At 30.1% G+C, this 144,179-nt stretch overlaps 2 protein-coding genes across 9 annotated transcripts; one reads left to right on the forward strand and one right to left on the reverse strand.

The window, feature by feature from the left end:
* Positions 1 to 11,927: 11,927 nt before the first annotated feature.
* Positions 11,928 to 110,049, reverse strand: Atg1 (serine/threonine-protein kinase unc-51-like protein Atg1). Of its 8 annotated transcripts, none has more exons than XM_087164703.1 (26): positions 109,639 to 110,049; positions 80,899 to 80,991; positions 78,899 to 78,949; positions 73,941 to 73,973; positions 63,920 to 63,956; positions 63,781 to 63,831; positions 60,394 to 60,590; positions 58,318 to 58,419; positions 52,941 to 52,999; positions 51,391 to 51,473; positions 50,630 to 50,674; positions 49,973 to 50,166; positions 48,341 to 48,386; positions 46,580 to 46,628; positions 44,257 to 44,569; positions 43,731 to 43,836; positions 42,190 to 42,348; positions 40,240 to 40,431; positions 35,177 to 35,290; positions 26,252 to 26,496; positions 23,780 to 23,908; positions 21,152 to 21,302; positions 20,918 to 21,066; positions 18,348 to 18,392; positions 15,583 to 15,673; positions 11,928 to 13,487 (listed from the first exon to the last, which is right to left on the reverse strand). In XM_087164703.1, exons 1-26 carry the CDS (start codon positions 109,726 to 109,728, stop codon positions 13,414 to 13,416), a joined length of 2,898 nt encoding a protein of 965 aa, XP_087020829.1. In that variant the 5' UTR covers positions 109,729 to 110,049; the 3' UTR covers positions 11,928 to 13,413. The 8 variants fall into 8 exon arrangements, with proteins under 8 accessions (XP_087020829.1, XP_087020828.1, XP_087020827.1 ...); XM_087164702.1 differs by having other exon boundaries at positions 21,152 to 21,305; XM_087164701.1 differs by having other exon boundaries at positions 58,279 to 58,419.
* A 16,459-nt stretch (positions 110,050 to 126,508) lies between these two features.
* On the forward strand, positions 126,509 to 127,360 carry LOC147809947 (uncharacterized). Its single transcript, XM_087162944.1, has one exon. It carries the CDS (start codon positions 126,509 to 126,511, stop codon positions 127,358 to 127,360), a length of 852 nt encoding a protein of 283 aa, XP_087019070.1.
* The last annotated feature ends 16,819 nt before the right edge of the window (positions 127,361 to 144,179 follow it).

Below are 144,179 nucleotides of genomic sequence, written 5' to 3' on the forward strand. Positions count from 1 at the left end.
CCCTAAGTAGGGGACTACGGTACAAACACGTCTATTTAAGGAAATTTTTATAGGTGAATTAGGGGGATCAGGGGGCCCTCAAAGGTCTATTGCATAGCTGACTGTGAGAGGACTTTTGAAGCGAAATAGTGGCAGGCTTCTCGTGGTCTAGTGGTACGGTGGTCAAGACACCGGACTAGTAACTGACGGCTGGGGGGAGGGGGCGTAGGTTCGAATCCCAGCTTCAGTAACTTTTCAAAAAAAATTCTTTTTTTTCCGCTTATTATGCATTATATTATTTTTTCAATGCGTTTTTCTATATTTTAGAGAATCCAACATGTAGGAAATAATTTTTTTAAATTGGGAAAATGGCGAATAATTAGTAAAAACTGGAAAAATCCAGGAAAATTGGTTTATTTCCATTGTTTTAATTTATTTTTACAATATATTCGACAGTTTATCATGCGTAAGGTGTTCTATGAGGGGAAACGTGCATCTTTCTTTGTTAAAGAACGCATATTGGAATAATAAAATAAAATTTCAGGGTGGTGTTAGAATTTCAAAGCCGTTTAACTCCCTTTAATATTAAGTTTTAATTTTGAAACTCGGACCCTAAGTAGGGGACTACGGTCCAAACACGTCTATTTAAGGAATTTTTTATAGGTGAATTAGGGGGATCAGGGAGCCCTCAAAGGTCTATTGCATAGCTGACTGTCAGAGGACATTTGAAGCGAAATTGTGGCAAGCTTCACGTGTTCGAGTGGTATGGTGGTCAAGACACCGGACTAGTACTTGACGGCTGGGGCGAGGGGCCGCAGGTTCGAATCCCAGTTTCAGAAACTTTTCAAAAAAATTTCTTTTTTTTCCCCTTATTTTGCATTATATTATTTTTTTAATGCGTTTTTCTATATTTTAGAGGGTGCTACATGTAGGAATCAATTTTTTTAAATAGGGAAAATGGCGAATAATTAGTAAAAACTGGAAAAATCCAGGAAAATTGGTTTATTCCCATTGTTTTAATTTATTTTTACAATATATTCGACAGTTTATCATGCGTAAGGTGTTCTATGAGGGGAAACGTGCATCTTTCTTTGTTAAAGAACGCATATTGGAATAATAATAAAAAAATAAAATAAAATTTCAGGGTGGTGTTAGAATTTCAAAGCCGTTTAACTCCCTTTAATATTAAGTTTTAATTTTGAAACTCCGACCCTAAGTAGGGGACTACGGTCCAAACACGTCTATTTAAGGAAATTTTTATAGGTGAATTAGGGGGATCAGGGGGCCCTCAAAGGTCTATTGCATAGCTGACTGTGAGAGGACTTTTGAAGCGAAATAGTGGCAGGCTTCTCGTGGTCTAGTGGTACGGTGGTCAAGACACCGGACTAGTAACTGACGGCTGCGGGGAGGGGGCGTAGGTTCGAATCCCAGCTTCAGTAACTTTTCAAAAAAAATTCTTTTTTTTCCGCTTATTATGCATTATATTATTTTTTCAATGCGTTTTTCTATATTTTAGAGAATCCAACATGTAGGAAATAATTTTTTTAAATTGGGAAAATGGCGAATAATTAGTAAAAACTGGAAAAATCCAGGAAAATTGGTTTATTTCCATTGTTTTAATTTATTTTTACAATATATTCGACAGTTTATCATGCGTAAGGTGTTCTATGAGGGGAAACGTGCATCTTTCTTTGTTAAAGAACGCATATTGGAATAATAAAATAAAATTTCAGGGTGGTGTTAGAATTTCAAAGCCGTTTAACTCCCTTTAATATTAAGTTTTAATTTTGAAACTCGGACCCTAAGTAGGGGACTACGGTCCAAACACGTCTATTTAAGGAATTTTTTATAGGTGAATTAGGGGGATCAGGGAGCCCTCAAAGGTCTATTGCATAGCTGACTGTCAGAGGACATTTGAAGCGAAATTGTGGCAAGCTTCACGTGTTCGAGTGGTATGGTGGTCGAGACACCGGACTAGTAACTGACCACTGGGGCGAGGGGGCGCAGGTTCGAATCCCAGCTTCAGCAACTTTTAAAAAAAAATTCTTTTTTTTTCTTCCGCTTATTTTGCATTACATTATTATTTCAATGCGTTTTTCTATATTTTAGAGGATCCAACATGTAGGAAATAATTTTTTTAAATTGGGAAAATGGCGAATATAAGGTAAAAACTGGAAAAATCCAGGAAAATTGGTTTATTTCCATTCTTTTAATTTATTTTTACAATATATTCGACAGTTTATCATGCGTAAGGTGTTCTATGAGTGGAAACGTGCATCTTTCTTTGTTAAAGAACGCATATTGGAATAATAAAATAAAATTTCAGGGTGGTGTTAGAATTTCAAAGCCGTTTAACTCCCTTTAATATTAAGTTTTAATTTTGAAACTCGGACCCTAAGTAGGGGACTACGGTCCAAACACGTCTATTTAAGGAATATTTTATCGGTTAATTAGGGGGATCAGGGAGCCCTCAAAGGTCTATTGCATAGCTGACTGTCAGAGGACATTTGAAGCGAAATTGTGGCAAGCTTCACGTGTTCGAGTGGTATGGTGGTCAAGACACCGGACTAGTACTTGACGGCTGGGGCGAGGGGCCGCAGGTTCGAATCCCAGTTTCAGAAACTTTTCAAAAAAATTTCTTTTTTTTCCCCTTATTTTGCATTATATTATTTTTTTAATGCGTTTTTCTATATTTTAGAGGGTGCTACATGTAGGAATCAATTTTTTTAAATAGGGAAAATGGCGAATAATTAGTAAAAACTGGAAAAATCCAGGAAAATTGGTTTATTCCCATTGTTTTAATTTATTTTTACAATATATTCGACAGTTTATCATGCGTAAGGTGTTCTATGAGGGGAAACGTGCATCTTTCTTTGTTAAAGAACGCATATTGGAATAATAATAAAAAAATAAAATAAAATTTCAGGGTGGTGTTAGAATTTCAAAGCCGTTTAACTCCCTTTAATATTAAGTTTTAATTTTGAAACTCCGACCCTAAGTAGGGGACTACGGTCCAAACACGTCTATTTAAGGAATTTTTTATAGGTGAATTAGGGGGATCAGGAAGCCCTCAAAGGTCTATTGCATAGCTGACTGTGAGAGGACATTTGAAGCGAAATTGTGGCAAGCTTCACGTGTTCGAGTGGTATGGTGGTCGAGATACCGGACTAGTAACTGTCCACTGGGGCGAGGGGCCGCAGGTTCGAATCCCAGCTCCAGCAACTTTTAAAAAAAATTTCTTTTTTTTTCGTCTGCTTATTTTGCATTACATTATTATTTCAATGAGTTTTTCTATATTTTAGAGGATCAACATGTAGGAAATAATTTTTTTAAATTGGGAAAATGGGGAATATAAGGTAAAAACTGGAAAAATCCAGGAAAATTGGTTTATTTCCATTCTTTTAATTTATTTTTACAATATATTCGACATTTTATCATGCGTATGGAGTTCTATGAGTGGAAACGTGCATCTTTCTTTGTTAAAGAACGCATATTGGAGTAATAATAAAAAAATAAAATAAAATGGCAGGGTGGTGTTAGAATTTCAAAGCCGTCTAACTCCCTTTAATATTAAGTTATAATTTTGAAACTCGGACCCTAAGTTGGGGACTACGGTCCAAACAAGTCTATTTAAGGAATTTTTTATAGGTGAATTAGGGGGATCAGGGAGCCCTCAAAGGTCTATTGCATAGCTGACTGTGAGAGGACATTTGAAGCGAAATTGTGGCAGGCTTCTCGTGTTCGAGTGGTATGGTGGTCAAGACACCGGACTAGTAACTGACGGCTGGGGCTAGGGGGCGCAGGTTCGAATCCCAGTTTCAGCAACTTTTCAAAAAAAATTTCTTTTTTTCTTCCTCTTATTTTGCATTATATTATTTTTTCAATGCGTTTTTCTATATTTTAGAACTTCCTACATGCAGGAAATAAATTTTTTAAATTGGAAAAATGGCGAATAATTTGTAAAAACTGCAAAAATCCAGGAAAATTGGTTTAGTTCCATTCTTTTAATTTATTTTTACAATATATTCGACAGTTTATCATGCGTAAGGTGTTCTATGAGTGGAAACGTCCATCTTTCTTTGTTAAAAAACCCATATTGGAATAATAATATAAAATGGCGGAGTGGTGTTCGAATTTCGAAGCCGTCTAACTCCCTTTAATATTAAGTTATAATTGTGAAACTTGGACCCTGAGGAGGGGTGCTGGGTTCGAATCCCAGGGACGGACGCTTTTTTCAAAAAATTTTCTTTTTTTTCTTCCATTGTTTATTTTAAATTATATTATCTTTTTCATTATTTTTTCGATATTCTGGAGTGTCCTGCATGTAGGATATAATTTTTTTTTACTGAGAAAATGGGAGAAAACTAGAATAATCCAGGAGAATCAGCTTACTTGCTCTTTTTCGACTTCTTTTGCGACATTTTGGATATTCTAGCATGCATGGGGTGTTCTGTGTGTTAAATCTAGCAACGAAAGCGTAATGGAATAATAAGAAAATAAAATGGCACGAGTAAGGTTCAAACTTCGAGACCCCTAGCTCCCTTTAATATCAAGGTATAATTTTCAAACTCGGACCTTAAGTAGGGGTCTATGGTCCAAACATGGCTGCCGGGGGAAATTTTTGTAGGCCTATTAGGGGGTCTGAGTGGGCCCCTAAATGTATATTGCGAAGCTGAGGTGGAGAGAGCTTTTGAAGCGAAGCTGTGGCTGGCTTCACGTATCACCGTGGACTGGGTGGTAGGACAACGGGCAAGTAAGTTCGCTGCTGGAGGGAGCGGTCCTGGGTTCAAATCCCAGGGACGGACGCTTTTTCAAAAAAATTTTTTTTTTCTTTTACATTACATCTTTTAATGTGTTTTTCGATATTCTGGAGGGTCCTGCATGTAGGAAATAGTTTTTTTATTGGGAAAAAACTGGAAAAATCAGTTTATTTGCTCTTTTTTTACTCGTTTTGCATTATTTTGGATATTCTAGCATGCATGGGATGTTCTGTGTGTGAAATCCATAAGCTCCAGTAGCCTAAAGCATGAAAATAATACTCGTCTAAAATTACGACAAAGGTTGCCCTAAAAAAACAAAACTTTTTCAATATAACTAAAATTTTATTAAATGACTTCATTGTAATATGCCATGATTCATTTAGTCAAGTTGACGGCCAATATGATAACTTTTAAATAAACGTTAGTGCTCTAGCTCTAAATTTTTATATAAAAAAAAAACACTCTTTCTATTAATTTTCCCTTTGGTCAATAATTGATTTAGCATATATATATATATAAATATTGAAAAAGTGATTGCTAAAATTCGAAATTCAAGCATCATAGTATCGTATAAAAAATTGGGTTTTTAAAATCATGCAGTTTCGTAGCAATAACTGTTGAAAAAGAAACTGAGAAACAAAATAGATTCTCAATGGAATCTGTGCAAATTGAGCGCATTAAAAAGTGCTGACTCAAGTTTGCTATTCAATATTTTTTCGAAGAAAAAAAAAGAAGCTCAGAAGCTAGTGCAGGCCGCAGGTTATCAACCCAATTTATGCTAAAAAAATATTGCTAGGAGCACAGAAAAGTCTCCTTTTCCTGAAAATAGTTGTTTTTATAGCCTTTTCAGGCAAAAAAAGTAGCCATAGTTGCCTTAGGTCGAAAATAGTCGCATTTTAGTCACCTGTGGGCCCCCTGCAATAAAATCTCGACTGTCATCTAATTTAATGCAGAACCTACAGTTTGCCGATCAGCCCTCCCCTTTTCTAGGAACCTTCATCATTAAAAGGTACCTCGAAATCGAATCAAGTTAGCATGCTTTACATACTAGAGAATTGATGCTTAATAATCGTAGTGGTAGTTAAGCCACAATACTCCCCTCATAAATTTTTTAGGGATAGAATTCGATGAACGGATACCACTAGTTGCCGTATTCGCGAAAGACCGAGAGCTGTGTTAAGTTTACGTTGAGCGCTTGTGGTGAGAGCTGTATTAAGTTTACCGAGTTTTGAGCGTTTGTCGCGTGAGAGCTCACGGTTGTGTGTGTGGCCTCTCCTGTGTTGCTATTGGCAGTAGATGATGTGCAGGTTTCCCATTGTGTAAATGAGATTGAGAAGCAACAACGAAAGGACGGTGATGCAAACCCAAACAACAAGCCAACTTTTCAATGTGCAATCCATCCAAGTGGGAGTTACTTTCGATGTGGGGAATTATCACGCCCGGGTCACCAATGTGGCAGTTTGTTATCAACTATGCCAACCTTCTGATATCAAAAGGTACCTCGAGATTGATCTGATCTTGTTTTATGAGCTGGGTGCCAGGGTCACACAGCAGCCCCTATCCCATCCATCTTGTATTATTTATCGTTGTGTTCATTTACGTTGATGTTGTAGTTCATTGACGTCGCACTAGAGCTGCACAATGGGCTATTGGCGACGGTCTGGGAAACAACCCTGACGATCTACCCCGCTTCGGTAGCCCAACGACCTGCACGCGAAGTTCAGCACTTTACGGTAGAACAGTTTAATAAGGACCAATAACGCACACCCTCGGTCCCTATGCAGAAAGATCCAAGTGGTCACCCACCCGCGCACTTACAGCAGCCAGTGATGCTTAACTTCCGTGATCTTCTGGGAACCGTGTCTTAACGATAAGTCCACTGCGGAACGTGTAAGTTCTTTGAGATCAGTAGACTATGTGTTAGCTGTCAACGTGATTCAAGTACTTTGCTTGAATATCGAGATTTGAATCAATTTTGAGAGTCTTTATATACTAGTCTAATTGATGTTTAATAATCGTAGTGGTAGTTACGCCACAACTTGATCATAATTTACAAAAATATATGTATCGAAAAAAAATTCAATAAAACAAGATATGTTTTTGACACTAACATTTTATTACAAAATCATGTACAGCAGCAGATTTGTGCTTTGTGCAACTTGCATTACAGTTATACACTGAGTTTAATACTAGAAACAAATGGTATAATTAATATGTACATATTTTGCAGAATAAAAATCACTCACAATCAGACACACTCAACACTTGCTAAAAAGATTATTACATGACCACTTAATGATAATGTACGTACACAACTGCTATAAATAAATGAAAATACATTCACTCGTCATTAAATACGCTTTTCAAGGACTGGAAACAACACAATTTTAATTAGAATACACACAAAAGAAACATTTTATTGTTATCACTTCCTTAAAAATTATGTTCTCCATTATAACAAAAACTGATAAATGCTAACTCCATTTTTTTCACTCATTGTGATTGCATTTATACGAATTTTTAGCCGACATTAAATAGATATTACATTTATAGTTTGTCTATGGTAAGAACTCCCCTCGCCACAATGTCTGAGGATGTCTGCTGCCTCGGAAACAAAAATAGTGCATTTCAAGGAGAGCAGCTTCGCTCCACACTAGGGCTAGACAGAAGAAAAAGATTCCTTTTCACTCGCCAACTCGAGTCACCGCCACGGGCTCAGACAAATGGCTAGGGGAGTTCTTACATTAGACATACTATACTATAAGTCATAATTAGTGTAAACAATGTTACAAATGTATTTTAAATAATTTTTCCTTGATTTCCTTTTAAATAAACAATTTTCTACTCCTGGTGAAAAAAAAACATTTATTAATGATGAACTAAAAAATCATTTTTCAATCCTGGTATAAACAATGTCGTCATTAAACAAATTTTTTTTTTAAAATTTCTGATGAAAACAATGATTTAATGAACTCTCTTCTTATTTCCTGTAGAGAACAATGTCTTTATCAATGACCAACACAAAAAGTGGATTTTATTCCTGATAAAGACTATATCTTTATTTACCTGATATTACTTTTTTCCTGATGAAAATATTCTTTATCATTAATGAATGTAAAAATAACTCGTATTCTTGATGAAAACAATGTCTTTATTAACTTTAAATTTATTTTTTCGATTCCCCGGTTAAATTAGTCTTCATTAGATAATTTTTTAAAAAAATTATAATTACATTTTTTAATTAAGTCTGTAATTAAAATTCGTTTCGCAATCTTATGAAAACAATGTCTTTATCTAAGAATTTTAAAATAAAATGACTGGCACATGGTAAAAAACAAAAATATTTCATTCATTATTAATTTACATTTTAACAAGGTATCTGCTACATTTTAGATTTTCAAATCAATGACTTTTCAGACTTTCCATCCAAGAATTTTTCATGCCTTTACATGAAGTTACTTTTGTCTCCACAAAAACACAACAATAAATTTAAAAAAGCATTATAATAACATTAATTGAAATGAGAGGTATAACCAAAACTGTTATAATCTGCATCTTCACATTTACTTATTTTAAACTTAAAAAATTGAGTAAAGAAAGAGTTGAAGCAATAAAATAGCTGAAAGAAAATACAAAAGCAAATAACTATATACAGTCAAGATATATGTAGTTATTTAAAGCTGTTTTATTTCTTCTTTAAAGTAAGTGTAATATAAAAAGCCTAAACTAGAATTTTAAATTGATAAAAAAAATAAAATGAAATCACAGAAGTTTAAAAGATAATTTGCTCTAGAAATGATGTTCTTTCTTTCATTTTTTGAAAGAAAACCATAATTTTTACAGAACAATGATAAAAACATTTTATATTTCAATAAAATAAGACTGTGAGAGGGGATTTTGTTAGAAGTTCAGATATTCGGAACACCATGAAATTTGGAGGGGGGGGGGGTAAATTCTATTTAAAAAATTAGATTTCTCGACGACCTAAATCCATGCCTTTCAAGGATTTTTTTTTTTTAAAAAAAGTTAAAATCATGACAAAATTTGTTCAATACTGAAATCCACGACTTCCAGATGCGCAGATACCATGTTTTAATCACAAAAGATAGAAACTAATGTAAACTCCAGAGGCGATTAACAGTATTTCTTCCCTAGCAGATGACATATCCAGTGAAAAGAATATCACACCAGTCCATTTAGTGCACATTCATCACCATATATTCACATTAAAATAAATATCTCTCATACAAATAAATAAATATTTACATATGCCATGCTACAAAAGGAATGATAAATTATATCGCATCATAAAGGATAAAATGCAGCTAAATAAAAATTTATTATCTCAATTAAAGGGGATATACACAAAAGAAAAAATAAAGTTTAGAAAAAAAAATATTCTAAACATATAACATCTGAATAATATATTTTTAAATTTTAAAAGCAAATTATTTTCCTTAATGCATTTATGAGTTAGATAAGCACATATTGTAAAAGCTGAAGTACAGCCGGACGATAAATCCCGACAGATTGACATTTTTTAAAATCATGGTAACGACATTTTACAAAGTATTCTAATGATAGAGGCACCAACTTTCCAAACTAGTGCAATTTTATGTTGTATATACTACTTAATTCTAAGTATATATACATAATGTTAACAAAGTTACGCTGGAATTTACTTTTAAATAAACATTTAAATAAAGGTACTAAATTAAAAATTTTATAATACTGAAAGTTCATTAAAAAATTGAAGTAATTACTATTAGTAAATGTTTTTGGTTTGGAATTGAACCGCTAAAAAATTTTTGCTCACATTTCTTTCAATTACAAAAGTTTTTTTTTTTCAATGGCAAAAACTATTCATCAAATTTTTATTTTTTTTTTAAATACAGTCAAACCTTGATCTATTCTTCCTGTACGTATAGTCTTGTTCTACCATTCCTGCCACAAATGCAATTCTTACAGTGACTATTTGAATTGTTATTGAAACTAAAAAATGTCTGCATCTATTGTTCTCATGTTTATGCATCAGTTGTATGACTGGTGTTGTGAAAAGGGTTGCAGCAACTGAAGCAGATGAAGACAATAAAACAGAACAACAACTGTCAATTTTGAAATAATGTGATAATTTTCTGTATTGACACAAAATTACAGTAAATAACAACAATTTCTAACAAATCTCAAAAATACAATGTTTGTGTTAAAACCAAAATTTCTTTACATTTGAAATGAATAAATGCGTTTAAATCAACCTTTCGTATTGTAAATATTTTTGCAGCAAGCATGTAATTTTTTCCAATTTAAGTTTTTATACTTATTTTAAATTAGTTAATTTTTAAGTCCATTACCACGTAATTATTTTTTGTACTTTTTTAAGTCAATAGATATTTCATGTTTTTGAGCATTCATTGTTCCTTCTTTGGTTTCATGAGAAACAATCCAGGTTTTACTGTAATTATACTTTTATGCGTCAAGACATAAATAAAAAATTCTTCATTTCTCAATTCAGCTAAATATCAACTTTTTACTCTTAATGTTGGCAAAATTAAGAAAAAAAAGCCCATTTTTGCTTAAAGACAAGAAACAAAACAGTTCAGCTGTTGGGTGGAAGGCTTTTTGCTCATAAAATTATAAAAATAAATACTATTTAAAGAAAAGGTTTGAGAGAAACGTAACTCGAGTTTCACAGGGTAATGTTGTACAGCATGAGCTTAACTAAATCCTAGATGCAGAAAGAATAAGAATTTATACTTGTAACTTTAAGAATATATTCTTCAGATGTTGGGCTTTTAAAGTTGGAGAAAAAAATTAAACTTTAATGCTCTTAAAAATGGAAACTATTGTTATGCAGTTCTTTATAGTAATTTACACGTTTTTTGCATTATCTAAGACACACTCGGTATAAATTTATAAAAAAATGAGTCTCCTTCTGAAAAAATTAAAATGTGTCCTTCAGCATGATTATTTCAATTAAAGAAAGTTTTATGTACAACATATTTTTTATAGTATGCAGTTAAACTATTCCAGTGCAGCTAATATAAACTAAATTTTATATTTGTTTGGTAAATTTTTCAATAGCATCAATTTATTTCATGCTTTTCAGTAAATTTCCTATAAAGTTATATCAATTACTGCAATATCTTATCAATGAACTTCCCATACAGTAATACAATTTAAAATCATTTTTCATTTAATTTGATTTTCACAGAATCATTGTTTAATACAATTTGTACCCAAAAAGATTATTTTACACTTGCAGCTTTCAACGTCTTCAACACTACACTAAAATAAATATGAAAAGCTCTACAAGTAAAAATGAGTATATGCTACACTACAATAATCGAAGAGACTTTGTTTTTGACATTTCTCTTAAATTTCTCAAAAAATATATAAAGGACTATTTTGTACCTTTTTCATGCAATTCTTCATATTTAGCAACATAATTTAAAGCTTTCAGAGAGACCTACTATAACTTATGAAAGAAAACAAGTATTTTTGAACTTCCTAGGACAGAAAATCAAGCAATAAGCTTGTATCAATTACTTTTGTTATTTTTAATATCTGCATAAAATTCTATCTGCATTAAAGTTTCATAAAACTAGAGTAAATATTTATGGAGATGTGGACATTTTTATAAAAAATTAATTTTTTCACTATAACTTTATAGATCTTCAATGGAATTAAACGAAATATAAGGAGTAAAATTTATTCTTAATAGAAATGTCAAATATATCCATAAATATTTACTCTAGTTTTACGAAATTTAATGCAGTTATTTCACTGGGTGTATAGCCAAATTATTCAACAAAAAATAAGCACCTTTTAAGCACTCAAAAAATATTTTTAAGCTTTTAAAAAAATATCATAATTGAGCAGGGTTGGAAAGTTTTTGACAATTGACGGTTTTATCTTGTTTTAACCGTCGTGTCAAAATAAAAATAAAAAAAGTTTTGGCATTGTTTTTGACAATTGTCAAAAATCATGTAAAACAAATGGCGTTTTCATACGCTACGGACTGACAATATGCTGAAATAGATTGGGGTTGAATTATGAAAACGTTGAATAGAACAATGCGAACTGTGTCTTTTTGCATAATTTGTAGCAAAAATCAACACGGTAAAGGAAAAATCTCATTTTGAAAAAGGGAAAATAAAGCACTTTTAAAAAACACCCAATGAAAAAAGCACTTTTAAGGGCTTTTAAAAAACAAAAATAAGCACCTTTGAGAACTTTTTAAAAACGCTACGCATCCTGTTCCAATGAACAACTAAAGTCATCAATACAAGTTGCAAGTTTATTGTTTGATTTTCTGCCATAGGGTGTAAAATACTTGTTTTTATTTTCGTAATTTGTTGTTGGTATCTCAAACATCTGAAAGCTTTAAATCTTATTGCTAAGTATATGAAAAATCGCACGAACATCTTTATAAATATAAAATAATCATTTAAGTATTTTTTGAGAAATTAAAAAAAAAATGTCAAAAACTAAAGTGTCTCTTCCATTATTGTAGGGCAGTGTGTGTATATATATATACATAGTCTCAAATTAAAGCTATTATATCTAAGTTTTTATTTGGATAATATGTACATGCAATTACAAAAAAACAGCATTTTAACAACCTCTGCATCAATTGAAAAAATAAATCTTGAGTCATTAAATTCTTAAAGAAATTGGATTATCTTTTTTAAAGAGTACAATACTAACAAAATGCTTAAAGTGAAAAAAATTGCTAGAAACATGGATAAAAGATTACTGCAGATCATTTAGCATACTTAAAATAAGTTTGCAACTCCATGATTAACTCCTTCAGGACTGGCCGAAGTAGAGAGGTTCCCTAGGATACTAATACCAAAGTACCGTTCATATGATCTTTGGTCGCTAGAGCCAGACAGGCTCGAAGCCGTCGCCCGTGAAGGAAAGACTCCTGAAGGTGTTAATAGTAACCAGATGCTTAATCATGTTTGGTTTGAAAACAGCAATGGAGATTTTAAAATATGAACAGTAATTCTTCATTTACTTAAAAGTAAAATTTTTTATTTTTCAGAAATCTTCAAATGTGGTTTGTCGACATACAATTTGAGCATGAATATGATACACCAAACTAAATATAAGATCCTATTTAGAAATTAATTTTTCTAATTATAAAATTAGTTTTTCTATTGGATCAATTCAGGAAAAGAAATATAATTTGTCTAAATAGGCTGCATCAGTCAGCAGTTACAAAAAATTCCACGGTGGTTGGCAACATTACATAAAAAGTCACGATTAAAAACTTTTGAAGGCAAATTCTTTGATAATTTAAACAAGCCATATATGGATATCTAAAAATAGATAGAAGCTGCTATCTAAAAAATAATTCCCATTTAATAAATTAGTTCACTAAAGGCTCACTCAGCGAGGAAAATGGATTTAAACTAAAAATTTAGATAGTTATCGCTAAGTTGGGTATTTGAGTACCCGGCTCAAAAACTTACATAATAGAGGATACATTTCTTCTAAATATACGTTCTAAGTACTATGTTGTTTCAAAATTCATTATAGAGTTCACTTTTGAAATGAAATAAATTAGCTGGTTAAAGGAAACATCTCTCACAGTTTGTTTTCCACAAAATATTGGAATCTTCACAACAAAAAAAAATAAAGTTAGAAATCCAGAAGAATTAATTTTTTTTCATGTTGCATGGTATGCATATACAGATCGGTTGTTGGTGAGTATTTCCAGTCTTTTCTGCACAGCATCTCGATCTGCAGAAAGAAGAGAAAAAAACTTATTAAGTTAGACAAAATGAAAGCAATTTTTATAACAATAACCAGAAAATATTATTTTATCAGGCTGCATAGCCAGATTTTTCAACAAAAAACAAGCACTTTTTAAGCTCACAAAAATATTTTTAATCATTTCTCCCCAAGAAAAAAAAAATTATAATAAGGATCTGTGCAGCAATAAAAATGAATTTTTTCTATAGTGTAAAATTATTAGTTTATAAACAGATTTATCAGATTATATTTTTTAAGTCAGATTTATCAACAAAAAATAAGCACCTTTCAAGTGCTTTACACAAAAAATATTTTTAATCACTTTCCAAAAAAAAAATCATGATAAAGATCTGTGCAGTGATAAAAAAGAATTTTTTTTATTGTTTAAAGTTCTCATTTTATTAACATAAAATTAATAAAATTCAAAAAGATTTTAAAAAACTTTGCATAATCATGACAAAACAACTGGTTTCTGATAAATATTTCAGAGAAAACTGCAAAAATCATGCTTTTATTTGTAATTTAAAATGGCAATCGATACGGCAAAGAAAAAAATTTCTTTTTAATTATAATAAGGAAATAATCTCTTTTAATCATAATCAATCTCTTTAATCATAATAAGGAAAAAAAATCATAATAAAGATTTATGCAGTGATAAAAAAGAATTTTTTTTTATTGTTTAAAGTTCTTATTTTATTAACATAAAATCAACAAAATTAAAAAAGATTTTAGAAAACTTTATCTAATCGTGATAAAAACAACTGGTTTTTGAAAAATATTGCAGAGAAAATTGTGAAACTCATGCTTTTATTGTAATTTAAAATGACATCCGGTACGGCAAGAAAAAAAAATCTCTTTTTAAAAGATAGAAAATTAAGCACTTTTTACAAACAGCAAACAAAAAAAGCACCTTTAAGAGCTTTTAAAAAACGTAAATAAAAAATAAGCATGTTTAAGCACTTTTTAAAAACGCTATGCACCCTGTTGATGTTGACTCACTAAAATATTTTTGCAACAGAAAATGTTACTTAAATTTAGATAAGGCAAACTCTTTAAAACCAGCAAATTATTTGCATAAGAGCTTTTTAAAAATAAATCTTTTTTCTTATATTTTTCAATACAATGCGAAAATACAATTTAATAAAAAAAAATCTTGAGTATTATGTTCAACACAGCTCCTTTTAAACAGTAATTAGGTAACACCTAAATTAAATTTTAATGAAAATCCCTTAAATCAACAATATCTATATTCAACAATAATGTATATAAAAATCAAAAATAATGTATATCTATATATATAATATACATTCTCGATATCTCAAAGGTGAAGGGACATAAATAAGCTCAGAATTAAATATATTCTAAAAAGTCGAAAAGTATATTTTAAAACATTATTCTTAAAAGTAGAGTCATGAATCATAAGAATAACTACTAATAAATTTGTATGTAATGATAGTTGACAGTACGTTTAGGTACAACAATGATAATTTTATTTCAAAAGCAAGATAAAAATAATTATGCATTAAATAGAAAATAATTGGTTTACAATAAACTCATATTGTGGTGCTTCCCAAAAAAAGTCATTTTCTGTTTCGAAAAAAAATTTGGCATAACAAGGTCTTGAGAACAATTTTGCCATAAGAATTCAAATTAACATTAAGAGGATATATAATGACAGAAGGAAAAAGATTTTTTGAGACATAACAAGATTTTCCAGATATCGAGAGTATATATAAGTTATTGTGAATGACCGAAATTGCAGTGTTTTAAACAAAAAATTAACACAAGTGGTAAATTTATAAAAGAACGAAAAACAAATGAAAAAGAAATAAAAAGATGGAGGAAAAAAATTAAACTCCCATTCTGACAATGTCAACTTGCAAACTCAAGAGCTCACAAGGTAGATTAGGTCGGTTAAAGATACGCTCGTTTTATAAGAATGATTTATTTAATCTTGAGTGCATGACATTAATAAGAGTTCAAAATAATCATAATTTAATTATGCTAGAATGAATTTTTAAACTGAAGTGTAGAATTACAATTTATTTTTTTCGCTCATTTTAGCTTACAATAAAATACTTACATTTATGTAGAAGTTCTTTATCACTGAGATCATTAACTTGTTGTCCTAAACTGTGAAGTAAAATTTGTGCCGTCTGATAGCGATGGAAGCTCTGTCAAAATAAATAAATAAATGAAATAAAAAAAACATTTATATTGTGAAAATAAATTGCTTTACAAACTCATGTTTTCATGGTTAAATTTTAAACAAAAAAATGGATTAAATAAAATTTATAATTTACAAGACAAGTAATTGGGAAGACAAGACAAGTAACTTCAAGAAGACCTTATATCCACACATGTGACCTATGATGTCAGCGCCAGCTAATCTTTATCAGCAAAATGGCGTATTAAAATTGAGCTAAGTTTCCCTACATAAGTTAGAATATTAATTAACGATAAGTTAATTAAATACAGAGGAATATCGTACATCAGTGCTTCCCAAAGTGTGGTACGCGTATCCTCAGGGGTACGGGAGCAGTTTAGTGGGGTACATGTTCTTATGCGAAATATCTTGCAACAAACGAAAATTTCCAAAAATTTTAAAAACAAAGCTAGCCATGAAAATTTACGATTACGTATATTTCTATTGGCTATTTTTTGCAGAGTGAACAGTTAATAATTAGTGGTGTCAACAGCCAGTTGTTATTTTTAACTTTTGTGCAATTTTTTCATAGTAAAAAATGTATTCATTTTTTAATTAGTGGTAGACAGCGTTACGAAAAAATTTAGAAATGGTACACAAAAGTCATAAGTTGGGAAACACTGTCTTACATCAAATCAGGTGAAATGTAATTCTTTCTCTTCTACTTCTTTTATTTAACTTTGACATATTATTTATCTCAGTATTTTATTAAAACCGTGACATTTTTTTGTTTTGTGTACTTCAATGCATAATTAGTTTATGTACCACATGGCTTCCTGTCTTTGCATTAAGTCTCTGTGTAAATACATAGTGAAAGAACTGAAATCTTTGTGAAAGAATTTAGAGTGTGTCACTTAGCATCCCCTTGCCATGGCAACTAACTGTGGGAGGCTTTCTTCTCCATGTAAGTTAGTTCCATGAAAAAGTTCTCCAGGAAGGCAAATTTTGCCCAATACTTCATCCAGGAGTTCCCTTGTCTCTTGGATTGGGCATGAAATGACAAGGCTATGGAGTTGAAAATTAAAAGTCGTTAACCCAGAATTGGGTCGGCTGTTCAACGACGAAAAAAATTACACACGAAAAACTTTTTTTCGATCAACTAGTGAAGAGTTAAGAATAGCATTCTAGATTAATTTGACTTCTTTCAGTAGTCAACATATAAGATCATACAAGGTGGTCAGGTTTTGTTATATGAGATAAATTAGGTTCATAATAATAGATGTTGTGAGGAGAGGAGTATTCGACATTGTCAACCTTTATCTATGAAAAGGTACCCCAACATAGAATTGAGTTAACATGTCTTAGATATTAATGAATTGGAATTGTATTTTTGTAGTGGTAGATACACTACAGTATTCCCCCACTAGAATTTTCTCTGTGATAGAATTCAATGAATGAATACCAGTAGTTGATTCATTGCAGTTTTGTGACAAGCCGGGAGAGCTTTATTAAGATCACCATACTTTTTGTGTGCTGATCACGAGAGCTGTATTAAGTTCACGGTCATGATCGCTCCTGTGTTGCCTTTAGCAGTCAAGTGTACACAGGCCGATGTTGTGTGTGATCGAGATTGAGTAGCAACAGAGCAAGGAAGTGGTCACAGTTACAAGTAGCAAATCAACTGTTCAATGGGGACTATCCATTGAAGTAGGCGTGTTCACATTTCATCCGAAGGTCAGAAATGTGTGGATAGTAGTTATCAACAATGTAAAACTTAATCTATGAAAAGGTACCCCAACATAGAATCGAATTAACATGTTTTAAATACAGGGTATCTGCTACTTTTTAGATTTTCAAATTCATGACTTGCTATGACTAATTCCAAGAATTTTTCACGACTTAACGAAGTTACTATTTTCTCCGACAAAAACAATGAATTTAAAAAAGCATTATAATAACATTAATTGCAATGAGAGGTATAACCAAAACTGTTACACTCTGCATCTTCATATTTATAGATTTTAAATTTAAAAAACAGAGTAAAGAAAGAGTTGAAGCAATAAAATAGCTGAAAAAAATACAAAAGCAAATAATTGTTTTTCTTTTTTTCTTCAGAATTATATTCGAAAGATGCTTTTCTTGTTCATAAGAAGGGAAAGAAATACTCCTGATTTTCTTGTTCTCATTTTGGAATAAAAAAAATTCCCCCATGATAAGCTTGCTTCAGCTAGAATTTGAAATGGATAAAATTCTAAAAAATAAATAAAAAATGATAAAAATTCTGAAATCGCAGAAGTTTAAAAGATATATCGCTCTATATATGCTTTTTCTTTTATTTTTTGAAAGAACACCATTATTTTTAAAGAACATGATAAAACATTTTATATTTTAATAAAATATGACTGTGAGTAGGGATTTTGTTACTTAGATATTCGGGACACCATGAAAATGGGGTAGGAGAGGGTAAATTCCCTCCTAAAAATTAGATTTTACGACAACATAAAGCCATGACTTTCCATGATCTTTTAATAAAAAAATAGTTAAGATCATGACAAATTTTATTCAATACCAAAATTCATGACTTTCCAGTTGCACAGATGTTCTGTTCATAATAATAGAGGTCAACTTTAGACATGTTGCACCATAAATATTTTTTTTATTAAAAACTGTTAAGAACAAATTTGAAACGATTAAGGGTTTACCTCTTTAGGCTCTCCAAAAAGCTCTTCCAAGGCAGCAGATTGACACTGTAATTAGAATAATAAGAAAAATTTATAATTATGTGCATGCATCCACATACACGCATAATACATCAAAAAAAAAAAAAAAAAAAAAAGCCTTCATTTATTTTTAAGTAATTGTTGGCAATAAGTAGAAAGTAAATATAGTTTTTTATTTTATGTTTTACAAAAATCACAAAAAATGAGGGAAAAACAGGAAGAATTTTTTTTTAGCTATCTGCGACAAAACTCTCTAGTACTAATATCTTTCTGCAAGATACTTTTTTAAAAATAACTTACTAATTTAAAAAAGCAAAAACGCTGTGTAACAAAACAAAAAAAAAAAAAACTATAATTTTTTTAAAAATTGAACATGTCATAATTTTTTATTCTAATATTATGGGTGATATTCTCACATTCTGTTGGGGGTTGGCGGAGCTCACAAGTTATTTTCTTCTTTACATTTTGTAAATTGTTCGAGCAATTGCCAAAAAAAAGACAGATGAAATCGCGCGAATCGGACTTCACATGTTTCGTTTGGACAATAAGTTGTTGTAATAAAAAATATTGTACAAAAATATCAGATTCAAAAACTAGAAATCGATAGCAATAACTGCTAAAAATTCGATAGAATTATTGCCTTAAAAAGTAAATACTCAAATGCATTATTCGATTTTTCAACATTGTTTGAAATATATAGGGAAAATATAAAATCCACATGAAAATCAATAAATGACGAAAATACAATCGAAATATTACATCGATTTACGATACTATCTGAGTAAATTGAGCACGTCAAAGAGTGATACTCTAAATGCATGATTCAAATATTAAGTATAAATTTCCAAAGAAAAGAAATATTTTTTTCTTTTTTAAAAAAAAACTTTTTGAAAGAAAAATCTTTTTGCAAGAACTCTAACTTTCTGTGACAATGTAGTTGCGATTCTGCAACGAGGGTAGGTAGATATCTTATTTATATTGCACTAGAGCTGCACAATGGGCTATTGGTGACAGTCTGGGAAACATCCCTGAGAATGATCCGAAGATATGCAATTGCAATTTTAATCCTCTGCTGAGGGGGTAGCTCCCCTGCTTTGGTAGCTGACGACATGAGTGCAAAGTAGAGCACTTTACTGTCAAACAGTTTTAAAGAGGACCGATACCACACACTCTCGGTTTCTACACAAGCTGATCAAAGTGGTCACCCCACCCGTTCACTGACCGCAGGCAGTGATGACTTTGGTGTTCTATAGGGAATCGTGTCCTTACGATCAGTCCACTGCGGGACGAGGGAGAAATAGAAAACCAATTAAATTGAAAATGGTATTACTTTACTTTTAAAAGAAGGGTAAATTCAAGATAATAAATAAATAAATTTTATGGATAAAATCATTTAAAAACCAAAATATAACAGTAACCATATTCAAGCACAATTAAGTTACACAAATATTTAGGGGATTTTTTACAATCAATTCAATGAAACAAATCAGTATGTATTGTAGATATAGATTGTCTGTGTGATTTATTTGTGACAGTAAATTCATAAATTTAAACATGATACTATGAATACAGCTGTTTACTAAGCATATACACTTTTTTTATTCTTCTTCTTAAAAAAACAAGCCATATGATTGCTATAACTTTCTCTTAGAAAATAAAAGAATAAATGCATAACTCATTTACCAAAATCAGAATGCTTATTTTTAAAACTTTTTACAGTTAGCATGGAAGCTGTCATAAAATCTGACTATTTTCCCGAATAATAAACTGATTTCTTTCCATATGATTTGATGATAAAATACTATATGGCAGGAAAAGTCTTATCAGAAATTTACAAGAACAGCTGGATAGTTAAAGAAACATTACATACATAAAGAAATGTAAATACTTTTAAATCAATAGGGATACCTTAACAATGTGACGGCTGTGCATAACAATAAATATCGTGGATAAGATAATTATCAACAATGATAATATCGTCCTGATTATACAAAAATATAGTTATCTGTAGCATTATTGAAATCAATTTTTTTAACAATATAAATCAAACATGAAAATATCAGTGTTAATTTAACTATTAACTACAATAAGTAAATGCATTAATTATCGACCCGGATACCATTTGTATTGTGAAATTTAATTTTCCAAGAAATCTAATATTGTTTGTTAAAATTTCAAAATTACTAAGAGATTTTTTTTAAGTTATGATGATTGTTAAACACAATAAAAAGATAAAAATTATTAAAAATTAAGAGATAAATATAAATCTGAAAAAACAAATTAAGATTTCCCCACTTTATTTACTAAATGCTTTATAGAATGAGAACCTTAAAATATAAATTAGTCATTGAGTTTCCTAAAAACATTAATCTAAAATCAAATGAGATATTCTCTCTCTTTTATTGAAATTAAAGGGCTTCGCAAACTGAATAAAATTTTGTACATCTGAGCTCGAAAAAGATGCATTCACCATTTGAATGAAAAACTTTTAATTTCACAAATATATTTTAAATACAATTTTTTAAAACTGAATTTAAAGAAGGGCCACTCACCATTTGAATAGCATACTTGTAAAGTATTTGGTCTGCCGTGATGCTAGAGGCAGCTGGATCAACACCCACAGATTGCAAGAGGCCAGGAGTATTTAAACTCTTGCACATACTCAAGCAGAAATGGTAATTTTCTTTCATCAAATGCAAAACTAAAAAAAGAGAAAAAAACCTCAATCATGTAGTCTAAAAAAAAAACTAAGCCAAAAAAGTAATTTTAAAATGAACAAACTTTACCATTTCGTACTGAGGTAGAAGGCTGTAATTTTCCACTTTTCACTTCTTGCTGTGAGAGTTGAAAAGCTGAAGAAATTAATTGCAAAGCTTTCATGTACAGCAACAGCTGAACAGCCTTTCTACATCCTTCGCTCATCGCTTGATCCGTATCCTGCTGGGGAAAAAGCATATGATAAAGCCAAGTTCAGACAGCATTTCATACATGGTATAGGGATGCACCAACTGCAAGGAATCCTCGAGGGAAAGATTTTTATTTTATTTTATAACTGCCGTTGAACAGCAGTTCCAATTCTTTGGTTTTACGAATACTAATGTTCAACTCCATAGCTTTGTAATTTTGAACCCATTGCAGAAGAGAAGGAAACTTCTGGATCAAGTATTGGGCAAAATTTGCCTTCGTGGAGGACTTTTTGATGGAACTAACTTACATGGAGAGGAAAACCTCACATGGTTAGCCTGAGAGTAAGGGGACTCAACTCATGATCCCTCTACCACAGAGGATATAGTGGATAAGCATAAAATTAAAAATAGAGTTTGGAGCTATTTAAAAACCCTATCATTATTACTATAAAATCATTTTGCCCCACGAACAGAAAAATATTGAATATGCGCTGCAGACCATGAAAAAAAATAACAAATAAAATAAATGAATAAAAAAAAACATCCGGCAATAAAGTTAAACATTTTAATGGTCTTGTATTACAGTAGATTTTATTTGTTTAAAATAACTCATATACCAAAAATTAACCAAAAATTACCCTTTACTAAAAATTGTACTGGTCATTTTTAGTTTCCTCCAAAATAAACAAATTTCTTCAGAAAGAAATCTTTACTTGGCATGCGCATAAAACTGGAAAATGCATAAAAGAGAGAGTCTAATCGCCCTAAAAGTTTTAATTAAAATAAATTGAATCATTGGTTTATTTTAATTTAAATTAGTTGTATGAGATGGATAAGCAGTTTCAGGAGTTGTTCAATGCATAAATGAAACATTCTAGTAATCGAAGCAATTATCTTCATTATCACAGTTGACCAGACAGCCCAATGTGGGCCAATGCCTTCCTCTGAAGATTTCTCCATAGCAGGGGTCTATTTAGAAGTCCCTTCACAAAATATCTCTTCATAAAAATGGACCCTTCACAAATTTGTTTATGGTCATTATTGTTCTGTTAATCGAGTAAACTTTTCTCCGGGGGGGGGGGGGGGGGAGAGAGAGAAAGACAGTTTGAGACAAATTAAGTTTCCTTAAGTCTAAATTCCCCCAAAAAATATTTCTACTTTTACAAACATCGTGTGCGCATTCTTATTAATATTAAATCATAATTTTTATTTTTGTAAATAAATAATTTATCAATTTATATTTATTCATAAAACTAATTAATTGAATATTGTGTAACTAAAAATTAATTTCTGGCAATTTTTTAAATAAAATTTTTATAAATTTAAGAATTGCTCAAGTTTATTTAATGCGTAACACGTTAAAGGTGATACATTATTAAGTTGGGTTATTTAAAATATAAATGTCAAATTTAAATTATTAAAAATGTGAGTTTTGTTTCCATTATTCGTCAGAAATGAATATTCTGTGTTGTGCAGTATAGGCTAAATACCCAATATTTGTATGTTGCATCTCTTATTTAGTAGCAGCGATTGTTGAGCAGAATCTTGTATCTATTTACAATTTAAAAGCTTCTTGAAAAGGTTTTAAGAAATTTTTGCAATAACAAAACCCTATTTGCACAAATTCACAAAAGCAGCACTTTGGTTGAGAGAATGTGACTTAACGCTAATTTTATACCCACAAATTATGAATAGTTTTTTCACAATTTTACAAAAATAGGACCTCTCACAAAATGTCTGGACAGACTCCTGCATAATGACTTCCGATTTATCTTTCATCTCCAGATCTTTACATTAATTGCAAGAAAATCAGACTCCACCGAGTCAGCCCATCTCAACATCGGTCTTCCCCGCTTTCTTGTTCCAGTGGGTTTAAAAAGCAGCCTGTTTTATTGTATTGTCATCACTCATTCGAATCGCGTGGATCATCCAATTCATTCTATTTATTCTTATCTATTTAATAATATTGGGTTGTTTATAAATCTTGTACAGTTCAAAGTTCAATCTCCTTTTCCAGTTATTGTTTTCATTTACACCAATAACTGCCGCAAAATCTTTCTCTCAAATATTGCGATATAATTTTCCTCCAATTTTTTTATTTTTCAAGCTTCAGATGCCAAGACTGGCCTGATAGGGAGTTTTGTAGATTGAGAACTTTGTTTTTCTAGAAAGAACATGATTTAATAAATCTTCTCAGCCCATAGACAGTCCTATTTATAAGATAGAGTCGTTTTTTTTTTAAATTTCAGGACTCATTCTGTTGTCAATAGTAATAATTGATCCTAAGTTAGTAAAACTCCTTACTGTTTCAAATCTATAAGAATCTATTTTAACATAGGGGTCTGGGACTCTGTTTCTTGAGAATAACATATATTTCATTTTCTCTACATTTATGACTAAGCCCATTTGTCTTGCAACCACCTCAATCAAAACAATTATATGGTTTACATAAAACAATACATAGTACACAAGCAACTGTATCCAATGTCAACTAATTTCAATACTTACATCTGTTCTTGCAATTGAACTGGATAAAGCAGAAGATAAAGGAGAGCTTCTAGTTTTGGCTAATTCTAATATGCACTTTACTAATGCTGATACAAAATTAAGTTTGGCCAAAGTGTCATTGTGTTCTTTCTATAAAAAAATCATTTAATATAAATTATGTCTTCGAAAAATTATGTAATAAAACAAACAAAATATATTAAATAATAAGAGAGAAATATTAGTTTTAGCAAAATTTAAGCATTTCATAAAAGCAGGAAAAAGTTTAAAGACGAAATTGTATTACATTCTTTCCCCACAAAAAAAATTAAAGTTAAACATGAAAATCATTATTTTATCAAAGATACGACGACATCACTTTTCTCTGAAATTTGTTTCTTGCAAAGCTTATCAAAACTTAAATAATAACAAAAGATATTAGATAAATTGGCTATTTATCTATTTATTATTATTTTTTTAATAGTAAAGGCAGGGTATCTGCTACATTTTAGATCTTCAAACCCATGACTTAAGGAATTTATTATTTCCCCCGACAAAAACACAACAATAAATTTAAAAAGTATTATAATAACATTAATCACATTAAATTTAAAAAACAGAGTAAAGAAAAAGTTGAAGCAATAAAATAGCTGAAAAAAATACAAAAGCAAATAATTAAATTTTCTTTTTTTCTGCAGAATTATATTCTAAAGATACTTTTCTTGTTCATTGGAAAGGAAAGAAATACTCCTGATTTTTCTGTTCTCATTTCGGAATAAAAATAATTCGCCAATGACTGGCTTGCTTCAGCTAGAATTTTAAATTGATAAAATAAAAAAAATAAATAATAATAAAAATTTTGAAATCACAGACGTTTAAAAGATAATTCGCTCTAGAAATGATATTTTTTCTTTAATTTTTTTTAAAGAACATCATAATTTTTAAATAACAGGATAAAAACATTTAATATTTTAATAAAATATGACTGTGAGTGGGGATTTCGTTAGAAATTAAAATATTCGGAACACCATGAAATTGGATGCGTGTGTGTGGGGGGGAGTACATTTCATTTTAAAAATTAGATTTTTCGGCAACCTAAATCCATGACTTTCCTTGATTTTTTTTAAAAAATAAAAATTAATTAAAATCATGACATTTCATGACAAATTTTGTTCAACACTGAAATTCATGACTTTCTGTGCGGATACCCTGTAAAGCAGTGTTCCCCAACCTTTTTATCACCGCGGACCTGTCAATGTTTGATATTTTTACCGTGACCCACTGGGGGGGGGGGAGGCATTTATTGTTTTTATTTTAGATTATTTTGATTTATTATTTTTAATTTAATTGTATTTAAACATGTCTTCAAAATAAAATACAGTTACACCAAAAAATAAATATAAAGTGATTTAACATTTTAACTTACTAGAACGTTAAAACTATGAGAACCCTGAGTCTGTTTCTTTGCAATGAGACGGTTCCATCTGGGGTTAATCGGAGACAATGATACATTACAAACATTAAAAAATTTATGTCACTACCTTCGGGGAGCCTATTTTTTTTTAAATAAATAAAATTTTAATGTAGCACAGATATTTTTAATTAGGGGTATAAACCAAGGGATTTAAATTCAGTTTCAGTGAAATGGGCAGCCCAGTATCATTTGATCCACAGACCAGTACCGGTCCGAGGATCGGGGGTTGGGGAACACTGCTGTAAAGGATTGATGAACTTTAACCCAGGGATTGTAAACGTTTCAAATAATGGAGTTGCTTCTGCTTAGGCGCCTAAACAAATAAAAACTGTGGAGTTTATTGCAGGATTGCCACTCAAATCTGTAAAACAAATTCCCTGTGTTTTCCCTGTACGTATTATACACAATATATTAAGAGGAAAAACACAATCACTGTGATCTTGTGTGAACTGTATTGGGTAAACTATATCAGTTGTAATTGCTGAAAAAACTTAAGAGAACAAATAATATTTAAAAAAAATTAATAAAGTCACTTTCTACTTAGGTCAATAAAGAGAATTTTTATTTTAGTTACTTTTCAATGAATAAAAAAAAATTTTTCTCCTATATAAAACTAAAATTAATGAATTAAAATTTAATGAACGAATTAATCGAAAAAACTGCATTAACGTCATCCACTCGAAGTTTAAAAAAATGTATTTGAAGCTGAGTGGATGAATAAAAAGTATTTTAATAACGGTTTGAACAAGATATAGGGAGAGTGTGAATTGAAAAAAAGAACACACTTAAATTAAATAATGAGACAGCAAATGAAACAGATTAGCATAGCTGAAATATCATCCTTAAAAATCCCTCCCATATATCGCATATAGAGTGGTCACCATTTTTTAAAAGACAAAATTATGAAACAAAATTCTCTGTTATTTTAGGTGACTCTTAAATTTCTGTGAATTATCCTCTGGAGCGGCAACCCTGTCTAAACAACTTGTTTTCTAAAGATATACAAAAAATATTTTGTGTACCTCAAGCAGAGTCTCTTCAGGTAGTTCTGGTATGAAGAGGCCTTCCAAGCTTGAAGGAGAAACACTGTGGGGAAAGTAGTGGCACGTAGGAGACGAATCACTGTACGCGCCTGTGTAGGAATTGCGTCGAATTCTTCCGGGGGAGCTCTGGCCTCCACAACAACAATGGTGTTGGCAGCTGGGAGTATATTTCTGCTGCTGAACATTAAATGCCAGCAAAGATGGAAGTGGAGGGCTAGGAGAAGCTAAAGAAAGAATTCAAACAATAAAAAACTTGGAGGAAAATTTATGCTATTTTGTGGTGACAGATGAAAACAGGTTAACAAAGATTATATTAATTAAATAGTTTTATAGTGAAGCTCTATAAAGGGAATCTACACAAAACAAGAATGCATTGCTTTTTTACAGTAGAGATTATTTTCTATGACTTTATTTTATTTAATAACCTTCATTAAACAGTCGACCCAATTTTGAGTTCACGGCTACCGATGCTAAACGTCCTTGTAATTTTGAATCCAATCCAGAAGACAAGGGACCTTCTGAACCAAGTATTGGGAGGAAGTTGCTTTAGTGGCGGACTTTTCTATGGAACTAATCTGCATTTGAGTTACATGGGGAGGAAAACCACGAAAACCTCACACGGTAAGCCTGGCGGCAAGGGAACTCTAACCCATGATATCTCCACCACTGAGAATATTTCACGTCGGCACAGTAGTTGGTGTGAGCCAGGTGCAAAATTCCTATTGACTAGCCATCGCTGGAATTTGATCCTGGTTCACCTCATTGGAAGGCAAATGCTCTATCCGATTTGATGTTTTTATGATTAATAAATAATATTATTCATAGTTTAAATATTGATTAAAGGCTAAGTTGTACAGAAAGGGCATCTAATCAACTCGAAAGTAGACTAGAACTATAAATCTATTACTACTATTATATTTATTAAGATTGAATATTTTAATGAGTAAATACTTTTCTTAAGCGAAATATATTATGCAACATAATATGATTTTTTCAAAATATAGTATTATTTTTACGCAAATGTAATAATGAAGTTGCAGGTCATTAAAACAATTTTTACAGATAAATTTTTTTTCCCAGATATATTCATATATAAGCGAATTTAAAATATATACTTTAAATTTTAATGAATCAATCTTATGCTTTCTTTAAATATATATAAGGTTTGTTCCTTCATTAACCCTCCTGGCGTTTCCCCTCTCTCTTAGTTTCTTACTACAAGCGGCAGACACATTTTAGAAAGATGCCACGAAAAGTGTCGAGGGTCGGACAAAAGGTATACTTTCCCCTTTCCACTTCAATTTGTGGTTAAAAGGGGTGATTATCGGTCTAGGAGGTCCAGGTGGGTCATGACAGTTTGATGGATGAATCGCGTATGTGATTCACTTTTCCGAAAGTCATTTTTGAACTGTGGTCAACATTGCACTTTCCTCTGAAATATCAAGCAATGAAGAAGACATTTTTACTGATAAGATTATTGCTTTTAGGTTAAATTACACTTTTTCTTGTCCTTTGAACTTTGACAATGATAACGTTGATATATAACATCAAAGGTTGTTATCAATATCCCCTGTGATGGTACTGAATAGGTTCTTTCTACTGATATTTTTTCCTTCCTAGCTCTTTTGACTTCTGTGATTTCCCAGATACAATTGCCAAGTTTTAAAAAAAAAAATGTGCATCCTTTTTAATTTACTTCAGTTCTAAGTTCATGTAGGATGAGAACAATTTCGTTGATATACGTGTTAATAACAAATCATATTTACCTTTTTAATCCACATTAATGATATCTTTGAATTTAAAAAATAATTTATAGTACTTATATAGTACTTATATAATAGTACTATAGATGCGAAATATAACGTCAATTCAGTGGATATTATATTTTCATGTATAATGGCTCTTTTTCTTTGAGAGGGAGAAAAAGCTTTTGTTAAGCGCTACTGTTTCAAAACGAAATATCCATTTTTAATTCATCGTTTACGCGATTGAGTAAAAATCGTTAGGTATTCTAATAGAGATTCAGAATTTTTCAACGCATATTATAAATATATTAAATATTTTATAACTATTTAAAACTATATTTTTTGCATGGAATTACCTTTTGAAAAACGAATTTTAACAATTGTATGAAAATTTTTTCGATTGAATCAAAAAGCAAAATCGGTCAAATAAGTCCTGAAAAATAAAAATAATTTTTTTTTTTTTTCGAAATTTGGTCCCCTAACTTCTTAATTTTTAGTGTCCATTTCTTGTGACTTAAAATTCGTAACTATGAAAGCAAAAACAAATTTAAATCGTAGAGGAAAGAATGTTTCGCGTTGACATGTGGTAAACAATAATCAATTAACTGTGTGAAAGGTTATTCGTTGCAGGCATATGCCAATATGTAAAACGCTTTTGCAGGGCGAAACAGAAATCTTGGTAGAAAGTGTGCTTTCAGCTTTGCAGTGAAACGAAAACATAGGCAGACAAACAGCAGCCATGTGTTGCAATTTTTTTTTAAAAATGTAAGTTAGTTAATATTCGTTTCTCGGAAGCAAATTTAAAATTTGTAAATTTAAAAATAATTACAAATTTCAGCTATATTGTTTGAATCTTATATTTTCAGCCGATGGACTTACTCTTTTTCTCAAATAGAGAAATTAGCATTTTGCCGGACATAGATGTTCACTTTAAAAGCATCTTTGAAAAGAAAAGGGAATCGCAAGGAGAAATTTTCGAAGTATCTTTGTATTTATTTACAATATATATTAGCATCGAGTCCCCTGATTAAAATAGCCCTTTTTTTGTCCGTAAAATTATACAGTGTAACAATTAAAAAAAATAGAAATTTTGCAATTTTATGGGCATAACCATTTCGAAGTTCCTTCGAAACGGGGCATGATATATTTAGATAGAATACGTGGATGCAAAAAATGTACTTAAAACTTTATTTGAAAAATATTTAAATGAGTCAAAAGTCAATCGATGCATATAAAAATAACATTTTATATTAAAATATTCTTTAAATGTTTTGTTAAATGTGCATGAAATTTCTGATTTTTATTATCGAATAATTTTTGCTTTATGAGAGTAAGAAGTGTCGAATTTTTTTGAAACAGCGGTTACTGCTACAACTATTCTTCATTACAGAAGTAATTTTTACGATTACAATGTATGGTAAATTGCACCATACAGTACAAAATATATCGATAACAGAAAAAAAATTAGATTTAAATTTACATTAAAAGGAATCTGCACATTATGGGTATCAATATTACTGATTTTAGATTCTTAGAAACACACTTGAAAAAAATGTAAAGTATAATTAATTTAAATATTTTGAATTTGTTTGAGCCCCCCAGTCGGGGGAGACTTGACCCCTTGTCGGGCAGAGTCTGGCGCCATCCTTGATTTCAAGAATTAATACATTGATTCTTTGCTATTTTGTCTACTGCTTTAATTTCGTGTGAATGATTTTTACAATATAAATCAAACAATATATATTGTAAAAAAAGTACGTCACAGTAACAGAATTTAAATATACAAAAATAAACATATTTTTAAAGATTTTTGGTTGTATTGATTTAGTATAATAAATATCAATTAAATTTTTTTCATGAAAAAAATTAACTCTTTGCACCATGATGACCTATAGAATCAGTTATTCCAAATATGTTTCTGAGACACCATTTAGAAATATTGTCTCAGACTCAAAGGTAAATAACTATACTTCTAGCTGACAACACTAATTTTTTCCGCCTATAGAATAGAATACAGTGCATGCAAAATCGGAAAAAAATCGTTGCTCTGCTTTTCTTTTTCTGTGAAAAAAACTGACAATAATTACAACCTGTAAACATGACATAAAAATACTTTGTCATAAAAAAGTACTTCGATTATGCATTATTCAAGGTGCACACCTTTTGTATGGCAATTAAATGACATAGAAAAGAATTACACAAAAAAAAAGGAAGATATTTTCAAAATTGGAAATGGTAAATAGAATGAATATGGGATTTTATATTTTTATTCGTTAGTTTATATATTCATTACTTTATATTCTTATATTCATTAGTCTATATTTAATTTTTATAAGTAGGATATGTTTGCTTTTTTTATTTCTTTATAGAACCTAACTTAGCTGGAAAAAAAATTGAAAAAAACTTATGTGTATAAGTATAAAAATCTATTACAATATAAATATTGCTTTCCCCCGAATTCCATTCTTTCATCCCTCTTCAAAGTCAAGAGATAGGAAATGACTGACGTATAATAGGAAATGAGCTATGGGATTGCAAATTCAGGTTTTTAAGTCGAACGTCATCGAACTAGTCACTCCTTCTATTCAGAATAGATAAGGGTAGGATTTCTTTTCTAGGGGGGTGGCGGAGTAAAAATTTTGACTCAAAAGGACAACGAGTTAGGAAAGAATCTCGATTTCAATGTAAACAGTGCAATGTCACTTTGTGTGTTGTACCTTGTTTTGAAGTATATCATACAATTGAGAATTTGTAATTTTTACACATGTTTAAAACATAATACAACTGATATTTTAATTAACATTAACCTGTTTAACATTTTCTCATTTAAATAAATATTTTATTGCATAACTTCGTTTGTATTTTATAAATACTATTTAATTGAATAAAGTAAGCTATATATAAATGAATTTTAATGAAGTTGCTATATTTTGTATTTCTAACGAGGTTATCAGTATAATTTTATCTTTCATCTAATTTTCTTTTTTATTTTTAAATTATTACTAATACATTTAAGCAGATCAAATTTAGGAATAAAGTTTTCGGGATCTTTAGCTTCAAATTTGCAAAAAAATAAAAACTTATTGCACTACTTTTGTAACATATCAACTAATGAAAAGTTGCAATAACATTTTTTTTTTTTTAAATTACATTTTTTAAAGAAAAAAGTATTATACGTATTACTCTATGGTTTCAAATTATATGTGCTAAGAAATATTTCGTGTAATAAAACTTGCCTCCCTGTCCACTATATTTATTATTTATAAGAGTAACACTTTAAGAATATTTTATTTATAGTAATTAGCAACGTATTTAAGGAGCTTGTGGGTTATGGATATACTTGAGATTATGGTAGGGCGCAAGAACTTGTTATCACTTAAAAAAAAACATATAAGAGGTTGCATTATGCCTTATAAAATAAATTACACCGTCATTTATGAATTCAAAGATATACAATTCCTAAGAATGAAAAAAAAAAACATCATGTCTTTCATATTTATTCCCAAATATTATTATTATTCATCCTAAATTTATTGAAGCTCTTATTTTAAGTTTTATTATTTTCTTGCAGTCGAGAATTTCTCGAAAAGAATCTCAGAAAATACAGTGACAAATCTTCTCTGCATTTCACATTTCGCTAACTTAATGCAACACGTTCTGCTTATTACAGTACGTCCATTTCTTTTAGATCATCTTTCATAGTATTTTTGATCATAAATAGAAAAGAAAGCGATAGGCGAAACTCACTTCATCCGAACACTTATAAGCGGAGTCTAGATTATATTTACATCACAATAAAGCTTGTTTATTGCTCATTTCAAATGAAACTTCTAAAAACGATTTCAATAACTTAACAAGATCATCACGTAACTAGAAGTATCATTTACTTTTGTATTTAGACCGTCAATAGATGAATATTCTAGTACGAATGACAGTACTGTAATACTTAACTTGATTGTGTTAAATTAATGGAATATTAGGGGGAGTGGAAAGTAAGGTCATTTCGGTGCATTTGGTATTTGTTACCAAGATTTTATTTTTAATCAACACTGTATTCACCCTCGTTATCAACAACTTTCAAATTCCGGATTGTTTAAAATGTATATCGTAATGTGAGTGACATAAAAAATTTAAAATTTATTTGATTATTTGCAAGGATGGAAAAAAATGTTTGGTATATTAAAACTCACTTAGTTATTTGAAGTTTTAACAACTTGTAATTTTTTTTTACATAATTTATTAAGAAAATTTAAATTTATTATTAAACTTAGTTGTTTTTACTGAAACAAGCTATAAATCGTTTTCTTTAAAATGTATATCGTAATGTGAGTGACATAAAAATTTACAATTCATTTGATTATTTGCTTGGATGAAAAAAAAAATATTTGGTATATTAAAACTCACTTAGTTATTTGGAGTTTTAACAACTTGTAATTTTTTTTTATATAATTTATTAAGAAAATTTAATATTAAACTTATTTGTTTTTACTAAAACAAGCTATAAATCGTTTTCTTTAAAATGTATATCGTAATGTGAGTGACCAAAAAATTTACAATTCATTTGATTATTTGTGGGGATGGAAAAAAAATATTTGGTATATTAAAACTCACTTAGTTATTTGGAGTTTTAACAGCTTGTAATTTTTTTTAATATAATTTATTAAGAAAATTTAAATTTATTACTAAACTTATTTGTTTTTACTAAAACAAGCTATAAATCGTTTTCTTTAAAATGTATATCGTAATGTGAGTGACATAAAAATTTACAATTCATTTGATTATTTGCTTGGATGAAAAAAAAATATTTGGTATATTGAAACTCACTTAGTTATTTGGAGTTTTAACAGCTTGTAATTTTACTAATTTAATAAAACGTATTTCCAAATGAAAAGAATTTCGATTTCCTCTCTATCCATGAAAATGTTTCAATATCATTAAACTAAAGTACAAATAAAACTAGTGTCATAGGTGACGGGATTTTAGACAAACGCTGAGAAAGTCCAGAACATTACATGAAGAGGAGAGAATGTTTTTAGAGTTAACTTCAATTGCAAGAATTGTTTTGAAATATATTTTGTAAGCAAAAAAAAAAAAAATTTTTTTAAAAAACAATTAATTACTTTAACTTAATTAGTTAAATATTATAGAAAATTGGTAATATTAAAAATTCATAAATTAGTTCATTAAATATTACATTATTATTTAGAGAAGAAATAATTTGCTGCAATTTACACTAAAATTAAATGAATTTTCGAAAATTATTTGAAATTTAAAAATACAAAACGATTTAAAACATTTAAAGATTTAGTATAATAAATTAAGCAATAAATATTGAATAAAATTAAATCTATCGAATAAGTTGAACAAAAAAAAAATAACCTGTTTATTAAAGGTAAACTTTTAGTTTGAGTGGGGGTTCAAAAATCAAAAAGAATGCAAAATATTCACATCTATTCAAACAGAAATACTATAGCACAGTGAGTGATTTACGATGACAGCTTATACGCCTCTCAATTTGTGAGCAGTAGGAGGTTGAGGGGGAAGGAAATATTCTAGAGGAGAAAAAGACGGGTTCGCCGCTCCAGAGGCAGATCGTGAACCCGTGAAAACACGGGCAAGCCGCTTTTAGCAAGGAAATGAAGCCCGTAATATAACGGGCTTGACGCCAGGAGGGTTAATTGCACTATATCTAATAGAGCCCACATTTAGTAGAGAATCTATTCGATGTATCGAATAGAACATAAAACAGAGGAGTTTGTTTCAAACATCTTTGCACACCACTGATTAAATGAAACATGAAATGAGTATTTGTCAAAAATATTTTCTTACTTTTAACACTATCAAGGACGGTGGAACCGAGGGGGGGGGGCTAGGGGACTTAAGCCCCCTCATATTTTATAGATTATAAGATACAGCTCCTTCTAAGATGACAATTTTTCGCTCAATATTTGTGTAAATAAATTTACATGAATGAAGTTTACATAATGAAGTTCAAAATCTAAAGAAAACATGGAAAAATTACAGAATAATGAAAAAAAGAAAGAAATATATAATTCTTCATCAGCTCACACGATTATACCCGCAAAAAGGAGAGCTTTCTAATATTATATCAATATAACCAAAGCAAAATATATCAATACAACAGTGTGAGGAGCACTCAAAAAATACATATATTTTTCCCCTCTTTTTTCATTATTCTGTCATTTTTCTCTCTCCATGTTTTCTCTACATTTTGAGCTTATTTTCTGAGTTCTATAAACTTGTAGCTTGTGCACAGTAAATAAAACTTATTGATTTTTTTCGTTTTTCTCTTTTTGTATTTGTTGTGCTATACATATACACACACGAATACAGGGTGGGAGAGAGCCCCACACTCATGAGGTGCTTTCACCATCACTGAATACTTCTTTGGGTAGGCAATGATATAGAATCTTTCATTATCAGTTAGAATGAACAGAGTAAGATATTATATTTAAATTAAGTATAACAGCTTACTACCTCATTAAGAGTTTTTTAAAAAAATTCTTTCCTTCACATGAAGTTTGTGAATATCGATTTGAATTGATTGAAGGCACTTAAGGGGAGAAAAAACTTGCAAATTCACTTATTTTTAAAAAGTATAATTTATTAAGAAAACAGTTAAAGGCACAACATTTTGAAATTATCCAATACTCAAAACATCAAATGTCTTTCCCCCCGGAAAATTAAAGACCAAAAATCAACTAGTTTTCACACTACAATTAATAACTTTTAAAGTTTGATAGAAACCTTTTCAGAATAAAAATCTGATAAATTAATCTAGAGAAAAAAAATTTGTTAAAAGCATAGAATATTTTTTTAGTATTTAATGGAAGTATCAGTTTTTAAAAAGAAAACAAAAAAAAAACTGATACTTTTATTAAATGCAGTCACACTTTCTTTTATAAGGAAAAAAAAACATACCTCCATTACTACTTAAGGCAAAATGACCCATGAAAAGACTAGTATCACTTAGAAGATTAGTATCAGAATAAAAATATGACAAAATAAATTAAGAGAAAAAAAGTTTTAACTTGTTCAAAGCATAAATTATTTTTTTAGTATTTAATGGAAGTATCAGTTTTTTTCATTTTTATTAAAGGCAGTGACGCTTTCTTTTATATGGAAGAAAACACCCTACCTCCATTACCACTTAAGGCAAAATGACCCATAAGAAGATTAGTATCACTTAGTCTGCCTGAACTACCCGACCTCTGGATGAAATTTAAGCCTTCAGCTTCAGGTATTCTTCCACCTGCAATAATTCATTTGTATTTTATTATAGTATTATATTACATTTTAAGATGCTTTTATAATAACTGTCAATATTGAGAAATGATGTCGGAATGAATAATAACAGGACTAAAATAGTGTGCACATTGTTAGTCTTTAATCGCTTCCCAAACCGATTTTTTTAAATTACATTAATAAATACAAGGAACTAACATTAAACATAACACGCAAGTTCTAAGCTGAAATTTAAATTTTTTATGTATAAAAAACATTTACCATCAGTTTATTATCCTGATTTATCTCAAGCAAATGAAAAAAGTTTAACTTCTGTCCGAGTAAAAACGTGATAAAATAAAGCATACTAACAAATTCTGCTACGCCGAGTTTTCTCAGGGCAATAAATATCTGCAATTTATACATATCTGAATTAACTCGGGATAATCAACATTTCACTCATATCAATATTTATTTTAACCCACTGACGGTTCTGCACGTAAAAAGTCGCATTTTAACCTGCAGTCTTCTCTGCATAGCAAAACCGGTTTTCCCATGTTAACTGATAGGGGAACTGTGTGTAGGGGAGAAACATTCTCCCAATTTTGACCATTTCCTTAACCGCCAGTGGGTTAAATCAGGGTGCGTAGCCAAATTTTATAACAAAAAATAAGCACCTTTAAGTTCTTTTTAAGCACTCATTTAGCATTTTTAAGTACTATATACATCAACAAAATAATTTCTAAAGACTTTACGTGATCATGATAAAATAACTAGTTTCTGACAAAGAACTCTTTTCTTGATTATATTAGTCATTATAAAAAGATAAGAGGTTTTTCGGTTCGAAATCAGAGGGAATTTGCAGCAGAGTTACACATGAGAGTGCAATAATCTCACCGAACTCAATTCAATTGACACACATAGGGACTAAATGTTTCATCAAGCATGTAATAGGATTGGTGCTTTCATACGCTACGGACCAACCAAAGGTAAGCCTAAATGCATTGTGTTTCAATGAATTGTGAAAACTTTGAATAAAACAATGTGAAAACCACTCTTTTGCATAGTACGTGGCAAAAATCGACATGGTAAAGAAAAAGAAAAAAATCTCTTTTTCGAAAAGTGAAAATTAAGCATTTTTAAAAACACCCAATGAAAAAAGCACCTTTAAGGGCTTTTAAATTACGAAAGTTGAAAATAAGCACCTTTAAGCACTTTTTAAAAACGCTACGCACCCTGTAAATTTTAAACATGAAATTGCTTGCAAATTCGGAAACAGATACATTTCAGCAGGGCAGTGAGTGCTGCTGATTTTTTTCCCTTTTGAAAAAAAAAAAAAAAAAAAAAAAAAAAAAAGAAATAGAAAAAATTATTGAGAGGCAAAACAAGAAAATAACTTTTGATTCCTATACAATTACTCATTTTGCTCCAGATCATTAACGTTAGTAACAAACTTTGTTTGTAAAATCTGCAGATAAGTAAGTTTAAAAAATTTAATTTTTAAAAATTCTAAAAAAAAATTTTTTTAATGGAAATTTTGAAACAAGAATAATTTAAAAAATAATGATCAATTTACAAAAACTCTAGTTAACTGTTTGTAGGGTATTTATACTGTTCCTTAACCGCTTCCCTGATTGTCCAGAGTTAACTCTGGTATACATAAATTACAAATATTTACTATCCCGAAAGCAGAATTTGTAAGCACGTTTTGTTTAATCACATTTTTACTTGACTGGAAGCAAAAAACGATTTTTCAGATTATGAAGATGTGAACATATACAAAGACTAATATTTTAACTTTTTTCTTCGCCCGAGATGACTCAGGATAGTAACTGATGGTAAATTAAATGCTTTTTACACATAAAAAAATTTAAATTTCAACTTAAAACTGGTGTATTATGTTACGGTTTAGTTCCTTGTATTTATTAATGAAATAAAAAAAAAAATATGTTGATTTTTTTCCAAAAATAATTGCTAAAGGGAGCGATTAAATTCTCACTATTCCATTAATTTAAAAGTGTATAAAACTGTTAATTAAAAAAAAATTAATCAACTTGCATAATTTTGTTTGCATTATATGTTAAAATTTCGCTGTACACAATGTTATGTTAAGTTTAAATTTACAATAATAATCATTGCTTGACAGTGCTTAAGCTTCAGACATAAGAGGATTTATGAAGTTTGTGCTGCAGATTGATTTGACAAGCACTGCTACCCAAATAAAACACCTGGAGATGTAACAGTATATACTGGACCGTAACAGTTCCAATATAGTGAAACCTCTCGGGAGCGACCACTCACCATTCTACAGTTGATCGTTCTCATAGGTTACCTAAATTGACTTCAAAATTTTTATTGAAGGTAGATGATTTTTTGTAAACGATTTTAATTGCAGTCAGTGAAATTTTCTTGAGACGGAAATACCACTTCTGTTGGAGTAGTGAAAAGACGAATCGATGAACTAAATTTAGCATCCATAAAAATGATCCCAACTGATAAAATTATGTGTAGAAACAAATTTACCAAATATGAATGATAAAGCTATTTAAAAGAGACAATTATGTTTTTTGTCTAAGCTTGCATTTCATTTCATATCATAAAAATCAGTAAGCTTTAAAAGATGAGAAGAGGTGTGTTTGTTTGCGATGCTTGTTTTATCTAAAATAACTTTCAACTCTAAAAGTTAAACCATTAATAACATTGTCTATAGAGCACTCTGACTGTAGCATGAAGTTTTATTGTGAAAGAGAGCTCGCTAAATAAGAGTCTCATGCAAACAGTTTGAATTTACTTTAATCCACTTATTTGTTTTGTTAAATTTTCTGTTTTGCTATTTTTTAGTGTTTCCTTATTTAACCTTTTTCGTATTTGGTACAGAGGTTTGCCCAGTCGCTGGGAGAGGTTTTAATGGCCTCTTTTAAAGGTTTTCTTGAATCTACGGTAGAATTGAATTTTGAATCTATTATCTATATATTTCTTGAATCTATCACAAAATCTATGGAAAAAGTTCAGTGCCTCCCAAAAGTGGTCGTAAATAGATAAGGCCGATACATAGAGGTGGTCTTTCCGGGAGGTTTCACTGTAGTTGCATAAAACAGGCTTTAGCATGAAAAAAGGGAAAGAAAAAAATAAAATATTGAAAATAATTTATAACACATTGAAATTAGCTATTTTAAATACATTATTCAAGAAACGTAATGGAATGAAGATAATAGAATGTTGATAAGCAAAGTTTAAATTAAATAAGATTATATAACCACACAGAAGTAATACTATTGATTTAAACATGAAGGACTCACATAGTTCTCTCGATAATAGAATAGTACCGAAATAAAGAGTCGTGCCTACCCCAAAAGCGGCTCTAGGAGATATGTTTCTGGGATATTAACATCAACTGGCAAGGTACCAATTTCAGCAATTTTCATATCTAACAATTGACCAATCCTGATCAAATTCAAAGTGACCTTCTTTTTACACATATAACACTCAATGTGAGAGTATGGTGGAGTTTTCTTGATAGGAAGACAGTACTAATTTTAAGATGAGTTATGTTGACACAGTCATTTCCAAATTTATCTCTAGATATATAGTGATAAGTATTCAACCAGGAGATACTAGTTTAGAATTTAAATATCAGCTAACAGCAGAGCCAATTCTGCAATTTTATGTAACGAGTAATTTGGTGCAAAAACTTATGGATGACATAATATAGTTGGCCAATTATGTCTTATTAAAATTACTGAGTTCTGATTTCTTGTAATTTTCACATTTAAGAAGAAATTTTGTAGAAAAATGAGTAAAAGAATTATTCTTCCCTCATCAAGTTGTAATGAATATATTTTTAAGTATGTCTCTTTGCAAGAAGTGTTTAAATTTTCAAAACACTCTCTGCATTTCTGATTTTATTTAAGTTTTTAAATTTTAAGACGTTAAAATCTTTTTCCAAGTAATATGACATTCCAAAATGGATTCTTTAGAAAATTTATGAATAAATACAACACTGAAAATAAAAAAGATATATTTTTTATCTGCTTGGAAATATTTGATTTTGATCTTTTTTTTTCCTTCTTTATTTTCCACATTCATCATTCAATTTTACATTTTCCTTTCATAATATTCCTAACAGTTTGATGAGTGAAGGCTCTCTTTTTTTTCAGATATGAGTAACTCTCGTTTTTGCTCAATGCTGTTTTGAAAAGTTTTAATAAATGTTAACATAGCTGCCAACTCTACTGGATTTTCCAGAAGACTACTGGATTTTGCCAATTTCTCCTGGTCTTACAGGTTTAATTAAAATTCTTCTGGTTTTAGTACATTTTAGAAATTTCCCTAAAATTAGTAAGTTTCCTAAAAAACTCCCTATTGAAATAGAAGTTTTGCACAGATTATTGCTTGCTTGCACGAATATTTAAATAAGTATTACTAATACAGTCACTGAATGTATTAGTAATACTAAATAAGTATCACTAATACATTCAAAACTTTTTTTGTTCTAAAAAGTTCAGTTTACTTTTATTCAAAACTCTCTTTTTAATTAAAAAAAATTCTTTAACTATCCTAGAAGAATTAAATGCCTATTAATATTCAAAATTATGAGTAAACATAATACAAAACGTTTTAAGTATGCTTAATGTCAAACATAACTGGAAAAAATTGTAATTTCTCTATTTTGATGACTATAAAAATCCCTAAAATTCCCTTTGTTTAAAATATTTAGTACATTATGCAACAATTATCACGGAATTCATGTTATTTTGTAAAATCTACTGGATTTATTCCTATCCATGTTAGCAGCTATGTGTTAATAATTTAAAGGTATTTGGCCCAATATGATATATTCAAATAAAAAATATTAGTTAAGAAATGTATATCAGATACATTAATGAAACATTAATAAAAATAACATAATCCACTTAAGTGCATTACTCAAATTAAAAAAAAAAATGTGTTGGAATGGTGTTGAAAAATATTGCATACTTGGCCAAACATCTCTTGTACTGAATTCAGGAAGAGTCATGGCTCTGCCCACTCCTGATATATTCCTGAAATCTAAACATCGGTTAGCAGAATGCTCAATTCTGCGATTTTCGCATCTCCTCATGTCCCTGCAGCTAACTGGTGAAACAGAAGTTGGGTAGGGGTTGCAATAATTGGTAGGAGGTGTTGACCCTGGAGATATGAATAGTGTAGTCAAAAGAATTTAAAAATTATAAATAAAATCATAAAAAAAAACAACAAAAGAAAAAAATACAAATAACGAGTAAAAATTAATCAGAATTCAACATTGTATTCTTTGTTTCTCAAAGGACAAAAAAAAAAAAAATAAATAAAAAAACTGCTTTAATAAAAATAATAAAAAAAGGTGTTTCGATATAAGTGATACAGTATGAAGAAGTGAATATTTTAAATAAGTGAACAAAAGGGAAAAAAAATACAAGTAACGAGTAAAACTTAATCATGTGTTGGCATAGATAGATTGAAGCCCGCATTTCAGCTCTCTGAGATAAAAATTAACACGGTTGCCACTCAAATCTGGAAAAAAAATTCCATGTGTTCTCACTGTATATAATATATGCAATATAATAAGAGGAAAAACACAATCACCATGCTCTTCTGTGAGCTAACTTTATTTATTAGTTTTAATTGCTGGAAAAATAGCTGAACATACTTAAATAATGCTATAGTAAATGAAGTAGATTAGTAAAGCTGAAATATCATTCTTAAATATCTCATAGATTATGCTTTGAGCGGTCACAATTTTTTAAATAACAAAAATAAGAAACAACATTCCCTGTATTTTCACAGTTTGTAAAGAAAAAAGTCAAAATTCCCTGTTATTTTAGGGGACTTTTAAGTCCCCTGTATTTTCCCGTGGAGTGGAAACCCTGATTAACCACGTGAAATTTTCTGTGTGACTGTCTTCCAGATTGCGTTGGGGAACCCTGTGGCGTCGTTGCCGTATCGTTCATTATTTCTCGTTAATCGAACTGAAGTGGTCCCGATCTTCACAGTATAAATTCTGTGACGTGGAATTGATATTTACTTTTTACGTAATCTTCTTCAAACAGCTGTATTTAAAGAGAACAAGCTGGGGGTGTGGAATCTGTTGTGTTTGGTGTAAATAAATGTTCTCTTTGGATATGTAAACGAGTCTTATTTCCTGAAACCAGGATAATTCTAGAATTTGTGTCTAGATGAAACTACATGATACATGTTTCAACATTACATATTTGGAATGCATATCAGTTACTAAAATCCAAATATTTAAAAAAATGCCTTCTAACTTCTGTCTTCATTATATGCTATGCAACATGGTGTATAACAAAATTTATGTGTATTTTTTGTAATTTGAAAATATTTTTTTAAATAAAGTATTTACATTTTATTTATTATTTATTCATACCATTTCAACAAAAATTTAGAAAATCAAATATTTCTGTACATTTATATAAATTTTTAAAATTTAAAGAAATTAAAGGAATTTGTGGCCAACTTCGAGCTCTAAATGTACTAACAGATTAATTGAATCCAAAGTGAAAAGAATTTGTGAAAAATTCTGTGGTAAATTTGAGTGGTATTAACTTACATCTCTATATTTGTATTACACAATAAGCTAACCATAAAAACCTTTCAAAGAAGACTCATGGAAAATTGAAACATAACTTATGATTCATCAGCACAGAGAAAAATTCTCTTTAGGTAAATTGTTTCCAGCTGTGGTGAATTTGAGGGAAATCAGTAATACACTTACATGAGGAGTTATAATACATGAGGAGCAAACCACAAAACCTTTGAAGGGCGACTAATGGAACATAATTTACGAATTATCAGCACTGTATATATAGTAAAAAGTACTATGACCAATGAAAGAAAATGAAATCAACAACTCCGAGCTTATTTTAAAAAAACGAAAGAATATAAACATACCAGATCTTCGAAGAGGTGATGTTGAATAATTCTGTGGCGCTGCAGCTTGATGACGCCAACTTGTGGGCGTTTGCCTGCCTGAACCAGCGGGAGGAGGGGTGCTGCCGCTAAAGCTTCGAAGTCTACCTCCAGTTGGGGGCGTCCCAATCGTAAATTGAACTGTAAAATAAAAAACTGCATCTTACTTCTGCAACAATTTAATACTATTGGTAAATATTTCTGTAGATATAAAAATATATGCTTAGTAATTAAGTACTCGAACAATGATTCTATTGTTTTGAACAATAAGTAAAGAATGTCACTGAAAAATGTATATGAAGACTTTCATTCGCAACAGAATTTAGAGGGGTTGTGGATGCACGAAGAATATGTTAAGTATGCTTCTAATCATATTGCTCAGTTCACATAAGTAATTTAATGATTGATATTTGCCCTACAGAACGTAAAATGTAAGGCTGTCATCCAAGCAGAAGAGGAGAGATATAGAAAAACTGTTCCATAATTTTTAAAAACTTTTTTTCTACTAATAATAAGATAATGTAATTTTGCAATCCGCATTTCAAATATATGACTTAATATTATTACTTAAGAGATTGGGCAGCTCCAAGGAGCACTGCAAATCGACCTGAGGTCTATTGCACCCTAACCCTATATCATGATTAATAACAAAGCTTTATAGCAGAAATGAAGTTCAACGAACATCTTGCAGTTCCCAGGCCTTAATGCAATGGTGCCCTAAATGCTCAAATCTTTGAGTGGAATAGACCTCACAATCACAAAGTATATGTCAGGAAGTCTCCTCCTGAAGATGACAATCTCGACAAAGAGAATCAGATTCAATACCCATTCTTCTGATAGTGTAGTATTCAGTGAGAAGACCAATGATCTTCTCAAACTGTTCTTGTTTAACTTAAGAAGCTCTTTCTGTCATACACTAGGACAGTCACGATACAGCTCTTTAGTTTGCCTCTGACCATTCGAGTTGCGCCCTTGCTCATGGGCAATTTTGCCATAGAGCTTGAATAATGTGGGAGATATTCTGTGCTGCTTCGTCAGCTAACTGATTTCCAAGAATGCTCACATGTTCAGGTATCCAATGTAAATATACCTTGTTATGAGTAGAGAGGTCACAGAGGCCGAGAAACACTCCCACACGAGTGAATTTACACCTCGATAGTGATTAGAGAGAGCAGTCTGACTGTCAGAGCATGCAAATAAGCATCGCAATACTACCAGATTCTGACGCAGTTCCAAATATTCAAAATGGCAAAAATCTGTTAAACCAAAAGAATCAAACTTGCAAAAAAATCACATATGAAGTAATTCTTCACGTGAACGTCTCGTTAACGGGATTTAGAAAAAGCTTAAAAATTTTGTTCGATTTTAAGTTTTTGATTCACAGCAATGGTCTTGAGATAAGTAGAATTTTGTGATATTTGTGCAAAAATTGCATGCTTCTATTTTAAGACCTGGAAAACTGATATAAAAAACCTGGAATACAATAACCCCTGATTCATAAAGAAAACTTCATAGTAGAGTACCTGAAGGTGGAGTCATTGAGCTTAAGTCTGTTATTCGGAAAGGATCACTTCCAGAAGAGTTAGTTGAATCTTTTCGATTCCTTTCTGTGTAAAGAGGGACAGAATCCTGAAATTAATAGCAAATTTTAATATACATAATTTCATAACATTTTCATATTATTTGATAATTGGTACGTAAATACAAAATAAAAGTATTATTAAAAACTAATAATTTTTAAATTAAAAAGTACTTTTAAATTTTAATTTCTTTAAGCTGTTTTAAAAACTGCATTTTAGGTAGCTTTTAAAAGTTTAATCAAGTCTTTAACACTATTTTATCATGAAGTCCTAGTATTTCCCCCTCAAATATTAGACCTTACAAATTGTTAACTTTAGATGTTTTACAGACAAAATAAGTTATGTTGTTTTGATTTTTTTAAAATTTTTTTATTCAAAATGTCTCCTTACTCATTGTAAAAAAAATTTCTAAGATCAAAGAAACCACTACTTTCCCCTCCTCTCTTAGACATTTCAGAAAAATCCAAACCTTCAAAGTAGGAGATGTCCCAGGAGAAAGCATTGTCTTTGAAAATTCATATCCATCGAGTGGGGAGGATCCTGCTGTGTTCCGGAGGCTCTCTTTGTATGCATTCTTCTGAGTCGGAACAGGAACAGCATCCGCTAAATGGCTGTCCCCAATATTCTCTGAGATCTGCATATTGGAGGATGCTTGAGCAGCATCACTCTCCGATGATACCTGCATCATTTGATACTTAACGGCTTTAGCTGCCAGATTGATATTAGTTCCGTGCATAGCTTTCTTGAATGCTTTGTTGGTGACAGGAATTTTTGAAGGTGAACTAAAAACAAGTAATATAAAAATAGTGAATACCAGATTAGGTTAACAAAGAATTTTTTTTATTTTAGTTACTTTTTATTCAGTAATTAAAATTTTTTCTCCCATATAAAACTAAAATTAATTAATAAAATTTAATCAATGAATTAATAAAATGTATTTCATTAATGATTTAAAATTTGAACAAGTTACTTAAATATATATATAGGGAGAGTGTGAATTAATAGTAGGAATTGAAAAGATAAAAGGCACGTGGTATCAGATAACTGTAAAAGTATAAATTTGGTGAAATGGACCACACGTGCTACCATGAAATCTTCTTTATTGAATTTATCTGACACAGAGAATAAAAAATTATTAAATAGTTAAATGTGCGCAATAAACAAATTTTTTGGTTCAGATAGAGCTATATGTTAGAAATCATCACTGATGTTATTTTTTAAATATGTGAAAAACTGAATTGCTTAAAGTAAAATTTAAAACAATACTAATGTTTAACCAATCAGAAAATTGCATTTCGTTCTTCGCTCATCCCTATTTAATAAATGAATTAATGTTTGAAAAAACTGTATTTACATCAAGTGTCACCCACTACAAATTCAAAAAAGTGTATTTGAACTTGAGTGGACAAATAAAAAGTATTTTATTAACGATTGAAAATTTGAACATGATATAGGAAGAGTGTGAACTAAAGTAGGGATTGAAAAAAATAAAAAAAAGAGATAAATATTAATTACCATTTATTGGTTTAAATAAAACACAGCAATTTACAAATAATGTCGTATACAGTGTCTTTAATGTTCTCTTATGAATACTAAGTGTGACTTTTAATGTAATTATTTTAGCCACAAATTTAAATATGTTTCTGAAATTTAAATATAGTTTTGGGTAAATTGTTTCGGAAAATGTAGATCATTCGAGGATCAACCACCCCTTTCAATGACTGATTTTTCTCGTAACAGAGAGCGGTTGCACTTAATAAGTTTCACTGTAGTTAGCCATTTCATATTTTTGAATAAATTTCTTTTATTTTGTAAGCTTATTAAAGTAGTGATTACTTAATTTAGATTCATTTAACTTAAAACATATTAAAATCACATTTATTCTGATGCATTCTAGAGTAAGATTTTTCTATTTTAGTAATTTGTAAGTTTTTTTTAACTCATTTCGAAATATTGCTCATCAATAAAACGTGTGCAATTAAATATAAAGTTAAACATCCTGCAATTAAAGAGCAGTTTTGCAAAAAAAAAAAAAAAAAAGTAGTTTTACGAATTGACGATCCATAACGAAAAATTCTACAATCATATAAAACTTTGGGTAATTTTCAATAATTTAGAACTCTATAGTGAGTTATTTCTAATTCCAAAACTAGTCAGACTTATTCAGGTTGTGTAGTTTCCGGATAAAAAAATCTTTGCTTTACTTTTAGTTAAGTTACTTTTACTTACTAAGTCAGTTTTTTAAAACAAATGCCGCACACGCAGTTACACATTAGTTAATATCGGTTTACTTTGGCACAACAAAGTGAAGAGTCATGATAAATTATGATCAAATTCATATAGAATGTTATTTTACGGACAGTCACTGTGTAGTTGCCTTTTCAATAGATTTGTAAGCAGTCAACTTAAAAATAAAGACAAAACAAATAATATTGTTTTTGTTATCACAAAACTTTTTTTAAAAAAATGCATACTTTCTGAAAAATAACTTTTTTACTCGATTGTCAAGACATATAATTATTTTAATTGTATTTCAAAAAAATTTATATTAAGTAATTGAATTTAAATGCATCTATGAAGTAAAAACATTATACATGAGGAAAAACTGAAAAAAAATTGTCAAATTATTTCATCAAAAAAGTAACAATTACTCTGTTACTTATTAAATTAATTTATTCCATTAAAATGATTATTTTGTCAAAAAAGTAAAAGTTATTGAAAAAACCATTAAATTCCATTATTTCATTTAAACCATAAAACTATTTTGCCAAGAAAAATTTAAAATAACTTACACATTTGGATCACTAAGTTGGTGTTTGAGATGGCTATTTTTATTTTCACCTAAAATAATTATGAGAAATTAATCATCACTTTCATTAAATACGTATTAAGAATTAATAAAAACTTTCACTAGGAAATGCTTAAGATATATGCAAAGAGTCAAAAAAAGTTTGAGATATTTTAACTTATTATAAAAAGTTTAAAAGGACATTTAGTTTCAGAAATTTCAATTATTCATTTTATAATGCCATTAATCCATTTTTCTTCAACCTCTTAATTTAAAAGCTCAAGATAACTCAGCCCAAGATAATTAACATAATCAAAAAATTTCAACTGATAATTTTATTGAAACAAGAAAAAACTATTTATTAAATATAAATTAATAGTCAAATTTTTTTGCAGCAATAAATCCATATTCTTTTTTTTTTTTTTGTTCTAATATATATGAAGTGACATTTCTTATAAAATATTCTTATTTCCATAAATCTTTTGTAAAACATGTCAAATTGCAATATGAATCAATCAAAAATTCCTTAAAGCTATTCAAAAAATTAAATTTTCAATAACACAAAAATTTAAACTTTGTTCAAAAGAAATCTAATTTTTTTATTGTTCTTTTTAACAATAAAAATTGAAAAGATATGATAAAAAGTAAACAATGACATTTTTTTAAAATATGATATATTTACAATTAAAATAATTATTTTAAGGGGTCACAGTACCCAAGAAATGATCAAAATATCCATATTTTTCTTACTGCTTATAATAAAACTTCAAACTATTTCAAATGCACTGAAAAAAAATCATCGCTCTATCTACATTTTAAAAAAAAGTTATGAATGATTTTAGATTGTTCTAAAACAGAAACTTGAACAGCAGACAAACTTTAAAGTGTCTTTTCTCATAGATAATAATTTTGTGTTTTAAATTTAATTAAATCCCTAAGGAATTTTTTCTATTTAAGATAAAGCTTTGAAGTAAACTTTTTTATCTTAAGTATAATACAGTTATTTAAAATGTGCATGGAATAAGCATTGTATGACGTGTTACAATTTTTACAATGTGTTATACATACCTAACAGGAATTTTTAACCTTTTTTTTCTACCTTTTTTACTAAATAATCTGTAAAAATGTTCTAATTGATATATCAACAAATGAATGGACAAAATTGTTAAGATGAATACTGTAAGCACTATTTTGAAAATATGTTAAAATAAAAAAGTCTTAGAGATTTAAAAAAATTTATTTTTTCAATTTCTTTTTAAATTTTTAAAAGTTAATAATTTAACTATTTTTTGAAGATAAATTATTGATTATAAGCTAAATGAGCATGTACAGCATCCAAAATATGAATGATTATACCTTTATTTAAAAAAAAAAAATGTTGCAAGGGTACTGTGATCCCTTAATACGCTAGTTTTAGGATTTAATATGTAATGCTATAAATAAATTTAAAATGTTTTAATGATAGAAAACTTTTAACATTAACTTTGGAAAAGACCAGAGTTTGTATCTTGTCAGTGGCAACAGCAATGCCTGAATTTCATTATAAAAGGTGGGACATTTTGTAATGGAAAGAAAATAATCAAGGAAATAAAACATTGAAAGCTTACTGGGCAATGGAGGAAAAAAAAAATTCTTTCTGTAAGAACATTGATTTTTAAACTATGAAAGCTAATTTTTTAAAGCAAATATCATGGTAATTTTACGAAAAATTTCTTTTTACTATTACAATTATGCAATTTAGTTACTGCTACAAAACAAAACTTACCTAATTTTGATTCATCAGGAATATTTGAAGGTACAACAACAAAATCCTAAAATAAGATTATAATATTATAAAGATATAATTGTAAATATAAGTAGTAACATAATATTAACACAAATATTTGTTTATTAAAACAATATCACCATAGATAAAAATTTGCTTGTCACAATATATTTAAATTAAGTTTGGTGTCATAAAAAACTGCTGTAGTTGGACAAACCTATACTTATTATTGTTCATGGATCTTCAAATCTTAGGGGCCTAGTTCACCGGAACCTAAAAAATTATAGCTGAATATTCTTCATTATTTCTGTTTTAATTTAATTAATCTGTTTCTCATAAATTTTAAAAAAATTTGAATGTTTTTGAAAGAAGTATTTATTTATTTATCTTTTTTTACTTAAAATCTGACTAGAATAATTTTTAAAACTATTTTCTCACTAATGTGAATACTTTGAATCAGAAAACCCTGATAGTATTTGTCTTATTGAAATTACTTAAAAAAAAAGAATGTTTGAATACTATCCAGGCTTTTAATATTATTTTAGCTTGTATGCAATTGTCTATACATTAAATTTGTTCACCATTTAACTCGACTACTTTATAAGATAATGTTTAGTTAATAATCTACTTATCACTCAATAACATTCTGAATTTCAATAACTTTGTAGATCCTTGCCGAGTACTAAATTTATAATACCATTAAAGTTAAATATATTTTCTTAGAAATTAAATTTTTTTTGTAATAATAACACAAATAGTTTCTTTCAAATAAAGATAGTTTGCAAAAACATTTATTATTTTTCTTTGTGTTTCAAATTTTAACAAATTTTGCAACTTATAGTGTAAGTAAACCTCAATGAGAATAGTAAAACACTAAGCTGAATAATTGTTGAATGTTGTATAAATATTTACTGAAATAAGTGAGATGAAAAAATATGTTTTTAGATTGTTGAACAACCGATTTCTACTTATAAGATAATGTTTAGTTAATAATCTACTTATTACTAAATAACGTTCTGAATTTCAATAATTTTGAAGACCCTTGCCTATATTTCATTAAAATTTAAATTTTTCTTGTAACAGTAACACAAATAGTTTTTTTATTTTTTTTTTCAATATACATTTTAATAAAGATGAGTAGCAAAAAATTTTATTAATTTACTATGTGTTTCAAATTTCAACACATTTTTCTACTTTTTCAACTTATAGATTAAGCAAACCCTAAAATGAGGATAGTAAAACATTAAGTTGAATATTTGTTGAATGTTGTATAATGCCAAAATAATTGAGAAGATGCAACCAAAAAAAAAAAAATGCTTTTAGATTGTTGAACAACCGATTTCTAGATCTCTGAATCCACGGAAGATAGCTCATAAAATTAAAATTTTTTTCAATATATTTGATTAGTTCAAGTCAGGGTTTTGCCAAAAGGAGGTCAATCATATTAAGGTTTCATAACCAGAAAATTTGGAAAACCGCTGATCTACTGCGGACCTAGCTTTTAACTAGGCAGAGTAATTTTTTCTGGCTCCAGAAAATTTCTTCTACTATGAGCTCTGAACTAAACCATAGTAAAAAATCATGGAAAAACCCTGGTTTGATTTTAATATAATTTTTGGAAAATAGTATTACCTGTTCAATGGCCATGGGTGGGGAATATCTCTGTTCTTCTGAGTTATTGAGTGAGGGTGAGAGGGAGGAGTTACTCTGGGCCATATCTTCACCACCCACCTCCCTTTCCCAGCTGTGAGTAGCAGAAGAACTATAAGGAGAAGTAGGGGTACAAGGAGACACTGATCGCCTTATAGGAACAGGTACTGGAGAACCTGATCAAAAAGAAAATACAAAATTATAGACATAAATTTTTATTTCGAAAAAACGTGATATAATGTAAAAGTTCTAACATTAAGTAATGCATTATACAGAACAACTACGAATGTTTTGTATGTCTACAGCAAGGAATAAGAGGATTTATTTACTTAGATTGTAAAGATAACAGTGGGGTAGATATGTCATGTTTCAAGAAAAATTCTTAACTTTACAGGATTGTATAAAAAAATTTCAAAATAATAATAACATTAAAACTATAATAATGTTATTAAGTACAAAAAGGCCAAAAAATAAATTTTAATAAAATATTAGAATAAAATAAAAAATTTTAAAAATCGTTTTTAACAGCATTTATTAAAGGAGGTTAAAAAATAAACATCGGCCTCAGAAAGTTGATTTAAAAAAATTGGATTAATATAATTTTGACACAGAATTCTATTATAAGCCATAAATACTTACTACTGCGAGGAAGTGCTTTCAGAAATGGATGGTTGTACAACTCCTCTGAAAAAGATTTTTAAAAAATCAGCATCAGATCACATTTTTTAAAACATTAAAAAACTATTCCTATTAAAAGAATAGTACATTTAGAACAAACATACGGAACTGCTTCAAAAATCAGCTTAATCAACTTTTGATTTTTAACATGTTTGGAAATTTGGATATGTCACAAAAATACATACAAGCTCAGTTTAATAGTTGGTATTTGTGCAAATTGTCCTCTTCTTACAGCATGCAAAATATTTTACATCTGACATTTGGAAAAATCACAATAGTAAGTAAATAAAAAACTTGTTTTAATAGTATGTATGCATTGCAAGTTGCCCTCACTGTATATTACGTAAAATTTTCAGATATAAGACATTTCTAATAGTCACAAACACATGGATAAACTTCTTTAAATTTTTAAGACAATTTGATATTGCTTGTATTAATACATAAATTAATTAAAACTAAATTACATTCAATTAATTATAACTAATTAATTAAACTTTATAAAATTTAAGTAATAAAAAATTGAACTGTAACCAAATGATATAAATACTGAATTTATTGTGTGTGTGTGTGTAAAGAAGAAAAATAAATGAATTCTCTCCAAAAAAGGAAGTACAGCCCAGATAAGACGGATGGCTTTAATTAAGTGCAAAAAAAGGAATTTAAAAAAGAAAAATATCTTCAAAAATTAACAAAACAATAGAGAGTAATTATAAAATCCCTACCAACATCCATTCTGTCTTTGGCATCTCTTTTCATTAAATGCAACAGTAAGTCTGTTAATTCAGGTGATGTTCCATTTGGTATGCTACAAATACAATACATCTTTTTTATAAATGCCTAAAAATTTCTATGTAAAGTTTTTGTTAAAAAAAAAGAGTAAATATTGTAACTTTCAAAAAATATTATGTAAAATAAATGTTGAACTAAATTGTACTTTGAATGGTCATTAAATAATGAGCTAGAAAACTAAAACAATGGTTAAGTTAACTGATTTTCAAAATATAAAGAAATTTTTTATTCTTAAATGTAAAAACAAATAAATAAAATTATAAATTTGCTGGTAAAATTGGGTTAAAATACTATTTTAAATGTAGGTTAACAGTTAAATAAATAGAAAGGTATATTGATAAGGTGAAATATTAATTAAAAAACTCGTGTGAAAGCACTCATATTAGAGTAAGTCATATAAAAATTGCAGCTTGAAAGTAGTTTAAGAACCATTTAATATTTGTTTTTGTCAGTTAAAGAGTAGAACATAAAAGTATCCATAAAATCAGCTATTGATTTTTTTTTAAAACTTTAATGAGCTGGAAAACTGAAAAAAAAGAAAAAAAAAAAAACAATGGTTAAGTTAACTGATTATCAAAATATGAAGAAAATTTTTATTCTTAAATGTAAAAACAAATAAATAAAGTTATAAATTTGCTGTTAAATTTGGGTTAAAATACTATTTTAAATGTAGGTCGACCATTAAATAAATTGAAAGGTATATTGATAATTTGAAATATTAATTAAAAAAATTGTGTCAAAGCACTCATATTAGAGTAAGTCATATAAAAATTGTAGCTTGAAAGTAGTTTAAGAAGCATTTAACATTTGTTTCTGTCAGTTAAAGAGTAGAAAATAAAAGTATACATAAAAACAGCAATTGATTTTTTTTAAAACTTTGAAATTGGACTTTTAAACTAGAAATGGAGTTATAACACCAAGCTCATGAACTAACGTGGTACAGATATTGGTAACATGACGCGTGAATAATAATAGTATATTCAACTACATTGGAATTTTTTTTAACTTTAACCTTTAATGCTGAATGAGAAAAGTTTTAGGTTATTGTTAAATAAATATGCCAGAAGCTTAACCCCTTTCTAATCAAAGCCAAACTCATACTAAGTGGGAAAAAAAACAATATTTTATGATGCTAGATAACCCCAAAAAATTATTTTCATAAATGTAAAGAAAATTTAATAAATATTAAGTTTATTTGAAGTTATTATGCTTGTACTAAGCAACTTATATTGATTCAAATTGATCTAACATTTTTGAACCGAAATCTAAGTAATACTTCACAAATCTAAAATTGATGGGGCGACAATGTTTTAAAAAACCTTTTGCTGTCCCAGAATTTTTTATCATACATTTATACGTATATATATACAATAACCATGGTTAAATATGCTAAATAATTTAAGCCATCTTACATTTGAACAAAGATTTTTTAACCAAGGTTTAAAAAGTGTTATTAAAAATAGTTTTAGAATAGTTCACATACCTTGGAGCTAAGTTAGCATTTTTCTCATAATAGTGTTTTAGTTGTTGAGGATTAGGAGCCTAAAAAAAAGAGATAAATTAGAACAAAATATAAGAAACAATTGAATTATAAAAAATAAAATCTATTGGAAAATTGAAATTGTCAGACAATTCAGAAGTAGATGAACATTAAATTTTGAAGGAAATTACTCTTATTAAGAAAACATTTGGTAGATTTTTTTAAAAATTTATTTATTCAATATATCATCCGTTTTATCAGACCAGATTGGATAAAAACCGGATGTTAATATACTTACAAAAAAATAATTATAACACTCTCCAAAATGTATGTATTTTTTAATTTAATAATAAGTATCTTTTAAACTAAAAAGTTAAACTATCATTCAAATAAAAATTTAAGCTTTTTCATTCCAGTTGCTTATGGGGAAAATAAGGAGAAAACATAAGGACTAGGTTTTGACCAGATAATGTCTGCAAGAGTTGATTTTGAATGCAAAATTGTAATTTCTCAAATCCTACGGAGAAAATATTTCATGTGTATTAAAAAAGAACACGCTTGATCACCCTTAATAATATGTTATTTAATGATATAAAATAAACATATTTTCATCATATTTTAAAGTAAACTACCAGAATAAAAGCAATGGATAATCATGTTTTTATAATGAATTGATGTAATTTCTTAACTATATGCAACACTTCAAAAGATTAAAATGTAAGCAAAGTTTAGAAATGTTTACTATAAGATATCAAAGGTGAAAAATGAGAATTCTATTTTAAACATTCTGCAAGAGTCATGGCTGTTACTTATCTAGAATGAAAGAAAACATTTGTGACATATACATGCTACAGTCAATTCGCTATAACTCGAAGTACGATAACTCGAATATTACTATAACTCGATTTTTTTATGAGGTCCCGACCCTTTTATCTTCAATTTCATGTTAATTATTCTCGATTACTCGAATTTTACTCCCTTTAACTCGATTTTTTTTTATCTTTTAAAGCAAGAAAAAAAAAACCTAGGAGCTGATATCTTGCCCCTTCCTTTGCAACACACACACAATGTCTTTCCACTCTTCATGGAGAAGCTAAAGCTGTCCCTCTTGAAGTATGTGAGCAATGGTTAAATGAAACGTTACCAAATTTACTTAAAGGATACAGTTAAAATGATGTTTTCAATATTGATGAAATGGGTTTATTTTTTAAATGTCTTCCAAGTAAGACTATGATGTTTAAGGATGAAAACTGCTCAGGGGGTAAAATGAGCAAGGAACATTTGACTGTCCTAGTTGGAAGAAATGCGCTTGTGACAGAGAAATTGCCCTTAGTTGTTATCGGAAACTACCGAAATCCCCGATGTTTCAAGAATGTAAAAACGTATCCTTTGCATTACAAGTCTAACAAAAAGTTTTGGATGACATCAGTTTTATTTGAAGACTATGTAAGAAAATTGGATCGGAAATTCTTCGCTAAAAAAAGAAAAGTGATACTCTTTATGGATAAATGCACAACGCATAGTGATCTACCTAATTTGAAAGCAGTAAACTTGCAGTTTCTCTCGCCAAACACAACAGCAAAGTTGCAGCCGATGGACCAGGGTATCGTAAAGTGCTTCAAACAGTCTTATCGTAAATGGCTTGTCAGAAAAATGATCTTAAATATTGTAAGCATTTAGAAGATTTGTAATTAATAAATAAGCATTAATTAAGTAATCCGACAATATTTTGAAAGTCCAAAACCGAAACTAACGGTAAGTCGAACTTCCGATATGTCGAAGTTTTTCGTCAGTCCTATCAGATTCGAGTTATCGCGAATTCACTGTATTAACAATTAAAATTTTTGATCATTGTATAAAATTTCACATGTGAAATATGCAACCAATATGCATGATATGTATATTCAAGAGAGAAAAAAAATTGGTACTACTTTGTTTCTCCAAATGAAAAAGAAAAGAAATAAACAATCGAACAGTTTTTTTGGGGGGAGGGGTTAAGTAACAGCCCTGTTGAGTAATTTTTAATATGTATTAGCTTCATTATCAATGAAAATTATGACAAACTATACATTCAAAAGGTTTGAAAGAATACATACTGCAATTTTTCTATTTATTACATTCAAGTTTCATTTCTCTAAATTTACAGGATATAGCATTAAGTTTTATAAAATACATATCAGTTTTTTAACTTAATGAATGAGACATCTTGATCATTGCTAACCCTGATATTTTAATAAAAATAATTTTGTAAAAAAAAAGACTCTTATTACATAGAAATTTATAAGTTATATGCAAAATCATATCATACGACCAAAAATCATTCATTTTAATTTGCTTACTATACTTTACGTGTTCTGCAGAAAATCAAAAAGAGGAATTAAATAGGTAAGTCTTGTCGTTTGATATTAAAATAAATTAAGACTGAGCAATATAAAGAAAAACAATCAATTACAAGATAATCATGAGAGAATTGGCTTCTTTAGAATAAGAATGATCTTCTTTGGAGAGCAAAACTGTTGCAAAAAGAATTTGAAGCAAAACTATTGCGTTTCTATTTTATTCTATACAGAAGTGAAGAAACAAATGATTGTATGAAATTGTAAAAAAAAATTCTTTAACAGATTTTAGAATTCTACAAAAGTATTGAATAAACTTTTTTCCACTGCTATATTCATTAAAACAGATTAATAGAAGGAATGGAATAATTTATAACAATTTTTTTGCTAACTAAATAATTAATGTTATAAAACCAAATATAAACATTTATAAATATAAAATTAATTTAAATATCAGAAGCATCAAAGAGTGGATCTAAGCTTTTACCAGGTACCCAATCGTATTAGCTATACCCAGATGCAAAGGAAGATATATTGGTTCATTAGTATATTATTAGTTGATGCAATGAGAAAAAACAAATGGAATGGTTTAAAAAATTTAAACCATATCCTTAGAGAAAACCTTGTTATAAATGCAAAATAAATGTGAGAAAATGAGTCCAGAATACCATTTGATTTTTACAAAGAAACAAAAGGAATAACTGAACGGAATTCATTAAAAAAATTAGATAAAATTTCCTCAAAGAGTTTCTTCGAAGAGAACCTTGCACATGCTATTACCACGGATGAGAAAATCTGGTTGAAATGCAGTTAGTTAAACTGATGAAATTTTTTACATTACCTGTTAGAAATTTTTTTAAAAGATGCATCTAATTCCAAAAAATTAGGTGAACGAAAAACTGAACACACTTATAGAACAGGGTAGGGTGCGTAGCCAGATTTTACAACGAAAAATTAATTACCTTTTAAGTACTTCTTAAGCACTCAAAAAATATTTTTAATCACTCACCAAAAAAAAAAAAAAAAAAATCATATTTAGGATCTATGCAGTATTAAAAATTATTATTCTTATTATTTAACGTTCTTAATTTATAAACATAAAATCAATTAAATTCAAAAACATTTTTAAAAACTTTATATAATCGTGATAAAATAACTAGTTTCTGATAAATATAGCAGAAAAAATTGTGAAAAATCAAGCATTTTTTTGTAATTTAGAACAATCAGCATGGAAAAAAAAAATCTCTATTCAAAGAAAACTAAGCACATTTTACAAACCCCGCAAAAAAGCACCTTTAAGGGCTTTTAAAAAAAGCACCTTTAAGCACTTTTTAAAAATGCTATGTACCCTATAGAAGTAATCAGCAATCACTATTTTATTTTGGTACATTCATGAAACCCGATTCACAGTGAGAGGATAACTTCTATTAACTTGTATGATAAAAGGGAAGCACATGTGCAATAAGTAAATAATCATCTAAGAAATTTTATTTTCATTCTAATTTTTTTTAAAGAACTGTTGTTCTTTTGTTCAACCTTTGATTTCTCACTTTCTACTTATATTTAAAATAAAAAATTGCATGGAATATTTCAAATTTTAAAAAGTGTTCAATTCAAAGAATGCTTTGAGCGTAGAAAGAAATATTAAGCTACAATCCAAAATATTTTGAAAAATATTAAATACATGATAAACGACAAGAGTTCTAAAAGTACAGTATGCTGAAGATAAGGATAACAAAGAAAATACTTATAAGAAGTCTAAATGAATTAAAATAATGAAGACAATATAGATGGAGAAAAATGTAGATAAATTAAGATAAGATAACAATAGGTAAGATAAAAAGAGACAATGAAGATCAGAACAATGCAAAGAAAATAAGACAATAACAAGAATGATCCAATGAGAGAGAAATGCATTTGTAAGAAAAAATGATGATAAACATAATTTCTAAATTACAATAAAGATCATGAGGATAAAAGAAACAATGAACTATAATGATGTATAAGAGACCAAGACCCATTAATAAGAATAATGAAGATAAAATAAAACCAAGATAATTTTTTTTTAGATAAATCAAGTGTATGAAGATAAGAACAATGTAGATAAATGAAGAGGATGAAGATAAAAACAATGTAGATAAATCAAGAAGATTAAGAAAAGAACAATGTAGATAAATCAAGAGGAAGAGGATAATAACAATGTAGATAAATCAAGTGTATGAAGATAAGAACAATGTAGATAAATCAAGAGGATGAAGATTAGAACAACATAGATAAAATAAGAGAATGAAAAATGATACTTAGACAATTGCATAAGAACAAATGAAACAAAAAATGGTTCAACAAGGTGCGTAGCCAAATCTTTCAACAAGAAATAAGCACTTTTTAAGCACTCAAAAAATATTTTTAAGCACTACATACATTAATAAAATGCAAAATAATTTTCAAACACTTTACACCATCATGATAAAATAACTAGTTTCTGTCAAAGAACTCATTTCTTGATTATATTAGCCACCATAAAAAGATCGAGAGATTTTTTTGGTTCGATAATGGGTGGAAAATGAAGCCCCAAACTGAGAATATCTAGCAAAATGCAACAGAGTTGCACAAGAGAGTGCTAAAATCTCACGGAACTCAGCTCAGTATACGCACATGCAGATTTGCAACTATTTCATCAAACATTTAAAATGATTGCCGCTTTCATACGCTACGGATCGACAATAGGGCAAAATGGATTGTGGTTGAATGAATTATGAAAACGTTGAATAGAACAACGTGAAAAACAAGCTTTTGCATAATATCAGCCGAAAATCGACATGTTAAAGGAAAAAAAATCTTATTTTTGAAAAATCAAGCAATTTTTAAACAACACCCAAAGATAAAAGCACCTTTAAGCGCTTATAAAAAACGAAAATCAAAATTAAGCACCTTTTAAAAACGCTACGCACCATGTTTAATGAGAGAGAAGAATTTGGGATAAAATGGTTAACGACAAAACTTACCATGGTAAACCTACATAAATACTTATACAAGCTAGTTACCATAAAGGGGGCTTTCCCAGTGAGGCATTGATATACAACAGTTCCAATGCTCCATAAATCTGCTTTGGCATCATATTTTAATGACATTATTACTTCAGGAGCCTAGAAGAGATACATCAGAATTAAAAACATTTCATAACAAAAAAAAGGACATAATATATAGCAATTATTTTTGAAATAGAAATGTTTGACTAAAGCTTTCAAAAAATGAATCAATGGTCAACTGAATATGAACAATAATAAGGCTTCCTAAAACTGGAATTTATAAAACTTCCTACGTATCACTCCGCTTATGTTTCGCTTACAAGGGGATGTGTGAATAGGCTTTATATTCTAATAAGTTTTATTATCATGATTTGTGTTAAAATTTACAATTCATGATAGTTAATACTACAACATAAATAAAGTGTAAGGTTTGTCTTGTTTTGAGAATCATCCCTTATTTGGATAGATATGTGTTCACTGTTTGTAATTTCTTGGGTAGCATGTTGCAGGACATAGCAATATTGCGGCGTCTTCGGAATTTAATTTGTTGTTAATTTGGTTGAAATTTAAATTGAAAAAAAAAGTTTTATATTGTAAACACAACAAGTATAATAATAATGGCATGGATAGACTGGTTGGTAGGGCACTGGACCCATGCACAAGAGGACCTGGGTTCAATTCCTGAGGGCCAAAGATTCCCCGTGACTGATGTACGCTAAATCTGGCGAAATACTAAGTCCTCCATGTTATCATAACAAATCATACCTCTGGGGGCACTGATCCATGAGTTTCCTTGTCTTCTGGATTGGCTCAAAATTACATGGATACGGAGTTGAACATTAGTAGTCGTAAATCCATGATTGGTTCGGTTATAATATAAAATAAAAGGCATAAAAATATTGGATGACACACTTTTTCAAGCTTAGGTATAAAAATCAATCGGAAGTATTGACTCGTAAGCCTTATGATAATTTTTAACCACTAATGCCACCTGTGCTTAGCTTTACACGATCAACCACTTATGTTTGATAATGAAGGAATATAAAAAATCAAATTATATGAAAGCAAATAGGAGAAATTTAATTTTAAAATATGTAGAAATATATCAAAATGTTGAACTTTATTTTGAACTCCAGAACTTTATTTTGAAGAGAGTTTAAAATTATTAGTCATAATAGTAAGAGGATAAATAACTTCGTAAGTATGCAAAAACTTACAGAACCATAAGCTTACATTTTTGGAAAAACTTCTGTATAGTTTAGTTTGCAACACATAATTATTGTTTTTACTGTAAGCGGTCATATTTTATTAAAAAAATCTCTTCAGAGTTATGCATTGTTGCTTAGACATGAAAACTAACCTTACTGTTCCGTAATTTTTGACTTCCAACCAAAACTTGCCTGACAATGAGTAATGTTTTTTTGTTAAAGTTTTCTTCCTTCTCCTTTTAATCCTTTAAATATCATAAAAATTGTAAAAGGAAAAAACTTCATAAAAAATTAAATTATTTTAGAATAGAATAAAAACTTATATAACTGACGTGATATAAGCAGACTACTTAGAAGTGGGCTAAAAATTACTCAAGTTATAACTTTACTTATCGAAGGAATCACCTTTATCAAGGATGTCCGCTGAGCCGGAAGAACCTATTGTTTAAGAATTGATTTTAAAGAATTTTTCTTAAAAAATATCACTCATTCTTGCCAACTATAGCGATCAATACCTATAAAATATCTTGTTCGATGATCGCTGAAAGTTTATCCAAAGAGATAACACAGCAATGCATTAAAAGTTTTTTTCTAGGAATATAGTGCGGTTATCAGAACTACTCCAGACACCAGTCGCACGCCGTGGCAGGTACTATGGTTACGAGAAAAGTCGCTTCAAATAGGGGGTGAATAGTTTTGTTTGATCTTGGCATAGGTCAGCATGAGTAAACCAATTGACACCTTCATTCCTCCAGTGCACTCCCATTAGAAATGTGCTCAATTCGTTACTATAGCAGCAGGCAGCTCCAGACTTTTAGTCTGGAGTTCTCCTCAAAGCTGCACAACACAATAATGTAATTTTAAAACAAATAAAATCTCTTACCATGTACATTGGGGATCCACATAGAGTAGCTGCCATGACTCCTTCGTTAAGAAATCTAGCAAATCCAAAATCAGCTATTTTTAGGGTGATTTCTTCAGGGGGTGGATTAGGCTTTCCAGAGTGGCACAGAAGAATATTTTGGGGTTTGAGATCTCTATGAACCACTTCCATTTCTTTCAAGAGAACCATAGCTTCAGCTTTAAAACAAAAAGGTATTTAATATGTACTGAAATAAATATTCACATAAAAAATCTAAACAAAACATATATTCTTTGTTGGATAACCCATTTTCTGGGGGGATTGTGAGCTCAATTCAAAAAAATCCTGAAAATTTCCTGAGTAAAATCATTTATGATGCATTTCAAAAAATTTATGTCTTTATAAATTTAAATCATTGATATTTTCAAAACATAAAATTCTAAATAAATTATATGCAGCATAATTTAAATGAATAATTATATTTAAGCTTACTTTTATCTCTCATTACATTTATTATTCTAGCAGAAAAAAAATATTTACAAATGAAAGAGATGCCAAGTATAAGTTCTAATATTATACAAATTTTTTATACTTTATGTGATTTTTATACTGGACCTTAGATTTTGCGAAATTTAGAGAAAAATCGGGAAATCCAGATTTTTTCCAGAGCACAATCATCTCTGTTTATCAGACACTCTTACAGACTCACAATAAAAGCCTACAAAATATGTATCATTATTATTACAGCTGTTGTGAAACTACTGTTGTGACGAGGATTCTAAAATTTCACTGCTTTATAACTACAACTATTTTTTTAGCAATTTAATTCATGGTTATTGTTCATGCACATGGGTGCAACTCTAAAAAAATTTCAAGACCGAACTTATTTTTGAATTAATTATCGTGGCCTCTATATTAAATCAATAATTTGTTTATTTCTTAAAATAAATAAATATTTTTCTCTATAGCAATTGCAACAATAAGATCTAACCTTGTATATCTCTTTTGCACTAATCACCAAGTAAAATTACTGATATAAATCAATAACTTTTTAAAAAAAAAACTATTTTTCATTTCACCATTAATTTTATCTTAACTCCATAAATTTCTTTAAAAAAAAGTTATTTGTAATTTAGCATTTCAGAAGATCAGAGGAAAGTGTAAACTAAATCAGAATTTATAATCAACAATAGTACACAATTTTGTTTACACAAGCAAACATTGAAGTTTAATCTATCCTATTCTTTCATTGAGGAGTGACAATATTATTTGATCCTTTAGCAATAAACATAAAATTATAAAATTTATATGTTTTTAATATAAAATATTTGTTACATTCTTAAAGAAGAATAAAGAAAATTTAATTTAAAAAAAAATTCAGATGGATGGAATTCAGTCCACTGAGTTTTTTTTCTCAAGACTGATTTCAGTCCCCTGGACTGAAAAGTGGCACCCATGTTCAAGCATTTGAAAAATCAATTGTGATAGTCCCCTGATATTGCGAAAATTTTGATTTTTCTACGTAATCCTATTCCCTAATATTCGAGGTTCAACTGTATACTGTAAATCAATGTTTCTCAATGTGTTTAATATTTCTGCTTACCAAATGGGATGATAGATTTTAAATACTATTTCTGCATTCATCACTTTGTGCATAAAGCTGAGAGCTAAGTTCTAAATATCAATTACAGAATCTCATTAACCTTAGTTCATAATAGTATTATTTATGTAATTTGCACCAAAAAACAATAATTGTAAAACGGTTAATAAGATCAGACACAGATTTAAATAACTTTATCTTAAAATGAAACATAGAATTACGTTGCTCTAATACTACTGATACAGGGATGAGAGTAGTCAGAAAGAAAAAGAGGAAATCCAAGAATATATATATAAAAATCGCACTTTTTTTGTCAAATTTTTGTTTAAACTTGTAATCCATGTGATTATAAATCCCGATATGAGGCTTTTAAATCACGTGAATATGAAACTCTACATCGAATTTAAAAATGCGAAAATACAAATCATGATGCGTAATTTTTAGATCAAGATGCATAATTTTAAAATCGCGCAATATTACAACTGCAAAAACGAATCACGACATTGGATTTTAAGCTTGAGTAGCTACATAGGGTTTTAAAAGCTCGTAAATACAAATCGCGATATTGATTTTTTAAATCTCGTAAGTAAGAATCGCACTGTACAATATTTAAATCGCCTGAATAAGAATCGCAACGTTCAACTTTTAAATCAGGTAAATACGAAAATCGAGATTTGATAATAAAATCGCGATTTTAAAAATGCAAAAATACAAAACACGATATTAGATTCTTAAATCTCGTAAATACGAGTCATAATGTACGATATTTAAAAAGCGTAAATAAGAATTGCAATGCGCAACTTTTAAATTAGGTAAATACGAAAATCGATGATTGATATTAAAATCGCGTGAATAAAAATCGAGATATTTGCAGAGTCTGGACTGATTTCTAAAAGGCTTGTTGGAATTGTTTTTTGTTTACACAATAAATAAAAATTTACAAGATTAATTGAATGAGCAAATAAATATTTTCACCACAAATCCACCTCTATTTTTTTTTGTTTGCTTTCTCTCCAGAATACAAGAAGCAGCGACGTCTAAATTACGAAAATACGAGCTATCCCGCCGATGGATAAAAAATACGGAAAATCTTATTTTCTGTCCGTGAAATCGGAGAAAATAGCTAATATAAGTAAACATGCGGAAGGATTAGCAGCTAGGACGTAGTTTGAATTTCCTGTTTTTCTTTGAAAATCGTAAATAAGTATAATAATTTGACTTCGACTGAATTTTTTTTTAAAAAAAAAGCGGGATATTTATAAATGAATAAAAAAAAAACCAAACTTTTAGAGAATCTGAGTTTTTGATAAAAAGGCTGAAATTCGAGAGACAAAAGCGAAAAAAATCTCATCCCTGTATAAAGGTCAACCAGTTTTATCCCAAGGAAATGATTTTTAGAGAAACTTCAGAGGGAGGAATGAGGACTTCAATAATTTCGCTCAGCGGAAAATTAAATTCCTCATAAAATATTTTAACTTGTGCAAAAAAAAATTTCAGCTGAAATTAGCGGAAAAAATGAAAAAATCTGAGAAAAAGCGGAAATCCGCGAATCCGCGGAAGAATCTCATTCCTGTACTGATAAAAAAATACAATCCTCTTAAACTCTTCATTTAGAAAACAAACAAAATCAAAAACGTAATAATAATCCTTAAACTAGGGATATAAAAATATTTATAGGAAACCAAAAGGAAAATTAATGTGGGAAAACTGGATCCTACCCTATGATTTTCCAGCCAATAAAAATGTATTGAGAACAATGGAAAACTACGACAACATCATTATATTTTAATATATAATAAGATACTTACCTATTTGTCTCAGGAATAGTCTAATAGTATCTTCACTAAGACTACCCTTAACTGGAAAATATGAAGAAAAAAAAAGATAGTCAGTCACATATATACATGATATAAAACAACTAAAGTCAAAGATAAATAGTTAACTCACTATTTAGGTACTCAGCCAAATCACCTCCATTACAATACTAAAAAAAAAAAGAAAGAAATTGTTTAGTAAATCATTATTTAAATTTAAAAGAATTATAAACTTTCACAAAATCCTATCGTTAGGCAACAGAGAAAAGTTTCATAAAATTGTAACATGCTCTCAGTGGATACCAAATTTTACATTTGTGAAGATAAACTTCATGTACATGCAATGATACTACAGAGTGGTCACTTGGATAATTTCTGATTTGCTTATCCCATTTTTTTAAAAATTTAAATTTTATAAGCATTGTTCATACCTCTCCTTTGCCTTAATCAGCAAAAATAAGCAAGTTCAGCTAGTTATCGATTAGAATGTTTGCTAAGGATACATGAAAAACCAATATTTCTGATCGGATCAAGGTTGCAAATGATTCGTGCAGATGATTCAGGTTTTCCCCCAGTTGTTTAAAGGGTAGCACTATTGATGTTAGCTAGCTTACAGCCCTAATTAATCAAAAATTAGTTGCTTAGAGGGTTTATTATCTTTTTTTTAGCAGCAGGTACTGAACTTTCATTCTGCACCTCGAAAGATGCCAGGAGGGTTGCTCATTTAACGCTACCCAGTGGCAGTGGGCACTTGTGACCCTAAGCTGGAGTGACTGTGAGCCCAACTAAAAAATCCTGAAAACTTCTTGAGTAAAATCATTAATGACGCATTTCAAAAAATTATGTCTTCATAAATTTAAATCATTGATATTTTCAAAACATGAAATTCTAAATAAATTATATATATAAAGACAGCATAATTTAAATGAATAATTATGTAAAAGTTTACTTACATCTCTAATCACATTTATTTTTCTTCCAGAAAAAATATTTACAAACGAAAGAAATGCAAGTATAAATTCTAGTTCTAATATTTTTAAATAAAATAAACAAGAATTTTTATATATAAATGTGATCGATGATTTCTTGAAACTTCTGGACCTTGGATTTCATCGCTATTAGATCGCATCGATTTGATCGCTATTAGGGAAAAATCCGGAATTTTTCCAGGGCACAATCAGCTCTGCTCTAAGTCACATAGGTGAGAAACCCATGCCACAGATATAGGTTTTATCTAATTATGTTCATAGGGTGGGCCACATTGACACATCACACAACAGACAGAGAAAAACATCCATGCTCTGACTGGAATCAAACCCACAGCCATTGGCTTTGCAGTCAGGCACGCTAACCGTTCGGCCACCAGGCCGGCAAATGAGTTAATTGCAAGTTTTTCATCAACTGTAAGTAACATAAGCTTAAGTAGAATGAAAGTGGGTCACAGAATATGTATTTTTAAAGCTACATGAAACCACCCCCATGTGATTATTTTATTAGCCTCCCAGTGAGATGACCTGAGTTCGAATCTCAGTGATGACTAGTCGATACAAACTTTGCTCCCGACTAGCACCGACCACTGCACTGACGTTAAATATCCTCAGTGGTAGACGGATCATGGGTGAGAATCATCTTTGATATCAGGCTAACAGTGCAGGTTTTTCTCTTCATATAATGCATATACGGGTTACTTCCTTCAAAAAGTTCTTTCTTCACAAAGGCTAGTTTGTTCTATTACTTGATTCAAAAGTTCACTTGTCTTCGGTGCTCGATTCAAAACAATGAGGTTACGAAATTAAACATCCTTAGTCGTGAAGAAATTTATTGGGTTGGATGTTCAAAGCTGGTTATAAAATAAAATATAAACCTAAATGATGTTTAATCAGTGTTAACTGAAATATGAAAAAATTAAGTTAAACTAAAGTGCAAATTTATAAAAACTGCTCAATTATAGTAAATTTTTGTCTATTATGATTTGTTCATGATAACTGAGTATAGTTAATCGTTATTTTAAAGAGTTAAACTTTGAAACAGATTTTGTTAAAAAAACTTCAAAACAACTTTTAATAAAGCGCACGGGCCTGTGTAGGGGGCAGGGAATTATCCTTGCATCAGAAAGGTTCTGGGTTCGAATCAAAGGCAAGGCATGGATGTTCTTTCCTTCTCTGATAGTGCCCCTGAAAGAGAGGCCAACAAAATCGCCCTGTATATGCCTGAATTGACGGATGTTAACACAGGTGGGCATTGGAAGAAGAAAAAAAACTTTTAATAAAGCAAATAACGTAAAGTCATTTGCAAATAAAGGGCAACACAAATAATAATACAAATCTAAATAAATGTTTTTTAATTGTGTCAGTATATTCCTTTCAGTTTTGTGCATGATTGCATGTTGTTAATTAAAACAGATTTATTGATTATATTTTTTAAACCCTACTGAAGAATGGATATTCAATTATTCTTTTTATATATAAAAAAAAATCTTCAAGCTAAATTAAGGTAGGGATTAAGAGGGTGTGGGCTAGTGGGACTGTAGCTCCTGGGTCGCAAATTTTTTTGGGCCCCACAAGGGACTTCTAAAGTTGATGAAGTAAAGGTAAAATTGATTTCTATAGTTTTCTAAAAATGCATCTAATATGTTTAAGCGTTTTTTTTTTAAATTTTCCGTTAAAATTAATAAAAATGTATTATGTGGTTTAAGTGCAAAATTCGTAAAAAAAAAAAAAAAAAAAAAAGATATTTGGCCATGTTATTTCCTTCACTACCTCCCATACCCAATTCCCTAATTTTATTAATTAATTTTCGTAATCGTCTAGAAAATATGTAAAATTTCCTGGCAGTGTTTGATTGGCAAAATTTTTCTATGTTTAGTAAAAACGGAAAATTCCTTCTTTTCCCCTTTTCTTTTAGGATTTTTAAAATTTGTAAATTCGATGGTTCATACTAAGTTCTAACTAATACTTGATATTAGAATTTCATGCAGGATTTTTTTTTTGCTGACATATACACTTAATGGTATTTTAAAGAAATTTTTGAATAAAATTTTTTAAACAAAGCTTTTTTTCTTTACATAATTTTGTAAAACACACTTTAACTCGAATATCATAAAAGTTTTAATATTAATGAATATAGGTAAAGCTTATCCAATTTGTTAAATTAGGGTGCCAAGTTATACTTAAGCCCCCCACGGTACCTTAATCCAACCCCGGTCACATTTTTAATTTTTTTAATAAATTTCTTACTAGCCATTTCCCTACCGAATATTAATAATAAAAAATATATTAAAAACTGCAATACGGGCATTAACCGATTAATGCTCAATAAATAAATCAATGCGACATTAAAGAAGTTGAGAAGTTTTTCGTTTGCTCAGACGATACAATGCAGAATTACCGATTGAGAACAAAGAAATGAGTTTAAAATTTCGCAACGAAAATGACGTTCTAGTAAAAAGACAGGAAGATACTGTGCACGTGATATGCGAAAAGTCGTAGGTCGTTCGTTCGCCAATCTTAAAATAAATATCTCAGTTGACGACAAGGAGTCTGCTAAAACCAAACCAGGAACGAGTGACAATCAAGGTTGGAAGAAGCATTAGAAAAACACGTGTTTCTGTTTGTATACATAGAGGGAAGAATAATAATGCAATTTTACGTAACACTTTACTTTCGAAGGACAGTTAGTGGAAGAACTTTATTGTTATGCGTCGAACATGCTCGAATATTTTATGGCATTATATTACTGAAAAAAGAAATAAAAATCCAAGGATGTTTTTTTTTTTTTTTTTTGTAAAAAATTAAGAGCGCAGAATAACCTTAACCGAACAGAATAGAATGCAATCTTCTCATTGCATCGAAGGGATTTTGTAATTTCTCAAGAGGGCATCGCTTCCTGTCCGCTATCGCTCACTTACCCACGAAAATTCTGACCCCTGTGGCAGAATCGCGGCGACATAGCGACTTTGTCGCAGAACGTTACAGAGTTCTTGCAGAACCCTTAAATTATCACTTATTGTGGCGTTCAATTTACGCCAATAGTATCGGATATCCATGAAGAGTTTCGATTGTATTTTCGGCAGTTATTGATTTTCACGCGATTTTTAATTATCCCGATATATTTCAGACGATATGGGAAATTCGAATCGTGCATTCGAGTATTTACTTTTGAAGGCTTCTTTTGGAAATTATTGCTTTTGATTTCCATATAGTTTTTAAAATCCAATATTATTTATTACAACTATCAAATCTTGAAAAGAAACATGCATTTGAGTAACCACTTTTTCAATAATCCGCTTCGCGTGATTTCGACGTCGATCTGTTTTTCGGCAATTACTGTATCGGATTTCATTATTTTAAAAATTTTTTTTTTATTGCGTTAATGATTTATAAAATACGGGAAAGAAAGTAACTGGTGAGTTCCCCCCCCCCAACAAAATGATAGAATAGCGCCCATAATAATCAAAAAATATTATATATTCAATTAAAAAAATATATTGTTTTATAAACACAGCGTTTCTGTTACCTTCAATTAGTTACATACATCTTTGTTATTACTGAAAGTATCTTGCAAAAAGATTGCTAGAGTTTTGTGGCAGAAAGTCCGAAAATATTGTGCCACATGGATTCTGACGCAGTTTTTTCCCAGCGAACTTCTCATTTTTTTTCTTCATAGTTTTATTTAATGCCCCAATTTTTATACATTGATATTTTAATTACATAAAAAGATTAAATACATACACATTACGTAAAAAGGCTTCTATTTATTGCTCTCGTTTCTTCCGAACTTTAAATTTCTAGTTTATTTGGATTAATTAAATAGTAAAAATTATTTTTTTTAAAAAATGAGACGCATCTATTATAATTTAATTTGTGTTTTTTTTAAATCGAAATTTGCCGAATAGTGAACATTTCTGGGAGGTCACAGGGACCTCCCACCATAGAGTTGAAATACAAATAGAGTTGAAATACAACTCTATGCCTCCCACCCCGGCTCCTCTAGTGAAATATTTCATCATTTCTGAAAATATACTTTAGGAGGAGATGTGACTCAGGGGATAGAGCCCTCGCCTTCCAATAAGGTGAACTGGTTTCGAATCCCAGCGATGGCTGGTTGATACGAATTCCACATCCTCAGTGGTAGACGGATCAGAGTCATCTTGCCGTCAGGCTAACCGAGGGAGGATCTCGTGGTCCTCCTTTCCATGTAACGCAAATGAGGGTTGGTTCAATCAAATAGTCCTCTAAGAAAACAAAATTTCTCCCTATACTTGTTCCAAGAGTTTCCTTGTCTTGGGTCAAAATTACAAGACTACGGAGTTAAACATTAGTAGTCGTAAACCCAAATTTGGGTCGGCTGTTCAACGAAGGTTATAATGTAATATAGAAGAAGCTGAATAATTTTTTAAAAAAAAATTTAAAATGTTTACAAATTAATATTTAAAAATTAATTAATTTAATGGAAACAAATTAATATTTTTAAAAAAAATCTAGTAAATAAAAAAAAAATCTACATTTGAACAAATGTTTAGTTACGTAAAATTTGCGAATTGGTCATTACATAGACATAAATTTTAAAACGATCACATCACCGCTTCGTTTATCAGCTTTGGATAGTAATCTATGTCTTTTTAATATATTTTTTTTATTAATTCTTCTTCCCAAGTAAATTTCGTCACCTAAAAATAATGGTTAACAGAATATTTCTAACGGTAAATCTAATAAATCAGATATAGCAAAAAAAATAAAGAGTTTATTGAGAGAATGTTAAAATAAGAGATTTACATGTATTTTTGGTGTTGGTTGAAATGTGGTGTTGTGACAGATAAATTAAGGGAGGATATCCTTACCAGTTTTAGGGGGGAATGTGCATTGCAGTCGCCCTTAATATGTATTTTTGAATACAAGCAAAAAAAATAAATAAATAAACCAAAAAAATAAAAGTCAAAAAGTACTAAAAAAGTAGTGGACATGAGGTGATTTAATTAATGACCATGTCAACCTTCAAGAATACATGTCACGTTAACATGTCTTATATACTAGTGAATTGGTATTCAATATTTATAGTGGTAGTTACGCCACATTATTCCCCTTCCGGAATTTTATCTGTGATTTTGTTTCCCTTCATTTTTTGTATTTATAGCATTTCGTTAATAATATTTTGTTTTCTTAATTTTTTTTATTCAGTGGGAGGCTTTATTTACTACACAAATTTTTTTTTAATTTTCTTTCTGTGAGCAGTATATTTTTAAGCAAATCAACTGTTTAATGTAGATCATCCATCAATATTGGCAAGTTCTTATCACGTCCGGATCACCAATGAGGGGATTTAATTAATGACCACGTCCTCCATCAAAAGGTACCTCAAGAAAGATTCACGTTAACATGTCTTATATACTAGTGAATTGGTATTCAATATTTATAGTGGTAGTTACGCCATAGACATTAGAGGTCATAAGCAGAAAAAAAAGAAAGAAAAAAATCGAATCAATCATTAATATGGAAAACGAAATTAAAGATAAACATCTATTTCTTTTTTGGTGGGGGGCAGAGAGGTCGAAAAGCTGTTATTAGAAACACCGTGTAAAGGCCATAAAATTGATTTTGTTTGAATTTTTAATCACGACTTGTTCATTGGCAATAAATAAATCGAGCTTCGATATTTTATCATTTATCCGCAAGTAAATGTTTATTTGTGATCATCCCTCATATACGTACATAGTTCAGAATTCAATCTTATATGTAACAAGACTTTATCAATATTTGACTCATCACGATTGAAAGGGTATGATTCATCACCCCCCCCCCAACACTCACAAGTTTACATTGAATTAAAATCCTAGTACTTTTTATGTGCATTTTTCTATTAAAAATAACACTAGTAACTAGTAAAACAGTTTTGAAATTATTATAACAATGTGCAACTCCAAAAAAAAAAAAAAAAAAAAAAATTGCAGACAGATATGCAATGTCTGACAAAGGAAGGATTGGAGCGTCTCCTGCAGTTTTGTGGGGGCGTCACCTTTTGGCTTTGTCATTTATTTAGTTTAATCGATTTTGAGGGGGGAAAATTGAATTGTATAACTGGTGGGCGGTGAACAGAAATGAAATTACACAAAGCAAAAGCATAACGGAAATGCTGGTGATAAAGATGTATTAAGGGGGGGGGGACATCAGAGTGATCAGGGGCGTAAATAAGGGGAGCAAAGCATTGGGGTTCAGGTAAAATAGGAGACCTTTAAAAATTTGCTGAACTTTTTTTTTCTCTCTTTAAGATAGAATAAATGATTTTATGATATTTCTTTCTTTCACAGGGTTGTCATTCAAAACTGGAAAGAAAAAAAATTCCCTGTACATATGATACACAATATATTAAGAGGAAATAACAATTACTCTGCTCTTGTGTGAGCTTTATTGGGCTAACTATATTAATCAGTTTTAATTGCTGGAAAAACAGTTGAACATACTTAAATAATGCTATAGTAAATGAAATAGTTTAGTATAGCTGAAATATCATGGTTAAATATCCCATAGATTACGCTTTGAGTGGTCACAATTTTTTATAAGACAGAAATAAGAAACAAAATTTTGTGTATTTTCCCAGTTTGAAAAGAAAAAAAATCAAAATTCCCTGTTATTTTAGGTGATTGTTAAATTCCCTGTATTTTTCCTGTTCTCCCCGTGGAGTGGTAACCCTGTTCTGGACTTAGAGCGTCCTGATGCACAGATTAATATGATGTTGTTCCCCCTTTTTGCATCGATGACAGTCTGCACAAGTCCGGGAAGACTTTTTGTTTTAAATAATTCCTTGAAAATATATTTACAGTAGAGTCCCGATCATCCGAGTTAATGTGGACCACGACTAACTCGGATAACCGAAAGACTCGGTTATAGCGAAGAGTATAAAAAAGGAAAGAAAAAGAGCAGGTATATACATGTAACATATTTAAAAAATACAAAACTTATACCAGTACACCACATACAATTCATATTATTATTAAAAAGCAAAAATACTTAAAGAGCGTACTTTACGAGAATTAAAAGAGTTTTTACTTAAAAAAAATCCTCGTTTTTTGTTTTAAATTACTTAGGCGCTTTTCTGCAGCAATGTTTCGCCATTTTTTTCAAGGATAACAGCAATGCTGGTGTTGCCTGTCCTTGTTGTTCTATATATTCAATAGCACTTTCGATAGCTTTTAGTTCATCGTTATGATAGATTTTTATATGTTGTTTGTGTCATCTTCACTGTCTACATCAACTTCGGTAGATTCATTTTCATTATTGACGATATTAACGATAATTTCATCGGTAATCTCGGGTTGTTCGTCAGCTCGATTTCCTGAGAGCTTGGAAGATAAAATTCAGAATTTTTTTCGGCGGTAGTTTTAAAAATAAAAAATAAACTAGAACAAAAAAAATCCTTAATATTTGATAGCTCGGTTAAAGCAGAAACTCGAATAATCGGGGCTCGGATAATCGAGACTCGACTGTAGTTAAAACGAAGTAGAACAATTTAAAAAAAAAATAAATGCATTTGTTTTTAAAAAATAAATAAATGCATCAGATGGATAAATAAATTTTTTAAGGCAGTCGTCAATTGTTAGCAATTGTCGAAAATAAATCGTTTAAATCCTCGATACTAAAGTACAGGTACTACAACCCATCGGGCCAACAAACAGGTCTTCTGGAACTAGAATTTCATTTACATGTTCTTGAGTCCAAACATTAAACTCACAGTAATTGTTGAAGACTTTCAAGGTCAAATGAACTCACACCCAACAAATATGCAATTATCTCTAAAGAAAGCTTTTTTTTCTTTCTCCTATGTTCTATGTTATCGACACTTTAACGGAACACCCCTTTTTTTTGTACAGAAAAAAACAATTGCTTCCTTTTAAATACACCAACCAAGGCAAACGATAATTTTTATAAACTTGCATTTTCAGAATTTAATATTACATTGACAAGTAAAAAGGGAAATAGCATTAGAACGTTCGAGGAAAATGTTGGTGAATTGCAACCAGTGGTGTACACACACTTGGACGCGCCCCCCTGTAAAATTTATAAATGCGGCCTATTTTAGACTCGGCACGATTTTTTTTTTTAAAAATTTTAAGTCAAAAACACTAGAAAGAGATATCGGAATATATAAAAGATCGGTATGTTAAGAAACGCTTGGAAATCTGTCAATAAAGATACGATCGAAAAATCACAAGTACAATTACTTAAATTCGAAATTCACGCATCATAAATTGGTCGTAGTATTAAAAATATTGGAATTTTGAAAACTTAGGAACTTCGTAACCATAACCACCGAAAAAAAACGATCGAAAAGCTAGATAAATTTAGATTTGGAGCGTCAAAAACTTAAATGCGCAATTCAAAATTTTCATTTTCTTTTATTTAAAAAAAAATAAAAAATATTATAAATTATATATATTATTATTATGTGCAGATGGCTACCGCGGGCCGCACATCAAGAGCTGTATCATTTTATTGATACCTCGTGCGTCCCTCATGCCGCAGGGGTTTTTATTTATGCTACGGATTGCGTCTTTTAATTCGAGCCCCCATAGAGACTTTAAAACTAATGGACGTTTGAAGCTTTGAGCGAGCAATATAAACCACATTTTAAAATTGCTTACCAGAAAGGTTTTGGTGAAAAGCACCACAATTTCTACAAAGACATTAAAAGTGTTTTTGTGTAAGGTGCTGCTATTAAGTGGTAGTTTAAAAAACGTATAGAGTACCTATATGGAAACAATACTAAACAATATGATAATAAATTTCTTTTTTTTTTTCAAAAGAAAAAAAAGAAATGTGCCTTTTTACTACATTTTACCAAACACTTCAACAATATACATAGCTACCAACATGTATTGGAAAAAATCCAGTAGATTTTACGAAATAATATGAATGTCATGATAACTGTTGCATAATGTACTAAATGTTTTTACAAATAGAGAATTTTAGGGATTATTGTAGTCATCAAAATAGAAAAATCTGCAATATTTTCCAGTTATGATTGACATTTAACATGTTATGATTAACATAAACAGAAAGTGGCAAAATCCAGTAGAATTGGCAACTATGAATATATACACAAGCTAATATTTTTGCTGCATGGAATGTTTACTACTACAAACAAATAAAATTTCAACTTACTTCTATTGTAATAGACAAAAACTTAGGAGAGTCCTAAAAAACAATAACAATTTATTAGAATAATAAATTAACATATTATTTAATGGTTGTTACTGTATGCACAAAGTTTACTAATTAGAAGTTTCTGATTGTTTGTTATGGTTTACTTAAGTTAAGACAATCACATTTAAAAGAAAATAAACCATTCATACTAGCTTAAGTGAAAATAGTAGGGACTAATACGAACAAGAGAAAATAGTATGAACACAAACAATCATACAAAGAGTAAATAGTATTAAGACACACGTAATATAGTATTAACACCAATAAACCGAAGATAGAACTATTTCAAACAATCACTGGGGTAAGCTATTACTCTCCATCCATTCAAACTAAAATAATAATTTAAGAATTAAGGCATTAATGGTTGATAGTTGCACAATATTCACCTCAAAAGCAACAGCAAATCAAAGAAGAATTTAGATTAAGTTTTATTCTAATAATACTTTTTTTAAATAAACTAGGGGACCCATGTTCTCACCATCCCCGATGATTGCTTCGCAACAATCGTTTTTCTTGGCATAAAACAGGTGAAATTATTCAACTAAAAATAACACTGGTGCCTCCATTTCCCACAAGTCCGAATATTTCCCTTATGATAACTGTGAACATAAATCCCTTTTCTAAGTAATCATTTTTTGAAATAACATTTAAAATTAAAAGTATATTGTTATAAACAAAGTTCACAACTGTCATTTAATATTTTTGCTCACCAAACGATATACTATTTTAAATACAATTTGTACATTCATCATTTGGCTGCAGAATTGGCTAAAATATATGATTGGTTTTCGAATCGCAATTTAAAGTTAGTGAAACTACCAATATAATTAAGTTTAGGAAACCGTTTATAGAAATTTCATTCTTTAAAAATATCAACTATCCTAATATGAGACGAGCAAAAAAAGATAATGATTATGTAAAAGCCCAATCGATAGAATCAGATAAATAGAGCTGCCATATATGACCACAGAAATTTTATTTCAATTTCGCTATTCAAATTCAGCTTTAATCCACCATTTTTTGCGATTGTTTATTACGTAGAATTTACTAACAAATGATAATTGACGGATATTAAATTAAAGCGCGTTATCAATGGCTTTATATTTCTCTATTTTTAGTAATAATACCTATTTTTATCACGCTCTCAAAAAATTGTGACGAAAGATTTTTTAATCGTGTTTGCAATCTTAACCTGTTGTTCAAACGAGATAGGAGGAAGGTGCACCTGATTTATTGCCTTCTTGCGTAGTTCACAACGTTGTTGACGGATTCTCGTTAAAAAAGTCCTTTGTTATTTATTTTTTTTTGACGTTCTTTTTGGGTTAATGCTTTCAGCGAAATCTAAGCTTGACATTTTCCGTTTTTTTTTCAGTTCTCAAGAAAACAGCTGCCAATAAATAGAGAAGATCTTTTGAAATTAATAAAATTTTTCACATGTTTTTGTTTCAAAGTTGGATTAACTGAGGCCAACGCTTGTTCAGATCAGCGAAAATTAGGAAATAGTGCAGAAACTGGTATGCCTTGACAAACATACATTACAATAGTGAGCATAATTCATGTTTCCCCCCCTCACTCAAAATCACACTCATGGCCATACGATCACCGAAAAGAGATAAATATAAGAAAGAGGGCACTTCAAAAATGATTAAGAGGCAAAACTGGTCATTCGAATCACACATTTGGAACTCTTTCTACTTTTTCCCTAAGCAATTTGTATCTAATTCTGTAATAGCGTTAACGTTCATAATATTATATTATTTGTTCTTTGATTTAACAATTACAGATCATTCTTTTAAATATCTCCACCTTAAACAACATGTTCCGTAAGCCATTGTTCCATTTTTCACCAAAAATCTATTTTTTATGATTCTCCCAAATCAACGGTTCCCAATATTTTTCGACTACGGAACACTAAATAATTAACCTTCTTTCGGCGGAACCCCTGACTTTACAAACAACGGTTCTTAAGGTAACAGTTAATTCCCATTTCTTGCGCTATATTTAGACTAATAAGAATTCGTTTTTAGTATATAGGTTGAAAATAAATAAGTTGAAATAAATAAGATAAATAAGTTAAAAATAAGAAGAATTAGGGTTTACTTCGAAATGAAAATTTAGAAAACTACTAACAACGTTGAAAATAGTTATTGAAGAAACATATTTCTTTATTAAAGATTATTTTGATCGGAAAAGCTTAGTCAGAAATAATAATGCAAAATTTTATGAATGCCTGTCTTCTTCATAATTTACTCATTATATTGTTATTAGAAATATAACATTTTCTTTTAAAAAATGCCACTTCTATTTTATTGGCATTTTCTTAGAGTTAATTTCATAAAGGCAACCGAAATATTAAATAAATTATAGATTGTATCTAAATACAATCTGAGGTTTTGAAACTCATCACTGACTATAAAAAGAACTCGCGGAACCCTTTAACTCTTAACGGAACCCTAAGATTCCGGGTGAACACCATTTGGAAACCCCTGCTCTCGACGATTAACTACTCTTACTCTACTAGTTTATTTGAGTACATAGCTTATTTCTTTTACTTAAATATGCATACACTACCAAGGGTCTGCTTAGAAGAAATTAGGGTCCGTTAACGGACCCTTTACAAAATATCATTTCATAAAAACGGACCCTTCACAAAATATTTTAACTTAAAAACGGACTCTTCACAAAATGATTTTTTTTCTAATCGGACCCTTCACAAATTTGTTTATCTTCGTTATTGTTTTGTTAATCGAATAAACCCTAGCTTCCAAAGGGGGAAAAAAATAAAGATGGTTGTAAACGAATAGTTTTGTCTAAGGCAAACGCTTCTTCCTATATTCGTCCGAAATGAATATTCTGCGTTCAGCAGTATAGGCTAAATACCAAATATTTGTATATTGCATCTCTAATTTAGAAGCAGCAATTGCTGTTTATTTTCGAAAATTAAATTTTTTTAAATTATAGTTTTACAGTGTTGAGCATAATCTTGTATCTATTTACAATTTAAAAACTCATTTAAAAAGTTTTTTGTAATAACAGGATCCCTTTTGCACGAATTCATAAAAGCAGGACCCTGGCTGAAAGAATGTGACTTTAAAGTTTATTTTATATTCACAAATTACGAGTCATTTTTTCACAATTTTACAAAAACAGACCTTTCACAAAACGTCTGGACAGACCCCTGACTACCTAAATTAAGTATTATTGGCGTCAATAATAGTACGGCGAGTTTTTACGTTCCTTCTAAACGAATTAGTACCACTTTTCCACAAATGTTGCCTTTAAATTCATAATTAATTATTTTTTTCACTTCAATTACTGTGATTTTAAATTATTTACTTTTATATAGAAACACGTTTTAAAAGAATTACTATAAACAAAACAAACACGTGGTATCAAATAACTTAAGAAATACTAATGTGGTGGCGTAGTCCAGGCATGCTGCCACGCTAATGTTGCTCATTGAAGTATTAAAGTATTTAAGTACGAGCAATAAATTTTTTTGGGATCAAACAGAGATATAAGCTTGCAAATAGCATCTTTAAAATATTTGAAAAATTGAATCGTCTACAGTTAAATTTACTGCTTAACCAATCAGAAGATTTCCTTTCGTTTTTCCCTCATCCCGCTGTAACGTATTATATATGCAGTTTAATTATGTCACTGAAATTAAAAAAGAACTTAAGCTTTATACAAATTCTAAAACGTTAAAAAAATAAAGATATTTACATATTTTTTAAATAAAAAAATTAAAAAGGATTCTTTTAGCATTTATTTTGGAGAACAGATTTCTTGATAAATATTTATTATTACTAATTAACCTTGCACTTTGAACTCAATATTTTAGCACTAAATTAATTTTGAATACATTATAGAGCTAGTTCAAAATATTTTTACATCGTAGCAAAAAAAAAAAAAAACTATGCGCTATTATTTTTTTTACAAATTAGAAAGGTTAAAAAAAAAAAAGAAAAAGAAATTCCGGTGTCTTATGAACATTTTAAAAGCGATGTGCGACTGGGGGGGGGGGAAGAAACGCTTTTGTTTCACTCTACTAGTGATGCATAACACTGATTGCCACAATATATTTAAAACCATTTCGTCCCTGTGAGAACCTTTTTTAATTCTTTTGCGTTTCGTGGAGTAAAGGTTTCAAGCGAGTGAGGGAAAGTAACATCTTTTAATGAAGCAAAGCGATGGCCTTTGCGCAATTCAACACCTTGTTCTGGATGAAAGAATTTTGAGAAATCACTGCGGAAGTTTAAAAAAGACAGACATAATAGCGTTTAGGCGGTCACTCATTTACGCGGTAAACTAGTTTTGCAGCTTTATATAAACTAGGCCGGCTTTAAAATAACGGTATAATAATAGATCGCCATTATCTGGTTTGTCTTTTATTCTTTTTTTTAATTTTTTTTTTTTAGAAAAAATAATAATTGGTTACAGAATGATTATGGATTGACAAAATAGCCCACGGTTGTAGAGTCGGAAGCAAAATTTCAAGACTTCAGAAATCGCAAAATAGAGAAATTCGTAATATGAAAGCTCGTTAAATAGAAAGCTGACTGCATCTTTTTTCTCTCGGAGACTTTAATGTCTTATGTAAGCGTTACTTATATGCCTGGTCACCCAAAATAAGCAACTCAGAATACCAGCTGGGAGTTTGCTTTGAGCGGCCTATTTTCAATCGATGAATTGTGTGGTGGCAGAGCTTGAATAAAAAGAATGCGAAAGAAAGAAATATTAAACCTTGAAAGAAAATTTAATTGAAATATTCAAAATATGTAAATAAATAAATATCTATTTTTAAATTTTTACACTACAAGACCACTTACAGAAGAGAATGAAGTTAAATAAGAACGGAACCGTTTTATACTTAGCTACTGTTAGCGTAAAAAGATAAATGAATCAGTACTTACGACACACTCCAAAAGCGCCACAATATTTTTGTGTTTCAATTTCGTCAGTTCCTGAAAATTAAATAAACACATAAATAAAAAGAAAACGCGTACAGTAAGAAAAATAATTGAGAAACTCAATCGATGCTTTTAAGAATTTCCAAACATTAAAAAGAAATGAACAATGACGTAACTGCAAAATCAAGTTACGTCATTGTTTCACCAAATGAGCGATACATAGAACACTATATTTCCGTTAAAATATCGAAAGAGATGTTAAAAATTTTTTTTAAAAAAATCAATAAATAAAAAAAAATATTTTACTTAAATCAATAAATAAATAAAAATATTTTACTTAAATCAATAAATAAATAAAAAATTAATCCGAATAAATCCTTTCTTTGCCATTGGTCGCTGTTTTTCATAGGAAAACTGATATTTTTTATATCGCTTATTTGGTGAAACAATGACGTAACTTGATTTTGCAGTTACGTCATTGTTTCGCCAAATGAGCGATATGTATAGCATTATTTCGGAAGGGATTCGTCCAAAAAACATGCTACAGGATCTCAAAACTTATGTTTTTTCAAATATCTCTGAACTATATACTCGAATTAAACAGTCTTTGTGTACTTATCGATTACAGGGACCATGAAATCTAAGTTTGTAAACACGTAGGAACAATGCCAGATTCTAATTTACATAGATGTGACAAATACGACACTATCAGGGTCATTATTTATAACTATTATTACCGAATACTATAATACCACGATCTTTATCGATAACTTATCAAAAAGATAACATTGCAAACATAATATACAGGGTGTCCCAAAACGACCGCATAAATTCTGCACAGCTAGATTCCTCGTTGGGAGTACATAAAAACTGTCTAAAGAAGCGTTCCTGTACGATCCATCGTTTACGGGAAAAAGACGAAAAACAAAGTATGACGTCTCTGCCGGAGCAAGAAAAAACACTTTATTGAACATATCAACAGCAGTTATGCACAATTTAAAACAGGTGTTCAAAGTGTCTGCAGTGCATATGTCCAATAAAGTGTTTTTTACTTGCACCGGCAGTGACGTCATACTTTGTTTTTCGTCTTTTTCCCGTAAACTATGGATCGTACAGGAACGCTTCTTTAGACAGTTTTTATGTACTCTCAACGAGGAATCTAGCTGTGCAGAGTTTATGCGGTCGTTTTGGGACACCCTGTATAACCATAGTTAATGAACACAATTTTGTGAATGTTGATATATTTTATACGAGTTTAAGAAAATATTGACCCATGTCAAAATAATGTAACTTTCTAATGCAGTAGAAATCTCGCGATACAGCTTTATTTTTAAGCAACACACCACAATATTAAAATCCGGCATTTATCCGAGACCGTTTTCAGTGTTGGTGACAACAACACTAGGTCTCTATAACGGATAACAACCAATCTTTGAGCTCTAACCACACAATAATAGTTTTCAATAATATTTTTTAATTCCTACTCTTAATTCACACTCTTCCTACGTATATATCTTGTTCAAATTTTGAATCGTTAATAAAATACTTTTTAATTCATACACTCAAGTTCAAATAAATTTTTTTTAAAAACTTATAGTGGACGGCCTTTGATGTTAATACAGTTTTTTTCAAACATTAAATACTAATTTTAGTTCTATATGGGAGAAAAAAATTTTATTTAATAAAAAGTAACCAAAATAAGAAATTTCTTTGATGATCTAAGTAAGAATTTACTAAGTAAGAACTTTTTTTTTCATATTACTTATTTTATTCATTTCATTCACGAACAGAGGAAAAAAAAAATAACCATTTGTATTGTTAGGTCAACAAATATTTACTTCTTTTTAATTGCAATTTGAAATGGCAAAATCCGAAATTTTTAAACATGTAAAAAAAAAAGCGACCAAGAAATATTTAAAAATACCGATTTTAGAAAGAAAGAAAAAAAAAGCATTAAGCAACCTTTAAAAATCGTGATTGTTAAAGTCTGAAAATGTTCTTACTTGGAGTATTTTGATTTCCTTGCCGAGCAGTGGCTGTGACTTGCCGAGTTTTCCTTTAGGTATACGCTTAATAGCCACTGCGAGATTGTGATTCTGAAAGGAAAAAAAAAAGAATATTCTTAAATTCATTCGAAACCATTAAAAATTTTATACACAAAATACCATATTCAGCTTTAACAAATATACAGTCGATAAAATGTATGTATTACTAATTAAATGCAAACACAGCACATTATCATAGCTGCCAACAAAGATGGGAAACAATCCAATAGGTTTAACGAAATATAAATTCCATGATAATTGTTGCATAATGTATAAATATTTTACACATAGGGAATTTTAGGGATTTTTATAGTCATCAGAAAAGAAAAACTGCAATATTTTCCAGTCATGAGCGGCATTAAATATGCTTGAAATGTTGTGTATTATGTTTACTTAAAATTTTGAATAGTAGTAGGCATTTAATTCATAAAAGATAGTTAAAAAATTTTTTTAAATTTATTTAAAAAAAAGGAGTTCTGAATAAAAATAAACTAACATTTTAGAACAAAAAAAAAAGTTTTAAATTGATTTCTATAACTGAGGCTCTTCATTTATATATTAGTAATGCTTATTAAAATATTCAAGAAAGCAAGCAATTATCTGTACAAAAATTCTATTTTGATAAGAATTTTTTTTAGGAAACTTACACAATTTTAGGGAGTTTTCTAAAATGTACCAAAACCAGGAGAATTTTTATTAAATCAGTAGACCAGGAGAAACTAGTGAAATCCAGTAATCTACTGGAAAATACAGTAGAGTTGGCATTGCTCCGCATTATCAAAGCAAAATTAAAATCTTAGCTGGAACAACAATAACTTTTCCGCAGGGTTGCAGAAAATTCCCAGTATCTAATATTTCCCCAGAACATTGCTTTTTTGATTGGGAAAAAAAAATCAAAATTCAGAAAGCTTTGACCTCCACTGGCCTGTAGTGCTGATGAAGAAGGAAAAATGTGTTAAAATAATATCTAACTACATATAAAAATCTAATGATGGTATAGCAGTTTTCCATTGTTGTCGGTGCATTTTTATTGGCCGGAAAATCACAAAGTAGGATCCAGTTTTCCCACATTAACTTTTATCAGGGTTTGAAAAAACCCGGGGTTTTTTGAAAAAACCCAACCCGCCTGGGTTTTATTGAAAAAACCCGGGGAAAATTGGGTTTTATTTGAAAAAACCCGGGGAAAATTGGGTTTTTTCATTTAGTGCTCATAAATTTCACTGTGAAAATATTTTTATTCATTAAATAGAGTTGTATAAGTAAACCATGGGTGCAAGTTGGAAAAAAGGCCAAGACTGAAAATTTTTTGACTGAAATACCTAACATACACAATACCCCCTCGACATAAGCAATAAGAAAGCTTTACCATAATACATCAAGTTTAAATACTGTACAAAAAATATTTATTCTTCTGTCTTTTGATAAAATAACAACAGGACATAAGAAAGTAGACCAATAACGTAGACCTAAAAAATATTTTTAAGGACAGAAGAAAAAAAAATTCCGATTTCCGTCTTCGAGTCAGTCTTGTTTCCGTCTTACTTCCGTCCGCGGACATTTTCGAAAGACGGAAATCCGTCCTGGGGACGGAAGACTTGCACCCATGAAGTAAACACTAAAATTTCATCTGACTTTTACCTGTATTAAAATTAAACTGGAATAAATATTTAATGGTCTTCCATGTTTTTATAATACGATTAATAGAAAGTGAAATTAAAATTACATATAATTATAAAGAGTATCAGTTACTTGCCCCTTTTTTCAAATATTTAGATAAATATATGCATTTTTAGATACATTTTAACTTTATAGTTTCAAAAGACAAATTAATCTTAAAATACATACACTAAAAAGCATATATAAAAAGTTATAGCTTATTCAGAAAATAAAACTTTAAATTTGTTAATTGTTGTTTAATGTATCACTTAATAGAAATTTTTTTTGTTTGCTTTCAATATTTTTAAACATGATTAAAAGAAACAAAATAAATTGTATTCAAATGAAATCTTAATAATATTTAAAAAATCTTAAAAGTAATATTTTAATTTTTAACTGTTTTTTAATTGTGATAAACTTTCTCCAAATAGTTAAAAATTGTCAGCAGATGTTAAGAGTTAACTTAAAAAAAAGATCCGTTTTTTCCCTTATTATTATTATCATACAACAGATTCAAAGTGTCTACATTTCTCTCTTAGATGGTGATACACTTTTACGAGTTTTGTAGCTTTATCTATTCCTAATCTATTTCTAAGTTTACTCTGTACCAAACCGAAAGTTGAAAAGCGTCTTTCGATAGAGACAGAGGATGCTGGTGCTGAGTGCAAATAAAAAAGAATTGACAGAAACTTTGTGGAAGCAATGAATTTTATTTACTTATATTTTTTTTTGCCATAATTTTCCACTATTTTTTGATGAAAACTGTTGAATAACAGTGTCAAGCATCATTGATTTTGGAAAGTATTCAGGATCGGAAATTTTGAATGCCATAACACGTGGCAGAAATTCTGGATGATGCTTAGAAAGACAGTTTTCTGCTACTTGGTCTTGTTCATCATTTAAAAATTGTCCCCTTGTTTCGAGATCCAGGATGCATATGCTAATAAATGATGTGGCTGAACAGCCTGATTGAATCTTTTTACAAAATGTTTATGGGGTTCTAATTCATCACACGATAGTAAGTTAATTCATATTTCAACAGCTTCTGAAATTGAAATGTTTTCTGATTGAAGCTTTTTTAAAGCTTAAGAAACAATTGATCTGTTTTTCCCAATTGATAGTTTATTGGTAAAGCCCAACATTATTTATTATGGTAAAGCCCAACATATCATTATTAGATTCATTTTGATGTTCAAGAACAATCTCTTCATATTTATGGTAATTATTGGCAAAAGTTTTTACGTGCTCACAATATGAATTCCACCTAGTATCATTTGGTCATCAAGCAGTTTTTTTTCATTTGCCCATCCATGTGCTTGACACATTTCTAAAATATTTGTTAACTTCTACGATGTGTCCAATGATAGTATTAGGAGATACTTCTTTTTGAACCAAATTAAAAAAAAAAAAAAACAATTTGTGAAAAAAAACACCAAGTGGGTCCACTTGGGGAACCCTGGTTATATGTATTTTATATTAAGTTTAAATAACGCATTATCACTACATATTTGAATCTTCTTTATTGTTAAGTACATTACGTTTCATAATTTTTTAAATTAGGAATTATAAAATATAAATGCAGTAATATAAAAGGAACAAGTTTATTAATCTTTTTGTTTTTACACACATTAATTTACTATATTTATTAAACATATGGATATTACCTATTATAAAATTATAATCAGTAAATATTTATAATCAGTAAAAACTAAAATTTCATCTGACTTGAGTTAAATAAAAAACTGAAATAAATATTTAATGGTCTCACATGTTTTTATAATAAGGTTAATAGAAAGTGAAATTAAAACTACGTATAATTATAAAGAGTATCAGTTACTTGTCCCATTTGTTTTCAAGTAATTAACCCTAGGAAAATGATTTCATTTTTAGATAAATAATTTTAAAGTTGTAGCATTTTTTTTTTTAAAGCCCGAAAATAAAACTGTTTAAATTTGTTAATGTATCACTTGGTAAAAAAAGAAAAAAATTGTTTCTTTTCAATTTTTTTAAACATATGAATTAATAATAATAACCTGTTTATTAATATATAAAGCATGCAACAATATTTGAAAAATTGATCTTTTCAGAGTATATTATTTAAATTTTTATTTCATTTAATATCATTAAAATATTACTTTTTTAAAAAAACCCACTTGAAGTTTTCAATAGTTGGTACCTATTATAAAATTATATGAAGATTCGAGTTTCTTTTACTAATATTAAAAACTTAATCATATAAATCATGCAACTCTATTTGACAAATTTATGCTGCACAATAAATTATATAAAAGTAAATGCAAAACAATAAGTTTTAGTAAAAAAAAAAAATGTTTTTTTGAAAAAACCCACTTATTGTTCCAAGTGGGTTTTTTCAAGGTGGGCCCGCCCAATAAAACCCGGGTGGGTTTTTTCAAAGTGGGCCCACTTGGCGAACCCTGACTTTTATTGAAGTTATACTTCTTATGCGACTTCCAGCAAGGTTGCGTTAAACGTTTAACGCTACATTTTTATTGGCCGGGAAATCACGTGGTAGGATCCAGTTTTCCCTCATTCATTTCCATATTGTTTTGGTTCTCACTAGCATAAAAATAATAAAAGTCACAAAAGTATTGTTTTTCTATAAATATTTTTCTAGTTTGATTTGATACACATATAATTTAATAGGATAGTATTTTTTATTTTCAAATTTAGTGGATAACAATTGTAAAAAATGAGTGAAAACAATCCCACGGACAATGCGACGGATTTAAGGTTATGCCAAGGCACGTCTCTTGTGAATATCAATTGATTGTTTATCTTCTGAAATTACATTATGACGCATTCACATACATTATTAATACAAATACATTTTCCATGGCGAGACGATGAGGCAATCACAAGCACTTCCACTGGTACAAGAGATCCACGAGGGAAAAGTGCACAATATTACCGTTGTTACAGAGCACGGAAGAGAACGGAGCAGGAAAAAGAGTCGTTGAATAGAACTAGTGATCCTTCTACGACTGCTGATTCTTCTACAATTAACGTTGCAGGTTACGAAGTTTAACTTCTTCCGCGTGGAGGGACTCCACGCACTATTTTTTTTTTTTTTTGTTGGTTTGTTTGTCATCAGCAAAAAATTTATCATAAAGTTAATGTTCTCCTATAAATATTTTTGCATCACTAATTTAAAGGTATTTTCTGTACCGTTTTTAATTTCGTTTCTTTTCTAAATAAAGGGTTTAAGAGGATTGTTTTTATTATTATCAGAATAACGTCATTCTAGGTTACATTTTAAGATAAATTTATTTAAATCGGCGTCTGATCTTATTAACCGTTTATTATATTTCTGTTGCAAACTACATTAGTATACTATTATGGATTACGGTTAAATGAACGTAACTTTCAGCTTCATGCCAAAAAATCATGAATGCGAAAATTGTATTTAAAATATACATCCGTTTGCTTGGTGGTATTAAATGACAGTAGTGAACTCACCAAAGTTGTTATAATAATATACTTTAAATGTTCTTTCAAAAAAATGATTTATAGATCTTAATAGGAAAATATTTGGATGTGGGAAGTGGAGGCGTAAACAAACAGAATTTCTTTTAGTACATATATGCTAGGTGAATAATTTTAACTTTATTAGAAAATCAGTTTTCTGCCACGAAACAACAATTATCGCGAAGCAATCATCGGGGTTGGCGGGGCTTAGACCCCTAGTGAAATTTTTGAATAAGAAAACCAAATTTATTTAGCTTATAATAGCACTTAGCTTAATCTATATTATATAAAACGCTAATACGTATGCATGTAACAATGAAACCGATTATATTTCTTTTCTCGCGTTGGCAACAGTTTTCATTTTTAATTGATAGACTTCGGCGGGCAAGAGCACGTAGTGAGCATCATATGGCTAATCTACGTTATATAAAACGCTAATACGTTTTAATTGATAGGCTTCGGCGCGCAAGAGCACGTAGTGAGCATCATATGTCTAATCGGGTGAATTCTCACCGAATTATTAAAAAAATTCTCACAAAATTATCTTTATCGAAGCCGATGCTTTACATCCGGCGTTCAGTACTATTTCATATTGCTTTACAACACATGGTTTTAGCCCTCTGGTGGGAAAGACTTTAAACCAAAACTTACAACAGTTACTTTTCTCAACAACTGAAATTTAGAATAGTGTGATTAAGAAAAATATGCGAACTGTTTTCAATTACAAATTAATATTGAAATGCACAGGTTTAGAATTTTCTACGGTGAAAAGTTTTCGGAACTTCAGTGTTCAAAAAAGTATACAAAAGCTAGACGTTAAGAACGTATCCAATGAGCGAGCAAAGCGAGCATCGGATTGCGAAGCAATCCGAAATGAACTGCGAAAGCAGTTCCGGGGGTTGGCGAGCGCCAGCGAGCAGGGGGCGAAGCCTCCTAGTTGTTTCATAATTCATAAATGTTCACTGTACAATTTCTTTGTCAGGTTTATATTACGTGTGAGTGAGCGGTCACTATGACAACCTGCCAATTTAAGCTCTATCCAAGAACCAAGTGGTAGTGAACTATTTATAAAAACTCAGGCAAAAATATTTTAATATTTAACCAGTGTATATAAAACACACCATCGCACGATATCATGCATTTATATATTATGTTTAATTTATTCACATGTAGTGGCGGTTAAAATTATTACCAATTAAATTTATATATCAATGAATGAAATATCATTTACATATAAGGACTAATTCTTCAAGAAAATCAGCAACTGTGATGTCTAACTTTTTTTTTTTTTATGTCGGTTTTTCCCAATTTCAATACTTTGTACAAATATATTATTTCAACTGTTATCTTATGCCTTTACTCTCGTTCACCTTTTTGTGTTACTCTGATCGTAAATAAAAAAATACTAACATATAATTTGAAATTAACATTTACTGAGTACTAATAATATTTTATAACCGTCGTTGAACAGCCGACCCAATTGTTTGGGTTTACAACTACTAATGTTCAACTCCGTAGCCTTGTCATTTTGAACTCAATCCCAAAGACAAGAGAACTCCTGGATCAAGTATTGGGAGAAATTTCGCCTTCGTGAAAGGCTTTTTGATGGAATTAACCCGAATTTGCGTTACAGGGAGAGGAAAAGCAAGAAAACTTCCCATTCTTAGCATGGTGGCAAGCGCATTCTTACGCATCATCCGTCTACCACTAAGAATATTTTACATCAGCACTGTGGTAGCTGGGAATCGAACCCGGTTCATCTCATTGTAAGGCGAACGCTCTACCCCCTGAGCCATCGCGGATCTAGTAATAATATTTTATTTAATAACCGTTGTTGAACAGCCGACCTAATTTTGGGTTTACGACTACTAATGTTCAACTCCGTAGATTTGTAATTTTGAACCAATTCAGAAGATATGGAAACTCCTGGATTAGTACCCCCAGAGGTATGATTTGTAATGGGAACTTGGAGAACTTTGTGACTCGACAGATTTAACGTGCACCAGTGACCATTTACTACACGGGGAATCTTCGGCCGGTGGGGATTGAGCCCACGTCCTCTGGGACATGGGCCCAGCGCTCTGAAAACCAGGCTATCCCCTAGTAATACAGGGGCATTTATATTTGTCATTTCCTGGAATTTGGAAGAAATTTCAATTGAGTAGAAGTCGGAGTAGAGCATTTCAACTGAGTACTCCTAAACAATCCGCGCAGCTAGGAGTTGTTTTCCTGGTCGTTTTTTTCTTCTTTTTTTTTCGAAAACACAGGAAAAATAGAAGTTTCTTTAACTTTCATTCTATCGTTTTCCTTTTGCCAATATAACTCTAATGACATTCGAATACACAATATACTGCTTATTTTCGGAAATGACAATACTGGCTGTAAGGTCATCTGAAGGTAATTTACCGGACGAATGACTACGCGCGGCAAGCATTTAACGATAAACTTCAAAATTAAATGACTCTATAATAAAATTCATGCCAAAAATAATATTCAGTTCGAAAAACATCTGACATAAATAACTTCGCTGTTCTAACTATTCTCAAATGCAAAATAATAAGAAATTAATATTAATAACCATTCTTCTAATCATTAGCTTAAAAAAAAAATCTATCTTTCTAAGCGATTACAGACACACAGCACAGGGAAATTAGTCATTATCTCATGCTAAAAAAAATCATTCAATTCGTAAACCTACCGCCAGATAGCAGGACCAACGCTGTTCAATCATGTATAAATATTAAATAACAAACTAAAATTTAATAATAATAAAAGTAATCTGAATAAGTCTGATGCGTAGAATCGGAAAGGAAGAATAAATATTTTATCTAATACACCAAATTGTAAACAGCCCTCATCATATGTTTAGAGCAGGAGCACGAAGATATACTTCTAAACAGATTATGCAATGGTTCTTCTAATTTAGATCTCGTCCTTTATTTAGAATCGCGCTCAAGAGTTGGAACAAAGGTTAAAGCGACGCGTTTTGATTCAACAGTTATCTCTTTCCTTTACACTCCAAGTGAAGGCGAAAGCAATTTTGTCGATTAACTAGGAAGTATGCGGAATATTTTTTCTTTTTTAAAGTTCTAATCGAAAATTAATAAAAATTAATTCAAACTTAAAATTGTTGCTATTTAAATGTTAAAATTCAATAGAAAAAATGTGAATAAAACAAAATGTGCTGAATAAGATAATTCTAATAAATTTCTTTAGGAAATACTATTAACAGAGAACATCCATATAGAATACTATTTAAAGTTTATTTGTAATAATCTCTTGTCTTACTTAATACGAAAAGAAAAAATATAAGTTGAAAAAAAGAAAAGAAAACGATTCTGTTTATGAATGTAGAATAATTTCCTCCATAAAAAAAGTATTTTTTGTTAAAAATATATAAATTAGAAATCAAATTTTGTAAATTTAATCGGTACTGCCATGGAACAATTTGTTACTCAAGGCTTGATATGGCTTATTCTATTGAAAAATAGAAATTTAATCAGCCATTTATTAAATCGTATGCTCTATAACACTATGTACTTGTTTTACAATTTAGTATATTATTTTCAAATAAAGTTAAGCATAATTTTTTTTTTCACATATGTAATTAGTGTTAACTACAGAATTTTTTAATATAAATTAGGGCGATTTGAACTGCAATATAAAAAATTTACAAACATATTCATTAAAAACTTAAAATAAAGAAAATTGTTCATTTCTTCAACCTGAATTTACTCATTGTTTTTGCACTTTCAAGACATTAAAAAATAAATAATTAAGAACTTCAATAAATGTTTAATAAATTCAGGATTATGTTTTATAAAAAGTTTAAGTATGAACTGATTTTAAAAGAAAAATGTTTATTTAATATAGAAAAAAGGAAAAAAAACAAACAAAGTTATTAATTAGAATTATTTAATACAATAGCACTAATAATAAGAAAAATAAAAGAAAACACTGTTGTATAAGTTCTTATAAGCTAATGGTTAATAAGAAAAATGTAATAAATAATTTATTAAAAGTTACTTAGTGTTAAATTGACACATTGTAAATTGCTAATACTCCAAAAATTCCCAAATTAGGCTAAATTTCCCTGAAAATTCAAGAGAGGTGCAAACTTAATAATTGTAAATGCAGTGAAAACAATAAGTGAAGAATAATAAATGTAATAGAAAAGTAAATGTAAATAAGACGCTCAATTACAGTTAAAAAGAAAAAGTCATACGTAATCAACGGAATAATACGTAATTATTGTACGTGCAATTTATAACGCAGAATATGCGACACCAACGACGGGAAAAAATACCAATTAAGTGCAAATCTTGCGTGTTGTGTGCAGCACACACAAAAAAATAGGAGCTTTGTTTTCTTATTCAAATTAGAATAGCAATTCAATTCGCATTGCTTGCTAAAGTGGGGAAGGGGGTTGTAAATTATATATTTATATAATTTACATCCCCACAATTAATAGTCTATAATTTGCATAGCATTCAATAATGCATGCAATCTTAATTAAAAAACTACTCATAATTTGTGAATATAAAATAAGCGTTAAGCCACATTCTTTCAACCAGGTTCCTGCTTTTGTGAATTTGTGCAAATAGGGTCCTGTTATTGCAAAAATTACTAAAAACTTTTTCAAGAAGTTTTTTAATTGCAAATAGATACAAGATTCTGCTCAACAATTGCTGCTACTAAATTAGAGATGCTACATACAAATATTTGGTATATAGCCTATACTGCTCAACACGGAATATTAATTTCGGACGAATAATGGAAACAAAATCACTAACATTTTTAATAATTTCAATTGAGATATTTTAACTAACACAACTTAGTTATGTATCACTTTTAATGTGTTACGCATTAAGTAAATTTAAACAATTCTTAAATTTATAATATTTTATTTAAAAAATTGCCAGAAACTGATTTTTATTTACATAATATTCTATTAATTAATTTTATGAATAAATATAAATTGATCAATTATTTATTTACAAAAAAAAATATCATTTAATATCAATAAGAATGTGCACACGATGTTTGTAAAAGTAGAAATATTTTCCTAGAATACTACATTTGGAATTTAAACTTAAGGAAACTTGGAAAACTTAGTTCGTTTCGAATCGTCTTTCTCTAACCCCCCGGGAAGGTTTTATTCGATTAACAAAACAATAATGAAGATAAATTTGTGAAGGGTCCGATTAAAAGGTAAATTATTTTGTGAAGGGTCTGTTTTTATGAAAAGATATTTTGTGAAGAGTAGGACTGGGCTATAAATCGATGTATCGAGATATATCGATTTAACGCATATATCGGCAAGACGATACAGCGACTTTCATTCAAGGCGATGCATCAGAAATCTGATTTAAGCAGTCGAGTAAAGACAACGAGCGCAAAACGATATAGCGATATAAGACACGCAAGGATATAAGAAAACGATATAGCGATATGAGACTCTTGTCTTACGTTCCGATGTCGACTCGCGCTGTGAAAGACGATGCTCGTTTCGTTACGTTGAAATGACCTTGATTGGTGAGCTGTAGAATCAGAGTTTTGAGAACACATATCGTTATATCGCATGTTCCTTTTCGCACCTCTTACCTCTTTTTTCTTTGTCGCGACTTTTCTTGTAGATTATTTTCAGTGGGACTAACTTCGCGATCGCCGATGTTACCTTGTTCTGAAGGTAATCTATTATTGAAAAGAATATATAAAGAAGAGTTTCTTCATTAATTAGATAATTTTTTTTTTTAAAAAAAAACTTCTTTTTACTTTTAAATGTAAAAACTATCGGCAATCTAATTTAGGCGTCCATAAAGAATTGAATTTGTTAGGTTAATTTTTTACTTTCTTTTAATTTATTAAAAACTTTTTGGATGAAACTTCTAATAATTTAATGAGTTTTTATTACTGATTTTAAATTTATAAATCTTGTTGTTTTTACTTTTAGAAATAAAATTAAAACAAAATTTATTTTTGTCAATTGGATTTGGACATAAGTCAATCAGCTTTTTTTATACAAAAAAATTTGAAAGGTTTGCGTATTTTATTCATTTTTTTAAATCATTTGGCACTTCGTTTTATTAGAGAGTATAATATTTTTTTTTAAATATTCTTTTCATATTATTTGTTAATTAGCTAAATATATTATCGAATATCACAATTTTTTTATTTTTAAGAAATTAAATCTTACTTTGTTTTTCGTTCATAATTCGGTCATTATTTAATTTAATTTAATTATTTATCTGAAATGATAAGGTCCCGCAGTAGACTGATCGTTAAGGCACGGTTCCCTGCAGATCACCGAAGTCAAGCATAACTGGCTGCGGTCAGTGTGCGGGTGAGTGACCACTTGGATCAGTCTGCGTAGGGACCGAGGGTGTGCGGTATTGGTCCTCGTTAAACTGTTCTACCGTAAAGTGCTCGACTTCGCATGCAGGTCGTCGGGCTACCGAAGCGGGGTGCCATCCCATCTACAGAGGATCAAAATTGTGATGGTATGTCTTCGGATCATCCTCAGGGATGTTTCCCAGACTGTCGCCAATAGCCCATTGTGCAGCTCTAGTGTGACGTGAATGTACTATAATAACTGAAATGATAATAATAATAAATAGTGTTTTAAAAACGTTTTTTTTTTCCTAAAATTTATTTAGCACTTTGTTTTAAACATACAAATAATTTTTAACGTTTCATTTAGAAATTGAACATTACGATCGAACTTAATAATTATGTAATTATTTATGCATAGTACAAGAAAATATTAATTTATAAAAAATGTGTTTTACGCGTATTATGAATTTCTAAACAAACATTTCAATGAATATTTTAAGTAAGATTTGTACATTGTAGTCAATTTATTTAATATCTTTCTTAAGCAAAACATATATATCTTCAAATTTATAAATTGATTTAAATCAATCTGAGTACGAAATTTTGATAGAAATCTGACTTTTTGTGCCTTACAAGTAAATGAAATTAAAAAGGACTATATCGCGATACATCGCTATATCGCGATGCAAAACTGACGATGCATCACGATATATAATTTCTAATATCGTCCAGTCCTAGTGAAGAGTTCGTTAACGGACCCAAATTTCTTCTAAACAGATCCCTGAAGAAGGACAGAAAAGCGAATGCAAGAATTAGTTTTTGGCAACAAAAAAAAAAAAGTGTTTAAATAAGTTTTTTTTAATGTTTTTCTTATCCCTCTTATCTTTATCAAAATAAGAATTGAAAGTAACATTTTTCATTTGCTATTTGTGTTGTTCTTTCTTAACCGCAAGCTAAAAAGTTATTTAAAAACACTACAGCTGTGCATTTTGGGAATATTCCCAACTCACAATTGCGTTAAACACTTTAGCATGCCATGTCACACAAAATAGTAGACACCATGACTTCCGCATACGCCAGAGTAACCCGAGGCTGATAGTTATATTAATTAAGAATAGTCTGCGGTTAAGTTCCTTGTAATTACTTTTTATTCTAATGTTTAACTACAGACTAAATTCGCGTTTTAAAAGAAACAGATTGAAGTTGGCTTTCAATTTTTGAAATTAAAAGAAAAAGAAGAGAGGTATATACTGCAACTTTATTTTAAGAACGTGCCTGGATCTATGTGCAATTTTACAAACACCCCTTAACAAATTGAACATTGATGAAATTAATTTTATAAAGTTCTTTAAAATTTTTTCTACCCATGTTCCATCATCCGACGAACATTTTCTGGATTGCGGCTGCCCGAACAGAACCTATATTTTGAAGAATAAACTGTCTCGAGCCCTTTCTAAGAGTGGAATTCATTGATATTCAAGCGTAATTTGTTAACGATCCCTATTCATATAACGTAATAAAACTTGTACTTATTACGATAACTTGTTTTAATTAGTTAATTTTGCAGGAAAATTTTTTTTTACCTCACAGTTTTTGAAAGCTTTTATGGATTTTCCAAAAATTTCAACGACTTAAAATCATAAATTTTTTCCAGAGAAATTATAGGAAATATTTTCCACGCAGAAACAAAATGCAGATGTATAACAATAAATAAATGATTTATCTCGTAATGGGAAAATGAACTCTTGTCATTTCACATTTTACCGCAAACACTCCGCGATAGACCACCAGATGTTGTCTGGAACATTGATAAAATTTAGCAAACTCAGAAAAACAATTAAAAATTTAGTAATCCACATAAAATTTAATAATAAAAACAGATATTAAACACGTGAAACGCAGACGATAGTTAAAAATTCTAACAAATAATAGCGATTGCTAAAAATCTGGTAATCAATCGAGAATTTAAACAAAATTTAAAAAAAAAATTAACCTAGTTAATAATAAAAACAAATATTAAACACGATATCACGTGAAAAGCAGACGATAGTTAAAAATTCTAATAAATAATAGCGATTGCAAAGAATCTGGCATCAATCAAGAAACGGTATATATCGAATGTAAATAAAAACAACTATTTCAAGTCAGGATGATGCAAGTGAAGGAGGAAGTGGAGGCGGGAGAATGACATTACGGGCACGGTGCCAAGACTGCTGAGGTGAATGTTTTGAAGTCATCCTCTTCCAACATCACAATGGAAGGATGTGACGATTCGAATTTATGTAACATAAAATGATTATTTAAGTTACACAGAGCAGTGGGATTCGAATGATAGCTTTGAGATAAATATTAAGACAGCTGACAAGATTTTTCATGTTTTGAAAATGAACTAGATTAATTTAAACATTTTTATTTATTTAAAATATGCACAAAATTCAAGTGAAGCCCTCGAACCATTAAGATCACAGCCTAATACGTGATAATCCGATCATTAAATTGCAAGTTTTTTCTTTCCCCCCTGGTACTGTACGTCACAGACTTACGCACAAATCTTTATAACAAAAATTATTCTTAAAATGGGAAAATGAAAGATGGGGGAAGGAATCATTTTTAGGAAGAGGATTCGAAAAATATTTTTAAAAAATAGTATTTTAAATCAATCAGAGACTCAAATTATCTGAGGCTGTTGCAATTTATTTTTTTAGTTGTAGTGTATTAAAGCAAAATTTTTTAAAACAAACAGACCTTTTAAAAAAAATTAGAACTAGAGAACTTTCGCTATATGAGCATACATAATAAATATATTTTAATATATAAATACATATTATACCCCCGCCCCAAGAATAAACACATGCACAAAATTATTTAGTCACAAAATTATAAAAGGATTAAGTTTTACTTTATTTACTAGCCAATCTCAACTGTGACATTCCAAAGCAAAAACATACGAAATTAATTGTGGAATCAAATACAGCCAAATTATTAAACGCACTCTAAGATTCCATGTAAAATCTTAATTATCAGGTAATACTATTCAGCGTTATTGTTTTAACGAGACTGAAACCGGTTTGTTCTTGTTTACGTTCGTGTATCAATTGTTTAACATTGTAATTCAATAGCTAAAAATAAATAAAAATTGGAAGCATATAAAAATCTCCTGAATAAAACCCCATTACATGTATGTTTAAATATAAAAGTATTGCATATAAACTCGTGTAAAAACATGTCATTATTAAAAAACTACAGCGTGTCTAATAATTTGATCTAACTATTATATTATTTTTCCTATATATTTTATATCCGTCGTTGAACAGCCGACCCAATTTTGGGTTTACGACTACTAATGTTCAACTCCGTAGCCTTGCCATTTTGAACCTAATCCAGAAGACAAGGAAACTCCTGGATCAGTACCCCCAGAGGTTTTGATTTGTTATGGGAACACGGAGGACTTCGCGATTCGACAGATTTAACGCGCATCAGTCATCATTTACTACACGGGGAAGTCTTCGGCCGGCAGGGATCAAATACACGAACTCTTGGACATAGACCCAGTGCCCTACCAACCAGGCTATCCCGGCATAATTATTACATTACATTATAATAATACCTGATATAATAAATATTCTATATTTATATAATATAGCGTCTAATATATCCAATCGTCGAATTTATATTACATATCGTCTAATTTAACCAATTGATACAAGAACGTAAACAAGTGCAAACCGGTTTCAGTGGCGTTAAAACAATAAAGCTGTATAGTATCACCTGATAATTAAGATTTTTAATTAGAATCTTATAATTTGGCGAGGGGCTGTAAATATTATCATTTCCTTAAATTTAAAAGTTAACTATAGCACATTTAGGCAATTTCAAGGATCTATAAATTAATACGCTAGTTAAAAGAGTAAACATTTCGAACAATTTTATGAAAAAATCAGTACTATCAGTTGCAGGGCACTCCTTCATTCTAATAATGAGTAATTAACTTTCATGTAGACAAGGCCGTTCTAAATGACAACCGGTTAGAGAGGGAGGAAAAGAAAGGAGTTACCCGAATATAATAATAAAAGCAGCTGCAATTTCAATTCGAACAAAAGAGCCGTTTAATTTTCATATTACGTAACATTTGAGAAGGGAAGAAAAGAAAAAAAAATAAGATCAGCTAATTCATTCCTGATGCTAATCTCTCCCCGCAAAACGAAAATCATCGCAGACGAGAGAATATTATTTAAAATCAAGCTAATTTATGACCAACAATCATCAAATAAGCTCAAATGACTTAAACTTTATTCATATCACATATTTTTGTTTCTTTTTTTACTTTCGGACATGAGATATTAAAAAAGAATAAACAGAAGAGAATCAACAAGGGGAGGGGGAGGAACAGCATACTATTGAAATAATTCTGCGTACAGTAAATTTAATAACGAATGAGATTTTGTTTCAATTTTGCTTTTCAACGTGAAAATTTTCAAATTTATCAGGGTGCGTAGCCAAATCTTTCAACATAAAATAAGCACCTTTTAAGCACTCAAAAAATATTTTTAAGCACTATATACAGTAACAAAACGCAAAATAATTTTCAAAGACTTTACATCAGGGGTGTCAAACTCGCGGCCCGAGATGACCATTTTTGCTGCCCAGTACGCAAAGTAAAAATAAAATAGAAATGTTAATTAGAAGGGAAACTAGCATATAAAATTATAATATACTTTATTTATAAACTATACGGATCATTTTAACTGTACGCGCGAAAATGTAAAATTCTAATTGACTTGCGGCACCTGCCATTCCATGGATACTGCATCGTATCAAAAATACGCAGAAAAAATTTCAAATCTTAGAACAGAATTTGAAACAAGGTTTAAAGATTTTAATTCTTTGGATGTCAAATTTTGTTTGTTTTCTTCGATTTTCTCAATAAATATAGACTCAGTACCCAGTAATATGCAAATGGAAGTGATTGAGATTCAGTGCGACTCAAATTTAAAGGCAAAATTCATTGAAGTGAGAGTGCCTGAATTTTACAAATATTTACCTGCTAGGTTTGAAAATACTCGAAAATTCGCATATGAAATTATTTCCATGTTTGGAAGTACTTATCAGTGCAAGCAATTATTTTCTGTTATGAATGGAAATAAATTTCCTGTCCGAAACCGTATTAATAACGCTCACGTTGGGTCAACTTTGAAAGTAGTCTCGGCAAATAAAATTTCTCCCGAAATAGGAAAGATAGTAGCAGAGATGTCAAATATCAAACAATAATTTTACTTTATATATGTTTATTACAATATACTATTCAAAATAAAAATATTTGTTTTTATGAACACTGATATTTATTTATTTATTATTTTTTTTGCGGCCCACCTAAAGTTAAGCATTGTTTATTTGGCCCAAGTTAGCTTTTGAGTTTGACACCCCTGCTTTACATGATCTTGATAAAATAACTAGTTTCTGACAAAGAACTATTCTTCTTGATTGTATTAGCCGTAATAAAATGATCAAGAAATTTTTCGGTTCGATATCAGAGAATAATTGCATCAAAAATTTTCCTAGGGCTGCCTGAATTATGTGTGGTCGGACATACTTTGCCCTCCTGCATTATCATTTCGACTCACAAGATTATATACTGATATTTTTCTAAAAAGTACTGGAATCTCTTTATGATACAATATGCTATAACAGTATGCGTAGCCAGATTTTTCAACAAAAAAATAAGCACCTTTTAAGCACTCAAAAAAAATTTTTAAGCACTTCAAAAAATTAGGCAAGGTTTGCAAATCTTGACAATTGACGGTTTTATCTGGTTTTAACCATCATGTAAAAAAAAAAAAAAAAAAAAAAAAAAAACCTTTTGACATAGTTTTTTAAAATTGTCAAAAACCCAAAATTTTGGCCTAAGGATAATTATTAGCTATTATAAATATGAATTAATTTTAAATTAACATATGTTAAATTACAAGCGTTCCATCAATTAAGTTCTTGAATTGTTTTAACATAAATCTCTTCCTATTTCGAAAATTACTGTCAAAAACCCAAATTTTGGTGTAGAAAACATTAAATAATTATAAATAAAAATGTGTCAAATTGCAATTTATCCCTTAATTTGTTTAATTATTGAAAATAAAAATACAAAAACAATTATCATATAAAAAAAACACTTAACAATCATCTTATTCTTTATACGTAGAAACAGTTTTCATTTACTTAAATTTTAACTTCTCTTATTCCCACAGTAAGTGATTACAAAAAAAAAAATAGTTTTGTAGCCCTCTCATATCCAAGTTCCATTTTTAAGTTTGCATAATTCGTGGCGAAAATCAACATGGGAAAGAAAAAAATCTAATTTTGGAAAAGGGAGCATAAAGCACTTTCTGAAAACATCGAATGAAAAAGCACCTTTAAAGGTTTTTAAGAAACAAAAATCGAAAATAAGCAAATTAAAGCACTTTTTAAAAACGCTGCGCAATGTGACTCAAAACATAAAATCGAAAATTAAAAACGTCAAAAATAGTATACCATCTCATTACTGCGATTGCTGGCTTTTGGTGGACAACAAATTAATAATTATTTTATGGTGGTTCAAGTAAAATTCAGGTGGTCTCAGAAAAACGAAACACCGTCAATTTTGAACCCTACAAACTGTCCTTCTGGTGCAATACTTTTTGGCAATCTTTCCGGCAGTGGCATAATTCCCAGTGGCGTGAATAACATCCCTACGATCCAGAAATAATACACTACATGATTCGCCCAACCTGCGAATTCGAATTTTAGTAATCAGCTTCAAAGCTCTTTATTTCTTAGTTAATCCAAGTAGCTTTTTGATTAAGTTTTTTCAGAGGTTATTATCTTCCACGTATTTCTTAAAATCCCGATCTTTTTAAGATATTATAACGACTTTCGAATGGTGCAGATATTACATCACCTTTGACGTGCTTTGTGTCAATTTTATAGTAAATCCAAGCTATTTTTCTACTGCGCAGGGTATCTGCTACATTTTAGATTTTCAAACTCATGACTTTTCAAGACTTGACGAAGTTACTACTCCGACAAAAACACAACAATAAACTTAAAACAGCATTATAACAACATGAATTAAAATGATAGGTATAACCAAAAACCGTTATATTCTGCACAGGGGTCTGTCCAGACATTTTGCAAAAGGTCCTGTTTTTGTAAAATTGTGAAAAAAACTATTCATAATTTGTGAATATAAAATAAGTATTAAGTGACATTCTTTCAATCAGGGTCCTGCTTTTGTGAATTTGTGCAAAGTCCTGTTATTGCAAAAATTGCTAAAAACGTTTTCAAGAAGTTTTAAAACTGTAAATAGATACAAGATTCTGCTCAACAATTGCTGCTACTAAATTAGAGATGCAACATAAAATTATTTGGTATTTAGCCTATACTGCTCAACGCAGAATATTCATTTCGGACGAATAATGGAAACAAAATGACTCACATTTTTAATAATTTCAATTGACATATTTTAAATAACACAACTTAATAATGTTTCACTTTTAATGTGTTACGCATTAAGTTAACTTAAGCAATTCTTAAATTTATAATATTTCATTTAAAAAATTGCCAGAAATTAATTTTTATTAACATAATATTCTATTAATTAATTTTATGAATAAATATAAATTGATCAATTATTTATTTACAAAAAAAATCTGATTTAATATTAATAAGAATGTGCATACAATATTTGTAAAAGTAGAAATATTTTCTTAGAATACTACATTTGGAATTTAAACTTAGGGAAACTTAGTTCGTCTCGAACCGTCTTTCTCCCCCCCCCCCGGGAAAGGGTTTATTCGATTAACAAAACAATAATGAAGATAAACAAATTTGTGAAGGGTCCGATTAAAAGATAAATTATTTTTTGTGAACACTCCGTTTTTATGAAAAGGTATTTTGTCAAATTTCTTCTTAACAAACCTCTGCTGCATCTTCATATTTATAGATTTTAAATTTAGAAAACAAAGTAAAGAAAAAGTTGAAGCAATAAAATAGCTGAAAAAAATATAAAAGCAAATATTTTTCTGAAGATACTTTTCTTGTTCATCGAAAAGGAAAGAAATACTCCTGATCCTTCTGTTCTCATTTCGGAATTTAAAAAAAATATTCGCCAATGATTGGCTTACTTCAGCTAGAACTTTAAATTGATAAAATAAAAAAATAAATAAAAATAATAACAAAAATTCTGAAATCACAGAAGTTATAAGATAATTCGCTCTAGAAATGATTTTTCTTTCATTTTTTGAAAAACACCATAATTTTTAAACATGATAAAAGCATTTTAATAAAATATGACTGTGAGTGGGGATTTTGTTACAAATTCAAATATTCCGAACACCATGAAATTGGGGGAAGGGGTAAATTCCATGACTTTTCATGATTTTGTTTTAAAAAAATAGTTAAAATCACGACACTTCATGACTTTCCAGCCTCGCAGATATGTGCCAATTTCATCGTAAATCGACGAGATTTTTTTTTTTTTAAATTTCTTTAATTAAAATATTTAATTTGCAGTTATGTAGCTCAATAAAATATTTAATAATTTTGACCTTCATTCAAGAGCATTACAGTTAGTTTGTTTCAAAATACACATTAGTGTTACTTCCCCCATTTTCGTATTTTTCGATAATTTTTTTTTCTCTTTTTGTTGATAAAAAGGAAATATTTGAATTTTGATAAGTATCAGTTTGGGTTTCTTCAGCTTTTACCGTTAATGTTTAAAATAATTTATTTTTATGCAAATATGTTACTAAGTTAACAGATAAAAAGAGTAGAAAAATTAAAAGAATTAAGAGAATACAAAGAATCAATATTATTTCAAAAATAATTTTATTTAATGCCATATCACTAATTTTTCCGATGAAAACAATTGAGTCTAAAAACATCTAAAACTATCATAATTGCTGTCAACATATGTAAATACTTGGGCAGGTAGCCCTAAATTCAAAAGAGGCTGTGCACCCTATGCTACATGAATTTTAATAAAATATTTTTTTATATTTATAAGATATTTTTCTTTTAGTTCACTTTAAGAATAAAAATAGTACTTAACTGAACCTCGAATATAGTTATTGTAAGATAGTGAGTTATTTTGTCAAAATTTCATTTCAATGCTGTTACTTACAGTTATTTTTTTTAATTTAATATTTTTCAGGGTTTATTGATTTAAATCAGCTAGATTTAAATCACAATTTAAATCAAATGATTTTTTTAAAAAAAATCATTGATTTAAATCAACTGATTTATATATATATATATTGATTTAAAAAGTTAAAAAACAGTGTTTTGAATTATCGTTATATTTACTATTTGTTTTCTTAGTTTTAAAATTTATTATTGCTGCATTAATTAATTTTAGCTAATGAAATTATTTTCTTTCTTGGTATGTGTTAAATTCCAACACATTTGTTTTTTCTCATAATATGTTTACAATATCTTTGACATTATCAGAATTTTTATAAATAAATTTTGTGAAAAAAAATTCAATGAGTAGGGTGACCCGGGGTAATTCACGATCACTCTGTTTCTGGGGTAAATAATGATCACCAAAGTTTTATTTTTTTAAAAATTATTTTTTTTTAATTTGAGACATGGACAAAAAAAGCTTGTACACTTTAGGTACTAAAGTATAACTACATTTACTTTATAATAGTTTTTTGTTTAATTTAACAAAATCTTTTAAAATGCTTTCTGCATTTTCCATTTCAAAGATGGGTTTCAAATTGTGCACATTTCTGCAAAGATCCCCCTCCTTCTCTTAATAATAAATATTTTGAGTTACTTTTTCTTTCTTTGATATGAAATTAGTGTAAGCTTTTGTTTAATTGTTTCACATCTACTGTAAATATTATAATTGATTATAGGAAACAATATCAAATGTTGCCCTCCACAGATGGGGTAATTATTGATCACTGGGGTAATTCCTGATCATTTTCATTTCTTCTTATAGTATAAAAAATAGCTAATAAATAGTTAATTGTCTTTTCTTATATAACAGTTCATATTTATTAAGTGGAACAACTATAAAATATATTTTAACTATAATCACGAAATTTGTTTTTAACTGTATACAAGACAAATGTGTTCTGATATGCACCATTTCTAGCTTGTCTTACCTTTCTTCTACCTCATTTTTATGTGTGTACATTGTTAGAATAATTTTTAAGTTGATAAATTAATCTAATATAAATATGGTGAGAAATTATAAGCCTAAAAAGGATACTAAGCTTCTAGAAAGCAAAAATAGTAAATTTCTTTTAAAGATTGAAAATGAAAATTTCAGTGCGAGAGCTGCTGCCAGAGCTGAGGGGTTAATCTTTATTCCGGCTTTTAAATAAAATGTTTTAATAGCTGCTTAAAAATATCTTGTTGGTTTATTTGTTTGATCTTAATGTCTTATTTGTTAATTACCATTGTATAATTATCTTTAAACAGCCCATTTACTATAAAAACTGGTGATCAGTAATTACCCCAGAAAAGATCAAGAGAAGGAGTAATTCCTAAGCACTAAAAATTTAAAATCTTTTAAATTCTAATTAGATTTTCAAGCAAAAGAAGGTAGCATAGGACTCATCCCATATAGTCTCAAATTTCCAGTAAATATTAAAATTATATCTTGAATAGTTTTTTCACAAAATAGATATTTGCATTTTTTGATCAGGAATTACCCCAGGTCACCCTACATGGATTTTTGTAAAATGTTTTTTAGCTTAACTTATCTATTTTGATATAGGATTAAAAATAAATATTTTAATATAAAAATATATAGATTAAATAATTTATTTTTTAATGAATGACTACATTTATAAACACAATATGTAACATTTGTTTTGTCATTTTAATAATCGAAAGAAAAAAAATCACAATTTTAAATTAAAATTATGGTTTGGTAATTGAAACTTTGTTTTAATGGTTCAAGTATTCTTTAAATTCTCTATTTCATCTAGTCTTTAAATTTCAATCATGCATTTGTTTCCAAATGATTGCTATGCATTCAAAGCTATGTATTGTAATGAAAAATTGTTTTGGGTAGTTAGAACTTCCAAAATATTATTATAATATAGCTTTAATATTATTTTAATTTTCATTAAACATTTATATAGTTTTTTCAGTCATAAATCAAAGTTCTTACAGTGTATTTGAATAAAAAAAAAAATCATGAACAGTGTATTTTTTCTAAATTCCGATTTTTCATGAAATCGGAATAATGAAAAATTGAATGAAGAATTGAATGAAAAATGAATGAATGAAGAATTGAATGAAAAATTGAATACCATGGCCGGTCAAATGACTGGACTTTATGTTTCTTAATGTAGGAAATGTTAGGAAGGAAATAAACTATAAAAACTTTATTATAATTAAACAAAATTGCATATTGCCAATTCTTATGTATTACAAACAAAAAGAATACGAATTTTTAATCCATTGCTCAACGCATTTTTTACATATACAGGGTGTTTCCATTGTACATTTTCTGCAAACATATAACTCCTAAGTATTATTATTTCTAGGATTATTCCTATAATTATAAGAATATATAAGAATTGTATTCTTATAATTAATATTATTTCTTCTAAAAACTTTTGCTGTCTTGATTGTTTCGAAATTTCTCTGGGTAAAATCTAACAGTTACTTAGAAATGAAGTAAAAGCTATCAAAATAAAATATAAGCTACTCACCAAAACATTTAGATTTTGTCATTTTTTCTTACATAAAAATGCCAATCTAAAATTTTAAGTACTTTCTTGAAATTTGAATTCCCAGTTATTCTAATTAAACCAACTATGCAACAGTCTTTGAAGAAATGTGCAACTCATCGAATGCAATACGTTGAACACGCATTACATCAGAACTTCTGATCCAATTACTTTATAAAGCAATAAATTGTTCTCTCGGTCAAATGACCAGCTGTGGTAGAAATAGGTATACGACAAGTATTATTCGAAAAAAATAAATAATAATAATAGATTATTAACTGTATATAATTGTTAAAAAAAGTCATGAAGTCAAATGTGTAAAAAGTATAAGATGATAAGTCCCTCAACGGTCATTTGACCAGTTACGGTATTTTTAGTGTTAAAAATTAAAATCAGATTTAGATAAACAGAAAACTTTCTACAAACACAAAACTCTAAATCAAAAAACTTTCTGAAATCAATTGATTAACTCCTGTAAACTAGTTTTAATCCGTTAGTAGCTACTTGATTTTTAAAAAAATTGTTAGAAAAATCACGGATTTAAAAAAAAAAAAAAAATACTTTTAGAAAATTTTAATTGATTTATACTATAGGGATAAGTTCAGTGATATGATAAAATAAAATTTTAATGTTAATTTTTACTATATTATGAACCAATGAGCTATGATATGAAACTAATCGCATGATTTTAAAATTGGGTGAATTTGAACCCTGAGGTTTGGTTTTAAAAACAGATGAATGCGAACAGGGGTCTGTCCAGACATTTTGTGAGAGGTCCGGTTTTTGTGAAATTGCGAAAAAATTACTCACATTCTTTTAATCAGGGTTCTGCTTTTATGAACTTGTGCAAATAGGGTCCGATTATTGCAAAAAGCTTTTTTTAAGGAGTTTTAAAATTGTAAAAAGATACAAGCTCAGCACTGTAAAATTATAATTAAAAAAATTAAATTTTCAAAAATAAGCAGCAAGTGCTGATTCTAAATTAGAGATGCAACATACAAATATTTGGTATTTAGCCTATACTGCTGAACGCAGAGTATTCATTTCGGACGAATAATGGAAGAATCGTGTGCCGAAGACAAAACTTAATTCGTTTACATCCATCATTCTTGTTTTCTGCCCTGGGAAGGATTTATTCAATTAACAAAACAATAATGAAGATAAACAATTTTGTGAAGGGTCCGATTAAAAGAAAAATAATTTTGTGACTGGACCGTTTTTAAGTTAAAATAATTTGTGAAGGGTCCGTTTTTATGAAAGGGTACTTTGTGAAGGGTCCGTTAACGGACCCAAACTTCCTCTAAACATATCCCTGACGAATCTTTATTTTTTGTTTTTAAAATCATGGGAATACGATTTGTGACATTTATATTTTTTAATTCACATGAACACTAATCTTGAATCACAGGAATATGAATTTAAATGCTTAATTTTAAATCATAACTGAAAAAACTGATAACTGCATGCCAGAAAGCAGAGCCAGGGGTGCCACTCAAATCTGGAAGAAAAAAAATTCCCCGTGTTTTCCCTGTACATATTATACACAATATATTAAGAGGAAACAATTACTGTACTCTTGTGTGAGCTATATTGGGCTAACTATATTTATTAGTTTTAATAGCTAGAAAAAGAACTGAACATACTATAATGTTATAGTAAATGAAATAGTTTAGTACAGCTGAAATAGCATGGTTAAATATCCCATAGATTACGCTTTGAGTGGTCACCATTTTTTAAAAGGTGAAAAATAAGAAATAAAATTCTCAGTTTGTAAAGAAAAATCACAATTCCCTGTATTTTCCAGGTGCTTTCTGTTTTCCCTGAGGAGTGGAAACCCTTAGATTTGGCAGGTTTGAGTTAGGAACGGATTAAAGCCACAAATGAGATAACTCATAAAAATGACATGAAAGATTTTAATGACACACAACAGCAGCGCCCTCGAAAAGTAATTCAAATTATTAGCCAATTATCAAAAGTGAGGGAATTTAATCCTAGACTATGTTAACCTTCATCTATCAAAAGGTAACTCTTGAAAGAATCAAGTTAACATGTCTTATATACTAGTGAATTGGTATTTAATATTTACAGCAGGGTTGGGTTTTTGACGTCAAAAAGTGGTTTTTGACATGACAAGGGTATAATACTGGTTTAAACCGTCAAAAACCCGTCAAAAATGTCAAAAACTGAAGTTTGCCAAGAAAATATATAAACTTCAAAACTACCAACAGTTGCCATGCATTATATTGAAATTTAATTATACTATAGGTAATCAGCAGGTTTTAAAATATTTTTTAATTAAAATTAAGGTAAAATAACAGATTTAAAATCTCAGAAATTTATATTCAAATATATATTATTTTATTCAAATTATATATATTATTATATATATATTATTATTCAAATAATAATATTATTTTGCACAAAAATTGTTTAAATATTTATATTTAAAAAAAAAATTTCTTTTCTTTTTGATACTTAAGAAAATTAAAAGTTTATTACTATGCATTTTTGACATATAAGGAACATATAACTAATATTTATAATGAACTTACAAGTTATGTTGTATAAATACAAACTTGATACAAGATACAAGTGTATAAAAAAATTTTTTTAATGTTATACCGAATATCTTTATTATCCAGTATGTTAATTTGAATTTAAAAGTAGTTATATTTATGAATAATGATAAATATAATTCATATTGTTTATTATATTTATTTATAATTATTACACTTATCATTTTAAAACAATTTTTATCTCTTAATTTTTTTTTCTCCACTTGTATTAAGAATACAAATAATGCATATCTTGAAAGCAAGAAGTAATTATTCAACAGCTGAATATTTAGATATTCAACAAAACTATATCGTATTCAGCAAAATGAAATTCACAAGTATTTGGATAAACTAAGTTTTCAGCATAGTAAATGAATAGGCTGAATATACTGTAAATCGACACTAACTACTCTGTGTATTTAACAGAAAGCACTTAAATTTGTATTGTCTTATGTTAAAAAGATTATTAAGAAGATTTAAAAGAATATTAAAAAGATTTTTCTTTAAAAGAAGATGTCTAATGTACAAAACTGCTAATGTTTATCTTTAAAAATGTGTAATTTTTAGTATAATCTATACTATACACTAAATTTGGTTATAAATAAATTTCTTAATAATATCACTGCAGATTTTCAATAAAACATGAAAATGAATACATAATATTACAAAAGATGTGAGTTTTTAAAAGTACAAGATTTTGGTTACTATTCAAAATATAAGTGTTTCTTCAAAATTTTTAATTTATTTTTTCTAGAACATATTTAGAAACACTATCCTTTAAAAAATATATAAATTTTATGTATTAATTAATTTTCACATATGAATATAGGTTTTTGACATTTTCGACATTTTTGACAGTGAGGTTTTTGACGTGACGGTTTAAACCATGGTTTAAACTGTCAAAAACTGTCACATGTCAAAAACCTGCCAACCCTGATTTACAGTGGTAGTTATAATTTTTTTATTACAGCAAACAAGATTAAAATAACAGCTAACCTTGTACATCATTTTGAGATCAACCACTCAATAATAATAAACAACTACTTTTTTTCACAAAGCTATATATATACATGTCTCTACTTATTTTTCGCTTCCTCATTATTTATTTTTTGTCTTACCTCAATATTTTTTAAAAAAAAAAAAAAATAATCTCAATTTAACCATGGCCAGCATTTCAAAACGGTGGGGTGGTGGGGGGGGGAGACAAGAAAATTTAGGTACAACAATTTTACAAATTTTGCTTAAGCAAGCAGGCGTTGAAGTTCAATCTAATTTTTTCATTAATGAGCTACATCATTACTTGATAATTGCACAATAATTATGAAAATTAACAATGTTTACATTGAAATGCATTTTTATCATTTAACAGAATTTTTTTAAAAACATTTTTAAGGGAAAACAGAAATTTTACTATTAAAAACAAATGGAAAAGAGATATTAATTTATGAAACTTAATCTACTGATTTTCACTCAAGACTGATTTTAGTCTCCAGGACTGAAGAGTGGTGCACCCATGGTTTTATTGACACAAACTGTAGGGAAGAATTTCGTCATGTGACAATATGTGATTCCACAACAACATTGTAATCTGTATTTTAAGGTAGTTCGTTTACGTAAACTGTCTTATTGTTAGGCTTCTAGACTTTATACAATTCGAATCGGTTATTTGACGTATCTAACGAAAATGACTGCAATCTAATAAAAAATACACGATTTGTTCTAAAAAAAATTCCTTTTGATCGCTTGTCCCCATTCAGGATTCAGGGGAATATATCTATGTATATATTTTATATCTATAATTTTCTTTTTGGCAAAAAAAAAAAAAAAAAAAAAAAAATTGTTCACAAAGACTTTTGCCAAAAAAGTTTTTTTTGTCCAATTTACAATTTTCCCACGTCTAGCTAGGTGCTGAAAGTTTAGCAAGGCCCTTACATATGGATAATGCAGGAGAAAAACAATTATGTTTACTTAAGCACAATTTTTATTTGCATTATTACTACCATTATTGCATTACTGTTTTTGCATTGCTTGCAATTCCGGAGTACATGAAAAAAAGACAAATTCGTATTATACAAGTTCCCTATTAGCTTTGATGAGAAAAAGTTTCAAAATGCTAACATACTAGCCTACAGTGTGTCCTTCTCCAAACTAGAATAATCATTGCTTATCAGAGTGAATACAAGATGAGTGTGAAAAAGAATTATTTGAAATAATTGAAAAAGAAAAAAGAAATAGAAGTTTTGGAAGACATAAATTCCAAAAATCCCAAAGTGAAACAGCTAATTAATTTAGAATTTTTCAAATTTCAAAAATAAATTAATAATTAGAAAATGATCTCTCCTTTCAATCGGATAACCTGCTTAAATGAATAGTATTGGCTGGAACCAATGGCATTCCTTTAAGTGGGTTGACTATTATTAAAAATAAAATTTTTTTCAACATAGAAAAAAAAAAAACTTGGAAATTCAAATGTACAATTTTGTTGATTTATTTTACATTAACTAGAGTGGCTTAATATAAACCTTAAGCAGTCCTAAAAGTCAGTAATTAAGTTTAAAAAAAAAAAAAGAGTAAAAAATTTAGTTATAGTCCATTAAAATTGTTAATGTCTCGTTGATTATAGCACCAGAGTTTAAAGATAAAGTAAGCGAAAACAAAATTTTGTAAATATAGAGCTTATTTTAAACTGTTGTTGATCTTTTATAAACAATTGATTTATAGCACGCATACATTTATTAAGACAAATGACGATATAATATGCATAAAATAAGCAAGAACACACATAATTAGCATTTGTAAAGACTTGAATGAATATAAAACAGAAACTTAACAAGATTTTTAGATCAACATATGAGAAACAGTCAATTTGTAGTTTGTCAACAAAGCATACATTTATCGACATTCTGAAACATAATTGTGACATTAAATGCGAAAATTATTTCTACCTTTTGATGTCTCCCTTTGTAAACAACGGCAAAAGCACCATTACCAATTAAATCCTTGGCATGATACTCATATTCTCCAACTTTCTCCATGAAGAATATTTTAAACAACTATCTACATGAAATCATAAAACTGTTCATAATATTGAATAATCCATCAGTGCCCTTCTTAATAAAAAGATGAGAAGATTATTCCACATCATTAAACGTCGTAGTGATACACAAATTATAAAAAATATATTTATTTTTCAACTTATTAAATCCGCAGAAATTAGCAACATAACAAAAACTACGATTATTTCAGTTTCGTCTGTTTCCTATTTTACTGTCACTGAAGAAGCAAGTACGCATGATCACAAATTACGCACATACCGAAACTCAATGTTAATACTACTAACGCCATCTATTGACTGTATTTAAAACAAGTTTCTTTTTAACAAAAATTTGAGCTGTCTTTGCTTCACTTCACTTTAAAGAGAAAAAGGCTTTAGAATTGAAATTGAATGAGAAACTGCCTAAGCGGCCGTTATTGTACTAGGTTAACTCAACAGTTCTGTGGCACAGCGGAGTCTGAAATTGGGGAGCGCTCAAAATATTCTTACGCCAAGTTTGGACCAATTGGCGGTAGCTGAATTTTGTGCTAGATGCGTGTGATGTAAAGTCAGCAAAAAAAAAAAAAAAAAAAAAAAGAGACATCACCCTGAATAATTTTCGTTCTAATGATCAGATGTTTACGTACTAAGTGTCAATCTTAATGGTTTTTGGGGGTGACCTTAAATATGCAAATTATTTAGTGCTAACTATTAAATAAGTTACGCAAGCGGACACAAAAACGCACTTTCTCTGAATAAATATACATTTTTTTTACATATTTGGATTCTTAACATTCAAAATACAGTAGCCACAATCTGGGAAATACGGTTTTCATAGTTTAAACTATGCTCTCCAGACCAATTGGTCAGGAGAGCTAACCAAAGTTTGGACCCTTTAATGCTAATTTCGCGTTTGGTATAAAATCATCAGATTTAAATAAGCTAAAAGGAACTTAAAAAATACAAATAATGCCGTATGAATCGTTCGCATGTTTAACCCTCTGATTCCGATCGAGTCCTAGAATTTGTGTCCCTTCATTACGAGAGTTTTCTGAAAGCAGTTTCTATGATTGAACTCGTCCAAAACTATCTTCCTGTGAGGGGTTGAGGAGGGGTCATCGTTTTCTCGCAGTTGAGTATTCAAAATCACTCATGCGGCAAAGGAGGGGAATTGTTGACAAATTAGAACATTTACATGAAATATAAGTTTTCCGAAAATAAAAGTTTAGCACTTTATTGGCGATTTTCAAGTAGAGGAGTAATAAATTATACTTTAATTTTTTTCTTTTTTATTTATTTCGTTCTTTTTTCCTTTTTTTCTATTCTTTCGAAATTTTAAATAAGAGAGGAAGACTCTTTTGATAAGTGCCGAATATTCAAATTATCTCATCCGTTTAATTTTTGTATAAGTACAGCGATTTAATAATTTTATTTAATGTAACATGGTTTATGAAATCTAATATTATGATTGTGTTATCTTTAAATTTATTTCTTAAATAAAGAAATTAATACTAAACGGTTCCGAGTTATATTTCAGTAAATTTAAGAGTATTAGCTTTTAAAATAAATCAATAATAAGAAACGGCTTCTGAAACATATCTTTTATTTTATTAAGTGTCCTGACCGAAAAAAAAAATTAAGATGCATGCAATATAATTGTTCACGACTTGCTTCTTAATTCAAATCAACAGTGTTCAAATTGACAGGATTTGCAATCATAATTACTTTGTAATAACGTTACTGAAGAATACAGTTGAATAAAAATATAAAAATTATAATAGTAATTATTATTCTTGTATGTTCATTAATCAGTCATTCATATGTAGCGGGATTGATATAATTAAAAGTATTTCTTTAGAATAAATTATTTTTATAGATTGTCATAATTATAAGGAGTTAAATCTACTTACTGAAGTTAAAAAAGTTTTTTTTATAATTTCGACAGTAATTTATACTGAAATATAAAACATTTTAAGCATATTTATTTTGTGCGTTTTTTATTTTATTTTTCTCTGTATCTATATTTATATGGATCTATATTTATATACACCTATAACTATCAATTTATGAGTTTGTGTTTCGTATTAATTAGGACTGTTAGTGCATTTTAAAATTTGAACAGAAGATGAAAGAAACTAATCTACCACTCATCTTAAAAATTCTCTAAAAAATTTAATTACATCGCTCAAGAGTTTGAAAAATGGAATTAACTCATTGGTTTTACAGATACCTTTGCTATAAATTAAACAATAATTCAACAATTTTAAATATATGTATTTTTATAATATATATATTTTAAAGATAAAACATCAGTAATGTTTGCTAGCTCATAGCTCTATTTAATTATAAAAAGAGTTTATTGCACAATATTTTCAAGTGTTATCTTTTAATGTCAGATAAACCCAATGATGAACAAAACTATGGTTGACTGCGTCTCGAAATTAGTAAGTTTTCCGAAATCGCATGTTTATTTTGTTCGAAGTTATACTTTTAAAATATTTTTCTATAATACAAAATAATTTAAAATCAATATAAGTGGAACAAAAAAAAAAGATTATGTTCTGAAAGTCACAATAAATGAAGAGAACTATGTTGTACGTTTAGGAGAAACGTAAAAAATCGCCTTAATATTATTGATACCAGTTATAATTAGTCAACTTTATTAATAGATACTTATTGAAATAAAAAAGAATAAACTATGTATTAAAAAGTTCAATGGATGGAGAAAAGGTTCTTCTATTTTGGGGAACCGTATGGTATGACGCTTAAATAATTTTGGTGACTTAATTTTAGTATGAACCAATTACGATTAATTTTATTTAGTAATATGCCCAACTAATATTATGCAATTGATACACCGCTAATCTAGATATAGTTGAAATAGTTTTTTGGTCTTGAAAGGAATAAGTAAGTATGCTTTGTTGATTGTGCTAAATTTTATTTTAACTATCATTATAAGTTGGCATCGAACAACAGAATATATATATATATATATATATATATATATATATATATATATATATATATATATATATATATATATATATATATATATATATATATATATATATATATATATATATATATATATATATATATATATATATATATATATATATATATATATATATATATATATATGGGGCAATCCATACAAAATTTACACCTATGATACAAAAATGATATAATTAATTTTTTTTATTGTTCTTTATTAAAATAAATCACCGTGCTCTAGTTTAGTAGGTAGCGGATGAGTTCGAGAACAGTCGATCCATATTCTACATACATACGCGGAGTGCGCAGCGTCACTGTTTTGTTTATATCTTTCGAACAAAGTGTCTTACCATTCCAAAAATTTGGAATTAATATCATTATTGATTATACTTCACACTGTCAAAATATAAAAAAAATCAAAGATGCCCAAATTGCAAAAAGAAGTTGTTTTTTTCAAAAAATGAATTTTTTTATGTCAAAAACAAAAAATTTTATATTTTAATGTTGATTTTCTTTAAGTTTGAGAAAAATCACTTCAAGAAAGTGTATTTAAATATTTTTGTTGTTGGATGGCAATACGTTAAAAAATAACTTGCAAAGTCGTGTGCTCAAAAAAGCGAAATTTTCAAAAATTCGTATAGTCAAAAATACGCAATTTAAACAAAAACGCAAAAATACGTATCGATTTATTTTCAATAAAGAACAATAAAAAAAATTTATTATATCATTTTTGTATCATCGGTGTAAATTTTGTATGGATTGCCCCATATATATATATATATATATATATATATATATATATATATATATATATATATATATATATATATATATATATATATATATATATATATATATATATATATATATATATATATATATATATATATATATATATATATATTAACATAATAATAATAATTAATTTAACTTATATAGAAATGTTATAATAGATCATATTTTTGGGTTTTTAAGAAACTTTTTAGGAACAAAAAAAATTTGAATATTGTTTCCGGAAATTCTAGTATTTTCTTTTAGGACATTTAATTTTTCCTAATTTTTCGTTAAAATGTATTTTTTATTTTAAAAAAATTGAAAATAATGTGACTATAATATTTTTTGTAAACATTGCTCATTGACCTCACCCCTTTTGTTAGAAAAATGAGATCTCAAACTTCCTTCTTCTTCCTTTCGTAATACTTAATACTTTCGTAATTACTTTGCTTACGTAATACTTAAACAGAATATTTAGCCTTAGTCGTTACATTTAAAGCTAAGTTACATTAGCGGTTGATTTATAATCTAAGATTCAATTTTGATTAACAAAAAAAGCTGTCTTTAGTTACTAGGTTGATTTTCTAATAAATCTTTAAGTATGTAGAAAAGAAGGAAATGTGCAACGTGTTTTTCTACAATAGAGTGTGACAAAAGGTGTCATGTTATAGTGCTGCCTTTTCAGGGACACGGCTGGAATTCACCGTATAGCTTAGGTAAAAGAGAACCGCTAAATATTCCCTGCTTCTGTTCTCAGAAAAGTTGAATGGGCTCTTCCTTCCATCTGTCTCTCTCTCTCTCTCTTCTGTCATATAGTCTAAGAGCAACTCAGTTTTAGAATTATCAGCTTCTTACCGAAACAGAGATAACATGATAGATAAAAAAATTAAAATAATCTAAATATAAATTTAAAAAATAGAAAGATGATTGGGAGAATAAAAGAAGAATCGGAATTTTAGTAATTTTTCTCGAATAGGAAAGATGGAAACGAATTTTAAAAAAATCGTTTCGGTGCTAAATATCTTCAATAAATTTTGACGCTTTATTGAGAATTGTTACAATACGAAATAAGTTTATTAAATCTAATATTCAATTCCCTATATTATAATGCCATCAGGAGAAAAAGAAGTGCCATTAGGAAAACATTTGTTTGGAGTGGAGGGTCTGACCACAAAGGGGGGGGGGGTCAGGCTACTCTATATAAAACATAAAAAGACATGTTCATTTTATTTTATTTCATTTATTATTCAGACTTATATATTTTTTGAAAAGAAAAGCTTCTAACATCTTTCCAGAAATATAAAATGTCTTGAACATCTGGTGGAAATTTGACAATTGAAACATGTATAAGGCATAACTTCTCTTTATATATATGATCATAGAAAATAAAAATAGTTTAAAAATAATTAGACTTTAAATTTTAAAAAAAAAAACTGAAAACAAATTTTGAAAGTAAAATAACCTAAAAGTCCAAGTCACAGGGAAACATTTTTTCCAAGATTTGCGATGTTAATATTAAATATAAAATATTATGTTCATAAATTTGGCATTATGTTTATAAATATTATGTTTAAAATGGGGCATCGAGGCAGATAAAGTTTTAAAAAATGAACGTATTTTAGAATCAAATACATAGTTAATGAAGCTCACGAGCTGTGTTTTGTCAGCGATGTCATGATCGCTGCAATATGGTCACTATTGCGCACAAACCACCTTTACTTCCTAGACAAGCTGCTACTTGGTACTCATCCCTCCAAAACTGGGTGGGTTTCCAGTCACCAGCTCGGATCAATAATATGACTATCATTAAAAATACTGCATTTTATTTTTTATTTCAAATCTAAAAAAATTAAAATGCTTTATTTGCTGAAAATTGTCAATTTTTAGATAATAGCGCATTTCGTTTTTATTATAGCAAAAGTTTATTACATAAAGCTGGTTAAATTTATTACATGAAGTTCCCCGGTGTTAGAAATGTCATTTATTGCTACAGTAAATTTAAAATACTTACTGAGATGCGGAGAAAATGTAGTGCTTTCGTATTTGTCTTGATTCGTCCCTGTCTATATTGATTAATTATTTTTTTTATTAATTACAGATTCTACAGTCCGGGTAAAATAGAAATCCTTTTGTCCTAAGAGTTTTCTTAAAGCGAATGAAAATTACCTGAACTTACAACTTATATTTTAAGAATCATTTTATGATTAAAATGAATATGATGTAATACTTTTTTTGTGTGGTTATTTTTTATATGTGGATACATTCCAAATGTTTAAGATTTCACTGTTGATAATTATTTTATTTTGATAATTATAAAAAGTAAGTTACTAAAACATTAATTTACTTAATTATTTCAAACCAGAACAAATGTTATAATAAGGTCGTGTAAGTTTTACCCGAAATTTCAATTGGGAAAAACTTCAATCTTTCTTTCAACATAACAGAATTCCGTTTTTTTCCCCTATGAAATATGTAATAATCAAAGTAATATGTTCGCTAATACTTAATGAGTTAGCACACGATTTCACTGTAAATGCAGAAGTATTTCCCTTTCTGTGATGCCGATAGCACACAAAGGGGAGTGGTGGATAGTATAACTCGGTTTTAAGTGTCAAGAGCTATATTTTGTTGTATATTATTATCCTTTCAAGAACGTGTATTGTGTAGTTTTTACAATACTTATTTACTTGTTGACAGCCTGTTTAAAAATAATGATTCCGGTGAATTCTATAATATGATACAGGAAATGCTTTCGTATTGCAAGGAATTAGTTACTTTTTCCATTCGCCATGCTTTTTCTTTCTAGTAATATTCTCCTGAAGTGCTTACTACAAGAACTCAAGAACAATAGATGGTTTATTTTTAATTCTATTTATTAATTTATTTTCAAATTCAATGTAATTGCAAAAAATATTTAATTTTTACAGAAACAGGGGAAGTAAGATGCAAGAAATAACTAACGAGTTTTGTTTTCAAAATATTTAGGAAAATTCTAAAATTAATGAATTTATTTTCATGTTGATTTTATTCCTTATATCTTGGTCTTACGATATAAAAGTCCATTCATTCTAAAAAACAAAAGCAAAAAAAAAAAACAAAAAAAACAGGTTTTTTCCTTTTAAATATTATACTTACACCTAATAATATGAATCGTGTGAATAAATAATTAAGCAGAAACAATTTTTTTCATAGTTTTATGTTTTTATTTTGATTTAATCCGTAATCGTTATAAATATTATGATTTGATAATGACAAAAATGCTCTATATTTACCCATTTGTAACATCACTGATTGCTAACTTTAAAGTCAGTTTCGGTGGTTAATGTAATTTGTTGTTAAAAGTTCTTTTTCCCTTAAAAAACTCCTTTTTAATATATGTATTGGAGTTGTAACTGTTGTTTTCACAATTAAATTAAGCTGTTTCTACAGTAGGATGTTTTTTCCCAAATAATGAAAAATAATAATTTACTACAAATTTGTGCAATCCATGTCCTGATTTCTTTTAAAAACTAAATTTAAGGATTATAAAATCAATCAATAAAATCAATCTACTCAATTTATATTACACTTATAATAAATTTTAAACATATTTCTTTATATAGTACTGATGCAAATGAATCCTCATTTGATTTAATTTTTTACCAAAAATAGTAATAATAATCACAGAATAGCATGGAAATTACTTCGTTTTCTCTTTTAGTGCAAAAATAGTACTGTTGTAGCATGAATAATAGTACTGTTATTGTTCTCGTAACAAAATATTTCTAGATCTCAACCATGTTCTTAGTATACACACAGTACTTCAAACTATTTATAATCGCGATAGTATGATGGTCAATCTGAATTCAAATTATGCTTCCTGTTCATTCGGTATTGTTACTATTGATGCATATTTTTCAAGAACTAAATAATTTCCACTGAGCTTTTAAAATTTGACTAATCAGGAATTCAAGCTGATCCAGACCAGATCAATTTTTAAATCACATTAAATTATCTATAAAAAGATCAAATTTACGAAAGGCTAACTTTTAATTGTGTAATAATATGAATATATTATATAATAAATAATAAATCATATTAAATTGTATGACTAAGTCTGTAATTATATGATTATATCAAGTTATTTATACTTTTTCTGGTACCCTGAGATGCTTACCGTGATTTAGCAAGCCTTAAATTTTAAAATTTTATGTCAAAAACATCTAACTTATAGTCAAAGAACAAGTTTTTTCCCCCCTTCTATAGTGATTAGAAAGATTAGTCGAGAAGCTTTTTCGTATCAAATATTCGTGGATTTTAACTGTTCTGGTTTTAAACAACTTTTATTTGATTCTGATTTTAAATAACTCTTATTAATTCTTCGCTGAAGGTTCGTTTGAAAAAAGGCAGGTAAAATAATTTAAAAAATAACATCCCTTGTTCAGTTTAAATTTTTTGCTTTTAGTAAATCCGTAAATATAATATTAATAAATTTATTACATGCATTGAAAGAAAATAAATATAATATAAATATGAAGTAAAATAAAATGAAACTTTTATTAATATTTCGCGCCATATCTATTATTCATTATTTTTGTATTTCTATTAAACGAAAAAATCTTGAAAATTATAAAATTGTGTAAAGTTCTTATAACCAGATTTTTTGTTTAATATTTTGATGAATAAATCCTCGATTAATAAAAATTTAAAGAAACACTTATCTGATAAAATGGAAAGAAAATGAAGAAAAAATTTATTATTCAAAGAATCTTTATTATATTCTTTGCCGAAAAACTATAAAAAGTTTTATAACAATTGAAATCTGTAAAAATTTAAGTAACTAAAACAATATAAAAGCACTGAATTTTTTTTTTTTAATATTATTATCAATTTTTTTTACTTTATTTATTTATTTATTTTTAATGATAACAAAATGCGGATAAAAAAAATAAAACATTATTTGAAGTAGATTATTATCGAATAATCATAATCTTAGATTATATATTTTTAATAATGTTATTTAAGAAAAAAAAATATTGCTTAAGAAAAAGCTTCTTAGTTGTGCTTTTCAAAATAGCTTTCAATGTAAGTAAAATGATAGCATTGGCGTTTTTCTTGAAGGCCAAATTTCAAAGCAAAAAGCAACCCATTCAGAAGAAACTTAGGGGAAGGATAATAGTTTGAGTAATTGAGGTAAACTGCCAACCCTTCTCTTTGTTCGTCCTCCCCTTAACTGACCCCCATTTCTTTCCCCACCCAAGAATCTCTTTTTCTACTCTCCCTACCCCAAAAAAACAAGACCGTCACGAAACGACACTTGCCGTAGTTTGCTTGTAAATGTCTTTTCATGACGCTTCGGATGCAAGGGGTTAAATACTGTTTCACTCTGTTTAGGTTTTAAATATTCAATTTTCAGGTGTACGCTTAAAATTAGTAACTGATGTTGTACTACTGCTTAGAAAAAATGATTTCAAAAGTCAAGAAAAATTAACCAAGAATTATTTTAAAAAATATTTACACGAAAAGCGATTACGTAAAATATGATTACGCAAAAAATGATTAAGCAAAAAGTGATTACATAAAAATGATTACGCAAAAAGTGATGATATAAAAAGTGATAACGTGAAAAGTGATTACTCAAAAAATGATTACTCAAAAAATAATAACTAACAAATGAACTCAGCAACAGGAGGCAAATAACTCAACTCAACTTGGCAGCAGGATGAAAACAATTCAACTCAGCAGCAGTAGAAAATCAACTCAACTCAACTCAGCAACAGGAGGCAAACAACTCAACTCGGCAGGAGGAAGCAAATAACTCAGCTCAAAATGGCAGCAGGAGAGTAACAACTCAACTTGGCAGCAAGAGAGAAACAACTCAACTCAACTTGGGAGCAGGAGGGAGACAACTCAACTCAACTTAGCTACAGGAGAGACAGAACTCAACTCAGCAGCAGGGGAGAAACAACTCAATTCACATCAGCAACAGGAGGAAAACAACTGAACTCAACAAAAGAAGGTAAACATCTCAACTCAACTCAGCAGCAGGAGGCAAACAACTTAACTCAAATTGGCAGCAAGAGAGAAGCAACTCACCTCAATTTTGCAGCAGTATGGATACAACTCAACTCAACTCAGCAACAGGAGACAAACAACTCAACTCAACTTGGCAGCAGGAGAGAAAGAACTCAACTCAGCAGCAGGGGAGAAACAACTCAATTCACATCAGCAACAGAAGGAAAACAACTCAACTCATCTTGGCGGCAGGATGAAAACAACTCAACTCAGCAGCAGAAGTAAATCAACTCAACTCAGCAACAGGAGGCAAACAACTCTACTCAACTCGGCAGCGGGAGGCAAACAACTCAACAACAGGAGACAAGCAACTCAACTCAACTTGGAAGCGGGTGAGAAACTATTGTATTGTGAGATATCCTTGGTGGTATCAAAGTAAGACACATAATAACTAAGGTATAAGTTTAAAAAAACAATAAAACATAACATAACAATAACATGCTTACAGCACGTAACAAGGTTAGTGATGAACATCTATTAGGAATGGGTATATATACTCTCTGGAAAGGTCAGGCAGCGCCGCTATTCAGAAACTACAGGCTGTCGTCGTTGACTCGTAGTGATGACGGAAGGTGACGTCAGTTGACATCACAACACCCCTTTGCCCTAGGATAGAACAAAGTCTTTGAACCTGCTTGGCCTGACGATGGGCCTCAAGTTTCTGGAAGTCTGTTCTGGAACTGGAACAGAAGACTCTTGATTTGGTATTGTAGGTTCAACTACTGCACTCTGAGAATCAGCACTGGAAGGAATGGGAGATTGTACTTCAGTCTCAACACTCGGTGCTGGTGGAGATGATACACTAGGGTCGGACGGAACAGTCAACGAATCAGGAATACGCTTCTGCATTTGATCCACATGACGTTTAACTACCTCGCCTCCTGTAGTCACAGCTTTTTTAGGAAACTGGACCTGTGGGTTTAATGACCGTTGCTGAAAACCACTTTGGACCCTTCCATAGTTTCTCACAAAGACTGGATCGTCGACACTGAACGATCTTAGAAGAGAACTGCCATTTTTTCTCCTGAGTTGAGGCTCCTGCCTCAACTTCCTCTCAGCCGTCAGATCTGGATGGAGTCTATCTAAGACGGTCCTTAGCTTCCTCCCCATCAACAGTTCCGCAGGACTAGCACTTGTTGTAGTGGTGGGAGTACAATGTTGTTGAAGAAGGAATTTGGCATGCCTCTTCCTCCAATTTCCCTTCACAATGCGTCTTAGGGCATCTTTGACAGTCTGGACTGTTCTTTCAGCCTGGCCATTTCCGGACGGACGTCTTGGTGCCATCATGACTCCTCGGACGAGATTTCACTCTAAGAAAATCTGGTACTCCGATGCTCGAAACTGACCTCCGTTATCGGAAACGATGACTTCAGGTATCCCATGGGTAGCAAAGATTTCTCGCAGGACGTCGACTGTTGCAGAAGCAGACGTAGAAGTCATATGACGCACTTTTATCCACTTTGACATGGCATCTACTATGATGAGGAATCCTTGTCCCTGGAACGGACCTGCAAAATCTATATGAAGACGGAACCAAGGTTTCTCTGGAATATCCCATGGATGCACTGGAGCTTTAGGAGGGGCATGGCGTGTCTGTTGACATTCCTTGCATCTTTGAACATGCACTTCTATGTCATGGTCCATGCCTGACCATCACACGTATGAACGTGCGAAAGCTTTCATTCTTTCGATCCCTGGGTGTCCCAGATGCAGAGCCTGGAGAACACGTGATTTTCCACACTGGAATAACTACTCTATTACCCCATAACAAGCAATTTCGATGGGTTGAAAGTTCGTTACGCTTCGAAAAAAAAGTCTGAAATTTTTTATCTGGTCTTTCATTTGGCCATCCTCTCAAAACCCAATTTAGTACTCTTGACAAAATTGGATCACGCAATGTTAATTTTGTTAATTCTGCTGCCTGAAGTGGAGGATCTTGTAAGTCCTCGGTAAACAATACCTCTAAAGGAGCGGGAACCTCAAATTTATCAGTCTCTTTTGGGAGTCTACTTAAAGAATCTGCGTTTTGAATCTTCTTCCCCGGTATATGAATTAGAGTATACTCATATGCATTAAGTATTAAAGACCATCTCAGCATACGCGGAGACAAAATTTCTTTAGTTGGCTTATTTTTTGAAAAAATTCCTATCAGAGACTGATGATCAGTTATAATAGTGAATTTATGTCTATAAACAAAATGATGAAATTTTTTTATACCGAACACAATTGCCAAAGCCTCTTTGTCGATTTGCGCGTAATTTCTTTCTGTCGACGCGAGCGTACGCGATGCGAAAGCTATTGGTGCTTCGCAACCATTTTCAAGAACATGACTTAAGACAGGTCCTACGCCAAACGGAGATGCATCGCAAACTAAAGTTATCTGCAATTTTTCATCGAACGGAACCAAAATCGCTTCGGAACTTAACAATTCTTATAAATATCGAAAAGCTTCATCGTGGACTTTAGACCATTTCCACACTGAATCCCTATCTAGAAGCCCATGTTATACTTCAGCTTTAGTAGCTTTGCCCTTTAGAAAACTATTGTAAAAGTTTATCAAACCCAAAAACGCTTGTAACTGAACTTTATTTTTAGGTACCGGAAAAGCACGAATCGCTTCTACTTTACTTTTGGCGGGGTGGATGCCCTTCGCATCGATACGGTAGCCCAAAAAATCTACTTCCTTTACCCCAAATAAGCATTTGTTCCCGTTTGATTTAAGTCCCGCTTTTCTCAAACGATCTAGTACTTGTTCCAAACGAGCGGCTAACTCTTCTTCCGAACTTCCTCTAACGAGTACATCATCAAAATATGGAACAACCCCTTCTAAATTTCGAAACAAATCTTCGATTAAATTTTGAAATATTCCTGGGGCTACGTTAATTCCGAATTGGAAGTCTTTTTACCTTATACGCACCCTTATGCGCGATGATAGTCTGAGCTTCAGCAGAAGCATCATCAACCGGTAATTGTAAATATGCTTGATCTAAATCTATCTTAGCATAATAACCTCCTCCTTTAAGATTAGAAAGAAGATGATTTACTGCGGGAATTGGATAAGGATGTGCGTTCATTGCTTTGTTTAACGTGATTTTATAATCACCACACAAACGTACTTCACCTGACGGTTTAATCACTGGAACAACCGGTGTTGACCATTTTGGATTTGAAATTTCCTCAATTACTCCTTCACTTTGAAGTTTTGCTAGGGCGGCTTCAATTTTGGGCCTCATTGCCAAAGGCACGCTTCTTGCCCTACATCTAACAGGCGCCATATCCGAATTTATAGGAAGCGATACTGGATTACCCGTATACGTACCCAATTTGTTATCAAAAATATCATCGTAATTTTTAAGAACTTTTTCGATAATTCCAGTTCTAATTTCGTTTACTCCTGTTATTGAAATTCCTAAAGGTTCAAACTAAGAATACCCCAAAATATTCGTACAGGGATTATTTGAAATTAACAATTCTAACTTAGATTTGAAAAGGTTATGCACAACTTTAACCTTACATACGCCAGCCAGTGAAATCCCATTTTTAGAAAAGTCGCGCAGTTTAATTAAAGTTTTTTCGATCGCGGGTTTCTTAGAACGGAAAACTTTATTCAACGTTTGCAAAGAAATAATCGAATTATATAAACCCGAATCAATTTCCATTTCTAATTTTTCCTTATCAACCTCAACAATAACGTTTTTCTTAAACGGAGATTGAGAACTTAAAACATTCAAATATTTCGGTTGAACTTCAATTTCATTTCCACGCTGTTTTTCAAATTTATTTTTCTTCCGACAAACTTTTACAATGTGACCCTTAAGACCACAAGAATGGCATATTGCATTTTTGAATTTACACATTGAACGTTCATGCTAACCACCGCAACCGAAACACACTTTAGAATTTTGAATTTGCGATTTGCTACTACCTGAAACATTAGAATTTCGTTTACTAAATCGCGCATTATTTCTTTTGTTCCTACCACGTACATAGTCAACTACATCCGAATTCTCAGAATAAGAAGAATTTTGGGTATGAATATGCTTTGATAGGGAAGCCGCAACCTCAGATGCTACAGCAACAGAAATGGCATTTTCAAGAGTTAATTTGGATTCAGCCAACAATCTTCTTTGAACCTCTTCATCACGAATACCGCAGACTAATTGATCTCGTAAACGTTCTGACAAAGTTTCTCCGAAATTACAATCTTCCGCCAGCTTTCTTAACTCAGTAACGAAAGCATTCACAGATTCTAACTTTGATTGAAATCTTTTATGAAACTTGAAACGTCGAAATATTTCTGAAGATTTAGGACAAAAATGTTCTTTTAAAAGTTTAATTAATTCTTGAAATTTAAATTCTGTAACTTCCTTTGGCGAAACTAAAGTCCGAATTATAGACAAAGTTTTAATTCCACAAACAGCTAAAAGAGTCGCACGCTTTTTACTACCATCTACGATAGAATTAGCCTCCAAAAAGTAAGTAATTTGAACAGCATATAACTCGAATGAATTTGGATTTGAAGTGTCAAATTCCTGAATAGAGCCTACCGTCGCCATCTTAGTGCGAAATTTAACCCTCCTGGCGGCGGACCCGTAATAACTCGGGCATCATTTCTACACGCAAAGCGGCAAGCCCGGAATAACTCGGGTTGCCTATCTGCCTCTCTAGCGGCGCTCCCGAGTTTTTCGCTGGTATTTTTTTTCCTTCCCCTACGACCGCCGACTGGGTACTAATTGAGGGGTGGGGATAGCTGTTATCATAAATCACTATAACAGAGGAGTTGTGAGTTTATTTTAGAGTTCATAGTACATTAGTAGTTAAAAGGTACTGATAAGAAAAGGTTTTGGTGAAGTGGAAAAATTAATTTAAAGTTTTATTTTATTTATTTATTTAAATTTTTTTTTCTTTTGCTAATACCGAATCAAACATTTCGTTGCTTTCCTTGCTGTTTAATTTTTATTATTATTATTTTTTTTAAATTGAAGTTCTTCGTGGTAAAATTAGAAAAATGGGGGGGGGATATATTATCGCAAATTACTTTTAAATTTTTTAATATTTGATTATTTTGAATAAATTTTTGAATATCTCTATTAATAATGTTCTGCAGTTTCGTTATAAGTACTGTAAATTCGATATTTTGATAATATTCATTAACTGAATTTTATTTTGTGAACTTAATTGGAAGAGATTTTAACTTAGTTTAGATTTTGACTTATTTTATTTCTTTCAAACTGCCAGAAAGTACACCTTACTTATTTTTCAAGTTCACTAATTTTGAAATGTTAAAATTTTACTTTGCAAACATTATTTTAATCAGAGTCATTTTTTTTCTTCACATTATTTTACAAATTTTTAAGCAAAGAAGGAAATGAAAAAAATAATAATAATAAATAAATAAATAAAGAGAGAATAAATAAAATTCTGTTTTTTTTTCTTGATGTTTTAAGCATTTCCTTTGAATTATCGCGTCTGAAATTTATACAGAAATAAAATCTTGAAAAAACAGAATACGAAAGACAGTTATTGAATTTTTTAAGAAATAACTTGCATATTTAAAACATTTTTTGCAAAATCAAAGATCTTATAACTACAAAGAAACCAACGAGATTAAATATCTTTATAGGCTTAATTTTAATTAAAAGTTTTAAGTTTATATAAAAACCATATAATAATACTTTATATACCATACCATTCAACATATAACAATTTACCATATAACAATTTTTCTCAGCTAAACTCTGATTACTTCCTGTGACAATTTTAATATCAAGTGATACTATCAAGTAATTTATTAATAATGAGAGTAAAATTCTTAAAACTAAATAAGATACTTGTTTTAATGCGTCATAATAAAGGAATTTAACGAATTGCAAATTAGCATGGACTTCGGATAGTTATTCGGATTCGGATTCTTATTATGTAACAAGAAATTGCTTAGTAGTTTTCTTCTTCCTCATAAAGTTATCTATTATTTAATAAACTAATATTGTTTAAAAATGTATCCAAAACTAACTTAATTTTACTACAAAAAACAAGACTAGGTAAAAGAAAGAGCATAAAATAATTTTTATTTTTTAAAAGCTTCTTTTTTCTATCAAAATTTTTTAATAATGCTATTTTTATGTATTTGTTTCAATTTTCTGATTTAATTATAATCAATGCATACTAAGGACAATAATCAAAGGAAAAGGTAACGCAAAGTTAAGTTTTTTGTATTATACAGTTCTTTACTTTTACTTGACCAAAAAAAAGGCCAAACAATCTAATATTTATTGAGTAAGGTGTAAAAAAAAATTTTTCAAAAATTAATAATTGAGAAATTAAAGAAAATTATTTTTACTAGATAATTTAGCGAAATGAATATATGCTAAGATAACATTTCGAACGGTTCAAAAAATGTTTAATTTTTTTACTTATGAATTAACTGTCGTAGAAATTTAACAACAAAACATTTGTTTCAAAAATATCAAATATGATGGTCCTGCAATCTTGGTTGTGGTTAAAATTCTAGAAAACATCGTTGAAGGTGTCACAATAAAATTATTTGCCAGATAAAGTATGGATAACTTTTAAAATTACAAAAATATCACACACACACACACACACGCACGCACGCACGCACGCACGCACGCACGCACGCACGCACGCACGCACGCACGCACGCACGCACGCACGCACGCACGCACGCACACACACACACACACACACACACACACACGCACGCACGCACGCACGCACGCACGCACACACACACACACACACACACACACAACGAGGTAGACGCGAGATTCCTATCGGCTGTTGAAAAACTGAAAAAAGTATGCGAAATTAGTGGGAATTTGAGAAAAGACTTGAAGCAAAGCATTCTGGAGGCAATAAGCGATCTGAATGCAGTTAAAAATGATTATAAATCGATGATATTGTCTTTAAATGATCAACTAAAGGATTCAAAACTCACAATGGCTGCTGCAAATACTAAGCCTACAACGGGAAGAACCTTTGCGGAGATCGTCTCGAGTTCAACGCCGCGCCCTACCGATGACCGGCCGCGGATGCTCCCGATGTTTACTGCGGTGATTGCGCCATTGAAAAAGCAGACTTCGGAGGAATTGAGGGAACGTCTCAAAAGAAAAGTTAACCCAGAAGATTCTCAAATTGGAGTGGAGAGAATGAAGTCTCTAAATGGAGGTAAGATTTTGATTAGCTGTAAAAATAAACAGGATTTAGATAAACTTTGCCACGCAGTTGGTGAACAATTGGGCGAGGAAATGAGTATATCACAAAATAAAAAGTTTCTACCTCAGATTATTATATTTGATATACCGGAAGAAATAGACATAAATAATGCTGAAATGATTGTTAAAAATCAAAATCAAGATAATTTAAAAGGGGAAACTTTTAATGTCAAGTTTATTAGGGCAATGAAAGAAAATATAAATAGACGATTCTTAGTTGCTGAAGTTTCTCCTGGAGCTAGGAAATATTTTCTTGAATATGGAATCAAATTGAAGTGGTCAATGTGCAGGTGTTCAGATTACATTAGTGTCAAGAGATGTTTCCAATGCAATAAATTTAATCATGATTCAATTAACTGTAGATCTCAGACCACTTGTCCAATTTGTTCTGGTACTCATTTAATGAGAGATTGCTCATCGCGGAATGAATTAAATTGCTCTAATTGCATAAACTATAATAAGTATGTCAAGGGTGAAATGAAAGTTGATATTAAGCACGCGGCCTTGGATAGAAGATGCCCTACATATTTAAAACAGATTGAGAGAAAAAAACAGAATGTCGACTATGGTAACTAGTGCAAATAATGTTAATATTCGTTGCTTACAAATCAATCTTCAGAAATCTCGTAAGGCTGCTATTAATCTTTCTGCTATAATCCAGAACAATAACACTGACATTGTTTTTATTCAGGAGCCTTATTGTATTAATAACAAGGTGGCTGGATTTTCTAGATCTTTTAGAATTTTTGAAATGGGCATTGGTCTCAAGAGGGCTGTTATTCTTGTTGCTAACAAGAATATTGATGCTATCCTAATTAGTCAACATTCCAGTGAAGATATGATTCTTGCAGAATTCATCATTAATAACATTCATTTTTATGCTGCTAGTGTGTACATGGACTATCATAGAGATATCAATCTAGATGTTTCAAAAATTGATCTCATCACTGACTTCTGTGCTCGTGAACATTTGTTATTGGCCATGGACACTAACTCTCGCTCACTTTCATGGTACGATTCACATACAAACTCTCGCGGTAGAGTTTTGGAATCTTTTTTATCTTCAAAGTGTCTTTGGATTGTTAATGACAATATGAATACTCCATCTTTTTGCTCACCAAATGGACAGAGTTTTATTGATTTGACTGTTGCATCTAACTCATTACTGCAATGTATTCGTTCCTGGTCTGTTTTGGACGAGGAAAGCTGTTCTGACCACAGAATTATTGAATTTTCCATCAATTTTAATAATAAATCAACTATATGCACTGCTTATACAATGCTAAAATTTAACTTTGATAAAGCAAACTGGTCCACTTTTCATGGAATCTTACAAAGAGAATTCACTAAACTTTTGATCAATTTTAATCCAAGATTGAAGCACACTCATGTCCAGGATCTCGATACAGAGTTAGTCAGTATTGTAGGAGAAGTGTGTGACTTGAATAGCTTTGTTTCTAAATATATTAACTGTATTAAGAATGCTTGCTTCAAGTCAATGCCAGTTAAGAGACTGAATTCTAAACAAAATAGACAGAGAACAGTTCCGTGGTGGAACAATGAACTTACGGAGATGAGAAAACTTGTTAATTCCGAAAGAAGACTATACCAAAGGACTTTTAACAATTTGACTCTAAGAGATGCTAGGAAAATTGATTATTTCAGTTGTAAACAGATTTATGGTAGAAAACTCAGGGCTGCAAAAATTCAGTCATGGAGGGATTTTTGCACAGATATTGGCTCACAACCTTGGACTATTCTACATAAGATCGCTTCAGGTAAGCTTAAAAATCCAACAACATTAACAACTGTTCACACTCCAACAGGATTTTATACATCGGATCTTGACGAAACTTTGGAGACTCTTGCCAAACAATTCGTGCCTCTGGACGATATCAGTTTAGACAATTCGTACCAAGCTAATTTAAGAACATTAATTGATATTCCCATGAATACTCAAGATGATTTGAACTTCTCTGAAGAGGAAATTAAGTTTGCTATTACTAGCATGAACCCGGGGAAGACTCCAGGGGAAGATGGGATATCTAGTAGGATTGTGTCTGAAGTTTTTAGGCTTTATCCTAAATTTATTTCAGCAATTTATAATGAATGCTTATCTAGAGGAGAGTTTCCGCGCCAGTGGAAACATTCTTGCCTTCGATACTTTACAAAGCCTGGTAAAGAAACATCCTTCAACCCATCAAAATTTAGACCAATTAGTTTGCTTCCTGTCAGTGGAAAAATACTCGAAAAATTGCTTATTGAAAGAATTATGCATTTTTTGTACTCAAATGATAAATTAAGCTCAAATCAGTTTGGATTCACACCGGGAAAGTCAACTACTGATGCTGTTTTGAATGTTACCAATTTTGCAAAAGAAAACTTACGGAATAATTTCCAGGTTTTAGCTGTTTCTTTGGATGTAAAAGGGGCATTTGACGCTGCTTGGTGGCCGGCGATATTGAATCAATTGAGAAATTTTAAATGTCCCAATAATCTTTACTTGGTTGCTAGAAGCTATTTTTCCGAACATTCGGCTTGCTTACGTACTTCAACGAATTGCATCAGAAGAAAAGTTACAATGGGCTGCCCTCAGGGGTCTTGCTGCGGTCCGGGATTTTGGACAATCTTTTATGACTCCTTACTGAAGCTGGATTTCCCACAAAATGTTCACATAGTTGCTTTCGCCGATGATCTGCTCATGCTTATTACTGCAAAGTCTGAACTAGAATTGGAAGCGGACGGTAATTTTTGTCTGTCAAAAATCTTGGACTGGTCAAACAAAAATAAAGTAACATTTAACTCAGAAAAATCTAATATCTTGCTTTTATCAAAAAAACGAATTAGAAGAGATATTAAAATATATATGAACGGCAGTATATTGAATAGTGTTAGTGAGATGAGATATCTGGGCGTGATTCTTGATAGGAAACTTTGCTGGAATGCACACATTACAAATATGTTCAAAAAAGTTAGCTACACCCTCAATGCCCTTGCCATATTGGCAAAAGTGAACTGGGGCATGGGTTCAAAGGCCTTAAAAATTATTTATGATGGAGCAATTTTGCCTCAGCTAACTTATGCTGCACCAGCATGGTTTGATGGCATCCGCTACAAATATAACAGGCGCAAGCTAAGATCGATCCAGAGACTAATAGCCCTACGAATTACTAAAGGATTTCGCACGATCTCATATGAGGCTTCTTGTGTCCTAGCTGGACTTGTACCAATCTGTATTAAAATACAGGAATGTGCAGACATTTACTTTAAGGTGCAACCAGATACATTGAGTGATACGGAGTCAAATCTTGCCCCAAGATATTGGCTGCACCCTGGAAGGGTCGCTTCTACTAACAATAATTTAGATAGTGATGATCATCTTCTCATCTATACAGATGGAAGCAAAATCAATAATTGCACAGGCTGCGCTTTCGTGGCGTATTACAATGATAATATTGTTACTGAAAGATCATTTAAGCTTCACCCTAATTGTTCTAATAACCAGGCAGAGGCTTTTGCCATTCTCCAATCTTTGAACTGGATGAACTCCAGGGATGACTTCTCATTCAATAACATCATACTATTCACAGATAGCCAAGTCAACATATCTGAAATTCAAGATAGGAAGTGCCATGACGATACTACTGAAAATATCCGTTTCATGATTTGGAAACTCTCTACACGAAACATTAATATAACCATTAATTGGGTCAAGGGCCATTCTGGAGTAATCGGAAATGATAAGGCTGATGAGCTTGCAAAAGCGGCAGCCGAATCAGATCTTACCATCCGCTTCAGTAAATTGCCTAAATCTTTTATTAAAAATGATATTCTTCAAAAGACCAAGGATATGTGGCAAGGTGAGTGGGACTCCACACAAAACGGCAATATAACAAAGAAGTTTTTTCCATCAGTGCAAGATAGAATGACCCAAAATTTCATTCCCAATTTCAAATTAACACAAATTTTATCCGGACACGCTCGTTGTAAAGAATACTTACATAGATTCAAGCACGTAGATTCTCCACTCTGCAGCTGTGATCAAAATAAAATTCAAAGTATTGAACATATTTTATTCTTCTGCCCTGAATTAGACTCTCATCGAAGTGAACTTTTCAAATATGTAATCACAAGCGGATTACAATGGCCACCAAACTGTCAAACTCTGATTAATACTGACTGTCTACCAATTTTTCAAAAGTTTGTTCATGATATTCCTTTTCTTTCTTTTTGATTTTACTTGTCTGCTTTTATATTTAATATTTGTATTCCATTTTGTATTTTTGATCTAAATTTGTTATTCTTATTCTTCAATGCATGTATTATAACTCTTGTTATGGAGCATGCTGAAAATAAATATTTTAAAATTAAAACACACACACACACACACACACACACACACACACACACACACACACACACACACACACACACACACACACACACACACACACACACACACACACACACACACACACACACACACACACACACACACACACACACACACACACACACACACACACACACACACACACACACACACACACACACACACACACACACACACACACACACACACACACACACACACACACACACACACACACACACACACACACACACACACACACACACACACACACACACACACACACACACACACACACACACACACACACACACACACACACACACACACACACACACACACACACACACACACACACACACACACACACACACACGCACGCACGCACGCACGCACGCACGCACGCACGCACGCACGCACGCACGCACACACGCACGCACGCACGCACGCACGCACGCACGCACACACACACACACACACAAGACTAGGTTTAAAAACAGAGTGTCCAGGATTCAGAGAGTGATTTATCTTTTTTCCAGAAATGTACAAAGCTTGGAATCTCACACAATTAGCAACTACTGGGCTGCGATACAGGAAATGACCCCTTGCAGAGAAGGAAATATCACTCTTTCAAAACGTCAATCTTCCATTTCCCCATGCATTGAATACACCTATTGTAATCTTAGAAATAATTCTTCTTCAAGAAATTTCTCGCAACATTTGCTTTCATTCTTTGAAAACTAACACTTAGTACACAGTGTTGACCCCAGGATATCTTCAGTTTCCTTCAGTTCGAATGTATTATTGCTTCAAAAGAAAGCGCAAAATGAAATATGCCACCTCTTTTTTTTTCTCTAATAAGTTTACTAATAAAATAACTAAAATGGTCATGTCATCTAGTAAAAGTAGATTTAATATAAAACTTTGAAGTAGTGTAAATAAAGCGAGTATATACTCTCTTTCAAGACTCCCAAAAGCTGAATATAGACCATTGTCAAAGTCTAAAATAGTTTTTGTAACAATGAATTTTTTCACTCTATATTTAATTGGTAAAAAGATTGTCAACTGCAAATATTTTATGTTGCAAAAACTTTTAAATCAATTATCTCTTATTGGTGTTGGATTTTCATGAAGTCGTGATTTCTTAAATAATGTTTGTTTTTTCCTTTTTCTAGATCACTAATTCCTAACTAAATTCAATATAATTTGTCCACAGCTCCTCAATCTGATTTCTATTCTTATTTCAGAATAATTATTTTACTAACTTATAAACTTTAAATTTTAATAGGAGTATCAGAATCAATGCAGTTCGTGTATATTCGTGTTTACTGAGTATATAATTATATTGAACTAATCAGTCATCATAAAATTGTTCTATTTAATGAAAACATTTTTTGATTTTAGAATTGAAGGATTTTAAAGCTGTTTTTATAAAGCTCTTACCAGAAATTTATGAATAGTAGTTTGAACAAAAGATTTTCTTTAATGCGTTATTTTATATCAAATTAATTACCACTTTAAAATCATTTCTATTTTTAAAAATTTCTCAAGAGCTAATAAGAAATTTTTTGGTAATCTTAACTTTAGACTTTTAATACTAGTTTGGATTTCGTTATTCGTTTAAATATTTTGTGAAAGAAAGTTCGTGCAAGGAGTTAGAAGTAAGACTACGATTATGCTCTTACTCTAGTGAGCTTCCAAAAAATTTGAACATGTAAAAAAAGGAAATTGAAATTTTACACAAAACATAGAGAATTTAAACATAAACATAGGAGTGCTCATTTAATTTATTTTTAACATTATGAGTAGAAAATTGTTTTATTCTGAGAATACTTTCTTATTAAAAAGTGATTTTTTTAAAAACTAAAATATATGATTTTCAATAGAGAAACCAACGTTTAAATTAAATCACAAAATATGAAGTTTGATTGAAATATTCAGTTTTCTTGATTGAAATTCTAAACCTGGTCATATTATTAGACTGAAATTTAGGTTAAAATTCTGTTCAGTAGGGTTACATATTTTTAAACTTGGTGTGTGCAAAGGATCTATGACTATGCAAGAAATTGGAAAAAAATTTTTGATCGCAGTTTGGATCAATCTGTAATTTCTTTCTATGACGTTTGCTGATATGGATAGAGACTGGATATATAAATAATTATGAAGAAATCACAAAAAATGGAATCATTTCAAGGACATAAATTCATAAATGTAGACTATGATCTTTGTATTTTTTTTAAATTTACGTTTGTTTATTATAGGTCCGTTTTATTTATTACTAAAACAAATTTTTTTTCTTCTTTTTTTGTTCAATTATTGATTCGTTATAAAATAAAAAAATTATGCAATTCAAAATTCCAATAAAAGTAATACTGAAAAAAAAAATGTTGAAATCAATAGTAAATTTAAGTTTATATTCTTCCCTTATTCTTCTTTACACCAAAAAAGGTAGAGATTTTAAATAAAAACAACCGCAAGAGGAAATTCTATAAAAATTTTGCAATTAACCACCTAAGTTTTTCATTTTAAACTTGCTTTAAGCTATTCTCTTAATCGTTATCTTATAGTTTATACCTATTGTCTATGGCATGCATAATGTGATGAATACTATTGAATATTCATAGATATCATAGACAAAAAAAGATTTTGCCAAAATGTTTCAAATACAATCTGTTTGAAACATTGAACTATTTAAAATCAAGCCTACTTTAAATAATAATTGCTCTCGAGGTATCCACCTTCAAATCAATCTAAAAACTGAAGAAAAAATCGGAGAACTGTAAAGAAATGTGAAAATGAATGCTCTTTGGATATCTTCTTATATTAAAGTTAAAAAATAAATTTTTTATTGAGTTATACAATGAATAATTTTTTAGAGTGATTAGGGGTTGTGCTCGTTTTTATTAACACCAACGTTTATTTGGGTCAGAATTCCCTCGAGTTAAAATTTTCACTTATATTTCCTGTACTTTACTTGTACATTTTTTTAAATTTATTTTTGATTGCCTGAAAATTCAAATAGAATTAAATCTGTTAAATTCTGAAAAATTCAGAAAAATAAAAAATTTTGATCAGAAACAAAATGAATAATAGCAAACCAAGCTAATAACCATGCAACACATAGTTTGTATCGATTAAAAAATAATACGGGCAATTTTTAAAATTTTCATATGTTAATATTAGCATTGAACCAAGAAATATAACGATTTAAAGGATACGCATTACTATTTTCAAACTAATTTAAATATTCCATCATGTTATTCGGAAATTTCTCTTTCCTTATTTCATTTTTCCTGAAATAAATTTCAATTTGCAATGTGATGAAGTTTAGCAAGGAAAATGTTTATATAACTTAATAAAATTTATCCAATTGGTCTCTAAACTTTCTAAATTTATTCTTTAAAAGAATTTGAAAGCTGGCTTAAAAAAATAAAATGTTATTTGAGAACTTACTAATTTGAAGACTGCCTAATAAGAAAATGTTCCAAAATGCCAAAGTTCTGATTTAAGTATCGAATAAGAAAACTATTTTCCTTTATTAGCAATAAAATATTACCAATTTACACAGCCATGAAAATTCTACGGAAATGAGATTAAAAAGAACAAAATAAAGTTTGCATATTTTAATAAACCATTTATATTGCTTTCGAAATGAGATTGCAAAAATAATTATTAAAAATTTAAAAACTTATATCAAAACTTTACCAACAATATTTATTTAAAACATATTATTTCATATATTCAAACATATTAGTTTATAAGCATCAGTTCAAAAATATCAGTTAGTTAAAACAAGTTGATTCAAAACAATTTGATTTAAAACATATCATAACAGTTATTTTATGCTTTTTCCTCAGAAATAGCGAGAGAAAAGCAGCTTTCGCCATATAAATGGAATATAATGACATTTAATATATATATATATATATATACTCCGAGCAGCGAAAAAATACTTTAGATGAGGAAATTTTTTTTCTTTTACTTCTATGCGACAATAAAAAATCTTAAATAGTTGCCCGGGGGAAATTGAAATATTTTTTCTATAGAATATATCTTGGTTCTCAAAATTTCTACTACTTTAAGCAAGCGGGTTATTCAAATATCAGTTATGCAATTAAGTGGGGCAACTGTATAAGGAAAATGTCAACTAAAATAAATATATAAATAAAAATAAACAATTCTGTTTAATTGATAGAGCATGCGTTATAAAACCAAAAGTTTTGGAAAAATTATCGATAAAGATCAAGCAGCAGAGAAATAGGAAGAAAAATTTAACTATATTTTCCCTCTAAGAAAAGCTACAAATGTGATTGATGCTACTTCAGTTTACTAATCCTTAATGGAAGAATAAAATTTTATAGGGCAAAAATTTACAAAGATTTATTCAGACTTCAATAATTAAGTATTTTCTCAAAGGCTATCAAGCCATGTCATTTCTTTAAAAATAATGATAGTTGACTGGAACTTTTTAAAACGTAAAGAGGCAAATAATAATGGTAATTACTAGGTTAGTGTAAAATTTCCAGTTTCTGCATGGAAGTACTATTTATAAACTATAATGAAATTTATTTGGTACATAAGGAGTTAAAAAGCTTTAATTTTATAAAAATTAAATAGAGAACTAAACTAATACGAATCAAAATTACAAGTGACTACATTTTGAATATTGTTGTTAAAATTATATTTAAAATTATATACTTTCCAAATCAGAGAATATATAACTTAAAAAGAAGATAATGATCATGGTTTAGATTAAATAAAAGAAAAAGATTGCCACTATGCAAAATTAAATATTATAGAAAATTAAAGGATCTTAAAAGTAGTTATAAACGATATGCATAGTGATGATAAGCGCTAAATCAATGTAAATTTAATAATGAAAAAGAAAGAAACTTAAACCACAAATTATTTCAACTTTATTTTTTTTTTATTTCAAGATTCATATTATAATTTTGTATCAATTAATTTTTTATTTTTATCTTAAACTGGAATAAAATTTGTCTAACAATCTTCATCAATGAGAAAGGCGAGGACCATACAGTCATGTCTTTTAAATATAAATTGTAAAAAGATTAAAACATTCTAAAAACAAACATTGAATTGCAGGAGGATTCAAAAAAGAGAGTTGAAAAGTGAACTACAAAACGAAATTCATCCATCAAACTGTCATTTCCTTGGCTGACCCTCCCATCCAAAAGCTGACCACATAGAGCGTATATAATTCCCTTAACAGCAAACGGAAGAAAAGGGGGGAGGCATTCCTTTTGTCTGACCCTTGCCCATTTCAGGGGGAACTCCTTTAAATATGTTTGCCCATCTAAGAGTAAAACTATTTCAAGTAAGCGCCACCAAGAGGGTTAACTTAAGCCAGACGAAATTATCGCAAAAAAAAAAAAAACGCATTTAAACATTTAAAACACCTACCGGAAGTATTAAATAGTACAAGTATTCAATCTCATGAACAACTCATGGCCTGCAGTCTTCTTCACAGAAATCCAAATGAAATCCAATTGCATCTTCACAAAAAATCCAAATGCAGTTGAACTTCGTCATGCCGTGCGGTCGAATTCCCATTTTCGTTAAATAGGATCAGTGGAATACAATCCCATCATCGTCGCCAAGTATTGTATTGTGAGATATACTTGGTGGTATCCAAGTAAGACACATAATAACTAAGGCAAAAGTTTAATAAAACAATAAAACATAACATAACAATAACATGCTTACAGCACGTAACAAGGTTAGCGATGAACATCTATTAGGAATGGGTATATATACTCTCTGGAAAGGTAAGGCAGCGCCGCTATTCAGAAACTACAGTTTGTCGTCGTTGACTCGTAGTGATGACGGAAGGTGACGTCGGTTGACATCACAACAGAAACAACTCAACTCAACTCAGCAACAGGAGGCAAACAACTAAACTCAGCAAATAGAGGCAAACAACTCAACTCAACTTGGCAGCAGGTGGGAAACAATTCAACTCAACTCAGCAGAAGGAGGTAAACAACTCAACTCAATTTGGCAGAAGGAGAGAAACAACTCACAACAATCTCGCAGTAGGAGGGATACAACTCAACTCAGCAACGGGAGGCAAAATTCTCAACTCAACTCAGCAAAAGGAGGCAAACAACTCAACTCAACTTTGCAGCAGGAGAGAAGCAACTCACATCAATTTCGCAGTAGGAGGGATACAACTCAACTCAGCAACAGAAGGCAAACATTTCAACTCAACTCAGCAACAGGAGGCAAACAACTCAACTCATCTTGGCAGCAGGAAAGAAACAACTCACTTCAATTTCACAGCAGTATGGATGCAACTCAACTCAACTCAGCAACAAGAAACAAGCAACTCTTCTCAACTAGGCAGCAGGAGGGAAACAACTCAACTTATCAACAGGAGTCAAACAACTCAACTCAGCAACAGGCGGCAAACAACTCCACTCAACTTCGCAGCTGGAGAGAAATAACTCAACTCAGCAGCAGTCGATAAGCAACTCAATTCAACTCAGCAGCAGGAGGCAAACAACTCAATTCAACTTGGCAGCAGGAAGAGATCAACTCAACTCGCAGCAGAAGAAAATCAACTCAACTCAGCAACAGGAGGCAAACAATTCAATCTCAACTCATTAGCAGGAGGCAAACAACTCAACTCAACAACAGGAGGCAAACAACTCAACTCAAATTGGCAGCAGGAGAGAAACAACTCACATCAATTTCGCAATAGGAGGGATACAACTCAACTCAGCAACAGAAGGCAAACATTTCAACTCAACTCAGCAACAGGAGGCAAACATCTCAACTCATCTTGGCAGCAGGAAAGATACAACTCACTTCAATTTCACAGCAGTATGGATACAACTTAACTCAACTCAGCAACAGGAGACAAACAACTCAACTGAACTAGGCAGCAGGAGTGAAACTACTCAACTTATCAACATGAGTCAAACAACTCAACTCAGCAACAGGAGGCGAACAACTCAACTCTACCGCAGAATGGAAACAAATCAACTCAACTCAGCAACAGGAGACAAACAACTCAACTTACCTAGGCAACAGGATGGAAACAACTCAACTTATCAACAGGAGTCAAACAATTGAACTCAGCAACAGGAGGCAAACAACTCAACTCAACTCAACTTGGCAGCAGGAGGGAAACAACTCACCTCAATTTCGCAGTAGGTGGGATACAACTGAACTCAGCAACAGGAGGCAAACAATTCAACTCAACTTAGCAACAGAAGGCAAACAACTCAAAATGATCTTTGAAAAAATGAAACGTGAAAAGTGATTACTCAAAAAATGATTTCTCAAAAAATAATAACTAACAGATGAATTTAGCAACAGGAGGCAACAAAGTCAACTAAGCAGCACGAGGCGAACTACTCAACTTGGCAGCAGGATGAAAAAAATTCAACTCAGCAAAAGGAAGTAAACAACTCAACTCAACTCGTCAGCGGGAGGCAAACAACTCTACTCAACAACAGGAGGCAAACAACTCAACTCAACTTGGAAGCAGAAGAGAAACAACTCAACTCAGGTGGGAAACAACTCAACTGAACTAAGCAGAAGGAGGTAAGCAACTCAACTCAACTCAGCAACAGGACGCAAACAACTTAATTTAACTAGGCAGCAGGAGGGAAACACCTCAACTTATCAACAGGAGTCAAACAACTCAACTCAGCAACAGGCGACAAATAACTCAACTCAGCAGCAGGCGGCAAATAACTCAACTCAACATGGCAGCTGGACAGAAATAACTAAACTCTGCAGCAGTTGAGAAACAACTCAATTCAACTCAACAACAGGAGGCAAACAACTCAACTCTGCAACAGGCGGCTAACAACTCAACTCAACTTGGCAGCTGGATAGAAATAACTCAACTCAGCAGCAGGTGAGAAACAACTCATTTCAACTCAGCAACAGGAGGCGAACAACTCAACTCAACTTGGAAGCAGGAGAGAAATAACTCAACTCAGCAGCAGGGGAGAAACAACTCAATTCAAATCAGCAACAGGAGGCAAGCAACTCAACTCCGCAGCAGAAGCAAATCAACACAACTCAGCAACAGGAGGCAAACAATTCAACTCAACTCGGCAGCGGGAGGCAAACAACTCAACAACAGGGGGCAAACAACTAAACTGAACTTGGAAGCGGGAGAGAAATACCTCAACTCACCTCAGCAACAGGAGGCAAACAACTCAACTCAGCAACAAGAGGCAAACAACTCAACTCAACTTGGCATCAGGTGGGAAAAAACACAACTCAACTCAGCAGAAGGAGGCAAACAACTCAACTCTGCAGCAGAATGGAAACAACTCATTTCAACTCAGCAACAGAAGACAAACAACTCAACTTACCTAGGCAGCAGGATGGAAACAACTCAACTTATGAACAGGAGTCAAACAACTGAACTCAGCAACAGGAGGCAAACAACACAACTCAACTTGGCAGCAGGAGGGAAACAACTCGAAATGATCTTTGAAAAAATGAAACGTGAAAAGTGATTACTCAAAAAATGATTTCTCAAAAAATAATAACTAACAGATGAACTCAGCAACAGGAGGCAACCAGCTCAACTAAGCAGCAGGAGGCGAACTACTCAACTTGGCAGCAGGATGAAAACTACTCAACTCAGCAAAAGGAGGTAAACAACTCAACTCAGAAAATTCTGACGATTACGGTACTTGGAAAATTTCTGACCTTTTCGGTACTTAGAAAATTTCTGTCGATATCGGTACTTTGAAAAGACTCAGAAGTTTTCGGTACTTAGAAAATTTCTGACGTTTTCGGTACTTAGAAGAATTCTGATGATTTCGGTACTTAGAAAAATTCTGTCGATTTCGGTACTTAGAAAAATTCAGTTGATTTCGGTACTTAGAAAAATTCCGACGATTTCGGTGCTTAGAAAATTTCTACCTTTTTCGGTACTTAGAAAACTTTCAGAAGTTTTCGGTACTTAGAAAATTTCTGACGTTATCGGTACTTAGAAAAATTCTGACAATTTCGGTACTTAGAAATATTCTGGTGATTTCTATACTTAGAAAAATTCTGTCGATTTCGGTACTTAGAAAAATTCTATTGATTTCGGTACTTAGAAAATTTCTGCCTTTTTCGGTACTTTGAAAATTTCAGACGTTTTCGGTACTTAGAAAACATTCCGACGATTTCGGTACTTAGAAAATTCTGACGATTTCGGTACTTGGAAAATTTCTGACCATTTCGGTACTTTGAAAATTTCAGACGTTTTCGGTACTTAGAAAACATTCCGACGATTTCGGTACTTAGAAAATTCTGACGATTTCGGTTTTTGGAAAATTTCTGACCTTTGCGGTATTTATAAAATTTCTGATCTTTTCGGAACTCAGAAAAATTCTGACGATTTCGGTACTTAGAAAACATTCAGAAGTTTTCGATACTTAGAAAATTTCTGTCGTTTTCGGTACTTAGAAAAATTCTGCCGATTTCGGGACTGAGAAAAATTCAGTTGATTTCGGTTCTTAGAAAAATTCTGTCGATTTCGGTACTTGGAAAATTTCTGACCTTTTCGGTACTTTGAAAATTTCAGACGTTTTCGGTACTTAGAAAACATTCCGACGATTTCGGTACTTAGAAAATTCTGACGACTTCGGTACTTGGAAAATTTCTGACCTTTTCGGTATTTAGAAAATTTCTGATCTTTTCAGTACTTAGAAAAATTCTGACGATTTCGGTACTTAGAAAACATTCAGAAGTTTTCGATACTTAGAAAATTTCTGACGTTTTCGATACTTAGAATATTTCTGACGTTTTTGGTACTTAGAAAAATTCAGACGATTTCGGTGCTTAGACAATTTCGGCCTTTTTCGGTACTTAGAAAACATTCCGAAGTTATCGGTACTTAGAAAACATTCAGAAGTTTTCGATACTTAGAAAATTTCTGACGTTTTCGATACTTAGAATATTTCTGACGTTTTTGGTACTTAGAAAAATTCAGACGATTTCGGTGCTTAGACAATTTCGGCCTTTTTCGGTACTTAGAAAACATTCCGAAGTTATCGGTACTTAGAAAATTTCTGACGTTATCGGTACTTAGAAACATTCTGACGATTTCGGTATTTAGAAAACTTCAGAAGATTTCGGTACTTAGAAAAATTCAGACGATTTCGGTACTTAGAAAAATTCCGACGATTTCGGTTCATAGAATATTTCTGCCTTTTTCGGTACTTAGAAAACATTCAGAAGTTTTCGGTACTTAGAAAATTTCTGACGTTATCGGTACTTAGAAAAATTCAGATGATTTCAGTACTTAGAAAAATTCTGGTGATTTCGGAACTTAGAAATATTCTGTTGATTTCGGTACTTTGAAAAATTCTGACGATTTCAGTATTTGCAAAATTTCTGACCTTTTCGGTACTTAGAAAAATTCTGACGATTTCGGTACTTAGAAAACTTTCAGAAGTTTTCGATACTTAGAAACTTTCTGACGTTTTCGGTACTTAGAAAAATTCTGTTGAATTCGGTACTTGGAAAATTTCTGCCTTTTTCGGAACTTTGAAAAGACTCAGAAGTTTTCAGTACTTAGAAAATTTCTGACGTTTTCGATACTTAGAATATTTCTGACGTTTTTGGTACTTAGAAAAATTCAGACGATTTCGGTGCTTAGACAATTTCGACCTTTTTCGGTACTTAGAAAACATTCCGAAGTTATCGGTACTTAGAAAAATTCTGACAATTTCGGTACTTAGAAATATTCTGGTGATTTCTATACTTAGAAAAATTCTGTCGATTTCGGTACTTAGAAAAATTCTATTGATTTCGGTACTTAGAAAATTTCTGCCTTTTTCGGTACTTTGAAAATTTCAGACGTTTTCGGTACTTAGAAAACATTCCGACGATTTCGGTACTTAGAAAATTCTGACGATTTCGGTACTTGGAAAATTTCTGACCTTTTCGGTACTTTGAAAATTTCAGACGTTTTCGGTACTTAGAAAACATTCCGACGATTTCGGTACTTAGAAAATTCTGACGATTTCGGTTTTTGGAAAATTTCTGACCTTTGCGGTATTTATAAAATTTCTGATCTTTTCGGAACTCAGAAAAATTCTGACGATTTCGGTACTTAGAAAACATTCAGAAGTTTTCGATACTTAGAAAATTTCTGTCGTTTTCGGTACTTAGAAAAATTCTGCCGATTTCGGGACTGAGAAAAATTCAGTTGATTTCGGTACTTAGAAAAATTCTGTTGATTTTGGTACTTAGAAAAATTCTGTCGATTTCGGTACTTTGAAAAGACTCAGAAGTTTTCGGTAGTTAGAAAATTTCTTACGATTTCGGTACTTAGAAAAATTCAGACGATTTTGGTACTTAGTAGAATGCAGACGATTTCGGTACTTAGATAATTTCTGCCTTTTTCGGTACTTAGAAAACATTCAGAAGTATTCGGTACTTAGAAAATTTCTGACGTTATCGGTACTTAGAAAAATTCTGACAATTTCGGTACTTAGAAAAATTCTGGTGATTTCGGTACTTAGAAAAATTCTGTCGATTTCGGTACTTAGAAAACATTCCGACGATTTCGGTACTTAGAAAATTCTGACGATTTCGGTACTTGGAAAATTTCTGACCTTTTCGGTACTTTGAAAATTTCAGACGTTTTCGGTACGTGGAAAATTTCTGACCTTTTCGGTATTTAGAAAATTTCTGATCTTTTCGGTACTTAGAAAAATTCTGACGATTTCGGTACTTAGAAAACATTCAGACGATTTCGGTACTTAGAAAAATTCCGACGATTTCGGTTCATAGAATATTTCTGCCTTTTTCGGTACTTAGAAAACATTTAGAAGTTTTCGGTACTTAGAAAATTTCTGACGTTATCGGTACTTAGAAAAATTCAGATGATTTCAGTACTTAGAAAAATTCTGGTGATTTCGGAACTTAGAAATATTCTGTTGATTTCGGTACTTTGAAAAATTCTGACGATTTCGGTACTTGCAAAATTTCTGACCTTTTCGGTACTTAGAAAAATTCTGACGATTTCGGTACTTAGAAAACTTTCAGAAGTTTTCGATACTTAGAAACTTTCTGACGTTTTCGGTACTTAGAAAAATTCTGTTGATTTCGGTACTTGGAAAATTTCTGCCTTTTTCGGAACTTTGAAAAGACTCAGAAGTTTTCAGTACTTAGAAAATTTCTGACGTTTTCGATACTTAGAATATTTCTGACGTTTTTGGTACTTAGAAAAATTCTGCAGATTTCGGTACTTGGAAAATTTCTGACCTTTTCGGTATTTAGAAAATTTCAGACGTTTTCGGTACTTAGAAAACATTCCGACGATTTCGGTACATTGAAAAATTCTGAAAATTTCGGTACTTAGAAAATTTCTGACCTTTTCGGTACTTAGAAAAATTCTGTTGATTTCGGTACTTGGAAAATTTCTGCCTTTTTCGGAACTTTGAAAAGACTCAGAAGTTTTCAGTACTTAGAAAATTTCTGACGTTTTCGATACTTAGAATATTTCTGACGTTTTCGGTACTTAGAAAAATTCTGCCGATTTCGGTTCTTAGAAAAATTCTGTCGATTTCGGTACTTGGAAAATTTCTGACCTTTTCGGTACTTTGAAAATTTCAGACGTTTTCGGTACTTAGAAAACATTCCTACGATTTCGGTACTTAGAAAATTCTGACGACTTCGGTACTTGGAAAATTTCTGACCTTTTCGGTATTTAGAAAATTTCTGATCTTTTCAGTACTTAGAAAAATTCTGACGATTTCGGTACTTAGAAAACATTCAGAAGTTTTCGATACTTAGAAAATTTCTGACGTTTTCGATACTTAGAATATTTCTGACGTTTTTGGTACTTAGAAAAATTCAGACGATTTCGGTGCTTAGACAATTTCGGCCTTTTTCGGTACTTAGAAAACATTCCGAAGTTATCGGTACTTAGAAAATTTCTGACGTTATCGGTACTTAGAAACATTCTGACGATTTCGGTATTTAGAAAACTTCAGAAGATTTCGGTACTTAGAAAAATTCAGACGATTTCGG

This window comes from Parasteatoda tepidariorum, chromosome 5 (assembly GCF_982258835.1).
Source record: "Parasteatoda tepidariorum strain Cologne lab strain chromosome 5, Ptep-v5.0, whole genome shotgun sequence".
Lineage (NCBI taxonomy): Eukaryota > Metazoa > Arthropoda > Arachnida > Araneae > Theridiidae > Parasteatoda > Parasteatoda tepidariorum.

Coding starts and splice junctions, on each gene's coding strand:
- Atg1 (XM_087164700.1), bottom strand. CDS start 109,728: ATGGAGAAAGTTGGAGAATATGAGTATCATGCCAAGGATTTAATTGGT. Junction 53,000..58,278: donor ATTTATGTAGGTTTACCATG/GTAAGTTTTGTC, acceptor TCTTTTTTTTAG/GCTCCTAATCCTCAACAACT. Junction 35,291..40,239: donor TACAAGAGATGTTTGGCCAA/GTATGCAATATT, acceptor GAATTATTGCAG/GTGGAAGAATACCTGAAGCT.
- LOC147809947 (XM_087162944.1), top strand. CDS start 126,509: ATGGCTGCTGCAAATACTAAGCCTACAACGGGAAGAACCTTTGCGGAG.